Consider the following 140,874-nt stretch of genomic DNA (forward strand, 5'->3'; position numbering starts at 1 on the left):
CTTGGCACAGCCGCAGGGATGCTGCCGCCGGCTCCTGGCAGTGTCTGGCTGCAGATGCGGGGTTTTAAGTAAAATCCATGGAGCTTTGGCTCCGTCTCCGAAGGACACGGGGAGCGAAGGGATCGGAGCCGTGGGAGGGGGAGCAGGGGGGCTGGGGGACTCCCTGGCTGGGGTTTTAGTCTCCCCGATAATGATGTTTCACCCAAATGGGATTTTCGCTGCTGCTGCCGGAGAGTTTCTGCTTCGGGGGTCCCCGGCAGCCACGGGTTTTCGGTGCGGGGGGTTAGTGCCTGGCAGGAGGAGTGGGAAATGGGTTTAGATAAAGCCAAAGAGGGTCAGAGGGAGTGACGGGGAGTGGGAGTGGGGCAGGCCCCCAGCAGCTGTGGGGCACAGGGAGAGGGGTCCTGGCCTGGCTGGGGGGGGACACTCCCCACGCTGAGCCTCTTGCTGGGAAACCCGGGGTAAAAATAACCTCCCCGAAATAGCCGGGCGCCGTGGATGTCCCCAGCTGTCACCGTGGGTCGCGGCTGTGCCAAAAGGAGAGGCGGCCTCCCATCCCCCGGCTGGGGAAACTGAGGCAGGGGAGGGCGGATGGTGGGGGGGGGGGTCCCACGCACCCACCGCTGCTGCTCAGCCCTGGGGTTCGCCCTGCGTGTAGCTCAGCCCCCCCAGACCCCCGTTTTCTCCCCAGGCCTGGCCCCGGCGCCACGGTGAGGGGCTGGGGCTGCACCCGGCGCCTCTCCGGCGCCTCTCCGGCGCTCACCCCCGCGTGGCCCAAACCCCACGGGGGGGTCTCGGGGGGGCGGTTCTCGTCCTGCAGCAGCCCCCGCCCGTGGGGAGCAGTTCAGGGGCCGCGGGGGAGCAGAGCCCCGGGCGGGGGTTCGGACCCAGACCCCCCCTCCGCGGCGTCCCCACGGGGGGACACTCACCTGCCCTTGTTGCGGGGGGGTCCCAGCACCCCCCACCCTCCAGCCGCCTCCCAGGCCGGGGGGGGGGGGGCTCTCCCGCCCCCTGTCCCGCCTGCGGGGCCGCGTCCAGCGGCGGCCGCCGCCGTTCCCCTTTAAGAGAGGCGGGTACCGGGCGCGGGGGGTGGGGGGGCGGCGGCGGCGGCGGCGCGGGAGGCGGTCGGGTCGGGTCGGGTCGGGGCGATGCTCCGCGTCTTCATCCTCCACGCGGAAAATGTCCGCACGTCGGACGCGGACATCAGCGATGCCTATTGCTCCGCCAGCTTCGGAGGTGCGGGCCGGGGGGGGGGGCTGCACCGGGGGGGGGGGCTGGCGCCGGGCGGGGGGGCTGCCCCGGGGGGGCTGCCCCGGGCTCTGCCCCGGCGGCGGGGATGGTGCTGACAGCGAGGGGGGGGGTCCCGCATGCCCTGCCCCCCCCCCGGTGGGTCCTATCTCTGGCTGGTGTGCCCCCCCCCGCGACGATGTGGGTGCTCCCCGCAGCCCCCCCGCCCCGTGGGTCCCGTTGCCGCGGCCGCCCACGGCAACTCCCCCCCCCGGGAGGTGTCTGGGGAGGCCCCCGCCCGCCCCCCCCCCGGGCTCCCGCAGTGCCGGGGGGGCGATGCCGCCCGGGGGGGCATAGCTGAGCGGTGACAGCACCAGCGCCCGCCCGGGCTATTTCTGGCCCCCCGCTCCGCTCGGGGGGGGGCCCGGTGCGAGGGGACGCGGTGGGGGCCGGGCCGCCGCCTCCCTCCCCCGTGACCCCCGTGGGCGCCCACACCACGTCCCACGGGGCCGGTTGGGTGTTGGGGACCTGCCAGACACCCACTTACCCCCCCCCCCGCCCCCTGCACCCCCCCCAGCCGCCTCCATCCCCCGGGAGAGGTTTTCTTCTGCCCGGGGGTTTATTTTCCGCCCTCCCGGCGTGGCAGCGGGGCCCCTCCGGCTGCACCCCACAACCGGGGCCCCACCGCGTCTCCCCCACGCGAAGAGGGTGCCTGGGGCTGGGCAGGGTCCCCGCAGGTCCCCGGTCCCCTGGGTGGGCCTGCGGCCTCCCGGGGCCCGTCCGGTGCCAGCCCGGGTCCCAAATCCTCCCCCCAAGGGGTGACGGGAGGAACGAGGCGGTGGGTGACACGTCACAGGGCTCCGGCCATCCTTGGGATGAAAAAGCATCTTTTTGGGGCTTGCTGAGCGGGGCGAGGCGGGCAGGAGGAGAGGGACGGTGTGTCAGCACCCGCACGCGTCTCCCGCTCTCGGTTCTGGCTCTGCGGCCGGGGGGGACCTTCCTCGTGGCACCGAGGTCCCCGTCACCGTGTCCCCGCGCGTGGTCACGGCCGTGGGAAGCCGCTGGCTCGCTGGGCCTCGGGAGCAGCTTCGTCCTTCCCGCACGCCCTTGTCCTCGCCAGCTGTGACAAGGGGCCAGGGAACGGGGTGGGGGTCAGATGGGTGCGGGGGGCTCGGAGGGGGTCCTGGCTGCGCCTCGCCACGCAGGCGGGTTTGCGGTGAGAGCTCGGCCGGGGGTCCGGTGCTGCGGGGGTGCTCGGGGCCCCCGCCCGGCAGCGGGACCCCCATCGTGCTGACGTGTCCCCTGTAGTGTGGCATCCCCGGGGCTGGGAGCTCCCCGGCTTGCACCGTCCCTGGGGTGCATCACCCCTGGGGTCCTGGTGCGCCAGTGTCACCGGGGTCCTGTGCATGTGGCATCTCCCATGTCCCACTGCTCCGGCGTCCCCGCTGCTGTTTCATCCCCGGGCTCTGCTGCTCAGGCATCCCTGCGGCCCACAACACCCCTGGGTGCAGGTGCTCGGTCACCCCAAACTTGCAGCATCCCTGGGTCCCCGTGCGTTTGCACCCCCGCGGCTCGCAGCGCCGGTGATTTACCGTCCTTGGGGCCCTGTGCTCGGGCACCCCGAGGGCTCGCAGCACCCCAAGCTCGCAGCAATCCTGGTCCTGGTGATTTGGCATCCCCGGGAGCCAGTGATTTATTTACCACCCCCAGGATTTGCAGCATCTCCAGGTCCTGGTGGTTTATTTGCCATCTCAGGAGCTTCCAGCATCTCTGGATCCCAGTGCTGGGCCATCCTCAGGGCTCGCAGCATCCCCGGATCCCGGTGATTTATTTACCATCTCCAGGGCTTGCAACACCCCTTGTGTCCGGTGATTTACCATTCCCGGGGCTCAGAGCATCCCTGGATCCCGGTGATTCATTTACTGTCTCTGGGGCTCACAGCAGCCCCGGATCACAGTGCTCGGGCATTCTCTGGGTTCGCAGCATCCCTGGGGCCCGGTGATTTATTTACCATCCCCAGGGCTCGCAGCATCCCAGGATCCCAGTGCTCCGGCATCCCAGGAACTTGCAGCATCCCCGCATCCCGGTGCTTTATCTACCATCCCCAGGGCTCGCAGCATCCCCGCATCCCGGTGATATATTTACTATCCCCAGGGCTCGCAGCATCCCCGCATCCTGGTGCTTGGGCATCCCTGGACCCTGGTGATTTATTTACCATTTATTTACCATCGCAGCATCCCCAGATCCTGGTGCTCGGGCATCCCAGGAGCTCACAGCATCCCCGCATTCTGGTGATTTATTTACCATCCCAGGAGCTCACAGCGTCCTTGGATCCTGGTGATTTAATTTACCATCCCCAGGGCTCGCAGCATCTCCGGATCCCCGTGCTTGGGCATCCCGGGAGCTCACAGCATCCCTGGACCCTGGTGATTTATTTACCATCCCCAGGGCTCGCAGCATCCCCGCATCCCAGTGCTCGGGCATCCCAGGAGCTCACAGCATCCTTGGATCCTGGTGATTTAATTTACCATCCCCAGGGCTCGCAGCATCCCTGCATCCTGGTGCTCTGGCATCCTGGGAGCTCGCAGCATCCCCGGATCCCCGTGCTTGGGCATCCCGGGAGCTCACAGCATCCCTGGACCCTGGTGATTTATTTACCATCCCCAGGGCTCGCAGCATCCCCGCATCCTGGTGCTTGGGCATCCTGGGAGCTCGCAGCATCCCCGCATCCTGGTGCTCGGGCATCCCAGGAGCTCACAGCATCCCTGGATCCTGGTGCTTTATCTACCATCCCCAGGGCTCGCAGCATCCCCGCATCCTGGTGCTCGGGCATCCCAGGAGCTCACAGCATCCCTGGATCCTGGTGCTTTATCTACCATCCCCAGGGCTCGCAGCATCCCTGCATCCTGGTGCTCTGGCATCCTGGGAGCTCACAGCATCCCCGGATCCTGGTGATTTATTTACCATCCCCGGTGCTCGGGCATCCTCAGGGCTCGCAGCATCCCCGCATCCCGGTGCTTGGGCATCCCCGGAGCTCACAGCATCCCCGCATCCCGATGCTTTCTCCACCACTCCCGGGGCTCCAGCGCTCCCGTGGCTCCGGCATCCCGGCTCCTGCAACCTCGGAGGCGGCCACGTCGAGGCGCTCCGTGTCGCCGTCCGGTCACCTCCTCCACCCTCCGGGGAGGGCCCGGGACGGGGGAGGCGGCGATGGGGGGGCCGGATCCTGCCCGGTTTGGCCTCACCGTGCCCTGCTCCATCGCCCAGCCATGCTGCGTTGTTTGCTCCAACGAGCCAGCCACCTCCCTAACTTGGAGAAGGGGGACAAGCAAAGCGATCCGGTGGCCAGCCTGACTTTCCGAGGTGAGGGGACCCCCAAATCTGGGCTGGGGCGGGCAGGATTATTGCTTTTGCAGCGCCCCCCCCCCCCCCCATCCAGCAAAGCCCGGCTTCTGCGGGGCGCCCGGCCAGGACGTACGTCCTGGCCGGGCGCCCCGCAGAAGCCGGGCTTTGCTAAGCTCCATCCTTATCCTAAATCCTTGCAAAATTCCACCCCTGCACCCCACTACCGAGTGCGCCGCAGCCCCCTCCATCCCCACCCTCCGATGCAGCCCCGTGCCACGCTCAGGCGCGTGACACCGCCGTCTCCAAGGGGTCCCTGGGGCGGGCTGTGAATTTTATCGCTCTTCCTCCGTGATTTTGGGGTGCGCAGGGTCGTGGGGGACAGTGAGAAACGCTGTTGCTTTGGATTTTTCCCGGGGTGGGGCATACACACAATTTGGGGACGGTCATTTAGCGCTGCCGCCCGCTGTCACGGCATCTAAAAGTGATGGGGTGACGGGTGAGCCCCGGCAAAGCGCAGGACCCGGCTGTGCTGCAGGGTGCTGCACCCTTGGGTGCTCTCAGTCGCTCTTGTTCTTGGCCCTCATTAAGGTCTTTTAAGTACTAATATGAGATTGATAAGAATAACCCCTTATCTAGGGGGTTATCCCATTGCCGTGGGGACCGGAGGACGGAGGTCCCGGGAAGGGAGCGCTGCCTTTGCACCTCGAAAGCGCTCGCTGGAGGATGTCGCTTTATTTTTGGCAACCGTTTCCTGGTGGTGGAAAATGTCCATTTTTAGAAAAAAAAAACAAAAATAAGGAAAGGAAAGGGATGAGTGGCTTCGGACCCGGCCTTTCCTGTGCTGCGTGGGGCGGGTGGGGGGAACGTCGCTGCTGCTGGCCCCTGCCCAGCCAGCTCCGCGCCCCACCGGCTCCCGGACCCCTCGTGTTCATCCCATGGTGGGTGCTGGGTGTTTGCCCGGGATGGGCTCCATCCATCCGCCGCCAAAGCGGGAAGCAGCTCTCGTTGGCCAAATCACGATCCCGAGAGGGCGGGGGGGAATTCCAGGGCTCTGCGTCCCGTGAGGATGAGGTGTAAGCGGGAGACGTGCCTTAAATCGCGGATATTTGACGTCTCTCGGGCTCGGTGATGCTCTCCAGAGGTGCCGTGTCAGGGCGATGGCAGCCCTGCCTCCCTCCCGGCCCCAGCCCGGCTCCGGCGGCCGCTGGGAGATTTAGCACAGACTCTTTAAAATCTGAAATAGGAAAAGATTAATTTAGCGATGCTAAAACCGAAAAAAAAAGGAGAATATTTTGAATGAGCGGCTTAAGCTGCCCGCCGGCCCCGCGTGCCTTACCCGCAGCCTGGGGTACCTATATATATCTATAGGGCCCCGCAGGGCGCCTGGACGGTGTCCCCTGGGGTTTGAGTCACCGCTATTGTTCGGCTCTTCCTTTTCCTCTTCCCCCTGTCCCTCCGGTGACGCAGCCCCTTGGGGCCCAGCGGGCGTTCGGCCGGTTTTCAATGTGACATGAGGGTTGTGGTTTCGGGGTGCAGCTTGGGGGGGCTCCTTGGGCAGGGCTGGAGCCCCCCGGCACCGGGTCTCCTGGGGACGTTGGCTTTGGGCTGCTTTTAACTGCTGCCGCCCGACTCCGCTCCCTGGGACGGCTGCGGTCCCATTCCCGGGGACCAGGTGACAGCATCCCCATCCGCATCTTTTGGGGGTGTCTGTGGACCAACCCCCTCTTCAGTGTGCAAGCACCCGACCGCTCTCACAGGGGCTCTGGGTCCCATCTGGGACAGTACTGAGGTTTGGGTGGAGGGAGGAGGATGTCTGGGCCCCCCGTGGCACCTTCCAGCCCAAAAACCCACCCCGCAGCCTTCGGGAGCTCTGCCCTGCTCAGGGGGAAACTGAGGCACGACACATGGAGATGACTTGCCTGGGGTTTTCCAGTGAGGCTCGTGGCAGGGCTGGGGCTCGAAGCGGGGCCTGTCTGGGCACCCCACAGCGCAGCCCGTGTGCAAGGAGCGGGGCCTGATCCTGCTCCGGGGAGCTGCGGGTATCGCTGGGGGCTCTCGACCCCACCTGTGCATGGGGGGGACCTGAATTTTGGGGTCTTTCCCCGCACTTCAGCGGGGAAGCCAGTCTGATTCGCGTGTGTTGTTCCCTGCAGGCGTGAAGAAGAGGACTAAAGTCATCAAGAACAACGTGAACCCTGTATGGAATGAGGTGGGTGTCCCCCCATCCCTGTCCCCATCCCGGCCAGGGACACCCCGGGCACGGAGGGTGCTGTGGGACCTGGGTGCAAGCCCCAAGCACAAAGGGCTTGTGGGGGCCCGGTGATGCCCTGGCGTTGCCACCCCACGGAGGGTTTGGGGCCGGTCCCCATCATGGGCAGCTTTGTATCCGGAATTCCGGGCACCGGCAGCGGAGGAGCGGGACGGAGCCAGCTCCGTATGGGCCTTTGCTTCAGCCTCTTCCCCTTTCATCAAGATCTTATCAGGGCCAAGCACGCACATTAGAAGGAGCTGTTTAAAAATATTGCAGCTTGAGGGGAAAACAAGCGTGTTTTACTCATCAGCCTGGCCCTGGGGAGGATATTTTTTCCAGCACCTTCTTCCTTCTAACCCTGACCTGTGTTTTCATGGGTCTAAATTAAAAAAAAAAGGGGTTTGGTGAGCAAACTAACACCGTTTTGGTGCAGAAACGCTGCGTGCCAGCTCCCATGGTTTTCTCCTTCACTTTTAATCCATGATGAGGGCAAGATCTTTGCCCGGGGCATGTTTTTTTCTGGGGGTCTGCCAGGATGTTTTGCTCGGGGGACATGCGGTGCTGAGGTCTGTGCTGTCAGGGCTGTGACGGCGAAGTGGGTCTGGTGTTTTGGTTCTCCACCTCCAAGAGCCTCCGGCGGTGCCGGAGCCGATCGACCCCGGCGTGAGCATCGCGGCTCCGGCCGGGTGCTGATCCTGGCTCCCCTCTCCTCCCCTCCAGGGCTTCGAGTGGGACCTGAAGGGAGCTCCCCTGGACCCGGGCGCTGAGCTCACCGTCGTCGTGAAAGACCATGAGACCGTGGGGAGAAACAGGTGGGAGAAGCGTTGGGTGCCGGGCACGAGCCCCCTGCCCCGCTCCCATCACCGGTGCAGCCCGTGCACGCCCAAGGCTTTGCACAACCGGGCTGGGGTGGGCGGTGAGGGCGGTTCGGGCTTTTCCCGGGCTCCAGGCGATGCTCCCCAGCGCCGGCTGCCCTTTGCAGCAGAGGCGGCCGGTGGGAGGCGAGAGCCGCATTTCTGGGCTGCTTCGCTCAACGGCCGGGGAGAAAAACCAGTGTTTGAGGGCAGGGAGCACACAAGGGACCCTTGTGCCCGCCGCCTCCCCCGGGCTGCCGCACCAACACGGCCGCCTGCCCTGGGAGCAACGCCGGCGCCGCGAGGCCCCGGTGATGGGCACTTGGCCGGGGAGGTGTGAGATGGCGGCCAAGCTCCTTCCCCAAACAGGCTTTGCCGGCGGAGCTGGGAAGGGCGGCGTTTGTAAAACAAATGGCCCGGGGCGGCTTCCTTTCTCACGGCAGCTCCTGGTGCCCCTCGCTCCGGGGGCAGCGGAGGTTTCCCCATGGGGTCAGGGTCTCCCTCCTCGCAGCGGCTGCGTTAGGAAGGAGGGTGAGAGCAGATGGCGATGCTGCCTCCAGCCCCGGGACACCCAGCACGGCCACCCCCTGGCAACCTGCGTCTGCGTGCGGGGCTCCTTTGGCCGGGATCGCTGCTTGCACAGGGAAAAAAATATAGGAAGTAATTTATTTTTGGAACCCGCTGTCCTGCTCCGGCTGGGACGGGGAGGACAGCCCCGGCGTGAAGGGTCCCGTTTCCAGGGCTGGAGCCGATGCTGGATTCGCTCTTGGGCTGGAGGCCAAGGGAGGTGGAAATTGGGTCCGGTCCAGCTCGGTGGCGTCGTACGTCCCTATAAATAGCGAGGGGAGGACAGGAGAAGGGTCCCCGCTCCCGGCGCAGGGAGATTTCATCTGCCTGCATGGGGATCAGCCGCTCCACCATGGCCCGCAGGGACCGTGATGCTCTCGCGAGTGGTCCCCTCTCCTTCGCAAAGGTGACGGTGGATTTTTTGCTTTTCCTTCCCTTGGGAGAAAATACCAGCCTGCCTGTCCACACAGGTGCTGTAAAGAGCAAACGAGGCAATTAACAGTGACAGGCAATTAACGCCCTGTCTTGGCTGCTGTTGCTATGTGAAACCACAGGATGACAGAACGGTTTGGGTTGGAAGGGACATTCGAAGATCATCTAGTCCAACCCCCCTGCCATGGGCAGGGACACCTTCCACTAGACCAGGTTGCTCAGAGCCCCATCCAACCTGGCCTTGAACGCTTCCAGGGATGGGGCATCCACAGCTTCTCTGGGCACCCTGCTCCAGTGTCCCACCACCCTCATCGTAAAAGATACCTTCTTTATGTCCAACCTCAGCCTACCCTCTTTCAGTTTAAAACCATAGCCCCTTATCCTGACACTACAGGCCATGGTAAAAAGTCTCTCTCCGTCTTTCTTGTAAGCCCCCGTCATATATTGAAAGGCCCCAATAAGGTCTCCCCAGAGCCTTCTCTTCTTCAGGCTCAACAACCTCAACTCTCTCAGCCTCTCCTCATAGCAGAGGTGTTCCAGCCCTCTGATCATTTTTGTGGCCTCCCCTCCGGACCCGTTCCAACAGGTCCATGTCTTTCCCATGCTGGGGACCCCAGAACTGGACGCAGTGCTCCAGGGGGGTCTCACCAGAGCGGAGTAGAGTGGCAGAATCACCTCCCTTGACCTGCTGGTGATGCACCCAGGATACGGTTGGCTTTCTGGGCTGCGAGTGCACATTTCCAGCTCATGTCCAATTTTTCATCCACCAGTACCCCCGAGTCTTTCTTCGCAGGGCTGCTATCAATCCATCCATCCCCCAGTCTGTACTGGTACTGGTGATTGCCCTGACCCAGGTGCAGGACCTTGCGCTTGGCCTTGTTGAACCTCGTGAGGTTCACATGGGTCCACTTCTGGAGCTTGTCCAGGTCCCTCTGGATGGCATCCCATCCCTCGAGTGAATCACCTGCCCCACTCAGCTTGGTGTCATCTGAATACCCGCTGAGGGTGCACTCAGTCCCACTGTGAATGTCAATGATGAAGATGGTCCCAGTACGGACCCTTGAGGAACACTGCTTGTTACTGGTTTCCACTTGGACATTGAGCCATTGACTGTAACTCTTTGGATGTGACCATCCAGCCAATTCCTTATCCATCTAGCAATCCATCCATCAAACCCATTTCTCTCCAGTTTAGAGGTATGAAAGTTGTGGGGGACCATACCAAAGGCCTTACAGAAGTCTAGGTAGATGACATCCATAGGTCTTCCCTTGTCCACTGATGCAGTCACTCCATCGTAGAAGGCCACCGGATCAATCAGGCACGATTTGCCCTCGGTGAAGGCACATCGGCTGTCTCTAATCTCCTCCCTGCCTTCCATATGTTTCGGCATGTCTTCCAGGAGGATCTGCTCCATGATCTCATCGCGCTGTTAGGACAGCACAAAGCGGTTTGAGGGCTTTCCCAGCGCTGGGTGGGGAGGAGTTGGGCAGCAGAACCGGACCTACTCCCCGGCCAGCCCTGGTCCATGGAGGAACCGGTGCTGCCGGCTACGGCGGGAGGTGGTGGCACGGTGCAGGAAGGGTTAACCAGAAGCAGACCACCAGGGAGATGCTGAACTCAATAGGGGAAAATCAGTTTTAGAGTGGTTTAAAATCCTCCTGGATGACGGTGGCACACAGACACCAGCTGCCAGCTCTGATCTCACCCACCTCCAGAGAAACCCCCAACCCCTCGTGTCTCTGTTTTCTCTGTTGGCAAAGAAAAATCCATCAGCGCTTCGGTTTATGGCTCCTGCTTCCTCAGCGTGGACTTTTAGGTGCTTTTCCTTGATCAAAAAGTCCCCAGAGACGCTCGCCCCGGTTATCTCACCTGGGCTTGGGCTGAGACAATCGATGCCTGTTCTCCCTCGGGGATGCTGGCAGGCGTCCCCCCGCCCAGCCCCTGCCCTCGGGGTCGGTCGCTGGTGCCCGGGTTTGCACCAGCCGCGGCTCCCTGGCCCCTTCCCCTGCTGACCCCCCCATTGCTCTTCGCCCCCAGGTTTTTGGGAGAAGCCCGAGTGCCCCTGCGAGATGTCCTCTCCTCCCCCAGCCTGGCGGCCTCCTACAACCTCCCCTTGCTGGACACCAAGAAGCAGAGCACTGGGGTGAGTCCCTGCGCGGGGACCAGTGAAACCAGTTAAAGCAACGTCCCTGCCAGCTGCAGCTCCCAGTTTGAGACCAATTTAAGCAACGTTCCTACCAGTTGCAGCTCCCAGTTTGAGACCAGTCTGAGCAACATCCCTGCCAGTTGGAGGTCCTGGTTGGAGACCAGTTTGAGCAATGTCCCTACCAACTGCAGCTCCCAGTTTGAGACCAGTCTGAGCCCTGTCCCTGCCAGCTGCAGCTCCCAGTTGGAGACCAGTTAAAGCAACGCCCCTACCAGTTGCAGCTCCCAGTTTGAGACCAGTCTGAACACTGTCCCTGCCAGTTGCAGCTCCCAGTTTGAGACCAATCTGAGCAACATCCCTGCCAGTTGGAGGTCCCGGTTGGAGACCAGTTTGAGCAATGTCCCTACCAGTTGCAGCTCCCAGTTTGAGACCAATCTGAGCCCTGTCCCTGCCAGTTGGAGGTCCCAGTTGGAGACCAATTTAAGCAATGGCCCTACCAGTTGCAGCTCCCAGTTTGAGACCAGTCTGAGCAACATCCCTGCCAGCTGGAGGTCCCAGTTGGGCACCAGTTTGAGCACTGTCCCTGCCAGTTGCAGCTCCCTGTTTGAAACCAGTCTAAGCAACGTCCCTACCAGTTGCAGCTCCCAGTTGGAGACCAGTTGTCCCATCCTGGGCTCTTTGGCTTTGAGATTTACCTTTCAGGGAGCAAAACCAGCAGCTCAGGAAGGCGGGCAGCAGGAAGCCGCTCGGTCCGTGCTTGCATGGGACCTCCTGCGCCGTGCCGGGGGGACTCACCTCCCCACATCCCGGTGTCCCCCTCTCCTCCTTGCCTTGAAGCCTGGGGAAAGCTTTGCTGGGGAGACCCCGGTGCTTTGCTGGGGACACCCCGGCAGCAGATGGGTCAAACCTCTTTGCAGGGCAGATGGTGGCAGGGGCTGTAGCCCGTGCACCCATGGGACAGGGATGTACACGCCGGGCGGCCAGCGCGCTCTGCGGGGAGCACCAGCAGCACCCCTTGCAGCCCGTTAAATCTTGCACTTCCCTTTCCGCAGCTCCCTTCTCCTTGAGCTTTTCCCTGGCTCTGCCTCCGCTTCTCCCTCCCTTCCGCTCCCTCCCCGGCGGCTGCAGTGTCCGGCTCAGCCCAGCCTGGGGCTGCCATCTAGCGGGATGGGGACCGGGTGGTCACCCCGCTGGGACCCCACACATCCCTGGTGCCCCCATGGGCCCTGGGACACCTCTCCCTGCCATCCCCCTGCTCTGCTCCTTTTTCCCGGCATTTGCCCAGTTGCTGCCGCTTTTTCGGCTGCATCCCCTCGGCAGAACGTTGAGGGTGGCATCTGGCACTGAGGCTCAGGCCCCGGGAGAGCGTTTCTGGATGCCCATATAACAAATATTTCCTTTTTTTCCAGGCTTTCCTCATCCTGCAAGTGTCCTACATCCCCCCGCCGGGAGCTGTCCCCCTGTTCCCCCCTCCAGCCCCCCCAGAGCCGGCACCGGCTGCTGCTGAGCCTGACACGGTCACTGGTAACCAGAAACCTTTGCGTGTAGCACCGGGGGGTGTGTGTCCCCCCACAGCATCACGTTTTTCACAGCTAGACCCCTCACCCCGCAGTCCCACAACGCCCGGCCCCACCTTGCTCATGTCCTCCATCTCCTTTCTCGCCCGGCGCAGAGACGGCCGGAGAGGAGGAGACGGAGGATCAGGTGGCGACGGGGGACGAGACGGAGCCCTCCTCCTCCTCGGGGCCACCAGGGTCCGAGCCCCCCTCGCTGCCCCGCAAGCCCCCCGTGCACCACGTCCAGGGGGTGAAGCGGAGGAGGAGCTCGCCCAAAAAGCCTCTGTCCAACAAGCCGCAGGACTTCCAGGTGAGATGAGGCTGGTGGGGATGAGCTGCTCTCCTGAACCCACCTCCCCAAGGGCCCCCCAGCCTGTCCCTATGGGGGGGGTTTATCAACTGAAAGGTGTCCCCTGAGATGCGCATCCCAGGGTAGGACCAACCCCAGTGACCCACTGCCCTGTCCTCCCTCCCATCCCAGATCAGGGTGAGGGTCATCGAGGGCCGGCAGCTCCCTGGGGTCAACATCAGGCCCGTGGTGAAGGTGACGGCCGCCGGACAGACCAAGAGGACGAGGATACGCAAAGGCAACAGCCCCTTCTTTGATGAGGTGAGAGGGGGGTCGTTCCTGCTCCAAGTGTGCCTGGGGGCACCAGGAAAGGCTCGGGAGTGTTATGGGTTGGGGTCCTGAGTGACGGAAATCCCGGTGCAGCCCAGGGGCTGGGATGTGGTGATGGGGACTGCAATGGGAGAGAAGCTCAAAGAGCAGCAGGAAGCCGCAGCGAGCCCTTCGGCAGGTCCAGCATCCCCTACCTTCCATGCAGGGCTCGTCTTGGTCACCTTTCCGAGGTCACTCATGTGTCCCAGAGCTGCCGGTAGCATCCTGGTGGCATGTCCTGGGCAGGGCTGCGCACGGGCAGGGGTGGGCAACGCAGCCGGGTGTGCAGGATGGGTACGCTCGGAGAGCTGCGGGCGACTTGTCCCCAACCCTGTCCCCAAAGCGGATGCTTCAAGCCTGCCTTTTGGGATGTCCCCAAAGCCTGCTTCAACCTGCCTCTGTGCTTTATTTGGAGACCCCCAGGAGAGCTGATCTGGATGTGCTTTTGCAAACCAGCCCAGCAAAAGCAAACTGGAGGATGTTGCTCAGCGGGGTGCACCAAAGTCACCCATCACAGCCCCTTTGGGAGGCTGTTGCTATTAATGGGGTGGGGTCTCACCTAACAGGAGGGGAAGAGGCTCCAGCTTGCAGAGTCGGGGGCATGGGAGAGGCTGGGAGGTGTGAACGGGCCCTGGGGACAGGCTGGGGCAGACCTCCGCCTTGCACCCTCGCCCCTCTTTCCTACAGACCTTCTTCTTCAACGTCTTTGAGTCGCCGTCTGAGCTGTTTGACGCGCCCATCTTCATCACGGTGAGCTTCAGCAAACGTTGGTCCTGCCCCTCGGGAGGGCTGGGGTGATGCTCGGGGCCGTCGCCCTGTTCCCCTCCCCACAGTGCCCTGGGAAATGTCCCCCTATTTCTCAGGAGGGCACGCAGCGGGGTCCTTCACCCTGGGAGGATTTGGGCTGGGTTTACCATTTTTCATTGTTTTCATTCCACAGGTTGTGGACTCTCGGTCCTTTCGCACGGACTCGGTGATCGGGGAGTTTCGGGTAAGGCCACCCTCCCTCCTCTTCCCCCCTGTCTTCCACCACGCTGACCCATGGGGTGAACACTTGCATTTCTTTTTCATTTTGTTGCACAGATGGACGTCGAGACCGTTTACTCCGAGCCAAGTGAGTCCAGCGAGCGGTCGAGGTCCGGGCTAGGGTCACCTCCTGTGACTGGGGAGGCGTTGCTTTGGGAAACCCTTTTTTTGGGGCCAAACGTCGGGGAAATGCACACACACATCATAGCTCTCCCATATATGAACCCAGACATGTCCCTATATCTATCATCACCACCATTTCTCTTCCCTTTCCCAGGACGTACGTCCTTGAAGGCTTTCAAATCACTGTGCCACCAGCTCGCTGGCAGAAAACCCCACCAGCGCAGCCCAGCTCACTTTTTTTTTGTCTTGAGTCTGGCTCGTTATTTTATCTTTTATCTTTTATTTTATCTTGAAGAAGATAAACTAATGCTTATAAAAAATTTCCTACCCTAATCACTGCAGAGAAAAGCTGGCTAATTTTAGCTGTAAAGAGTTAAGACCTACAAGACAAATCCCTTAACAATGTGCTTTAACTTTGGGTCAGCCCTGAATTGGTCAGGCAGCTGGTCTAGATGATAGTTGTAGGTCCCTTCCAACTGAAATTATTCTATTCTATTCTATTCTATTCTATTCTATTCTATTCTATTCTATTCTATTCTATTCTATTCTATTCTACTCTACTCTACTCTACTCTACTCTATTCTAAAGAAAAGGAATGTAATATTTATTATAAAAACCCCACCCAACAGCACCCTTGAAGCCATCTCCCTGCGTGTCTGAGGAGCAGCACATGGGTCTCAATCTCTTTTCTCCCCTAGAACACGCTTTTCTCAGGAAATGGCTGTTGCTCTCTGACCCGGAGGACTTCTCCGTGGGGGCCAAGGGCTATCTGAAAGTCAGCCTGTTCGTGCTGGGGCCTGGAGATGAAGCTCCTGTGAGTATCGCCCCAGCCGCGATGGGGGGACCTTCCAACCGTGGTGCTCCACCGCCCTGGGCCATCAAACCCCACGCCTGTTCCTACGGAAGCTGCAGCTTTGATCTTCCTCTATTTTGGGGGCAAGGTGCTGGATTTTGGGGTTTTGCTGCGCATTTCAGGACTTTTGGGAAGCTTCGTCGTGTTTTTCTCTTGTCCTGTTGTCCTGCAGCTGGAGAAAAAGGAGGTCTCTGAAGACAAGGAAGACATCGAGGGCAACCTCCTGCGCCCCACTGGGGTCACCTTGAGAGGGGCTCACTTTTGCCTGAAAATCTTCAAAGCTGAAGACTTGCCCCAGAGTAAGTGTTTCCTTTGCTGGGCTGGGGCGCGCCGGATCCGGCCCTTGGCATTGCACCCGGTTGCAACGTGTCGGAGAGGAATAAGGGCGCGGATAACGAAACTTTATCCATAGCCTTGGTCCAAAGACCTTGCAGATATCGGTCAGTCGTAACGTACTGGGATATAAGTCTCTTACTGGTGCAAACTGGTTTTACCCTCCTGCTCCTCCCCACCTGGCTCAATGGAGATGCGCAGCCCTCCCGGTGGGACAGCCCACCCTGAGAGCTGGTGCCATCCAAACGCTGCGCGCTTCCATGAGCTTTCAGCATCTCCTTCTCCTCCCAGTGGATGATGCCGTCATGGACAACGTCAGGCAGATCTTTGGCTTCGAGAGCAACAAGAAGAACCTGGTCGATCCCTTTGTGGAAGTCAGCTTCGCGGGCAAGACGGTGAGTGGCCGGAGCGGGGCAGCCCCTTCGGGTCCCCGGGGTGGGATGGCAGCCGTGCATGGGGAAAATTTGGTTGTGGCATGGGGGAAATTTGGTCCTTTGCTTTGCTGGAGCATTTGCAAAAGTCCCATCAGTCCTTGTTACACCCCGTCCTCTCCCTCTGCGTTGCAATGTCCCAAAGCCGAGAGGAGCCCAACCAACGTCCCCAGCCCTGTCCCCATGTGCATGGCCTGCTTTGAGCTGAGTGGTGCTGGCAGACACGGCGTGCCGGGCTGTACCGGAACCGTTTCTTTACTGAGAGAGTGGTGAAGCACTGGAAGAGGCTGCCCGGGGAGGTGGTGGAGTCACCATCACTGGAGGTGTTCAGGGAACGTGTAGATGTGGCACTGCGGGATGTGGTTTAGTGGGCATGGTGGGGTTGGGTTGATGGTTGGACTTGATGATCTTACAGGTCTTTTCCAACCTTAATGATTCTGTGATCCTGTAATTTCTTCGCTGGGCTCTTCGTGGTGCTGTTGCATTAAAAATGGGGATGGAGAGGCTGAGCTCCCGGGGAAGTGGGATAGTGCAGCAGCAGAGGGTTGTGCTGTTCTTGGCGCTGCCTGAAGCGAGTGGCTGGCAGTCTCCATGCCACCAAATGTCCCCCCATGACCAGCGAGGGCATGGAGGTGGCTCCAGTGGCTTTGCAGAGCCCCGTCCCCACTCCCTTTGCTGCCGGGGCCCCTCCGCTGCCTTCACCAAGCAATATGCCCATGAGCCGCCACTTGCCTTCTGATCCGCAGCAGCACTAAAGGGCTGAAAGTCTCCCCTGCCCTTAAGTCTTCCCCAGGGGACAGTGCCCGGGGGGGGACAGGCTGGGGACATTATTCTGAGCAGCCACAGCAGGAAGGGGGTGAGTTTCTGGTGGTCCCTGGGCAGGGTGAGCTGCCCGAGCAGCCCATAGCATCCTCTGCCTCCTGCACGGAGGGGTTTACCCATGCGGTGCAGAGCCCCACCGGGCCACCCATCGAATGGAGTCTGTATTTTGGGGAACCTGGCACTGACTTTTCATCCCCGGTCTTGCACCTCCAGCTCTACTCGAGGATCCTGGAGAAGAACGCCAACCCGCAGTGGAACCAGCGCCTGACGCTGCCGGCGATGGTGAGCACAGGCACCCCTGTGGCTCCCCACCTGCCCACCCGACCCCACCGCCGCCACTCACCGCTCCTCTCCCTGCCTCTTTTCCCAGTTCCCTTCCATGTGCGAGAAGATGAGGATCCGGGTGACCGACTGGTGAGCGGGGAGGGGGCTCACCATGGGGGGGGCTGCCTGTGCCTGCCCGCGGGGAAAGCTGAGCTGGAGGAGTGGGACAGGCAGGGGGAGACCCCACGGGCAAACCCCCCCCGGTCCATGGTGTGATGGCATCATGGGTTGCGTTGCAGGGACCGTCTGACACACAATGATATCATCGGCACTGCCTACCTCTGCATGTCCAAGATCTCGGCCCCCGGCGGGGAGCTGGAGGGTAAGGGGGGGCAGCAGGATGGGGTTTGGGGTGCATGGCCATGGAGGAGCACTGCATGCTCGTGGCTGGAGGTTGGTGTTGGCTTGGAGGACGTCACAGCCGTGATGGTCTCTGCCAAGTCGCCGGTGCTGGGGGAGACGCGGGACGGGGTGCTGGGGGTTGCTCCGTCCTGTGTGGTCTGTTTTCCGGTTGGACCTGGCCCCTCCTGGTTTGTGGTTTTGAAGCTCGTCAGGTCCTCCCAGGGGTGTTGGGACTGGGAGGCTGCAGGGCCATGGTGTGCCGGAGGTTCTGCTTCCTCTTTTCGTTGCTGCGTGGAGGTGGCTGCGGTCCCCTGTGCGGTTGGTGGCAGGCAGTGGTGTCACAGTCTGGAAGGTGCCACATCCTACCTGTGCGTCCCCCGCTAGTGGCTACTCCTTAGGTGGCATTTAGGGGCTGTCATGGGGTGGGATGGGGGTTGAGGTCCAGCTTGTGCTGAAGGTGCTGCTTCAAGTCCCAGGGGCTTCCGAAGTGAAGGACCACCACGGAGGCGCTGGCAGGGATCGGCTGGGTGACACTGACTCTGTCACCTGTGCCGAGCGGGAGGGCAGGGAGCTGGGACACGCTTGTGGGGCTGCCGAGAGCCACGGCAGGGCCAGGAGCAGAGGCTGCCCTAACCAGCACGAGCATCTCCTGCTGCTAACGAGCTTCGATGGCATCTGCAACCCCATCGGGACTCCCCTCGCTCTGCTCCCTTTGCTTTGTGCATCTCTGAGATTCTCGGGTGCCCTGCAAACCCCCACCTCATCACGAGCATCCCCATGCCTTACGGGCATGGGACAGAGCCGGCAGCAGCCGCTGGGACACGAGCCCGGTGCAAAGCTTCAGCCGCGTGTCCCGCAGCCTGTGCCCCCCAACCCAGCGCTGCCTGGCCATGCATGCAGGCGTGGAGTTGGGGTGCAGCACTGTTCTCCAGCGGGGTGCTTGTGTGTGCAGCCCCCATCTTCCCCAGTTAAAGTGCAGCTCCTGGGCCGGTCTGGAGAGAGAGAGAGAGGCCAAGGAGGGAGGAGGAGGCTGCGAGGGGTCTGCTAAGACTGGCACAGCCCACCCCACCGCTGAGACCCTCTGGCTCCCAAGGAGGTGCTGGGGAACCGTGGGTCCCACCCGTCCCGTGGCTCCATCCAGCTTTTGCAGCACACGGAGCATCCTTTGGGGATGCTCAAATCCTCCTGTTTCACACCAAACCCACAGCCTCCGGGAGGGTAATAGGACTATAGAACAACCTCCCCCTTTCTCTCTCTGTCTCTTTAGTTGGCACCAAAAGCCCCTGAGATCATCCACCCCTGTTTCCATAACCCTCCATCCTCCCCTCGTGCTCTTCTGCCAGCCTTTCCTAACCTCTCTCCATTTCTTTGTGCCTCAGATGAGTTTCCTGCTCTCGCGAAGCCTCTGAAAGCCGCAGACCGTACGTCCCCTTAGCCTCTCGGTTTGCAATCGCCGCTTGGTAATTGTTTTGCCGGTTCAGCTGCCGTCAGAGCTGGAGCACTGGCTTGGAGCTGGGGGAGCATCGGCTGCGTCGTGCCTGGGCACTGTGGTGGGAAGAGGGGACGACTCCAGCACGGCTTCCCCCTGCCCTGTGGGAGCGGGGAAAGGGCTCCACTGCCCTTCCCCACAGCGGGTTTGGGGTGTCCACGTTGGGCAGCGATGTCTTCATGGTCTAGTGTGTGTTGTGTGCTGAGCCAGCTGCGCACAGGGAGCAGCCAGCTCTGGAGCTCAGAGCAGGACCCTGCAAACGATTTCTGCCCTTTCGCTGCTCCTTCTGCTCGAGGTTTCGTAAAAATGAGCCATTCTCTTCCGAGCACTCTCTTACTGCCTTAAGGGGAGCATGGGGCCAGCTCCTTGACTGGTGTAAATCCCCTACGCTGGTTCAGACCAGCAAAGCGATGCTCTCCTTCTCTGGGGACCCTTCCTGGGACCGGGAAGCTCTGTGCGCCCCACATAGCCCCACACCCACCTTGTCTTTCTCCTGCAAAAAGGTAAGTGGTCGTAGGGCTCAAAGGGGATGAAAAACTGCAGCGTTTTGCTGGCCTCCAGCTGCATGTGTGTGGTCCCCATGGTCCTGCAGTGAAGCCCGGGGGGACACATCCCCGAGGTGCCTTCGGGACTCTCTAACAGCTCTTTTTCCCCACGATCCCCAGCGGACGATGGGCTCGGGTTCCTGCCGACGTTCGGTCCCTGCTATATCAACCTCTACGGCAGCCCCCGGGAGTTCACGGGCTTTCCCGACCCTTACGAGACGCTCAATTTAGGAAAGGTGACGTCGGCTTCATTCCAGCACAACCTAAGCTAAACTACCACCCCTCCTTGCCAAAAGAAAGCTGCTATTAACCCAAACTGGCTTTGTTATTAGGAGCCTGCACTGCGTTTTCTACCCCTGGCTATTCCCGCTGCCTAAACACCTCCTGATATTGCTCTGCTGCACAAACGCTCTCCACCTTGGAAGTGCTTGCAGAAATACTTTGCCTGATCTCGCTCCTCTGCCACGAAGCCCATTGAAAGCAAAGGCAGAGCTCATCCGTGGGGAGGGGGCACCGGGGTCCTGACGCCTGTCCCTGGTCTACCCCAAGGGCGAGGGAGTCGCGTATCGCGGCAGGATGCTGGTGGAGCTGGAGACCAAACTGGTGGAGCACGTGGAGCAGAAGGTGGAGGACATTTCCGCGGATGACATCCTGCGGGTGGAGGTAACGGGGTCTCCGTGGGGTATCCGACCCCGTGGGCTCTGGGGTCGGCCCTCCAGCGACACGGCATGTGGGGCACTAGGGAAGGGGCGCGGGTGTTGGTCCTGGGTGCGTGGTGTCCCGTGAGCGGTGGAGTGGTTGGTGAGCTCCTGGAGGGTGTCTCCTGCCGTGTTTCCATCCCAAGGTGTCCAGCTTGCTCCGTCTGAGCTGCCGCATGGTAGCGAGCTGATCATGGTGAACATGGAAGGGTGGGAGATTTGCCTCAACTCAGGCGCTATTGCAGATGTGCTCCTTTTGCTCGTTTCTTCAGGTTTAAACTGCATTTTTCACGGACAGTTCTAGCCTTCTCCTTTGTCAGGTTTTTCCTAAATATCTCACCCAAAAATTCCCTTGCTGCAATGTATGTTTTTCTTCCCCACAATAAACTTTTCCGTCTCGGAGGCCTTGCTGAGCTGGTGTGTGCCGGGATAGTGGAGGGTCTGTGTGTAGGAGAGCGGTGGTGGTATCTCCTCTATTGACATGGTCCTATGCCTGTTGCAGAAGTACCTGCGCCGTCGGAAGTACTCCCTCTTTGCTGCCTTCTACTCGGCCACCATGCTCCAAGATGTGGACGACGCCATCCAGTTTGAGGTCAGCATTGGCAACTACGGCAACAAATTTGACAACACCTGCCTGCCCTTGGCCTCCACCACCCAGTACAGCCGGGCCGTCTTTGATGGTGAGCAACATGGGGGTGACTGAGCACTGTGCCGGGCTGCCCAGGGAGGGTGTGGAGTCTCCATCCTTGGAGATACTCAAAACCCAACTGGAGGTCATCCTGGAAGACCTGCTCAAGGTGACCCTGCTTGAGCAGGGGTTGGACCAGATGATCTCCAGAGGTTCTTGCCCACCTCAACCGTGTGGTGAAGGGGAAATATGTGACTGCGGAGGAGCCAGGACTGCTTCTCTCAGCTCTGTACTGGCTTGAAGTGGTTTTTGGGCAGCGCCTCAGCATTAACAGTGCCCATTTCTCTTCAAGGAAGAGCCAGTGCTTTGGGATGGCCTTTCCCTGGCTCCTGTGGGGCTCTCGCTCTGGCGTGAGATATCTTCACCCCATGGGGGTTGTTCTGCTGGTTTCTGGCCTCCCTGCTTTGCAGGAACTGCTGCAGCCGTGGAGGTTGCCACACATCCCTTTGAACCTTGGTGTGCGCATTGCTCTGTTGCACATGGGTTTGGGGAACATAATTCTCCAAAAGAGCCCCAGAGGTGGGCGTCTGCCCGAGGCCAAATGCTGCACTGCCCCCCTTCATCTCTACCCCGGTCCTGAGGAGTGGGGTCCCCCGTCACCCCAATATGATGAGCTCACCAGTGTGCTGTGCCCTCCAGGTTGTCAGTATTACTACCTGCCCTGGGGCAACGTGAAGCCCGTGGTGGTGTTGTCATCCTACTGGGAAGATATCAGCTATCGGACTGATGCCCAAAACCTTCTCCACCACGCAGCAGACAGGCTGGTGAGTGCTGTGGTGGCAAGGAGCATTGTCCACCTCCCTTCTGCGCTCTGCCTGGGGGGACAGGGAGGGGACAGAGGCCATCTCCAGACTGGGTCAGGTTTGGGGTTTGATGACTCTTGTGCTGTGGAGGGGAAATCTGTCGGCGTCCTGGGTGCCCTGCTCAGCCCGTGGAGTGATGGAGGGAAAGGGACCACCCTCATCCCCACTGGGGTGACAGTGGGGTGCGAACGCAGTGCTTTGCCGTGCCACCCACCTGCCTACTGATGCAGGCGCAGGAGGCAAGCACCTTCCGTCAGCTCCTGAGCTATTTATGGGATTTCTTGCTTAATTTTACTGTTGTTTCCCCTGGAGCTCCAACGAAAGCAAAGCCGGAGGTGCAGAGCCCTGGTGGGACCCAGGCTGGAGCTTCTGATCACGGGGAGCAGCCCCAGGCACTCGCTGGGAGGGTCCTGGACGTGGGGTGGAGCGGGGTGCTGGGGGGGTCCCTGCTGTGCAGCTCCTCTTCCCCACCTATCGTGCAGGAAGCAAACCTGGAGAAGGTCCAACTTGCTCTCAAGGCCAACCGCTCGCCGAGTGAGCTGGATGCCCTGGGTGCCCAGCTGATGGATGACATCATCGCCGACTGCAGGTATTTTCTGCCAGTTTTGAATGTGAGCCTTTTCACGCTGTTTATTGCGAGAGCACTTATTTATCTTGGAAGGGATGACTTTTTTTTTCCCCCCCGCTGAAAAAAGCCGGTCATTTGCTAATGTTTGCTTCAAAGGTTGCTGAGCCAAGGCACGGAGTTGAAAAGGTGACATTTAAGGCAAGTCATAAATTTCCAGCCTTCATGCAAGGGCTGCAGCGTGGCTCACCTGAATGAGCGGCATTGTGTCGGGGCAGGAGCTGGAGCCAGGCCAGCCCAGCCAGAGGGACGGTGGGGCTTGTGGAGTGAGGAGCCGCCAATGTGGCTTCCCAGTTGAGTCTTGTGTGCGCCGTGTAGGAGGCACCCGCGCAGAGCACCCAAAGGGGTTGTTCAGCCGTGCATGGGTGTTGTGTGTCCAACAGCTGGACTGGGGGACGGGGATGTTGCAGGGCTGTATGGCACAGCCATCCCACCGTCCCCGTGGGCAGCACCACCAGTATCTGCCGCTGCTTTGCCTTTCTAAGCACTTGAACATTTGTTCAAGGGAGTCTTGCAGGGTGCCACGGGCTTTCCCTCCCTGCAGCCGTTTTTTTGGGGCTGGATTGTGCTTTGAGGGGATGAGGAGCCGCTCCGGGGAGCATCGCTCCCATATGACCATGGTGTTTTATCCCAAGGACAGCTCACCCCTCAGGAAGGTGGTTCAGGACCGCCCTCACCAGGGTCTTTGGACCATGGTTCCCCTTCAGGTACGCCCATGAAGATGATCTCCAAGTCCAGTCCCATGCCCATGCCCGGCCACACAACTTCCCTGCAGTAGCTCCGTGCCATCAGTTTGGGGAAGGGCAATAGTAGGAATGTTGCTGTGTTTTTAGCCCTGGCAAGCCCTTGCCAAGGGGAATTAAGAGCTGCTCTGCCTCTTGGAACTTCCTTGCCTTGGGAAGCAGGTGGAGAGCAGCCGAGCTGTGGGCACAGCCCTGCACTGGGCTGGGACATCCCATTGGTGGCAACCGGTGGCTGTGGCAGGTGGACCTTTGTGACCACCAAGCTTGTGGAGCCGCTCTTGGTGCTTTAGCTCAGCAGAGAGGGAGAATTTAGCCTTTTTGGCTGTCCCTGAGGCCACCAAACCTGCTGGGAGCAGTTGTCCCCCACCCCTTCCACAATAGCCACCAGCCTGCAGGATCTTGCACGCTGTCCACCTGAGCTTGTGCCAGTCACCTAAGATTGGGGAGATGGTGCTGAGCTTGCTGCCAAGCCCTAGGTCCCCCTTTCTGTCCCCCCTGCTCTTCGAAAGGCCTAAGGAGAGGTCGTGGGGGTGCTGGGGTGCAGCGGGCATGGGGGTGCAGCCTCTCTGGACCCTCCTGTGACACCCGTGTGGGACCAGACACCTTCTTCATTTGGGCAAGGAGACCTCGAACGAGCTGACCCTGCTCTGCAGACCTCCTGGAGGACCCACTTAAGAAAACACACACACATACTTACAACCTCCCTATTTATTTGCTTTTGAGCCTCGTAAAGGAGATGTGTTTCCCCGCCCCATGCATGCTGGCTCTGCTGGAAAGGTCAGAGGCATCCGATGGGCTGTCGATACCCTCCCCGCTCCTGGGCACGTGGGATGGGACCTGAGGGATGAGCCACAGCTTTGGTTTTTCCAGAGATGCTGTGCCCTCCAAAACAAATTCAATTAACTGGGAGGGGAGGGGAAAAATGTGGCTGTGGGGTGTGCCAAGCCTGTGGTTCCCGCTGGCTCCCGCGGGATGTGGCTGCTCCATCTCTGCGAGGGCTTGGCACGGGGACCGGAGCTGGCTGGCGAGGGTGGTACCCGCGGTGGGGGCAGCTGGAAGAGCCGTGATGGCTTTTGAGGGGGTTTCGCACCCCTCCTTGCGCTCTGCCCCGGGGGGGGATGAGCTGAGCTGTGCAGCCGGACCTGTCCGTGGCTCCCCCCATGATGCTGCCAAAGCTTGGTCTCTGCGCTCAGCCAGGAGAGAGCTTCTTTCCATTGGGATTTCGGAGAGATGGGACACCCCCCTGCCGCTCTCCGGTGCTTCCCCAATCTCCTCCGGGTCTGGACCCGCCCCCCCACCTCTTGTTCCCAGTAGGAAAACAGTAATGTGCTGCCGGCATCGCCTTGCACGCATCTTTTCCAGACGTTTGCGTGAAGAGATGGAAGTTGTTAACTGTCAGGAAAAGAAAGGAATTGGAAGTAGCATACAAATGGACGAAGTTAGGGAAAGATGAGTTGTAGCAAAACCAAGACCCCAAAATGTTGAATTGCAGCCAGATCCAGGTGGCTCCTGCAGCTCCTTCGTGCTGCTGAGCAGCAGCGCTGACCTGAAGGGTGGGTTTTGTCCTTCTGCTCCTGGCCCTGGTCCTGTGGCGTGAGGATTGCTCCATGCTGGATCTTGGAAGAGAGCTGCCTGTGAAATGACCCCTCCGCTGTTCCCTGCCGGAGCTGGGGGCATGGCGAAATAGGCAGGGGGTGGCTGGAGAGCCCCTGCTGCAGAAGAGGGTCCATGTTTTAGATCATCCTTTTGGTCTTCCTCATGCTTTGTCCAATTCTGTCACATCTTTCCCTAGCTGGAAGAACAACGGTCACACGAGGATGCACCACACATTTATGTGCTGGCTCAGTGATGTTCTCCGTTCAGCCCTTTTGCTCTTTCCTCATAATTCGCGCCTGGCGCAGGACCCATCACTGCGGACCAACTCAACGCTCCCATCTTTTGCCACCTGCCATATAACCAGCTCTTTGCCCAGGAGATGACCATCCTCTTGGTCCAGGGTGGCAGAGCCCTTGGGGAAGGGCCGTGCCGTGGGCTGCCAGGGAGCCCGGGCAGGCTGTACCAGCACCCCAGCAAGTCCTTCAGGGGATGGTGTCACCCCTGCACGACCCAGCATCCCTCCGCAGGTGACCCCCTCGGGTCTGGGTTGTCCACCTCCCTGCTCTTCTCTTCGTGGTTGTGGTTTCTGCTAGTTTGTCGGATGCAAGAGTCAGGCTTGCTGATCTCGGGTTCCCCCAGATCCTCCAGGTCTCTTTGAGGTTGCCATCACTTTGGTCCTTCCAGTCCTCTAATCATATTAATATTAAGCAATACCAAGCACAAAGCTACAGATCCCACCCAACCATCCCGCCCTTTCCTACCCAAACCGCAGTTTGCTGCTCCACTGATTTCCTCCCAGTCCTCTCCTCCCGGCCGCCGAGGCAGGACGGATCCCGACGAGGGGCTCTGCCCTGACGTCCTCCTGGCCCCCAGCTTTTTTTGCTATGAAAAATGCTGCTTCGAGCTCGGGCTCACCAGCACACGTTCCTCGTGTCGTTTATCCACCTGAACAGGGACAGTTCTTTGGGTTTTAGGCTTTTAATGGGGGCTCTTCCATCTTTTTGCCTTTTTTTTTTTTTAAACTACTTCATGGTATTGTTTACATTGCATTTGGTGGAGTTTGCGGTCTTTTCCATTTTCCCATTTGAGCACAATTTAACTTCATTCAAGCGCTGTAGTTGTTACAGGTCTCCGACATGTGGCACATAGCTCCAGGAACAAGGTGTCTTCAAACCATTCCCATGCTGCCTACAGGATTTAACCCTTTCTGCTGCTCCTTTCCACAGCTCTTTAACACGTTTCCTCCTTTTTTGCATAGTTTTATAGTTTATCTTTCTGAAATTAAATTCTACTGCGGTGGGTATATTTAGTTTTTTTTCTTTTTTTCTTTTTTTCTCCTGTTCCTGCAAGGATGTTGAAGTACATCCTAGTTTCTGCCACAAAGTGGTATTTTCTTGGTGGGCGAGCAGTGTCCTTCCCCTGCACCAGTGACAATGCAAGCCGCAGAAAACGAGTGGGACGTCAGCTCATTAGCAGCTCCCTCGTAATAAATATACAAACAAAGCGTGGACACGCAAAACTGAGTTCACGGAGCACGACTGGTCTAACCATGGAGGGCTTGGGGCTGCAACCCCAACACGGTCTTTTAATTTAGCTCCTCGCACAGGATGCTACTGAACGATTGGGTTAATTAGCAACACCCGCAGCGCTCCGGCTCCCTTTGGGAATAACAGCAAACCCAATTCTCTTTAAGAGAAATGAAGGCAGTAAATTTCGCTGCCCCCGTTTCAACCGTGCCTCCCTCCCTAAACCTCCTGTAACTTTGGCTTTATGCAGAAAGTTGAAAGTTAGTTTGCAAATTCAACAAGACCAGGTTATTAACCTGGGACAACGTGCACCGACACCATCCCGGGCAAGTACCACGGTGTCCATGGCATGTCTCGATGGGCATAACTGGGCAAGAGATGTTGTCCTTCTTATTTATCATGCAATGAAAACTGGGCTTATGGAGCCCAGTCCCAGCCCGAGGGGGGAACGCTGCGTCTGGTTGGGGGACTGCAGGTTGGGAGCAAGAAGAGCATTTATAACAGCAGCACCGTAAATCACTGCATTTTACAGGAAAACCCTCTAAATGGCTCAGCGCAGCGAAGATCCTCCCGGACTCCTGAAACATTTATCCAGCAGCTTGAATCAATTTATATTAAAATATGTGTGTGTGTGTGTGTGTGTGCACGGCTCAGCCACGGCCCCGTCCTGGCTGCTGTGGGTGATGCGTGGGGGCTGCAAGTGCGGTTTGAACCTCCTTTGCTTTTGGCATTGCTGTGTTCCCCAAATGTATCTTCGATGTCTTGTTAATTCTTTGGAAACTTGCTGAAAAGGAGGGGGAAAAAAAAAAAAAGACAGCAAAACCCCCATGAGAGGGTGAGTGAGCTGCTAACGCCGTGTCTCTGCCCATCCCCGCAGCGTGACCCTGCCCGACGTCCTGGGGAAGCCGGCCAGCACCCACCTGGACCAGAACATGTACCGCTTTCGCAGCACCAACCTGGAGCAGATAGTGAAGGCAGCCCTGAAGCTCAAGCACGAGGACTCGAGCCTGTCGGCGGCCCTGGAGCAGGCAGAGGACTGGCTCTCCAGGCTGAGGGCCATGGCAGAGGAGGTAACGCTGCAGGAGCTGCTTTTCGCCTTGGAGGGGTCTCGTTCTTCCCCAGCTTGCCGTCAACGTGCTGTTTTGGTGCGACGGCTGTGAGCAATTGCCCGACGGCGCAGTGGGATGCAGAGAGGATGCTGCTCTTGCAGACAAGACTCCTGGCCCCCCATGCAGGGGTTGCACCCGCATCCCCCCGACAGCGATGGGGAAGGCACCAGGTTTGGCAGCCGGCTGTTGCGGTTTAGCCTTACACACGGCCAGTAAACCCTCAACCAAAGCTGCTGCAGCGACCTGGGCTGGCTGTGGGGGGCAGAGCTTGGGGAAACATGGGGTTGCTCTGCCCTGGCCAGACCCAGATGGGATCCGGAGCTGCTGGTATGGGGTTTGGGTCAAGTGGTCTCACCCCATGGGCTTGGGTTGGTGGTGGGGCTTAGAGCATGGCCGATCTCCAGCCTCCCGCATCCCTCCACAGCTGATGTGTTAGTTCAGAGCCACCCTCGGTTGGACACTACGGCTTTTGTGTTTTCCAGCCCCAAAACAGCCTGCCCGATATAGTGATCTGGATGCTGCAGGGAGACAAGCGCGTAGCGTACGCCCGCGTGCCAGCCCACGAGGTCCTCTTCTCCAGGGGCATCTCCAGCTGCTGCGGCAAGAACTGCGGGAAGCTGCAGACCATCTTCCTGAAGGTACCTTGTCTTTTGATGTATGTGCATGCATGATATTAATTTTTGAAATGTTTTTCCCCTAAAAAAAAAAAAATATATATATATATAAAAAAACTGTGCAGGAAAACCTGAAATCCCAATGCAACCGGCTGTGTTAACCCATGAGTGCCCAGGGCTCTGGGGACCCCCAGCCCCAGTTTCAACCCTGTTGAAGCTGGTTTCTGCACGGTGAGAGCCTGGTTGTGCTTCTGGTGGAGTTCAGCTCCTCTTGCATGGATCTGCAGCAGATCCCCGTGAATATCTTCACATTTTCTACAAGTTCCAAGGCAGTGAAGATGAGTGCACTTTGGCCCAGATGGTGCTTATTTAAAAAATATATTTTATTTTTTAATTTTTTAGTGTTATTTTATGTTTTTCAAAATTCCTGACCCTCTGCCACCCCAGGAAATTTAAGCTGTGGCCTCCTCTGCCAGGCACTTACTGAACTTCTCACATCTCAAATGGTATTTCTTTGGCCTTTCGCTGCGTGCCAGCTTGGGAGCAGACAATCAGCGCTGAACAAGCTCTAAAAAAATAAAGTGAAATAAAATAAACTGAATAAACCCCAAAACCCCAAGCCCAGCTGGCAGTAAAAGACGAACCAAAATATATTGGTTTTTTTCTGCACTTTAGCTCTGGATGGAAAACTAGCATCACTTGAAGGGGAAAAAAAGTGACTGAGAGAGAGAAAAAAGGGCAGTGAGACATCTCCCTGTTTATTCTTTCTATTTTTGCTGAAGTATGTTGGCTGGGCTTGGCGTCCTAGCCCTGAAGGCTGTCTCAGCGAGACGCAGAAGCCCTGACCACTGGGGCTTTGAAGCCCCTCAGGGTCATCCCCAAAGTGCTCTGCACACTGTTGATGCTGTCCCAATTCCCAGGGATGCTCCCTGTCCCACCTACCCCCCTGTCTCCCTGGCCGGGGCTGCGGGGGCTTCGTAGTCACCACCCCCAGCCTCACATCCCGAGCATCCCCCATTAATATCCTCCTCGGGGATATTAACGAGGCTCTGCCTTTGGCAGTACCCCCAGGAGGAGGCGATGGGTCCGAGGATCCCAGCCCAGATCCGGGTCCAGCTCTGGTTCGGGCTGTCGGTCGATGAGAAGGAATTTAACCAGTACGCCGAGGGGAAGCTCTCCGTCTTTGCCGAAACCGTGAGCATCTCGCAGGGACCACCCTAAAGGGTTTTTTTTTTTTCTCTCTGGCGTGGGCACCAGCTCCACCATGGAGGGGAGGGGGTGGGCTGGACCGTGGGTGAGGGCAGTGCCAGGTGGGGGTCCCGTCAGCCCCTACCAACCCTGAGAAGAGCCGTTTCCACCAGCATCCAGCCTGAAAGGCTGGGAAGAAGGTTGGTAACGAGCCGTAAAGCCGCATCGTGGCTTCACCCCTTCTTCCGCCTGCTGGGGTTGAAATCTGGGGGTGCCCATGGGGCAGCGGCTGGTGGGGGGGTGAGGCTCTTCCCAGGAGGTCTGTCCTCAGGATGGGGCTCTCCAGGAAGGAAGGGATTATTCATGGGATTTCAAAAGGCTTATTCATGGGGTTTTTGTGCCTCCAATGCAAAAACCTCTCTGCTTTTGCTCCCCCAGTATGAGAACCAGACCAAGCTGGCGCTGGTGGGGAACTGGGGCACGACCGGCCTGACCTACCCCAAATACTCAGATGTCACCGGCAAGATCAAGCTGCCCAAGGACAGCTTCCGCCCCTCCACGGGCTGGACCTGGGCTGGGGACTGGTTCATCTGCCCGGAGAAGACGTGAGTGATGGATTTCTGCAAAGAGCGGAGCCTGGGTGGGCTGTCATGGGCACCCCAAAAACCTGAGCAGATGCTAAGCTGGTGGCAAAGTCACCCAGAAATGGATCACCCAGGTGGCTGGTGGCAACGTCAGCCAGGATGGAGATCTGGGGTGCCAGGGGGGTTCCTCGTCTGCCCGCCCCATCCTCGGTAGGCAACGGTGTTAACGCAGAATGCATCGTCTCTGTGCTGGGTGACGCCCTGGGGTGGTGGGTGCTGCGTAGGTGCTCACGGACGTGATGGCCCCAGCACCCAGCTCACCAGGGTGCCTGTGCAAGCCCCACGCTGAGGAGCTTTGGCGGTGGGATCCCAGCGGGGCACTGAGGGGATGGGAGGGGATGGTGGATGCTCAGCACAGCTCTGCCCTCTTCTTGCGTTGGATTTACAGCCTGGGTTCCAGGCTTCACGTGAGCCGGGTTGCCGAGGTCTCGTGGGAGCTTTGCTTGGTGCATCTGGGGTGGAAGAGGCTCAGGAGGCAAAGAGTGTGCTGGGGTGGCGTGGCCGGTCGCGAGAGGAGGGAAGGCATGAGGCCGTGCTGCTGCCTGTGCGGGGCTGGGAGGGCAGGAGGGGGGAGCCCCTGACACCCTGCATCTCCCCGGGGTGCAGGTTGCTGCACGACGTGGACGCTGGGCACCTGAGCTTCGTGGAGGAGGTGTTTGAGAACCAGGTCCGGCTGCCTGGAGGACAGTGGATCCACATGACTGATGCCTACACCGACGTGGTAAGGACGAAGCGGGTGGCCCGGGGCTGAGCCGCCACCCAGGGCTGCAGTGGCAGGAAGCCCCGGGCGGCTCAGGGGAGGTTTAGGCATCTGCGGGGCACCCGTTGGTTGAAAACACCCCTGCGTCCCACAGAATGGGGAGAAGGTCCTGCATAAGGATGAGATTGAGTGTCCTGCGGGCTGGAAATGGGAAGACGTGGAGTGGGACACCGACCTCAACAGAGCTGTGGATGAGAAAGGTATCAGAAAGCAGTTTGGGGCATCCATGCCATTTTCATCCTCTTTACTCTGCCCATCGTGGTGTTTCCTTCCACGGTCCCATCCAGCACTAGGGATGAAAACATCCCCTTCATGGCTGTGTGAGCTGCCCCGCCGGCTTCAGGGGAAGGGGATCAGGCCCCGGGGGTACCCTCTCCCCCTTGCTCTGGCTGAGGCTGGGGCTGTGGGGTGGGCAGCCGCAAAGGCAGCGCTTTTCTTGCTGCTGGGGATAGTCCAGGCTGTTCTTCTGGAAGATCTTACCTGGCTTCTGGTGAAAGAAACAGAAAGCATCAGGCCAGAGAGCATCCGAGATGGTCACAAGGGTTGGGGTTGCCTGAGGAAGGAAGGACAGAGAGGAGAGTCCCCAAGCTGTGACTTTGAGCCAAGGGCTGGTGGGACACCATGAATCCATCACCTGGGCGTCCCCGGAGGGACACCTCCCTTGGGTAGCAGCATGAGTAGGTCGTAGGGCTACGAAGATGATCAGGGGACTGGAACATCTTTCTTGTGAGGAAAGGCTGAGGGACTTGGGTCTTTTTGGTCTGGAGAAGAGAAGACTGAGGGGATCTTATCAATGCTTATAAATACTCCAGGGGTGGGTGCCAGGAAGGTGGGGGCCAGTCTTTTTTCAGTGATGCCCAGTGACAGGACGAGAGGTCACGGGCACAAACTTGGTCGTAGGAAGTTCCATCTAAGCATGAGGAGGAACTTCTTTCCTTTGAGGGTGGCAGAGCACTGGAACAAGCTGCCCACAGAGGCTGTGGAGTCTCCTTCTCTGGAGATACTCAGAACTCACCTGGATGCATTCCTGTGCACCCTGCTCTGGGTGACCCTGCTCTGGTGGGGGGTTGGACTGGATGACCTCCAGAGGTCCCTTCCAACCCCTGTCATTCTGTGATTCTGTTATCTGCGTGGACCAGCAAACTGGGAAAGTGCGTTGTATCTGGACAAACCTTTGCTATTAAAGCTGTTCCAGTCTGGATATACATGAAGAGAGATCCCTGGTGGGAGGTAAGGTGGGGGGGCTCTTCTCCCACCTTCACCCAGGTGTCCCCTTCTCTCCAAGGCTGGGAGTATGGCATTACCATCCCGCCGGACCGCAAGCCCAAGGCCTGGGTGCCAGCCGAGAAGATGTACCACACCAACCGGCGACGGCGCTGGGTGCGGCTCCGTCGGAGGGACCTCTCGCAGATGGAGGCCATGAGGAAGGTAGGATGGAGGCCGGGGAGAAGAGGGTGAGAGCGGGTTGGGGCCATGTCCCTGTCTCTCCATGCGGAGGTGGGGGTGCTCGGCCTTCTGTAGAGAGCTGCTGTGCTTTGGAGCCTGGTGGCCCTGGTCTCCGTGCTGGAGCAGCAGCAGCCTCTGTGGTTTCCACCATGGGGGTCAACATCTCCCAGAGGTGGAGACCACTCCAGGGGCGCTTGGTTGGGCCGCGGGGTGGGATGGGGACTTCCACCAGTGCCACGAAGCAGCTTGGGGGGACTGGGGCTGGCAGAGGTCCCCGGTCTGTCCCCTGTCCCAGTCCTGCTTCCCTCTAGGTGGTGCAGTTGGACTGCAAATGCCACCGCAGTGCTGCCGCTCACTCTTCCCTCCCCCCAGCATGTTCCCCAAGACACTTCCCTCCCTTTCCAGCACTTTTTCTAGATAATTGTGGATGGAAAGCGTGGGGAACCCCTGCCACCCCATTTGCCAAAGGGATGAAAGTGTCACAGGGAGGTGACACCACTCTGGGGAGAAAAAGCCTTCATAGGCTTGTGACCCATGCTCTGGAGAGGATGTCCCATGGTGGCAGAGCCGTGGTGGCCCCAGGAGGGATCAGAGGTGGTGGCAAAGCGGAGGGCAGGCTAGGAAGATGGAGTTGCTGGTGCTACCCAGGTCTGGGCAGGATGCATCCCCCTCCTTGCTCAGCACGGGCAGCCCCCAGCCCACCGAGACCCTTCTCCAAGTGGGGTTCACCCCAGGGACTGGAGGAAGGGCTGAACCCCCGGCAAAGCCAGAGAAATTACGGGGAGGACACGAGGTGGGACAACTGTAGCAGGCAACAGCTCAAAGAGGCTGGACCCAGGTTTGGGTAGGCACTACCCTGGCCCTGGAGAGCCCCAAAGCTTCTTTGCCCCTTGGCTGTGCCAAGGTCCCGCCATCGTCACCTGCAGAGGGGCTGTGGGGTGGTGGGACCGAGCCCCCCCCGAGCCCTGGCCTGTCCCTGCCCGGCAGCACAAGCAGGAGGATCTCGACGGGGAGGGCTGGGAGTACGCCTCGCTCTTCGGCTGGCGCTTCCACCTGAAGTATCGCCGGACCGACACCTTCCGCCGCCGACGCTGGAGGCGCAGGATGGAGCCCCTGGAGCGCACTGGGGCCGCCGCTGTCTTCGCCTTGGAGGGGGCCCTGGTAAGTACCCACCTTTCCCCCCAGAATTGCTGCCTGGGAGGGGGAGCCCGGTCGGGTCTGCTCTCAGCCTCCGTCCCACCCCAGGGAGCGGACCTGGAGCAAAGCTTGTTATCTGCTGCTCGTTATCTGCCGCCTGCACCCGCCACTGTTTGTTTAGCTAATATTCTGGCTTTCTTAATACGCTGGATTTCATAATCCTTTGGCTTTTCCAATAACTAAATGAGAACCAACCACAGCAGCACAAAGCTCCTATTATAGGGCTTTTTATTTTTATTTTTTTTCCCCATTTGGCTTTTTCCCCCCCTCTTTCTCTGCTCTGTCCTCCCCTCCGTCCAACGTTTGAACCCAGCAGCCCCTTTGGGACACAAGCCGCTCCATGGCGTTTGCACACACCAGCCCTGAGCTCACGCTGGCCCCCCCCGGGGGGGTCCCGGCTGCTGCCCACCCCCAGGGCTGCCAGTGGGACCCTGGCTTTGCCCCCTTCACCCTGGGGCCCGTTGATAGGATTTTCCGCCAGACGTTTCATGCCTCCGCATCTCAGCAGAGGCAACTGAGGAGGATTTAGCTGGAAAACCCTATAACATGGGCTGTGTGTCCGTGCACGCGTGGGGCTGTGCAGGAACCTCCCTGTGCCCTTCCCGGGCTCCGGGGGCGAGGGGAGGTGGTGGTGGGGGGTCTGACGGGGCTGCCTTGGGTCTCTGCTCGGTTGTGCGGATTTCCAAGGGGCTCAGCCGTGCCCTCGTTTCGCCTTCGTTAGCCCACAAATGAAATGGGTTTGCGAGTTTGGCTGCCGACGGACCCGTCTGCTGGGGGTACCGGGGGATGTGGGGGAGACCCGGGGGGGGGGAAATCCTCTCCTTACGCATGTGGGGCAGAGGCTGAAGCAAAGGGGAAGAGGAGGAAAAAGCCCCATTAAAACGGCGATGTGGCAACGTGCCCAGGAGCTGCTGCTTGCTTCGCTCCCAGTGATGCTGGCACGGTGCAGGGGGTCCCCGGCTGATTTAAGTGTCCCCCGGTGTCGCTGGCATGCTGCTGAACTCCCACCTGCCCCAGACTGCTGGGGGCTGCCCCTTCCAGCCCCAAAGCCTGTTAGACTCGAGGTTACCTACTTTGCATATTTATTTCCCAAGCATTTCTTAGCCGCGTCGGTTAGCGTCGGAGCGCCCAGTTCTTAGCAGCCTCCCAAATCTCTCGTTTATCTTGATGCCAGGGTGATGCCGTCTGACAAGGAGTAGTATTTCCTTCAGCCGCCGAGATTTTGGGGGTTGCTGTCCCCGCAGGGTGACAGCTCGGGAGGGAGCAGCCCGGGGGGGTGGCAGGTGAATCCCTCCCCAGCCCTGGCTCTGGCTCCTGGCAGCCCAGCGGGTGCAGGACCAGCCCGCCTGCCCTTCGGGCTCTGCTCGCCGAATTCCCCTCCGCAGTAGGTCACTCTGGCTCGCCTCCGTGCCCTCATATTTTGGGGCTACTGGCCGCATTTTCTGTGGTTGCTTGGTTTTCTCCGGAGTGCTTTATAAATGAATGATCTTGCCATTCTTTCTGGTTTTGCAGCTTCGTGCCTTTCCAGCTCTCCTCTCTCGCTTGAATGACTTATGTATTTTTCCAGGATGCTCCATCCCAAAATAATACCTGAATTTACATAGTGTCTCCCACTCAGCAACCCCAGACCCTCCGGACCTGCACAGGGTCGACCCCTCCGTCGGCTGGAGCCGCAAGCGGGAGGAGGGACTCGGCGTGATGCCGCAGAGCTGGGATCAGGGTGGGGGGGTGAAGTGGTGCCGAGGATGGGAAAATAGGAGTGGGTGCTGAGGGCTGGGAAGGGTGGGCACTGATTTTTTGCTATATCTATTTCCAATGCTTTTCTTAACGCAGGCAGAGGGAGGTAGCTTTTGAAGACCGAGGTGTCAGGGATGCAGAGTCCGAGAAGGGCACCCGGCTGGGGCAGCAGCCGGAGTTTGAGCTGCTGCTGCCAGCTCTGAAGCAGAATAAAGATGCTGGCAGGAGGGGGAGCCTGGAGCATCCCCCAGCTCAGATTTTACCCAGGCCTGGGGCCAGGGCTGCCACTGGCACGTCACCGGCTGCTGGAGCCTCCCGAAGCCCCTCCTGTCTGCTCTGTTCCATTCCTGTTATCTGCCGCCTTCTCCGCGAAAGGCATTTGTGCGATTTCGTGGTTGTGGCATGGGTTGCCCGGAGCCCGTCCAGCAAAGGAGCCGCACAGCGGTGCAGGGAAACCGAAGCGGAGGGAGGATTAAAGTGCAAACTCAGACAGAACAAGCCAACACCCCAAGTGCTAATTCCCCGAGCTATTCGAAAGGGTTGGTTTCCAACAGGAAGATAATACCAAATATGACCAGAAGGAATGTGTCTTGGATGCAGGAATGTGCGGACGGTGCTCGGGGTTTCTGGGCCTCCCTCTTCCCAGGGATGCTCAGTGTGCGTCGCTCCGGCCTTACCAAACCGAGCAATCGTTGCCGTTAAGACATGCTGAACCCCAACACCTCGGGATCAGGGTGACCCTGGGCTGGGAGCAGCAGGAAAGCAGAGCCCCAGCAGGTTGCCCAGCTGCTGGGCAGGGTTTTGTAGGAGCTGGTGACTCCTTGGCGGAGGCTTCCCCGAAAAATCCCACTCCGGCGGCGGAGCTGAGCAGCTGCGGCCCCGGGGCTGTGCGTGGGGCTCAGCACCTTTGCAGGGTGAGCTCAGCGTCTGTTCAGCACCACCTGCGTGGTGCAAGTGTCCGCTCCCAGCCAAGCTGGCTCCCTGCAGCGGGAAGAGCGGGGGGCTGCTGTGTGCCCAGGTCACCCCAGCTTCTGCCCCTCACCTGGCCCCGCTGCATCACAGCCGCCCCCCCAGACCCACATACTTGCATGCACATGCGTGCATGATTTCTTTTGCATGCTTGCTCTCCCCAAGCACGTGCTCACCCCTACTTTTGCTCGAAGACTTCTATTTCGCTGCTCTCATATGCTCCATCCTTCCCCCAACTCCAAACAACGGGGAGGAAGGGACATTCCCCGATCCCCCATCCCATGGGGAGCAGCATCGGGGCTGGGCAACGCAGGGCCACATGCTGCTGCGAGGGCTCGTGGTGCTGCCACGTGGCAGTGGGTTTCGGCTGCCTTGGATGCAATTAGTCTGATGGATTTAGGGTGCCCGTTGGGGTGGGTTGAGCTGCCTCAGACGTTGCTTCCCACTGATTCACCTGCTCTCTCCTGCTGCCTCCAGCCCTGGGCTCTCTAATGCAGAAGGATGGTGGCTCTTTCCTTCCTGGTGTGCCATTTTCTCAGCAATCCTTGGAGCCTTCCTGCAGGTACCCACGTCTTGGGACAGTCCCCAGGTGGCTCAGGGCAGGATTCAGGGATGTAGACCCGTGGTGACGCCACGAGTGTCCTGGGTAGAGCATCTCATCCTCCTGGCCACCCCTTTGCTCATGCCGTGACCACCCTGCCCTCTCCATCGCCTGACTTGGCATCCCCCTCTACCCGCGGGGACACCCACAAAGCGCCTGGTGCTTATTGCTTCTCGCGATGGGTCCCAGCTGACTAATGGGGAGTTTGAGACCAAGAAGTTGGTGATGCAGAAGGCTTTTAGCACTCCCATCCATACCTGAAACGTGTAGTGAGCGTAACACCACTGCTTGCAGCACTATCCTCTCATTTCCTCTCTTTTTGCCTGTATTTCCCCTGTCCACCCTCCCATATAAGCTGGGCAGCCTTCCTTTCCCTCGGGCTTGCTGCCTTGGCCATCACCTCCGTCATATCAGCTTGTTCCTGGGTTTCCCTCTCTGTGAGTGTGAGAGTTGTGTGTCCCAGCTGTTTTGGGACCTGCCATCCTGCCATTCGGCAGCTCGCTCATCACTGACAGTCATTAAAAGAGAAGGGACATGGTGTGGCTTCCGGACACCTCTCTGCCCTCAGTCCGATTCCTGGGAAGCCCAGAGCCGAGCTCCGCGACTTGAGGCCGTCTCCGGTTTCTGAAGGAAAGCCCAGTGGAAAGCCCTGGAGCTGCGAGCAGCCGTCCCACCCTGCAAGCCCCATTTCCTCCTATCCTCCTCCAAAAATCAGCCGAGGGAAACCTTTGGCCGATGGAGAACTTTGTGTTTTCCATGCCAGGCTGGAAAATCGCGCCTGTTTCTGCTGGTGCTTATGCCCCAGCTTTGGCTCTGCACCAGGCGTGTTCGAACCACCGCTCCCCAGGCAGGAGAAGAGTGGGGACACGAGTTAAACCGGAGTTTGGCCAGCGCGGGGGTCTGTAGCTTTGTAGCCCAAACCGCTTGCGCTAAGCACGTGGGTCCTGGTGGGAGAGTCCAGCCGCAGAGAAGTCCTGCTCGGGGCAGGGCGGTGGGATGCTGCCGGGATGAGGATGCCTCTGGCCCCCGGTGCTCCTACACCCGAGGCGCGTGGCTGCTACATTGCACCGTGGACGGGCTCCCACTGCAGGTCCCAGCACCTGGGACCCCCGCGGGGATGGGAGGAAGGGAGGAGATTGTGGGGGTACTCCATCCTGCGTGCAGACCCCAAAGGGCAAGTCATAGTCCTGAGCAAAAGCCGATTTGTCCTCTCCAAGGCACACTTTCCGGGGTGTTTTGGGGTGTGAGGAGCCCCCCTTCCATGAGATGGACAGGCTGAAGGGTCCCCAAGCCCTTGCTGAGGGCTTCAGAGGGCAACCCCTGCCTGTCTCGTCTCCTCCACTTGCCCTTCCCCAGGCTGGCAGTGGGCGCAGGTTGGGGTGGGGGGACTGGGGGGGGACCGGCGGTCCGCCGGGCAGAAAGGTCATAAAAATAACTGAGGAGCTATTCAGCTCCTGCGGGGAGGGGGGCGAGGAAGGGAAGGCAGTGCTGGAGGTTGCCTCGCAAACCCTCGGTGCGACCTCACCGCCGTAAATACAGCGCAAACCCCAGGGCTTCCTCTGCAGACAATGTCACGGTAATTGCGATTCCTGCCTGGAAAGGCAAGGAGGGATCTGCAGACCACCTAAGCTCCTGATGCGTTTTTGGGACCAGGCGGCTCCGGGCTCTGGAAACTCCATCCCGGACCCACTTTTTTTTTTTTTTTTTTCTTTTTTCTTTCCCCTTTTTCTTTAAACACCCCTGCTGTCTCTCCCTAGCATTCGATAATTGAAAAATAGTTAAAGATCAGATTCACACTGGCCAGGAAGTTACCTTTACGCTCCTTTTCCTGCAACTAAATATTTCAAGCTGAATGCGGCAGTTAAGAGGTGATAAAAGGCCAGCTCTCGCAGGCGGACACAAGAAGAGGGAAGAGCGATGGCCAAGGTGGGCTGCAGCCCCCGCCCCGGGCAGCGAATTTGGCTGCATTTGACACCGTCTGTATCACTGTTCACTAAGTTTATACTCCATTAATTTTGCTCGCGAGGGGACTCAGTGAAATTGTTTTAGCTACTAACTACTGCTCCAAGAATGATGAACTTTATGGAGAGGCTTTTCCGTGCTGGTGAGATGCTGGGAGGCGGGATGTGAATTGGTGACCCTCGGGCTGCTTTTGTTGTCGTGTCCTGTTCCTTCCCAGCATGGCATGGACCAGAAGCTGGGTTCTCTCTGCCCTCCTGGGGTAGAAGAGCCTAAGGGTCCCTCCATGGGGAAGCCAAAAGTCATCTTGGACACCTATGTGGATAATACCCTGGAGGACCCCATCCCAGGGGGAGCCGCGGCCGCAGAGGGGGTCCCGGCATGACTGACCTTGCCTTGCTTTCTCTTGCAGGGGGGAGTGACAGATGACAAGAGTGACGATGGCAAATCCATCTCCACCCTCAGTTTCGGTGTCAACAGACCCACCATTTCGTGCATATTTGACTGTAAGGCCCCGAGGGTCGGAGGGGAGGGTGAAATTCCCCTGCAGTGAGACCCAGTGCGGGGTGTCTGCTGTGGGGACCCCATAACCGAGCATTTCACATCCTCTTCCTCTCACCCACCTCGAGTGCAGCTGGATGGGAATAGGGGGGTGGGTAGGATGGGGCACGGCTTGTCCCCTGGGAACATTGACGTGCGCAGGGCTCGGTGCTCTCTTGGGAAGCCATGGGAAGGATTAAGCCAAGCTGCCCTCAGACACGAGCCTGGGGCTGGTTAAAAACCCAGCTATTCCCCCGGTGCCCTGCACTCATCCCTGGACTCATCTCTTAGCTGTTCCTCATTCCTCTGTGCAGGTGGGAATAGATACCACCTCCGCTGCTACATGTACCAAGCGCGGGATCTGATCGCCATGGATAAGGACAGCTTTTCAGGTAAGCCCAAATGCTCACGTCCACTTGTTTGTGCTTGTAATTAGTGCTGTAATTAGTGGTGAAACACTGGAAGAGGCTGCCCAGGGAGGTGGTGGAGTCACCATCCCTGGAGGTGTTCAAGGAACGTGTGGACGTGGCATTGTGGGACATGGTTTAGTGGGCATGGTGGGGTTGGGTTGGTGGTTGGACTTGATGATCTTACAGGTCTTTTCCAACCGTAGTGATTCTGTGATTCTGCGATTCTGTGATTCTGTAATGAACGCTGGGGAGCAGTGGGGTCTGTAAAGCAAATTTTGGGCTATTTATTGATGTGAAATGAGGGGTGTTTGGCAGCCAAACAGCAAAAGACAGCGGCCCGAGGCTTTCCCAAGGCAACCAGCCTGGTAGCTTGATTTCCCATCAGCAAAAAAATCAGAGTTTCAAGAACTCTTATGTGAGAAACCAACCAGAAACCACAAGTTACCCAGGTCAGCTGTGAGTCAGAGCTGTTTGCTTTGCTAATAGCTCCTTCTCCCCGACCGACCGAGGTGAGGCTGGAAGCCGGTGGCAAGGCTGAGTAGCAGACGGCTCAGGGGCACGGCAAATAAAAACAGAGCGGAGGGCAGGGATGTTTACCATGGCACATCGCCTCGAGCCGTCCCCCCGCGCAGCATGGGAGCTGGGGGATTGCACAGGGAGGACAGAGGGCTCTGGGCTGGTGTCAAGATGATGGAGCACGGGGCAGAAACCCCCATGAGATGTGCTCAGAAAAATTCAAAAGGGTGCAAGGGTGTAATTAGGACCTCAGAGCAGACGGGCAGCTGCTTCTCCTGCATCCTCATGAAGTTTCTGGTCAGATTTATGTGTCCTCAGCATCCAGCTTGCTCCCAGCGGGTTGAATCCTGGCCAGCCTCTTGCCCACCCTTGCAGGGCAGGGGGGCAGCAGCCTCCTGGGTTTGGGGTTTGTGGAGGGGATTTGTCCTATGGTTTGGGGAAGGGATCAAGGCTGAAGAAGGGAGACTCCGTTTATTAGGAATGAAAGAATTGATTGAAAATACGGTTGGAAAGGAAAATACCTAACAGCGACAAATCTGTAAAACAGTTCGTATTGGTTTTCACGACCGAACATTAAATTGAGCTGCCGATCCTCCGCTCTCCATCCTGGAAACATTGCAAGGGGGCTGGGAGGCAACGGCTGGGGGGTTTCCTTGATGGAGCTGACGCCTGACCCGGGTGTCCTTCAGACCGGACTGTAAAAAATGCCCCTTCATGGAAAAAAGTGTGGTCCCAGCTGGAGAAAAGGGTGTCCTGGGCTTTGAGCGAGGAGCTTCCCATGTCCTGCTGCTCCACAGGTCCCCAGCACAGCTTCAGGTACTTCTGAAACTGCCAGCCTTGGGCTGATGTGGTTGGGATGTCCCCTGCTGAGCTCACGTTTTCTGGGTTAGGATATCAAGTCAGAATAAGTGATGTCACTTTATCTGTTGGGCAGCTTTGCTGTCTTCTGGTGCTGAAGGGTGCTTGGGTGTAGGTGGTGTGGTTTTAGGAGCGTTCTGTTTGCAGCGTGGCTGTGGGGGTGGGAGGGAATGCCAGGAATGGTCCTGGGCGTTTGACCCACACAGGGACCAGCCCGCCGGCAGCCGGAGGGTCCCACATCCTCTTCCCCATGGGCTGGGCCATCCCAGCCAGGTGGCCCCACGGCTCTTTGGTGCTTGTGACCAAAGCTGCCTTTGCCCACACCCGTCAATGCTTTGGAGTGTCTTTTTGAGGTGGGAAAGTAGGACGGTGGGGATGTTGCCGTCTACCTCTGAGTCAGAGCCAGAGCTGGGGCAATGCAAAAAATCCCCCATCGGTTCATTGCTATGTGGTGGGGGCCATGTCTGAGATGTGAGCAGGTCCCGGGGCAGGTCTCCCTGGAGCACCCACACCCCCCCCCCACATTGATGCCCACAGGCAGGAGGCATCCAGCATCCCTCCAAGGCTGTCACTGACTGTCTGCCACAGGGAATTGCAGAGGGGTTGGGCAGGAGATTGCCCACCAGTGTTGGCATGGGGGTGATGGATCTCGGATGGGATACAGGGAAAGCCCCCAAAAGTGGTGCAGCGTGGGGACCGCAGCAGGGAGCAGCCTATGGGGACAGCCAGGCATCACCGTGCCAGGCGTCGCCATGCCAGGCAGCAGGACCAGAGTCCTGGGGGGCTCCTGCTTCCCCCAGTATTTTGAATCAGAGGTGCTTAGGGGGTGGACGGAAATGCCCTGGAGAGGCGCAGAGCACCCAAACAATCACCCAGTGTCTGCGCCCACCGAGGTCCCGTCTCCCCTCCGCCTCCACAAAGGGTTTGTTGTTCGAAGTGGTGGGGACCGAGGTGATCTCATGGCCCCGATCGGCGGAGCGGGGAGGGGAGTCCCTTCCTTCGGAAAAACCTGGCCAAGGACAACATGAGTAACAACATGCCACAATGTGGAATTGTGATCTCCGCTGCCTTAACAAAGCATAAAGGAGTTCATTAAGGGGGCTTTACACAGTTATAAAAATAAACCTTCTGTGCACACGAGGGTCTAAACAAAAGGGCTTTATAGAGGCCTCCTTTAAAAAGAAGAAGGGGGGGGGGGAAAGAGCAAAAAAGCAAATCTAAATCCATGGTTTTTTTGTTTATTGTAACGCATTCTGCTTTCCTCTTACTGGAAAAAAACGCGTAAGTGGAAAAGGTTCTTCCCAGCGTGAATAGTGCTCTCTCCAGCCGGCCACCTCGCAAACAGCCCCGGCTCATTAAACACGTCTGCTGCGGTCCGGACGCCAAGAAAGAAAATACACCTCCCCTCCTTGACCCCCCCCCCCACCCATCCCTGGAAGAGGGGAGGGAGGATGGGGGACGCTGCCCTGCTCAGCGAGCCCTGTGTTCAGGTGTCTGGGGGATGCTCTTCCATCTCCAGGGTAGGCAGGACAGGTTTTGCTCCCAGCGTAAGCTCACAGTCTCCTGACAGTGCTGGTGTTGGGGTGTGCACGCTGTTTTGCAGGATGGGGGGAACTTTCCTGGGACTGTGGGGCTTTGCGCAGCGCCAAGCACCAAGGGTTGCGTTTGTAGGGGCTGCCACGCTCCTGGATGCCAGTAGGTCTCTTGGGACTGGCTTTGGGGTGACCTGGGTGGTACCCCACTGCATGCCGGTGGACCCCCATACACTGTCTGGTGCATCTGTGTCTTGTGCTGGCACGTCATGCTGGGTGCCAGGCAGAGGAGGTGGCCTGTGTCCTTCTGAAAAGACCTGTGATGCCTCCTGCCATTGTGGAGGTTGGGCTTTGCAGGCAACCAAAGCTCAGGGGTCCACCTGGGACCGGTCAGGTGGGATCACAGAATCACAGAATCACTAAGGTTGGAAAAGACCTGTAAGACCATCAAGTCCAACCATCAACTAACACCACCATGCCCACTAAACCATGTCCCACAGTGCCACGTCCACACGTTCCTTGAACGCAGCAGTCATGGAGGTCTCATCCCTGACAAGGACGAGTAGGTGCTGTCAGATTATAAAAGGTGTTCAGTCTCCACAGGGTCTTACAATGCGATCCCATGGCATGTTTCGAGCATCTCACCCAGCCCTTGATCCGGTTCTGCCACCGCCCATCCTGTCCCCGTGCCCAGTGCCACCACCAGCGTGGGCTGGATGTCCACAGCAGGTTTGGGCCATGTGCTCTTTGAAGCTGTCTGGAAGGGAAGGTGTTAGAGAGGGCTCAGGTTTCATGTTTCCGTTGTTAATTGATCTCAGGCTTCCTGCGTTAATTGCTTTGGTTTTTAAAGGAGGCTACTCCTCGCTATTTGCTTTGCAGTGAGAAACCTCTGGCTTTGTCCCAAGTTAGGGGTGAGACATCTTGGTCCCAGCTCAGTGCCTAAGTGCGGGGGTCTGATGAGACCCTGGAGTACCTGAGATGTCTGCGTGGGGCAGGCAGATGTGATGCAGCAGCCCTAAGGGAAACCCAGAGGCATCTGGTGTGGCAGCTGGAGGCCAGGTGGGTTAACCCGGAGTGCTGGGAACCCAAACCCCTCCCCAAGACAGGCAGGTTACCAAAGCTCATGCAAAGGGGCTGGGAGGATGACTCTGGCCAGTTGCTGGCTGCATCCTCAGCTCCTGTCCCTTCTGGAGATGTTAAAGACCCCAGGAACGAGGCACTATCGTCCCAAGCGCCTTCTTCATGGTCTGGTCTTCACAGCAAGGGGTGACCTGAAGTCACTGCTCACCCACATGTGCAGTGCTGGTACCTCCTGCATCGCCCTGGGCAAGACTGTTTGCATCGTGGAAACAGTTTGTGCTCTCTGCTGTGCTGGAAGACGGCCGTGTTATCACCATTGAAACACTCATCCTTGTAAACTCATCTTTTGGGAGAAACCCCCACACCTTAGGGCAATAGGTGATCCATTTCTGCTACCTCACTGCTGGTGGTGGACAGGGTGAGGAGTCGTGAGGATAACCTGGACCGGGACAGATCAAGTCAGACAGCCAGGAAATTTCTAACGCTACAGCAGTGGAGTGCTGGGAGATGTGGCCAGGGAAGGTCATGGTGTCTCCACCAGCTGGAGTTATCAAAAACCAGAGGGTGAGGTTGCTCCGGTTAACATGGTCTCATTGGATGTCCAAAAGGTTTTTGGCAAAAAAATCCTTCATCAAAGGTTTTTAAGGAAAGGAAGGCTGCTGTGGGATAAGGAGGAAGGTCTTTGCATAGATAGACAGCTAAGTTGCGTGGACCACTGTGGTTGTCTTGTCCTGAAAAGAGCTGGGATGAGCAGGGGTCTGGATTGGCACTTTATGAGGAATAACTCCACAGGCTGAGACTCTTCAGCTTGAAAAAGAGATGTTTTAGGGTTGGCATGATAGAAACCTGCAGAACCCCAAGTGTCAGTGCAGGTGGGCAGGAACTAATGCAAGAACTGGGGGGCCTCAGACGGAGATAAAGGGAGCTGGGTACTGCAAAAATCCACGAGGGGATGGTTCTTCATGCGGTTTCGAGTCCTCACCAGAGGATATGGTGGGTTCAAGGAAGGCAAGAGACGTCCATGGAAGACAACCCCCTGCAGGGTTGCTAAACATGCAGACATCACATCTAGCTTGGGAAGTACCTGGGCTGTGAATAACTGGTGTAAAGGGATAAGTGTCGCAGAACTTAGCCTCATTCTCTTCTCAGCATTGCCTGGGACATGATGGGAATCTCATCGCTGTTTCTAAAAGACCCGCAGCTCCTTCCGCCTGTTCACAGTCTTCCCTGCCCAGCCTGTTGACCCTTGAATGACTACGAATTGGTTTCTCCTTCCTAGACCAGTAGCTCTAATTCATCCTTTGCCTCTTGTCTAACATCCCTTGCAGATCCTTATGCCATTGTCTCCTTCCTCCATCAAAGCCAGAAGACGGTGGTGATCAAGAACACCTTGAACCCCACCTGGGACCAGACACTCATCTTCTATGAGATAGAGATCTTTGGGGACCCCCAGAACGTGTCTGACTCCCCTCCCAACATCGTGGTGGAAATATATGACCACGACACCTACGTAAGTGTTGGCATGAGCTGGACCTTTATGATGTGAGTGTGCTGGGGTAGATGGGACAAACGCATGGCACCGTTCCTGCCTTCTGGACTGCGATGCTGTAACGTCTCTGGGTGGCTCAGACGTTGAGCTGGACACTCAGAAGACAAAAATTCAGCCAACAGCTCTGCTAGTGATGTCCTTGGTGGCCCTGCTCTAGTTACCAAAGCTGCATCTATGTCGTGTTTTGCAGAGTGGTCAAATTAACTGTATTTCCTTGGGGAAAATGCTTGGGACAGGATTTAAAGCAGTCATGCAAGTAGGGGACGATATACTGTTGTCTGCTCAGCTGCCCAATGTCATCCAAAGTGCCTTGTAGTGATGGCATCTGTGGGGCTGGTGAGATAACCTTGAGCCCTTCCTCGAAAAACCGGGCTGTGGCCTGTCACAAGAGCAGAAGGGATTTCAGACTGCACGTAAGAGCAGTGCATAAGTGAAAAGCATGTAGAATATGTCTCAGGAATGTCTCAGGAACCTCTCAGGAACCCTTCTGCCCTCCCTCCTCCAAAAGAAGCCATCAGGAAGCAGCAAAGGCAACTAAAGAGCCCATTGCAGACCAGTGAATGGGCTTTTTAAGAGCTGCTGATACTTAATGCTATACTCAGAGCTCCTGCTCTGGAAACCGTGTGATACCATAGGAATTTCACCTCCTGTTTAAGCCAAAATGCGTAAGAAGGAGTGAATTTCTAGCCCTAGTAGTTACAGGGAGGAGTTTGAAAACTTGAGTCTATATGGGCATCAAAACCATTTTTTCTTCTGAACTGGTCCCATAGTGGTTCAGACATTGAGCGTCATTTTTGGGTGACAGGGTTTCAGGTGAGGTGTGGGTGTGTGGTGATGGACTCCACCGGGAAGTGGGGTGGGAAGAAAGCTCCCCGCGCCTGTGATTGCCTTTCAGGGTGCGGATGAATTCATGGGGCGCTGCATTTGCAAGCCCAGCCTGGCGCGCTCGCCGCGGCTCTCCTGGCACCCGGTCATCAAGGCGAACAGAAACGTCGGGGAGCTGCTGGCTGCCTTCGAGCTGATTCAGAGGGAGAAGGTGAGCTCCCCATCCGGACCTGATCCTGTCTCTAATTGCAGTGCTGGCTTTTCCCCTTGGAGCCTCTCAGCACCTGGCAGGATCCAACCTTTGCTGGGCGCTGAGTTATGCCCACCTGGGCTCAGCAGCTCTGCGGCTGCCTGTCCTCCGTTTCACCAGGACGGCTGCTCCGAGCAGACCCGGCTGCGATGCTCAGCGCTCACCGCAGCCGTGCCATGGGAGGCTTTTAGCAAGGCTAACGGGAAGAGGCTCGGTGCCGGACCGAAGCCCGGACTGCCGGGAGGCACCGCTCGTGCCCTGCCAGCCTGGCCGGCTCTGGTGCTGAGCTCAGAGCCTCGGCACCTTCGCACCGCGGCAAGAGCCTGGTGCATTTGGCCCCAGATTGCTGCCCTTTGCTCGGAGTTAATTTCCGGAGGGGGTTTATGAGCGCCGAAGCGGGCGGTTACTCCTGCAGCAAGCTGCCGCACTCAGCGCTGGCCATTCATGTAACGAGCCACGGGGGAAGGAGGCTGCGCTTCGGAGCCAGCCCGCGTGGGAGAGACTCCTCATCATTCTCCAGTGTGCTCTCGTGTGCTTTCCCACCCTCCCTGTCCCTTTGCACGCACCACCCCCTCGCCTCTCTCGCCTCTGGCTTTTCCACTGGCCGCGGCGCCTGGCTGCAGCCCAGATGTGCCTCTATGCCAGGGAAAGTGGATGGGCTGGAAGGCTAAATCTCCCTGTCCCGTTCCTCCCTCCCAGCCCCGAGGTGCTAATTGGGAAGGAGGCTCCCGCAGCTCCTTCCTCCCTCTCTCCGAGGTTCCAGCTCTGCTCCCAGAGGGATGCTGCTGCAGCTGCCGGGGTGGATGCGCTGGGTACCAGCCTTGCCACACCAGGGAGGGGCTGCTGGGTGGGGGTCAGGGGATGTCTCTGCTGCCAGGACAGGGCACCGAATCACCTGCACCCAGCCTCCTCTTCCTCCTCACCCCCTCAGAAGTTACTGACCTGGGTGGGGAAGACCTTGGAAAGGGGGGGGTTCTCTAAGGACCTTGTTTGATCCTAGCAGAAAGCATCTGGGTGGATTTGAGGCTCCGCTTGTGCCTCCTTGCCAGAGGGAGAGCCCTGCCCTCGTGCCCAGGCTTTTTGGAGCCCAGCGCTGGGCATGGAGGAGGGCAGCGTGTGGCTATGGGAGGACTGATGTTTCTCTGCCAGATAAAGCTGAGTTTGCACCAGGAGTGCAAATGGAAAGTATGTGTTTTTTCTCCACAGCCGGCTGTCCATCACATCCCTGGCTTCGAGGTAATGCCTTTCTCCTGCTTGCAGCTCCTGGGCCCCGCGCCCCTCTCACTGTCCCCTCCCCTGCCCCTGCTGGGTCCCAGCACCGTCAGCTGCAGTGGACTCTGTTTGCAGCCCTGCTTCTGCAGACAATTTGTCCATCCTGTCTTAGGGACTTATTTTGGGATGAAGGAATCCCCATGTAGAGATGCCAGTTTCCTACAGCTGGTAAACAGAGCTGGAGGGAGTGGGGCGGCTCACTTCTGACCCGTAAGATAGGGCAAAGGTATCCCATTCCAGGTGTAATTCCTCAAGTGTCAAACACACCATTACTTTCCTGCCCTGCGATAATTTCAGCATTCCCATCGTGAAGGGCTGGTGAGGCTGCACCTCGAATGCTGTGTTCAGTTTTGGGCCCCTCACTACAAGAAGGACATTGAGGTGCTGGAGCGTGTCCAGAGAAGGGCGACGAAGCTGGTGAGGGGTCTGGAGCACAAGTCTGATGAGGAGCGGCTGAGGGAGCTGGGGTTGTTCAGTCTGGAGAAGAGGAGGCTGAGGGGAGACCTCATCGCTCTCTACAACTACCTGAAAGGGGGTTGTGGGGAGGGGGGTGCTGGTCTCTTCTCCCAAGTGACAAGTGACGGGACAAGAGGAAATGGCCTCAAGTTGCACCAGGGGAGGTTTAGGCTGGATATTAGGAAAAATTTCTTTACTGAGAGAGTAGTGAAACATTGGAATAGACTGCCCAGGGAGGTGGTGGAGTCACCATCACTGGAGGTGTTCAAGGAACATATGGACGTGGCAATGCGGGACATGGTTTAGTGGGCATGGTGGGGTTGGGTTGATGGTTGGACTTGATGATCTTACAGGTCTTTTCCAACCTTAGTGATTCTGTGATTCTGTGCTTCCCAACAGCTCAGCGTGTTTCCTACCCTGCAGCCCGTCTGAGCAAAGGCATTAACTGATGATGAATTTTAAATGGTTTTAAATCACCTGCACTGATTTCGTCTCAAGCTTGGGGGTGGTGGTGTGCAGGAAGTTGGAAAGGATCCTTTTTCTATTCAGTTATCAGCTACAATTATAAGCCCTAGGATGGGCTTATGGATGAGAATTGCTCTAACTCTGTACTCTCCTTCTCTTCTCCAGAGTGAGCTGTCCTCCAGTCTGGATGAGGTGAGTCTGTAAGATTTAGTTGTCTCTTCATCCTGGAGATTGTTAAAATTGTGCCTCCATGGGGCAGCCGCTTCTTTTCAGATGAGTCAAGTCAATAGCATCAGGATTTTAGTAACGTGAGTGATCACCAGCAGGACAGGGTGGATGGGCTCCATGCTTAACCCAGGAAGTATTCCTGATGGCAGGGCATGTCGGGTAATATTTAACCTTTGTGGGATGTGTGTGCATGAGGTCTACTGGTGTTCAACCCTTCCAAACAAAGCATGTAAAAGCCAAAATGCTGGGCTGACCTTTGGCTGGACCTCAACTGAAATCCCAGTTGAAAAGTTTGCACCTTTTCAGGGGGAATTTGCTGTGAACTGGGGCATGTGCTGGACTGTTCCAATTGAATGAAATAGTCTCCTGGGGATCCCAAGCTGCTGCTTGGGCAACCTGTCAAAGTTGCTACCCAGACCTTGTGCATCCTACAGAGCAGATCACCGGCTGAACCAAGCGCTGCCAGGATAGGCTGGTGTCTCGTAAAACCCGAGGCAGGGAGCTGAACAAGGGGCACGTCTATTTGAGTGTTGTGGTGGCCCTAGGAGCCAGTTAACCCCAAAGTCTGGGAGATGAGCTAGGAGGGACCTGGAGCATGCAAAGAGCCTGGCCACATTTCCACGAAAGGTTGGATGGGATAAACGTGTTTTTGCAAGATGGGTTTCTTCCACCCAGGCAGCCTTCCCTGACAGGGTGGGGTTCATCTTCATGCTCCATGTAGGCTGAGATGGATGAGCTCGTGTAAACATAATCTCTCTGCTCTTTCTCCTCCATTTCTTGCCACTGCCATTTCTGGACGGGGCACTCCACAGCTCTGCACCCCTGCCTTGTTCTACGAGGGGCTCCTCCAATGGGTACCTTTCGTCCTCAGACACTTGACTCTCCTCTGTTCCTCTGCCTTTGCCCAGAAACCAAGCAAAGTCCTGACAGAGACTCTCAGAGAGACCAGCTCCTTCAGACGTGGCCTGGCCTGACCCACCTGCCCCGCAGGAACCCCATCCAGACCAACCCACTGAAGCTGCATCCAAAAGAGTGATGCCAGCCTGAGGTCTCCAGTGCCCTTAGCAGTAAATAACGAGCCTTATGGAGAATCTGGCTCATACATACATCATTCAGGCTCATGATGTATCTGAACGACCAGGCTGGCACCAGACCTCCTTCTACTGCATTTCTGTTTGGTGCAAATGGGAGTAGCCTTTTGGGGCTAGATCCCCTCCAGGCACTGGGATTTAAGCCCCCCTTGAAACAACATGGCCCAGCTGCACGCTCAAACTGGGAGACGTTTCCAGCCACTGTTTTAACTGGTCTGATCTGTGTTGACTTTCACTCATCTCTCTTCCAACCCTGTATCAAAAACAAGGTTGGACGAGATGATTTCCAGAGCTCCCTTCTACCCCGATTCCCTCTGACTTGTCTCGTTCAAACCATCCCAGCTGCCAGCAGACTCCACAGGTCTTTTCATGGATGTCTTCCCCATCCAGCTTGCTGTGTCTGGGTTGAGAGCTGTGTCTGGGAATTGCTTGTTCCCCACTACCACCCTGAACCCTCCCTGCGCCTGCCTCGTCCCCAGGACTCACTGCTCATTTCTGTCCCATCTGCTGAAACATACAATGCTGAGAACCAGGAGAACCACTGCAAAACAACCAGAAGAGCATCAGGGACTGAGAAGGACATAGAAACAGCTAGCGCTAGCTGAAGAGGTTGTAGTGTTAGGACCCAAGCGTGCACTGTTGGATTTCAAAGCTGCTGTTGAACCTGGGGAGGACGGGGGGCAGGCAGGAGCTCTTTCCCCAAGGTTTTCCCCTTTTCCCATACAGATTTGCCAGAAATGATCTTGAGTCTAATGACGATAAGGGAATGCAACACATGGCATTTGCATCACTGAAGATCTTTTTGGGAACAGATGGTGCAGCCGTCTCACAGGGGCTGTGGGGTTTGAGCCTACCTTGGGGTCTTGTAGATAGGCTAGGTGGCTTCTCCAGCTCTGCATCTCTGTTGTGCAACTTAAAGGCTACTTAAACACATTTAAAGCTAGAAATTAAAATATGGCACTAAATAAGGACAGACTGAAGCTTTTCTTGGTTCAGTCCATGCTTAGGCAGCTTGATGTGCTCTGAGTGCTATGGATCACAAACAAAAGCTGAGGATAGCTCTTTGCGAGCCATTTGGTCTATCCCTCTACCCCAAGGCAGTCAGGATCAGCTCACGTTCGTGGTGCAATGTCTCATTTAGGAATCTGAAATTAAGGCTCTGGGTATGTAGGTGGGTTACCAGAAGTGCCGAGCACCCGAGAGATGCTGGGGATGCTCTGCACATCTCCCTTCTCCTTAGGCACTCACCTCCCAGATAACCTTCCCCTTCCCTGCTAGCACTAACCATTTCTGTGAGCATGTGGACCACAGGAGGTGGGACTGCCTGCCCCAGATTTACCGTCTGCCCTGTGTGGGAACCCAGACATCTCTCCCGAAATGGAGTTACCAAAAGTCTTCAGCTAACAAGCAGCTTGATTCAGCAGCCACCAGCAATTGCCAATGCAAATTAAAGCTTAGCGTCTAGTATATCTAACATGCCACTGTGAAAAATCCCTTTGTAGAGCATTTATATACATGCATATATAAACCTGAACCAATCCTATAATTGAAATACATATACACACTTAATTTAATGCAATAATACTCCAGCCTGAAAAGAATGCCAGTCTCCTAAATTGGTTCCAACTGCCTTTGGTCGAGGGTTGCATTTTTAGAGGTTTTGCTTTCATTCCTGCCTTTTTGGTGACTCTGAACTCGAAGATGCAGGTCAAGAAGAGCTCGAATGCTGGGAGGGCTCAGAGCCCGTCCTCTGCGAGCGGCTGGGGAAGTCTGACTCCCTGCTTTCCTCCTCCATGAAGGCAGATTTTGAATCCCTCACCTGCCATCTACGTTTGGTCTCACCCTGAAGGAAATCTTCTGTATACATGGTGCATAGATAGCTTTACCTGAGCCCTGTCCGGTGGCCAGCAGCTTGTCAGCTGCTGGATATGGATTATAGCCAAGCTGTTGTTTGAACAACAGCCCCTTCCTGCATCTGGAGGCGATGCTGACCCTCCATCCCATGGTGCTGCCCCCACTAAACTGCTGCTCTTTGGCAACTGGTCACAGCATCTCACTCTGACCAACTCAAGGAGATACATGTCACTAATTAAGCCCCTGCTGCTGCTTCGTGCGTTCTCATCCCTCTGCGTAACTGTCTCACCACGGTCCTGGTGTGGGATAGAGGTGCTTTCATCCCCTCCTCCCCTAAAGGAGGTTACACCTTGATGGAGGGCAGATCCCTCTTAGTTCCCTTGGAAAGGCTCTGGGATCGCTCGTAGCAGTAGATGTTTGAGCTTTTCCAGGGTCAGATTAAAGGAAGAGAAACAGTTTGCAAGCACATTCATCCCCCCAGCCCTCATCTCCCTCGTCTATGTGTCCTGAACTTCTGGGGGGAGATGAGTTTTGCAGAGAGAAGGAGACTCTGGGGGGGATGCAGTGTGGGGAGGGGGAGGCAATGGGGTTGGGGTCCCATCGTGGCATGACCTGATGTGCCCTTGGCATCTCTGCTCCCACAGTCCGCAGACTCTGACCTGCCGTACCCGCCGCCCCAGCGGGAGTCCAACATTTACATGGTCCCCCAAGGAATCAAACCGGTCCTGCAGCGCACGGCCATCGAGGTGAGTGATGGGGAGTGCATGAGGCAGCTCGCCCCCTCGCAGGATAACACCCCGAATGTGTGTCCCTAATGGGGGGATGGGACTTTAGGGATGGGATCCAAGCCAGACTCTGTGGACACAGAGTCCCACCAGTGCTGGGAGCTGGTTCTGCTCATGGGTTATCTGTCAAAAAACGTTATCTTGCTGGGAAAACGAGTCTCACCAAGCAGTCGAGTCCTAGGGCAGAGCAGAGCTCTGCACCACACTTGCTTTTTTAGAAGGACAGTCTGCCTCACACCAGGATGATATTTGCCCAAAACAGAGATGCTCCATTAACAGATAAGCAGTTGTGGACCTGGTGTATTGGTGCATACAGAGAAACGCTTGCTGTACGACCTGGCTTCTCCCACCACCAGCTGTCCCACATGGTTGATCTACCTCTCCTTCATGGGCCAATCTTCAGGTTTACCTCCATTGCTGAGCAGCTCAGTGAGAGACCTGGAGGCAGACCTTTGGCTCAGTCTTTGCTGTCCGTTCCCCTCACCCTTCAGATCCTGGCTTGGGGGCTGAGGAACCTCAAGAGCTACCAGCTGGCCAGTGTCACCTCGCCCAGCCTGCTGGTGGAGTGCGGAGGCCAGCTCGTGCAGTCCTGCGTCATCAAGAACGTCAAGAAGAACCCCAACTTTGACGTCTGCGTGCTCTTCATGGAAGTGGTAAGGACCTGGTCCCCACCCTGCAGTGATGGGGTCATAGAAAAACTGGTTGGGAAGGACCTCCAGAGGTCCCATAAAAAAATGCACCCTATGATAAAGCTAATTCTGTCCTGCTCGGCCTCGGTTCCCTTTGGGGAGGTGCAGAGGACCTGTCCTCCCTGCCCTGCATAGTTAACGTGTTCCCTCCCCTTTGCCCATAGCGTTTACCCAAGGAGAGCCTGTACAGCCCCCCCATCGTCGTCAAAATCATCGACAACAGGCCGTTTGGCCGAAGGCCCGTGGTGGGGCAGTGCACCATCCGCTCGCTGGAGGACTTCTACTGTGACCCCTACCGAGAGGAGACGGATGGTCCCCAGGAGCATTCAGGTACGCGCTGCCACGAGGACCATCCTGGCTGCACACCCGTGCCCTTCTCCAGGAGGAGCTGTGGGTCGCTGTATGCATTGCTTTTAGCTCAGCCCAGCTGTAGGTCCGATACAAAAAGCCCAGGAGGTGCCAAGGAGGAGTTTAGCTCTGGGGTTGGTTGGTGAGATGGGCTGTCCCTTGGCCAAGCTGCTCAAGCCGCATGAAGATGAGCTTTGGCTGGTGTGAAGGCTCTGGGCAAGGCTGAGATCACTCCTGGAGCTTGATCCCAAGGTGGCTTGGCTTTGGGGTTTCTAACAGCTGGATGTCCTGGTCATGCTCGTGCTTGCTGTGATTGCAGATGATGTGAGTCTCACGCCCAGGGATGATGTCCTAATTGACATCGATGACAAAGAGCCTCTTATTCCTGTCCAGGTAGGGAAAAAATCGCTACAGTGGCAATACACCAGTGTCTGTCTTTGTGTGATATGGGGAAACTTGTGCAGGTGCAGGGCTGGGGTGGAGAGCGATGCAGATCTCTGATTTGAGGTCATGTCTGGATGTAACCTTCCTTTTGCAGCTTCCACCTCTGTTTTCACCCCCTCCACCATGCCGTAATGAACCACAAACTCATCCTTCTTCCCTATGGGGAGGTTTAGGCTGGATATTAGGAAAAAATTCTTTATGGAGAGAGTGGTGAAGCATTGGAAGAGGCTGCCCAGGGAGGTGGTGGAGTCACCATCACTGGAGGTGTTCAATGAACGTGTGGATATGGCATTGCGGGACATGGTTTAGTGGGCATGGTGGGGTTGGTTGATGGTTGGACTTGATGATCTTACAGGTCTTTTCCAACCTTAATGATTCTGTGATTCTGTGCTTCTGTGATAATGAACAACCACAAACTCATCCTTTTTCCCTACATTTAACTTGAGGCATCAGATTTGCTTTTCTGGGGGAGAGACAGCAAACTCTCTCCATGCCAGGCTCTTCCCTCCATCATCTCTTCCTCAAATGTATGGTTTGGTTTGAGGCTGAAAAAGGTTTGCAGTCATCCCCTTAGGGCTCTGCTGTGCAGGATGCTCTCTTGGAAATGACAGTCACTGCCCCAAAGAGCTGCCGGCCGTGAGGGGACTTACCCCAGCACTGGAGAGGGTGAACTGATGCTGGCAGTTGGGACAGTTTGCCCAAGGCCACCCTGGAAACAAAGGTTCCCTGAGGCTCAGTCGTCCTTACCACAACCACATGGCCAGGTCTTCTTCCCCCAGTTTTGCTCTTTGTTTGCAGGATGCTTTGCTGCTTCCAAACCCGCTCGCTGCCTTCAGCAGCTCCAGTTATCTGCAGAGGGTCATGGTGGGGACTGTGATTGCAGAATATCCCATGGTGGTGGGAACTGGACATGCTTTAGCAGGGTCAGTGGAGGAGGAGTGTGTTGGTGCTGTTACAGAAAGAAAGCTTCTACATGCCATGAGTTTGATGGGTCTCAGCTGCCCCTTGTAGAAGGTCCAGGCTGGGCAATCCACCGGCGTTGCTGTTCCTCCTTCCTGAAGCAGAGCTGGAAGGTGTCTGGCCACACTGGTGACACTGGCCCTGCTGGTGCTTCTCATTTCTATAGCCCGTGGGTTTCTTTCCCAGCAGATGCGTCCTCTCTGAGGACCTCTCAGTGCTGACGTGTCCGTGTGTGATGCTTAAATCCTTAGGTGACCCTGATTGCTCAGGAGCAGCTGAAAATATTGTCAGAGGCATTTGGTGGAGCTTTTAATGGTTTTCTGTTTCCTTTGGTGTATTTAAGGTGCGCTGGCATTTCCTTCCTCCCTGTTTTAAAGGCTGTGGGTGCTGCGTGGTACCTTGGGCTAGAAAAACCTGAGCTTTCTGTAAGAGATCTGCCTCTCAGGTATGCCCCTTGCCTTGTCTTTCACTGCCCATAAAAGCAAGATGTATTATTTGGGTGTCAATGCTTCTGCTCTTTATTCATCTCCTTAGTGGCACCTCAGTGTTTCTATTCATGAGGACTTTACGATCCACTGATCTGTGCTATCGGATATCTGCGATCATGTCCCAGGGTGGGCTCAGACTGAGGTCCCAGCATCAGGCTGTCCCTGGAGATTCAGGGCTGGAGATGGAGCTGCACCTCCCTCCTTTCTGCACCCCTCGTGCTAGGTTGTCTGCTTTAGGTTGGTGCTGTGCACGTCCTCCCTGCAGCTGAGTAGGCATTGCTTAAGCAGGAGTACGCGTTGCATGCTGCAGCCTCTGCCCAGTTCAAGGCTTTCAGGCTTCGGGCTAAGGAAAAATCCAGATTTTGGCCAGTGCTCGGCAAAAGCTGTGGGTGTGGGACTCCAGCCTGTTGCGGTCTCGACTGCAGCTGGCCCTGCTCATGCCTACCTATCCCAAGCACTGATGAGATCCAGGTTGGTGCTCTCAGGCAAGGTCACCCCGTTTTTTGGGTTCCCCACCAGCCAAGAGGTGGGACGTTCGTATGCTCAGCTCCCTGGGACGCTGGCATCTTGTCCTGAGATGCTTCAGTATTGATTAGGAACTGGACACTGGAGTTGGAAAACATTGGCCCAAGTGAAAAAGTGTCATTGGAGGGAAAAAGCAACTCCAGACAGAAAATACTACTGACAACCTAGTTGGTTTTCCATTCACTTGCTGCTTGTGGATTTGTCTTAATAATTTACAATTGTGCTTCATCTTGTATCAGTAAAGTAACTGGAGCATGTCTGTAAAAGACACACCAAAATGAGTCTTGGAACAGGAACCTTCACTTCTGCAAACAAAAACCCCCTTTTTCTAGCCTAGCGCAGAAACCACTTGGGAGAAAAATGGGGGGGGCAGGCAATAACGTACGCAGGAGGGTTGGGGTGCAGGTTGTGCCTTTACCTCTGATTAGCTGCTTGATGCTGGGCGAGCGATGTCCCTTTGCTGCACCAAGGAAGCCAGTGGCACCCAGTGCCTCCCCCACGGCTGCAAGACCCTCTGCAGGGACAGCTGTGGGGGGGGCGGATCCCCAGGAAAGGGCCAAAGCACCCAAGGATGGGTTTGCGGATCCCCAGGAAAGGGCCAAAGCACCCAAGGATGGGTTTGCTGCTCCCACGGGGCGGGCACAGACCTAATTCAAGGGCTGGGAGGGCGCGTGAAGGACGGGAAGGTGCTGCCCGGTGGCAGAGGCCAGGTGGAGTTTGCTTTAGCCGCAGGTTAAGACCCCCAAGAGCGGGTTTTTCTGGCCCCCTCCTGACCCACAGCCACAGATGGGGCGGTGACGTGTGGACTGGTTTTGCACCTGCAGCTCCAGCAAGCTGTAAAGGCATCGTTTCTTATTTTTTAACAGAAAAATCTACCCAACTTCCAGTTTGGTTTGACTAAATTTTTTTTTTTGGGGGAGCGTATTCTGAAATCTACAGTTTAAACTCTCCCCCTTCCTTTTTTTTTTGGTCGATTTTCAGTAAAAATGCTGCTGTGTAGCAAAACAGTAACCTGCAGCACTTCTGACGTGCAACACTGCTCTTCGGGAGTATCAGAACGACTGTATCCATGCCGCTCCTCTGCTGCCTTTTTCTGACGGCAAAACTATTTGTTTTTACTAAACAATTGGATTTTACTAAACATTTCCTTTCCTCTGACCTTCATCTGCCAGCACCGTTTCCCACCCCTGATTTTTCTGTGCCTTTCCCGGGGTCGCTCCAGACCCGCGGTCGCTCCTGCTCCTTCTCCTGTGACTTTGGTGGAGGTAACAAGAGGAAAATGCAATTCCCTCTGGGAACGCAGGGTTTTGACCCAAATTTGCTTTCTCGCAGGCAGCCAGCACGGCTGGGGCTTGGGCCGGCTGCCGCAACGCAGGACGAGGCGGATGCTTTCAGCCCAGTCACTAATTACCCTTTTACTCTGCTTAATGGAAATTCCCCTGCTTTGTTTTGCTAGCGGTTTATTAACCCGGTGGCTGCTTTTTTGAGGGAGGTGAGGGGAGGAGAGTTTCCTCCCATAAATATCCTTTAACGAGAGCCGCGGGCGAAGGCTGTGCTGGGTGCAGGGAGAGGGGGCTGCGGCCACCGTGGCACCCCGCTTTGGGGCTGGCGTGGAGCCGGGGTCCTCTACGAACCGCTGCTGAAGGTCCCCGGCCGAGGTTGCTCTGGGCGTGCATGCTCTACGGGGCTGGTGGGACTCCCAGTTTGCACCATTTCCTCTGCCTTGGCTGTACGGGCAGGATGGAGGGAGCGCCCTGGGGTGCCCCCGCCCTGCGGTGCAGGTTGGGGGGACTCCCTGACTGCAGGAGATGCCTCTGCCCGGCTCTGCTGTGCCCGATGTTGCTTGAAATGCTCTGATCAGAATGCTGTGGCTTTTTAATGAAAAGGCATCCTTCTGGCAGATTTTTCATTTCTTTGGGCACTTTCTAGCGGCGAAAAACCGAGAATGGTTTTTGTGTTAATTTTGCAGCACTTCATTCGCTTTCAGTGCTTCCCCCCGAGACCCATTCACCGTTTCCCTGTTTTCCCCAGGTTTTGTTGCACCTGGAGGTGAGGGCAAGGCAAGAAAGAGAAACCCAGGGCTCACGCTCTTCTTACATTTGTGCTCCAAAAATGACAGAATTTCAAATTTCTTTTGGCTTCCACCTTTTTTATTGCAGTTAGTTTGGAAAAGAAAATGAAAAATTGTCCTTCAAAGCTTTTTTTTCCCATCTTTTGACCAGGGTTAACCGTGAACATGCTTGTTGTTAGCATGGGGTGGGCGAGCTGGAGATCGTAGGTGTTGTGTAGGCATGTGTGCACCTGCATTTAAGGAACCGAATGTGCAAACCTCCATCACCGCTGAGGTGGTGCTTTGGCCCCGTCCGTGGCTGGGGGACCTCTTGGAGATGCTGACCCAGAGGCGAAGGCAGCTGGACAGGGTATTTTGGGGTAGGTTGGGGGGCAGAGCAGGATCGTGTCGCGCGGGGACCTCTTGCACGTGCAGCTCAGCACCGCGCTGCGTGTTGGTCATGTCCGCAGAGCGGTCAAAGGTGGCAGAAGGTGACGGGAGAGGTGGGAGGAGAGGGGCAGCCTGCGTCTCCTCCGAGCCTGTCCCGAAACCTGCTCTTCATTAGACTAATTTGGAGCGAGGCCGGAGGCTCTGTTATTGTGTGTACGCAGCGCCCTGGCACGGCGGGGCTGTTTAAATTGCAAACAAGAATTAATCCCATCCTCAGATGTGGTGGTGCATCGCGGGGAAACCGTTGCTTCGTGAGCCGCACCCGCTCACCGCAGGCGCCACAGGATCTGGCCCTGCTCCCCCCATCTCCTCCCACCCCGGCACAAGCAGCTCCAGGCAGGATGGGGGTGAGGGAGGGCTGCACCGAGCGCGAAGGGGACCCGTTTCAGACGCCTGCACTCACTCAGGGCCAGGCTGGTGGGTGCCCTGCGGGCAGGTTGTGATGGGAGGAAGGGAGGTAGCAGTCCCTGACCCTCTTCCAGCTCCCATCCTTTCCAAAGCTTTGTCCCGGATGTTCCTGTCCATACACACTTTCTGCTCTTTACCGGTTTTTAAAGTCAGTGCAATATCTGAGTGCTCCTGCAGAAGCTGTAGGCACTTCTGGTGGCATGCCAGATCCAGGTCTGCCTATCTTTCTTTTGAATTACACCCTGCCACTCATCCTTCTTTGGAAATTTGTGTGCTTTCTATCCAAATTCATGGAAAAACGCTCTTTTACTGGCTCTGAAGTTGTTCCCTGAGACTTTGGGGTGCTCCTAGTCCAGATGGAGACCTACACATCATGGAGGAGTACAAGGATCAGTGCTTCATCCTCGGTACAACTGGCTCTCCACCGACTACTTGCTTTGAGAATTAGGACCAACGTTGTGTCTGCAGCGGATTGGGATCCGTCGCAGGGACCTGGTGTGCTCCCAGCAGCAGGGACACAACTCTGCTAGAGCTAGAGCTCGGTGACCCAGAGGTGGCCTTTGGTGGCGTGGTGGCCAGGCTCTCCTCTGGCAGGAGGAAATGAGGTTTCCTACTGACCTGGAGGCATTTTTGGAAGGTGGCAACCAGAAAAAGGGGCCCTGTCAGGGAATAGAGGGTTGTCGGCAGCCGGATCCTCAGCGTTTCTCTGCCACTGTTTGCTTCTCGGTGGAGGTGAGGCTATGTCACCACCCTGGAGGTGCTGCAGAGCAAGGAGAGCAGTTACTGGGTTTGGGGCTGCAGGTGGGGGAAGATGCATCTTCCTGCAGCGTCGGTCCCCTCTCTTTGTGCTGCCGGAGCCATGGGCACGGAGCATCCCAGCCTGAGTCCCAGCAGGGAGGAAGCCATGGTCCTGGTTGGTGTTGGGGTGGAGAAGGTGGTGACAGCTGATCTCTGCGCGATCCCCAAGGCTTGCCCCATGGCCTGGCTGTTCAAAAGCCCTTCCTGAGCGTTGCCTGCAGGTGATCCCGGGTATCTTTTCCTGCTTGGTACTTGCTCCCCCAGGCAGCTTTTGGCTGGGATGTGCAGAAGTAAATCTGTCGGTAAGACAACCCAGCCCACCTCCCCATTCCCGCGTGCAGACCTCATCGTTAGGGGACTCGGGCTTGGTCCAACAATTAGCAAAGAAGGAAAGCATTTACGGGCAGGGGGTGCAGAGGACAGAGGTGAGCAACCTTCTGGCCTCTGAGGATGCCTGTGAGGAAGAGGAGGGCTGTGGCAATGAACGAGGGAGAGGTGGGTAAAGGGGGGCACCTCTGGCCTCACCAGAATGAGGTCCCTCAGCCTTAGGTTGCAAAGTGAAGTGAGGTGAGCTCTTGCTCATGTTTGACTTTCCTTTAACCAAAATAAATGACACCACATATTGCATTATGTCATTTTTATTTTTTTTAAAACATCCAGCAAAGGTCAGAAAAATATTTCCCTAGCGATGTCCCCAGACCTGAAAGCAGGGCCTTCTTCCCCAAAAATAGTTGCGGGCAACAGAAGTAATGAGCCGGGTTTCCTGCGGTGCTCCCGAGGCTGGTACGGGTGGAATGGCGCAGCTCTTCCCTCGGGGGAAACGCTGAGGTTGACGGGGCTCTGCAGGGCTGCGGCTCTCCCAGACCTTGCAGGGACTTCATCATGATGTGAGGGAACCTGCCCAAATCGGCCTTTTGGGGACAAAAGCTGTGGATGGGGACAGACACACATTTTTATACAGGTGTACACAGCATTTGCTGCTCGGGGGCTGCTCCCCAGCAGTGGTGGAGGGGCACGGGGGCTGCAGAGGTCCCGGAGGAAGGAGCGCGACAGAGGTTTGCAGCTGGAGAGACCCAAGCTCTGCAATAAATAGTTTGTTCCCTGGGGCAGTTTAAAGCCTTTTGAAAGCATCTACAAACTCGGATCAAACTCAGGGAACAGTTTAAATGGGAGGTGAAAGGACGAGAAGGGGGAGAGGGACGTGGCAAAGCCCAAACACTCTCCTGCAGTGGTTTCAAAGTGGAAGACTTTGACATTTCTTTACTGAAACAAACATTTCACAAACAAAACACCCTGCAATGAATTGAACTATTCAGTTTGACCCCAGATTAATTCTTCTCTGTTTGTTTGTTTGTCTTTCACTTTTGCCCTTTGTTTGGGGAGTGGAGGAGGAGGGAGCTTGTTCCTGGAAAGCTGAACCAAAATTCCCACCATCTCCCTCCCTAACCTCTAAATTTTGGCCCTGGATGCTGTTCCTCCCATGCCCACCCTCTCCTGGTGTTGGACATGAATTGGGGTGACTGTTGCTTAGGTGGTCTGACACCCCGCAGCCATTGGGGTCCCTCCAACCCGCTCTCCTCCCCTCTGGGGCCAGGTTTGGAGGGCGATGGAGGAGTCCCAGTCTGCAGAGGCCATCCTATGCCTTCTCCCTGGGAAAGGGGATGGATCCTGGGCCAGGAGCCCATGCCTGGGGCCACAGTCTCCGTACCGCTTGCTCTTCCAGTGGTGACCTTGGAAGCAGAAGCCAGGATTGTTCCCGCCCGTGCATGTGTGCATGGGTGTGTTTCATTGTGTGGCTCCAAAGCCTTTCTCCAGCCTTGCCAAGCCTGGCTTTGGTCCCTCCTCTGATGGATGACTGGAACAAAGGATCACTTTGTTGTCCTCATCTGAAACAGAGAAAACAAACAGACTCAAAACCCCTCTGCTCTGAGGTTGCTGTGTGTGTTGTCCATCTTGTCCAAGTAGGGTGAGAAGTTCAGCCCGAGGTCTCTTTAAAACAAGTCCGTGTGCACATGAACTGCAAACATCATGGTTACCAAATGCGAAGAAAAGAAGCTCCTAAAACTCACAGAAAAGCAATTTTTCTGTAGCAAGGTCTCCTGGGCTAAACCTTTCTAGTTTGCTTCTCTGGGAGATGCGCAGGGAGTAGGGTTTTGCAAGGGCTGAGCACATGTAAGTGGCTGCTGGATCAGCCCTTATTCCTGCCTGCTCTGCACCTGCAACCTTCCCTTATTTTCCGTGCTCTTTCCTGGATCCTTATCCCCATGGGCAGCAGAGCAGGAAGGACAACCATGAGGTCCCTCTGCAGCCCCAAGGTTTGAGCAGATATTTGTTTCTTCTGGTAAAAGAGTCAGGGAGAAGCTGTCTCCCACTAGTCTCCGTGAGTTCCATGGGTGTCCTAGTGGGAATTGAGCCTGGGGGAACCTTTCCCTCATGAACCAGTTGTAAATCCAGTGTTTTCAGCTTGACCCAAGGTCTGATGCAGGTCTGGTTTGACATGGTCAAAAGCAGTGTGTTCGGGGACCAGCCTGAGCTGGGGAGCAGGGGGATCGCTGTTGGGCTTGGACTGATGCTCAAAACCAGCTATTTTCTGGTGAGAACATCTCATTTCTCCCTCCTTCTCCATCTCGAAGGAAACACACCTTGCAAGACAGAAGCAGAGCTACTGCTTGCTGCCCAGGGCAGGTGATGGCAGCTCTTGGTTTGCCAAGGACAAGCTGCGCTTGTGCTCAGCCTTTTGTTTGTACCAGACCTTGGTCCTGAGCTCTCCTAATCCCTCTCTGTTCAAAACACCCTGGGTCAGATCCCTCCCTGGCTCCTGCGATGAACTTGGCTCACTGCGTTTGCAAGCCCTCGGTGTCCGCAGGAGGAGATGCTATCCTGCGCTGAGAAATATTAACAGCTTTTCTGTAACGTGGGTTTTTGCTGCTGTTTCCCTTTAATACCCCATTTATTCTCTGTAACCACTCAAACCCAGTCCCATTTGATGAACATCAACGAAACCCCAAACCCTGCTCTCATGTCAAGGATGCCTTGTTCGGGGAGACCTCAACCTTATAACCCAGGGGAGGGGGAAGGCGGCGCTGTTCGGGTTCATTCATTTTATTTCTCCTAAATTGTGCTTTTGCTGATATATGTTAAACATTGTTTCTCTAACCCCATTGATAACCAATCATTTTAATTTGTAGCTTGCGGAGGGTATGACCAGCTCAGCTTTAATTAACATACCAGCTTCTTGGGCCCAGACTCATGTATGTATTGCTTAATTTCTAACTTACTTGCTTGATTAATGGGTTTTATGAATGATATATGTGCATGTATATATTTTTAAAAATCTGCAAAAATGGAGGCCTTTCTTTTTGTGAAAGATCCCCTTGGATCTGTGCTAGAAAAATGGAAATTTCATCTTGCTGCAAGCGTGTGTGCATTTCAGCAAATGTTTTCCTTCATGCCATAGAAAACGAGGTTGGTTTTGGGAGGAGGGGTGAGGAAGCTTCCTCCCTCTCTTCCTTGAGGAGCTGGCAGAGTTACGTATGTGCTTGAGGTCAGATGTCTTCCCAACAGCCTCTGGCTTCTCATTGCACACCAGCAAAGCCTGGTAGCTCCATGGAGGTGGTGTGTCCTGGGTGGCTGCAGTGGCATGGTTGAGGACTTGATGGGACTTCTGTCCTCCTCCATGTCCTAGCTCAGGGACCGCGACAAGTCCTAGGCATCACGTTGGTATAAGTTGAACTAAGAAGGTGTTGGCCTTCCACGAGGAGGAGGGTTTCACCCCAAGGAAGGTTTTGTCTAGTCAGCAGGGCTTGCACAGTCTGCTTCTTGCAGGTATACAGCCCGGTGCCCTCAAAGCATGGGGATGAGGGAGATGCCAGGCAGCACCTGAGCAGTGACAGATCCCTCCTTGCAAAGTGTCTCCTGCTCCCTTCATGCATTTTTCATAAGAAAATCAGATGTTTGGGTTGTTCCTGGGTTTTGTAAGAAGGACAGTGAAGCTGCTTTGCTTTCTCAGGACTGACACTCCAGAGGAGCAATTCTTCATGCCCCAAGTTCATCCCTAGCAGGTTTGTGACCTTGGGGCTCTTCACCCCTCTTAGATCCCTCTTGATACCGGCCCATGAGTTACAGGACACGGGCTGTTCCTGCCAAGAGCCATGCACGTTCCTCCCATGTGTTTTGGGCCAGAATTAGTTGCGTTTCCACTTCCTTGCTGTAATAAACAGTGACTCCTTCCACCGGCCGAACCCGGAGCGGTGCCCGCGTGCTTCAGCCCTGGGGTGTAAAACACCAATGAGTCAGCCCAGATCTTTGGAAGAAGGTCAGCTCAGGGGTGTTATTTATACTGTGTCTTTGGGAGGAATAGTCTCCCTTTGAGGTCTGACCATGCGGGACAGAAGGAAAGATAAACTGGGCTTTCACTTGCTCAAAATAGAGTAACAATTGAGCAAGCAGAGCACATGAGTAAGAGGTGGGTTGCAGCTTCATGGAAGCTGTAACTCTTGCATGCAAAAGCCCCTTATGGGCATCTTTGTAGGTCTTGGCATAGGGTTGGAGGCGTGTTAGCATCCAGCCTGTCCCTCCGTAATATATAGATATGTGCTTTGTTGGCCCTACGCGCTTCTCTCCAGTACCCCATTTATCCTCTGTACCCACATAATATTGTCCACTGATGGGTCTTCTTTTGTCGCACAGAGAAGGCAGATGGGTGGCTGTGCTGGGATGTGGAGCATGGAAACAAAAGCTCCATAAATAGCCTCCCCCTTCCCTCTCTTCATCAGCATTTTTAATTTACGTGAATATGTTTTTGTTTTAGTTCGAATAAAATTTAGAAAAAATAGAAAAAAGCTGCAAGCCATTAATTTAAAATAAAAGCAACAGAATATCAGGCAGTAATAAACCCATTCTCCTGGCCTTCACCAGGACCCTACAAGAACGTGATTAAATGCAATAAACCTCATGCTGGAGAGAGCTACTGATGCCTCCTGGGGGAAACCATCCTGTTTTGGAAAGCAGGTCACCGAGACGGCCCGTGCACGTCTTCCTTCCCGTCTCCTTCTCCTTTATAGCTGGGGAGCTTCGCACGAAAGCAGGAGCTGTGGAATGAGGCATAGGAGCTGCAGCTGGTTAAATATTAGGAAAAAAGCTTTTACAGCCAAAAAAATCCAGCCCAGTGTGGCGTGTGTGAGGGAGCTCCTGAACTTCGCCGGGTTCTGCCTCCAGTCGTGGCGTTAATGACCTGGAGGAGGGGGAGCGTGGTGGCAGATTGTGGGCTTGCCCCTCGTGGGGAGCTGAGCTTGCAGATCAGTCTGCCCATCTCCTCAGTGGAGGCCACAAGAGTTCTTTTATCTCCCTTCATCTCGAGCATGTGGGTGATCTGCCTCCCCAGCAGCGTGTGCTGAGAAAACCTTGAAAAATGCCAGACCCACAAACAGCTCTGGAAAATGGGGCAGGCGTTGCCAGGGGGACCCACAGAGCCACCACGGAGGGTGACGGACATCACCTCTGCTCCCTGTGGCAGCAATTCCCTACACCCACCCGGGGGGTAAAGGCTGCGGAGAAGTGATAGTGTGGTGGGGACATCAGGTCAGGGCTGCCAGAGCTGAAGCTTCAAGCTCTGCCTGGAGCCTGCACGGATCCAAGCACTGAATCTGCAATTGTTTATAACCTAGTTCATAAACCCTTTCTAATCTGGCCTCTCTTCGCACTCCTCTGGTGCTGCTGTTGCCAAAGTCCTCCTAGACAAAGTCAAGAGTTGGCCCTTCGTCCCTCTCTTGTCCCTCCTGAGAGCCTTTGCATAAGCAAAATGAGACGATTTTGCAACACCGATGTCTTGCAGACCCACCTCTCTGCTCCAGATCTGTCCCCTTCCCTCAGCATTGAAATCCTGGCTCATCCCTCTGGAGTTCAAGTGATTCAATCATGTTCAAAGGGTGAAAGAGAGACTCACGACTTCTTAAAATGTCAAAATAAGCCCTTTCATGAGCCATTTCCCCCTCTTTGCCTGGGAGGAGCACGCTGTAATCATCCACAAAATCCCCTCTGTAATTATCCATAAGATCCCCTCTTTGTTGTCCTGTGAATCCCCTTTTCCAACAGTCAAACCATCCCAAGAAATTGCGCCAGAGCAACTCCTGTCTCAGGTCCTACACCGCGGCACCCTGTCCCCACCCGGGCTTGGCCAGTGTCCCCTCGAAGCTCTCCGAGGACAGAGGTGCCATCTCCCTCCATGTCTCTGCCACGATGCCCACCAGAGCCAGGCAGAGAGCATTCAGGATGAGATCCTGGTGACCTTAGGGGTAACCTGATTTCCCTTAATTTGGGAAAGCGAAGGGGACTGCAGGACAGAGGAGAGCCCTTAGACATCGTCAGCAGAAGGTGCAATACAGCTCTTGCTAAGATCAAAGCCTGAATTTAGTCAGCTGAACCAAGACTAAAGCTCAAGTAGATTTGGTATAGATGCCACCCCCAGAGCTGGTCACACCGGGATCCCTTTACAGGCAAGGGACTGTAAAACTCTCTATGCATTTGGTCTGTTTTTGATATCTGCCTTAAGAGCAATATTTAAATGGAAATTGTTTGGGCAGTTTCCCATCCTTCTCCTTTTCTACAGAGCATAGCACAACGGGAGCCGAATCCTGAGCGGGGTCCCTGTGTGCCAGGGCAGTATTAATGATAAATAAGAGTGTTATTGATTCATTGTTAAGAGCAAGAGGAAAATACAGAAATGCTTCTGAAGAATCACTTTAAAATGTCAACAGATGCAGCTGGGAATTACCAGAAAGCTGCTTGTGCAAGCAAAGAATAAGGATGGTATATTTGGGGAGGATACGCCGCATTTTGAAAAGCACCTGTTTGCCCCCAAGGGGGTTTGAGGGCCCTAATCCCCTTTGGCAGGGTGTCCTTGCCCGTGTCTTCTCCACCCTGCTCAGGCTCAGGATCGGAGGGGCACTTTCTCTGAGAAGTACAAATGAGCTCTCAAGCCCTGTTGGGTGAAAACATGGGGTTAGTGTGAAAGCCCTGACCAGGGTGGCATGTGGTGGGAGTGGAGGGACCCAGATTTGCAGGAGAGCCATGGAGCACCCCTTGCAGAAGACCCCCTGCATGGTTAATGCCCACGTAGCTCCTGCATTCCCAGCTGTGAAATGGTCTGGCAAGATCTCCTCTCCACCAGCCTTAGCTTGCTGGAGCAGTAGCAGGAGTCAGGCAGTTCATGAGCATCTCCCAGAGGAGAGGAGCTCATGAGGAGCCCTCAGGCACCTCTGAGCTATGAAACTGCGACGAGGAGCCTCCGTTCTCCCTCGAGAAGCACTATAAGGTGCTTTCTCCGCAGTTGTTCGTACCATTATTTTGGCTTGCAATGCTTTGGTTGTAAGAAATACAAATAACCCATCAAATGACAAGTTAGCAAAGCTAACCCAAGCCAAAAAAAGAAATAATCAAAATCTGTAAACTATTTGGAATAATTGGTTATTTGCTGTGTTTGCTAGTTCCAAATCAGAGCACATATTTTACAGCTTATCCTGTTACTGTTAGTTGGAAAAGCTCTTGGTGTGGGATATCTCCTGCTGAAAACGGCCGCCAACCCACTCTGCAGCCCGGCATTGCCCCCCGGCATGTTCCTGCCCTCGTTTTTTTCTCCCAGTGTTTGGTGCACATTCGGGCGATGGCCCACGGCACTGCCACGGGCGATGGGTGAAAGCCCCACATGGCAAGCTGGCTTTCCACTGGCCAGGACTGCAGGGAAAGCATCCCCAAATATAAACCACGGGATTGAGGAGAAATGCTGGCAACAAGTTGCGTGGGAGGCTGCCTTTGGGTGGGCATGGCTAAATGTGGGCTGATTGAACAGGGTGGGGAAAAACCCGCTGAAAACAAACGGTTTTGTCCACTTCTGAGCAAAATTAACAGTATGGTGAAAAAAAAGAAGGTGAAACAGGCAGAAATGGATAATTTCTCTTTATGAACATCTGACAGTTCACGCCTTGAGGGTTGATGGAAGGATAAGCCCAGGATAAGCAGCCTCCCTGTGTGGATGCACGTGGTTTTTTTTCCTCCTCCCTCCAGCGCTGCTTTCTGCACGGTGCTGCTCAGAGTCGCGGCAGGTCCCTGGGCTAGGTTGAAGGAACCGGGTGAAAGGACCAGGTTAACCCAAGGGTAACCCAAAGACAGGTCCCTCTTGGCAAAGAGGTTGGAGTTCATGGATGTGCATTGTTGTTAGCATGCAAAAGGCTTCCTCCAGCTCCCAAGGTCTGGCAGGCATGAGGTCCCAAGCCCAGTTTGCGACACCTCCACCCCAGTGTCTTGGGAAGGGCGTGGCATCCTAGCTGGAAAATCTGATTTTTTCCTGCCTCCCAGGGACTTCTGCAACTGCTCCTGGTCTGCATTTGTAGGTGGTGGAGCCTCTCGGGCAGCAGAGCCTGACATGCCTCCCCAGCGCGGGGATAGCTGGCACCTTGCTTGGGTGCTGGGTGGCTGGTGGGCTTCCTTGCAGTTGTTTCATTGTAGAACCATCCCGAGGATGCCTCCCGCAGCAGCGAGCCGCTGGGTTTCCTGCCTGGGCATGCCGACCTCTGGAGCAATGCTAGAGAGAGCAGCAGAGGGATTTAGGATGTGGTTGGAAAACCCCAAGGAGCGCAGCTGCGGCGTTTAAAGACATTTTTGTGTTCCCCAGCTGTTTGCCATGGCCTCTCCGTTGGAGTTTTCTGCGCCCGTGGGAGGACAGGGCTGGGATGGGTTAGTTTAGTCGGGTAATGAGCTGAGCTGACCAGGCTGCCTTCGCACTGGAGCAGATGAGGATGCTAATACCACCGTCTCCAAGGCTGAGGTGCAGAGTGTCATCTCCTGCAAAAGTGTGGTAACAAAACAGCTGGGGAGCTGCATCTATAAATGTCCAAGCTGTTTCTAGAAGGATCTTCTCATCCCAGCTGCAGAGCTTTCCCATAGCAGGAAATCTGCCTCCCAGATATGAGGTGCGAGTACATTTGAGACTGAGGCAGTGGCTTAGCTTCTTTAGAGACAATATTTATTATTGCTATAATTATCTATATTCCCACAGGGAAGAGTGTGCAATCCCTAGGAGAGCAAGCATAAGTATTAAGACTTCAGTTGTCTCATGCCTGCTCTGCTCCTGGCTTTGCTGTCTGGACGTTAACCTGTCTGTGCTTCAGTTTCCCCCACCTGTAAGGTGGTGACATGGATTAAGTTTCACCAGAAGCCAATACGTCCATGGCAACTTCTCAGGTTTCCACAACTCCTTTTGCTCGAGGCCGAAATGAACATTTCAACATATTTTGTGAAAACTCGGTTGTGCTGGACAAGCCCAGAGTTGTGCTATCCCCATCTGGGAACGCATCCGATGGGACCGGCTTGGAGTCGCAGGAAACCCTGGGCGGTGGGGAAAAAAAACTCGCTGGCTCAGCCTCCCTGACAAAAATGAGGTTAAAACCGGTGCATTCCCCCCCCGGATAAAACAAAATGAGATTGAAAGCATCCCCAGAGCTGCCGGGATGACACATTTTGGGGTCCAGAGGAGGGAAGAATTTCAATACCCTCAACAGCAATGTGGGTAAAAGTCCTACGGAGAGATCCGGCACAGCTTAAACCTCCTTCCCTATTATCTGAAGGGGGTAAGTAAGTGGCGGCTGCTGGCTCTGCTGAACCGAAGGCCTGATCCAGAATGCCCTTAAGGCTGCGTCTGAAGAGCCTCATTGACTTCAGAGGGATTTGCACACTCGATTGAAGTTAAGCATGTGTCTGAGTGCTTTTGCTGTGTCCAAGCCATAATCCCAGAAATGTTTCAAGTGGGAAGTTACAGCCTGCTGGTGAAATTCTGGTTTTAAAGACTTTTTTTTTTTAAAATCTGAATTTCTTTATTTTTGGCAACAGCCATGCTTTTGACCTTAAGACATTCCTCTCTTCTGGGATGCCCCCCTAGAAGGGGCTCTCCTGCTGCGCCTTTCCTGGATGCTCACAGAGCTGCTGGAAAACTGATGAAATGGTCCCATTCAGGCTCCTGCCTGGTGAAATGGTGCTGGATCCTCTTCTGCTGCTCCCGTATTAAACGTTGACCTTTCCATTTTAGCAGAAAATGCCAAAGCTGGGCACCCTGGACCTTGAAAGCTCTTGACTTTATCTCAGTGCTGAATGGGGAAACGTTTGCAATCCTGATTCCAGCCTCGGGGCATTTGGGATGCGGGTGCCAGCCTGCGCTAGGGTGGTCCCTGCTCTATGGCAGCTGCGGTTGTGGGGGAAGAGGGCAGGAGCAGGGATGGGGAGGCAGTAAACCTTCTGACGACCATGACAGTGGCTCACCGCATCTGAGTAAGCTTCTCCCCAAGCCAAAATTTTAGCCCTTAGTCACTTGATGTGAAATTTATCCACAAGCGATGCTCACCCGTGGGCACGCGCCCCATTGCGGGGTCCACAGGAAAGTTGGAGAGCGCATGCAGGATGCTTGAGGTCCCTCAGCCACCTGCACAGGATCCCGCCAGGGCTCAGGGCACAGACCCCGGCTGTGAGGACCAGCCGGGACCATGTCCAAGATAAAACACTGGGGGTGATTTTGGCTATCACCTGGTTGTTAAATAGAATCCCTCAATTCAGTCACTTGTGTGGTGGAGCCATTGCTTTCCCTGGCTTTCCCATTTTCAGGCAAATGGATTAATGTCCTTCGCTATTAACATTCCAGCTGCTCCCCTTGCCTCCTTTTTTTTTTTTCCTTCTCCCTTTTTTTTGTAACATCAGTAGAAATCAGCAAAAATATCTAACCAAATTCTTTGTCCTGGGGCTGCAGAAGATACCATGGGTAAGTCGTCAGATTAGTTTAAGTGCTTTCTTTGTAACTCAGTACCTGTGGAATGTCGTAATAAAGCCATGATGGTCAGAGTGTAGCTTTTTAAACAATAAAACAGGGGAAGTGATGAAAGGCAAAATTTTTTTTTCAAAAAAAGGGAGGCAGCAGAGGCCTCAGAGTTAATTTATGTAATATTTCTATTAAAAACAATGTCTATTCAAGACAGCAATTTAAAGCCTGCACCGTTGGCTTAAAATATAAATCCAATAAACCTCTATTATGATTCCTCCATTAGGTCAGCGTGATGGAATTTTGTGGACTTCTAAAATAAGACATCATTATTTTTCAGGAATGTTTCATGAATCACAGTCAAAGCCCCTTCATCTTTGCTTGTATAAATTTCAAAAAAGGGTGCTCTTATAAAATATATACATTTGCTGAAGCCGGCAGCCGGCTTTCTTCCTGGAGCTGAAATGCAGTTTGCACAGCAGATGAGGCAAATGCTCCTTAATGGGGTTGTGGCTGTGGGCTGTGAGGTTGGGAGGCTGAGGCTGTATGAGATTTGCCGTTTCTTTGTATAATATCAACGAGAAGAGAGTTACGTTCTTCCTGAGAGAGCTGCAGCTCCTGAGGACCATTTTTTTAGTGGAAGTATATATGTTTTATGCCTTTATTTGCTTGTCTACGTGCTTTGTTTGGATGGGGAGGTTGGGTGGTGCCGGGACACAAACCAGAAAGGCAGTCCCCATCCCAGAAACCTCAAAACCTTCCAGGCAAAGCCTAAACTGGGGGCTGAGTTTAAGAGCAGCCCTCATCCTCCCTGAATTTCAGGCTGTCAGGACCATGTTAGCACCAGAGTTAATTTGTCTCATCCCCTGTGTGGTCCGGCACTGAGATCCTGGGAAGACCACCACCCGAACTGGCCAAAATCTGCCCCTGGCCTGAAAAAGCTGCAAATTTCTTCTTGCGAGCTCTACCTCATCCTCCCATGGAGAATCGTCCTCCCTGCTGACAGGTCCAGGTCCATGGTGTTGCTGTGGCTGCAACAGCTGGGTTTGGGCTGGAAGCATCCCAAAAACACCTTGAAAACAGGGAGTGAGGAGCTGCAGGTGGGGTTCACGATAGCTTCATTGCCTCTGCAGGACAGAGACCCACCGAACCATGGCTGTGCCATGGGGTTGGTGCACAGAGCAGAAGTTCACCTCTAGCAATTATGGGAGATGCTGCTGTCATTGATCGCTGGGGTTTGCTCGTGGAGATGTATAACCTTGGTATCCCTTGCTGCCAGGAGGAAGAATTCATTGACTGGTGGAGCAAATTCTATGCTTCCACGGGAGAGAGGGAAAAATGTGGCTGCTATTTAGAGAAGGGCTTTGACACCTTGAAGGTAAGTGGCCTTGGCTGGTTCTGGCTCATTGGACCTTCACGCTCCATGGTGTTTTTCCATGCATTTTGATTTTTTTGAGGGTTTAAGCTTTTTTTCCTTCTGGGGAAAAAAAAATAGATAATTTTCCCTAGAGAGCAGGTGCCTTTGTTTTAAAAAATAACTATTTTTGAAAACTCAATTTTCTTTGCAAAACACTTTCTGGTAACTTGCCACTTGGCAACCTTCAAGAAATTGTCACTTTTCTAAGTGGCAGAGGAGATGGGGAACTGCCGCCCTGAAAAGTATTTGGGAACAACAAGGAAAGCCAGAGGTTGCTAAGGGAAGGGGGAGATTTACGTACCCTGTTACAAGAAGTGCTAAAATTAACACAGGAGCCCGAATAGGACTAAAGTGGGGAAGACCTTGCCTGGTCTTAAGGAAAACGTTCCCAGCAGAAAGGTCTCTTTGGCTGATGAAAAACCCTCTGTGAGACCTTGGCTTAGCCTGCGTCTTCCACGATGTGCTGTTATTTATTGTAGGGTTGCCAAAGGTCTGTTCTTCATCACTGTCCTGAGGGGGCAACAAGGGTGACAGGTCCCAGGACTGTCCCTGTGGGTGGTACTTCCCTGGGACGGAGGAGCTTGGGTCAAGACTTGTCCCAGATCGGTGGGGACATGCTGCTGGTCCCCCTCTGCCTGGGAGCAGTCCCTGCCCTTGCCCCCCCGTCTCTCCCTCCCCAGGTCTACGAGACAGAGCTGGAGAACGTGGAGGACTTCGAGCGTCTCTCCGACTTCTGCCACACCTTCAAGCTGTATCGTGGCCGGTCACAGGACTCGAATGATGACCCGTCGGTCGTGGGGGAGTTCAAGGTATGATGGCCTCTCTTTCTACCTCTACCCGTACCCAGGAACACACGCTGCTGGGTGGAAGGTCTTGCTGCTGAGTGGGGTGATGCCAACTGACTATTTTTGGGTAGGACTTCAGCGAGAAATGAGCCATAAAAGTAGACCACTGGGCCCAGTCTGAACCTGCCTGTGCAGGTCTGGCTGCTCTATTCCCAGCAGCGAGTGCCTTGCGTGCTTCAAACCCAGTCTAGGCTGTGCCATCGTCCTCCAGCAAAACCCATCTGGAGCCGACGTTGGGTGTAAGTCATGGAGCATCTTCTTCCTCTGGGGAGGTGGTGGGAGCATGTGTCTCTCCACGCTGGTGCTCAGAGCAATCCCTTTGGAGGTGTCTGTCCAGTGCAGAGGAGTGATGCATCCTTTGCTCTTTTTAACCCACTCACAGCAACCTTTAGCCTGTTTGCAAGAGAAGGAGGATTATATTTTTCTAGCTGTTTTTTAAAATTTTATTTTATTCATGGTATTACCCAGCACTCTCCTCTGCTAGACAATACCCAGAGACTGATTCCTGCCACTTTGCTGGGAGGAACTCAGCTCTGGTGAATGAAAGACTTGTAAATTTTTGCCTTTTCTCCCACCTCCTCCCGCCCCTCACTCAATAACCAGCTGCCTCGTTCAGGAACCCTTAAAACTGTCCCTGCAGCGAAAGTCTCAGCCTAAACCTTTGGGGGGGGCTAGTTCACACCTCTTTAATAGCTTGAAGGCTCAAACAATGGTGAAGTAGAAGAGGTAAAGGACAAACAGGCTGGAGTGGCTCTGTGCAGACTTACAACAGAGTTTGCATTGATGTTCAGGCAAGGGATGAATGATATGGGCAGTTCGCCTCCTGGCTCCCTTGACCATGAAGAGCCTGGCAGGACGTGGTCTGGTCTAGTAGACAAAAGAGGGTCAGGATCTGGGCTCTCTCCCCAGCGTTGTAGTAGTTGTAGATGCCCCATCCCTGGACACATTCAAGGCCAGGTTGGACGGGGCTCTGAGCAACCTGATCTGGTTGAAGATGTCCCTGCTCATGTTAGGGGGGTTGGACTAGATGATCTTTAAAGGTCCCTTCCATTCCATGGTCCCAAAGGTCCCAAACCGTTCTATGATTCTGTGATTCTATGCAACCATCCAGACTGTTGTTGCAAGCCTGCTCACATGAGCCCCATCTGCACGTGTGGGTGTGCAAGTGCAGCTGACCATGTCTGTCCTTCACAGGGTTCGTTCAGAATTTATCCTCTCCCAGATGACCCGCGAGTCCCAGTGCCACCTCGGCAGTTCCACCAGCTGCCGGCCAGAGGACCCCAGGAGTGTCTTGTCAGAGTCTACATCATCCGAGCCTTCGACCTTCAACCCAAGGATGCCAATGGAAAGGTATCCTGCTGTGGAAAGCTCTGGTGGACCTCAATGTTGGCTCACGGGGTGGGATCATTCAACAGGTCAGCCCTAATTGATCAAAACTTGCATATATGGCTTAAAATTTAGACACAACGGTGACAGCAAAACAGAGACAATCTACCCCTTCTTTCTGCCTCCATTGCAATATCTGACAATCCCAGGAGCCAACTCTTCCTGCATCCTGAGGGATTTTTCAGTAGGGCTAGTTAAAATAGCTAAATGATTTTTTTTTTTTTGTTTGTTTGTTTTTTTTACCTTGGTGCCAAAGGAAACAAGATCATGTCCTTCACATGACTGCTTTTTGCAAAGCTTTGCCAGTCTGGAAGAAAAATTCAGTGCAAAATGAAAATTGTGTTGGTTCAAAAAGAAAATGTTCATTTTGTTTCGCTTTGCAAAAAAACTCAGAGAAAAATCCTTCTTAACTCTCTCTGTTCCACTGGAAAATAGGGCAAAAGTTTAAAAAAGTATGGGAAATATTTTGACATGAACAAAAACCTCCTGCTTTTTAATCTGCCCAGTTTTTGAAAATGGACTTAAAATGAAAGTTTTCAATTTCTTAGAAATGTCCCATAAGAGACTCCTGCAGATCAAAAAGAAGGAGTAGAAAGAATGCTTTTTTTACACTGAAAACCGAAACCAATCCAAGTTTGACCCACAGTCTTTCCCCCTATGCTGCGGTGTCTCCTAAAGCCTGTCATCACAGTCAAGGGGAGGCAAAAGGAGAGTCCTGGATGCCCAGTCCATCCTCACACTGCAGATCTTCCCTGAGCAATGCTTTTCCATCCTTCGCTTCTTAAAAAACGTTACAAGTCAAGGAAAAGTGATGAGGAACTCGGCCTGGGTGTTTTTACCAGGGAGCATAACTAGCCAATATCTTTCCCATTTGTGGTTTTTATTTTTTTTTATTTTTATGTGAGCTGAGTAAGATGGTGGGTCCCTCTAGGCACTGGACTCAAGGTGAGTGACGTCTTTTAGGTGAAGTTGGGTTTTTTCTTTTTGTTTTCTTCCCCTGGCAAAAATGCTGACTCGAGTTATTTAACCACTTTTCAAATTTATGCTGGTTTCCCGGAATAGTTTTAGTTATGAGAGAGAAGCTTAAAAACTTGCTAAAAATATGAAAATATCTGATACGATTTTTAGATGCACAATGAGGCTTTATGTTAAAGTATGCTTCCATTTTATTTTTTTTTTTTAATTTTTTGCAGCATCTTGGAAAGAAATGGTTTTGAACCACGGTTTTTGAAACAAAATGTTTTTCCTTTGACATTTTAGTCCCCTACATTTGTAAATCTATTTTTGAATAGACCTCAAACTTAAAAAATGATGACCTTGATGGAACCCTGAAATAGGTGACTCACATGAGAATGGGAACATTCTGAGGACTTCAGAGCAAGCCTAGTCCATTGAAGAAGCCAGAAGTAGTTTTTTTTTCATGCTCTTTTATTGCTTTTCCATCCCATGTGACTCGGAAGGGCTTGGACTCTTGTCCCACACTGCTAACTGGTCCTTTGGTCATCCTCAAAAAGGAATTGCAGTGCAGGTAGCTCTTGCTGATGGTCACAGATTTGCAGTAAGGAGTTTATGGTCAGACTGTCCTACCCTTGAAAATAAGCGTTTGTCAAGGATGGTGGAAGATCCTGCTTGCTGGGACAAGGGGAGGTGGAGTTATTCCTTCACCATCAGTATTGCTGTGCAATGACTCTTTCTTGCATATATTTCATGCCCATCTTCAGTGCGATCCCTATGTGAAGATTTCAGTGGGAAAGAAATCCATAAATGACCAAGAAAATTACCTCCCCTGTACGCTGGAGCCTGTCTTTGGAAAGTAAGTTTTGATTCAGTTTGGAGTCCATGCAGTTTTTTATGTCATATTGAGGGAATAGGGCCGGGCCAGCCAGAGCTTCCCGTTCCAATCTACATTCAAGACCAGGTTGGACAGGGCTCTGAGCAACCTGATGTAGTAGATGACCCTGCTCATGGCAGGGGGGTTGGACTAGATGGCCTTTAAAGGTCCCTTCCAACCCAAACCATTCTGTGATTCCCACGGCGTGCTCTCGCCTCATGTCCAACCTTGCTGAAGTGGGACTGGCCTTGGCTTGACCACCGGCCTATCCACCATGGCTCGTGTTCGTCTTCTCCCTGGGACTTTTGAGCTGTGGAGTGTGGACTGGGTCTGCTCTGTCGTCACTGGAGACATCAGGAGGGTTGTTTAGATCTGAGATTCCCTTGTGGAGGCATCTGCCTCATCCCGGTGGTGGTAGAGGGAGTCTGGGGAAACCCTGCTCCTCATTTAGGCACTTTGGTTAAAAGTCTGAAGAAGAGACACGATGAATGGAGGCCTGTTTGACTTGGCTGTGGCATGGGACACCTCAAAATCAGATGCCCTGAAAATTATCTATAAACATGATACGGGCTGGTTGAGTTGTTTGCCTTGCAGTAGGGCCACAAACTTCTGATAAATGGCGAAAGATAACATTGTTTTCGAGCCAGAAAGCACCATAGGGACCAGGCAAAGCAGAGGGAGGTAGAGGAAAACCTGGCGCTCAGCCTCCACGTGCCGATAGGACTTTGGTCTCCCAGAAAAGCTGGGATTAGATGTAGGGGGTTATGCTTCAGGACAAACAGGGGTCAAGGCCTACTCTATGGGACGTCCAGCTGGTTTTCTTAGGTGGCTCTCGCCAGTGCAGGATGTCAATGCTGTGACACCTTCCCAACAAAGCAAGATGGAGAGGGAGATACACCATCTGGGTCTGGAGCACAAGTCTGATGAGGAGCGGCTGAGGGAACTGGGGTTGTTCAGTCTGGAGAAGAGGAGGCTGAGGGGAGACCTTATCGCTCTCTACAACTACCTGAAAGGGGGTTGCAGAGAGGTGGGTGTTGGTCTCTTCTCCCAAGTGACTAGCAACAGGACAAGAGGAAATGGCCTCAAGTTGCGCCAGGGGAGGTTTAGGCTGGATATTAGGAAAAAATTCTTTACTGAGAGAGTGGTGAGACACTGGAACAGGCTGCCCAAGGGAGGTGGTGGAGTCACCATCCCTGGAGGTGTTCAAGGAACGTGTGGACGTGGCACTGCAGGACATGGTTTAGTGGGCATGGTGGTGCTGGGTTGATGGTTGGACTTGATGATCTTACAGGTCTTTTCCAACCTTAGTGGTTCGGTGATTCTGTGATCTACAAGGATGGAGGCAAAGGGAGAGGGATGGCGAGGGTGATACTGGTGAGACCGCGGAGGACAGTGTGCATTAGGCAAGCCATTTTCTCCTCTTCTGCCAAGTGGAGATGGCAGCTCTGCCTTTCCTGTGGTGAATGCAAAGTGGTTGCTCCCAAACTAGCATGAGGGAGCCCTGGTCTCTTGTGGGCCAGGAGCTACTGCCCTGTCGCAGAGCCCGCAGCCAGACCCTGGTGAGCTCTGCTTGGCAGAGCAAGTCCTTCGCCAAGCCTGGCTCCCGGCCAGAAGCCGTCTAGACAGCGTGCTGCACCTCCCACCTGGTCTTTAAAGCATGATGTAAAACCGAGGTCCTGGCTGCTGGCGGCTATTAAACCTCTTGTTTCACGAGCTTTTCCCGGGGCGGCTGGCCGCCATCCAGCTTTAGCTAATTACTTTCTGCTGACCCCAGTTCCTCCTGCACTCTTAATTGGTGGCATAATCACTCACTTCCCCTCCTTAAAAGCTGCTGCGGGGTGGGTGCTGGCGGTGGGAATAGGCATCTTGTTTCTCCCCAGCATTGCCTGCCTTTCAGCAGCAGGTGGAGGGGTTCCTGGTCGTGCTGGGTCAGACCTGGACTGTCCTGCTCACCCTGTCCTACCACCTTCCACACCGCTGACGTCTACAAGCACTGGCCCGGTCTGGATTGGGGTGTTGTCTTTTGGCGGGGTCTTGGTGCTTTGTCTCTTGCCGTCCTTTATTTGAAGAGGGAGAGGAAGGTTTGCTCTTGCTTTATGTTATGTCAGTCTGTGCACTGCGGTGTAATGATGGCAGAGGAGACAGCTCAGAACTGGGAGGAGAGGACAAGGAGGCTTTGAGGGGTCAGTCACACGCTGACCACAGGCTTGGCTCAGGCAAGCTTCACTCCTGTTTTGGACATTAGCTCTTTGGGCTCAAAGAGCAGATGGTTTTCCAAAGCTGTCATTTCTCCCCCTTTCAAATTCCATGGCAATGAGGATTCCTGACTCTCGCCTGCTGCTCTTTTCCCTGGATATTGCAGTGACCACCGCCATGTCCAATTAGTAGATGGAGAAACTAAGCAGGGGCAACGTTTGCTTGGGAGTAATTCAACCAGGCAAAAAGAAACCCAAAGCATACCTGCTTAGTGCATATCCACAAGCTAAGGCAGTACAACACAGGACCAATAGTACTGGACCAAGGCGGCAAAGATGCGCAGTGGGTGACTGTCCTTCCCGGCACTGGTGGGTTGGGATGGTGTGTGGGTCCGTTTCCCGTGGGGCACTCAGCAGCGTGAACCTCCAGCTCATGGGTATTTCTTGGCTCCCGTTGCATAGGATGTTTGAGCTGAGCTGCACTCTGCCCCTGGAGAAGGACTTGAAGATCACTCTCTACGACTACGACCTCCTGTCGAAGGATGAGAAGATTGGGGAGACCGTCATAGACCTGGAGAACCGGTTCCTATCGAAATATGGGGCGCGCTGTGGCCTCCCCCAAACCTACTGCATGTAGGTACCTCTGCGGGCTCAGGCAGTGGGTCTCTGTAGCTGCCAGGGCTGCGTGGTGCCGAGCTGGCCTTGGGGACCGGGGTGATGCCTCAGCCCGTGGGTCTGCTGTCCCAGGACCGTCCCAAGAGGACCTGACCCGTGCTGTGCCTCACTGCAGAGATTTGTCTAGAGAAACAGATTCACACCAGAGAAGCCCCACATTTGAGGAACTTCCCTGAGCCCTGGCTCTCCTCCAGAAGCGTGAAATGCTTCAAATAACAGAAATCTCCTTGGGGAGATCCTGTTACATCCCTGATGCCTCTTGGGCACACCGTGGTGAGGACACCCCGCATGCATGGGGCCAGCTGAAGGGTGATGTGTTGGGTCTGGGGGGGCTATCAGGGCACCCCAGCCCTGCAAGCCGGGGCTGAGTGGGGTGTGGGACGTGCAGCCCCATTCATCAGTGGGCCAAGGTGAGCACAGACTCGGAGCTGGCTGCGCCTTCCTCAGACCAATCCTCTTTGGTGTAATGCTGCTGCTGCCCCTTCTTGAGGCTGGAAGATGTTTTACCACGTGTCGAGCTGCTGTTTTCCCTCCTATTTGTTTTCAGCTCTGGACCCAACCAGTGGCGAGACCAACTCCGTCCTTCCCAGCTGCTTCACCTCTTCTCCCTGCAGCACAACTACAAGGCTCCCACCTACAAGTCTGACCGGGTCATCTTCAGGGAGAAAGAGTACATCCTCTCTGAACTGGGTAAGGTAATGGGGCTGCTTCAAGTTTGCAAATAGCTTTCCATTATCCCGAGCAAGGGATGGAGTTGGAGGTCATGAACATATCACGGTGGGGGGTTATCACGGAGGCCAGGACTGGGTGATGGGCACGTCCCCATCTTCCTCACCTTGCTGTCCAGGTTGGCTCTGCACCTTTCCCAAGCTTGGCTCTGCCTCAAAGGCTGCAGGTTGCAGCTGGATCTGCACCAAACCCGGGGCTGAACCCAGACCTGCAATCTAGGCACGTTAACCTTGGCCTTGAGTGATTGCCCTTTGCTGCTTGCAGCAAACCAAATACACGCAGGCTGGGAGCAGCAAAGTCCATGGCAGCCAGAGAGGCTCCAGCCGGATCCTCCAGCTGCTGCTTGGCTGGAGAAGCAGTTGTGCCGTTTGCAACTCTGCGTTTTGGGGCTGGAGTCACTAGAGGGAGACAATATCATACACACAGTGCCCGGCGTATCGCACCAGGGCTCACACTTCGCGGGGCGAGGTGTGCTCCAGCTGGAAGTGCAAAATCAGCCTCTGCCAGCAAGGAGAAAATCTCACCCAGTGTGGCGGAGGCATTTTCTTGTTTGCACAAAAACCCACCAACACTGGCACCTGCAACATCCTGGGCATCAACTTGTGCTTGTCTAACTGGCATCCTTGGGGGCAGAAGACTCTGCTTTAAAGCATGGAAGAGGTGTTTTGGCCCAGGGAGGAGGTGAAACCCCCCTGTAAATGGCCCAGGAGCTGCGCTTTGACTTTATTAAGGCCACTACAGTATTGCAGAGCCATCAAGGAGGACTTGGCTTGCAGGGGCACGAGAGAAGGCACAACCCAGGACTGATCCCTCTCTCTGCTCTTGGGAATCAAGGCACAAATTCATGGTTCTCCCCTTAGGAGGACGAGTGGGGAAGCAACGGCTCCTTTGCAGCCTCTTGTTATGCGAAAGGTTTCCAGCAAGGGCTGGAAAGGTGTTAAAGCGAGCGGGGTCTTCCCCCCTCTCCCAGCCCCTGCCTTTCACCTTCCTCTGCTTTAATGGCAGTCAGTTCAAAAAACAGAACAAAGTCTGATGCTTGACCTCAAGGAGATCTGGAAACCAGCTGTGTTCGCAGAGCAATGTCAGATCTGAACCTGGCGGTATAAAGTGAAGCTATTAAACACGAGAGCATGGGTTTTACAAGCACTGCACCCGGACCATTATTCCATAACCCCCACATTTGTTGTTTTCTGAGAGGGGCTTTTTCTTTTTCCTGTGCATACACACACACACATGCACACGCACGCCAGGTTTCCACTGCTTGGGAAATAGCCCATATGTCTGAAGTTAACCACTTCAAGATATTGCCAAGAAAGGAGCTGGGATATATCACCTGAAAGTTGCAGAGCTGTAATAATATTTATGGAGCGCATTTCATTTCAAAGGTCCTCGAAGGTGCATGGCCTTGAAATGCTGTGGCTGAAAGGCAACCGTCTCGGGGGCAATGTCCTCCACCAGCCCCGGCATGGCATGTGGGATGGGGAGGCAGGAGCAGGCTCAGCCAAGGCCAGGTTGGCCATCCTCCGCACCTGGATGGATGTAACAGGGATCCCGAATGCTGGGGCAGGGCAGGCAAAAATGACCATTATTGATAGGTCTTGTCTGACCTATTTGTGGAGGGATTAGGGTCCGGTGTGGAGCGGGTGAGGAGGTGGAGATGGTTTCAGGTCTGCTCGAGGACGGCTCAGCGTTCCCTGTGGCTGTCGTGTGCTGACCCGTTTTGATGAAAGACCACAAATACCCCAGTGGGAGCAGTGAGGACCTGAGCAGGGACTAGGACCAGGCATTGAGCTGGGCTGGTGGTGTCTGCATGGCCCTCCTGGTCCTCTCCTTCCCGTTTTTCGCTCCGAACCCAGCGGAGAAGAAGTGGGACCGCATAGGGAGCTCATTCCCGTTGCACTCCTCTCTGCCCAGCTGAATCACAGGATCACAGAATCACTAAGGTTGGAAAAGACCTGTAAGACCATCAAGTCCAACCATCAACCCAACACCACCATGCCCATTAAACCATGTCCCACAATGCCTCATCCACACGTTCCTTGAACACCTCCAGGGATGGTGACTCCACCACCTCCCTGGGCAGCCTCTTCCAGTGTTTCACCACTCTCTCAGTAAAGAATTTTTTCCTAATATCCAGCCTAAACCTCCCCTGGCGCAACTTGAGGCCATAAGATCCATTGAAGATCGTGGATGGTTTTAAATGATGGGATTTAAACAATATCCCTCACTTGCTGTGATTTGGGGGGGGACTCGCACGAGACTCCCCGCAGGTGCCTGTCCCATTGCCCAGTGGTTTGCCTACGTGTCCCACTGGGAACCGATTCCCTGTGCCCTGGGGGGTTTGTGGTGATGATGGCTTTGCAAACGGAGGCTGCGCTCCTCCTGCTCGCTCCTGGTTGCAGCGAGGCTGGTGGGCTCGTGCTTGCTCCCTTGGGGAGCTCCCACAGGGTGACCAGAATCCAGCCCTGCACAGCTGCGGCCATGGCATGGCATAACGCTGCTCTTTGTCTGCTCTGTGGCAGAGGATGGCAAACCCCTCAACCCCCACCTGGGGCCGGTGGAGGAGCGTCTCGCCCTGTACGCGCTGCGGAAGCAAGGGCTGGTGCCGGAGCACGTGGAGACGAGACCTCTTTACAGCCCTCTCCAGCCAGAAATCGAGCAGGTGGGTGGTGTGACGTGTCCGGGACAAAACCAAGAGCATCATCCCCTTTCGGGCCAGTGCTAACCAGGTGGCTGGCTCGCTGCGGAGCCGTGCTGGGGATACCTGCCCTGGGAGATGGGCTGTTCCCAGGGAGGGGAGTCAGCTTGTGGGACAGAACAGAGCACTGGCTATCAAACACAGGCTGGAGCTCAGCTCTGTGGCTGACTTGCTCAAGGGGCTTGGGGAGATTGATTCCAGCCTCCTGTGTTCATTTTCATCAGCATTTGCTCACAATTTTCTTTCCTTCTTTTTTTTTTTTTTTTTGGTGGGAAAGCCATTTCTGATGTGAAAGTTTTAATGCAGTGCTCTTCTATAACGGTAATGGCACCACAGGCTCCGTTGGCAATGCAGCAGCATGATCTCTGCAGCATGAACCTGCCCTTGGGGTAAAGTGTTAGCACTGTTGCAGACTGGATGTTTTTAAGCCAAATGAAAACAAAACAGGCTTCCATCCAAACCCAGTCAAAACCCAGGTATCTGTACTTAGCCTAACCCCTTTTCTTTGATTAACACGTACTTTATGCATTTGGATCAAAAATTGCTGCTTCCTGAAGAACAAAATGATTCATTATCATCTGCCATACATGTTCCAGTCACATTGCAAAGGCAGTTTCAAGCTGCAGAGCCGGTGTAAACGTGCACAGCCACTGATCTGTACTGTTGCAGCCGTTTCACTCCTGTGGTTCATTTTTAACCAGAGCACCTCTCCCGTGGTGGGAGGGGAGAGCTGTCGGCAGAAGTAAATGCACTGGCAACTACTCAAACACCTTTTCTTGTTGATTCACCCAGTTAAAATGATGATTAGAGGCAGGAGATGGCTGCTATCAGCTGATAAGTGGGTCTGTGCTGTTCTTGCAGGTACAGGTGTCATGGTCTTGTTGGACCAGCCATGGAGACTAGCAAGGGTGCTTCCTTCATGTCATGGGGTTGCATATGGGCAGAGCAGTCAGGGTCTGCCCTGTACTGGTGCTTCGAACCAAGAGCATCCATAGGGGTGATGCTGGGTCCAGGGGATGAACCTGTATGACTCAGTACATATTGCGTTCAGGACGGTTCCCAAAAGCATGGCTCTGACCCGCTGCAAAGCCACAGATCAGGCGGGCTCTGTTGGGCTGTTTGTAGTGAGCTAAAAGCCAGGTTGGGCTTTTAAAGTTTTCTGTCGATATGGAAGATTTTCTTGCCAAAATGCAAGCAAACCACAAACCCCTCTGTGATGGGCTGATTGTCAAAGGATGGCTTTTTTTTTTTTTCTTTTCAGCCCTTGAGACTACACAATAAAATATTTTATTGGCACCCATTGGTGTTTTACAGTAAAAAAGACCACCTAAAAGCACCCCCTCTGAGATTTCAGCTGCATTTCTGCTGCTTTCTCCCTGGAAGGATTTCGTGAAAGTGGAATTAGATTCCTCTCTCCTCATCCTATCCTCCACTCCCATGGTCAGAAACCCATAAACCAGTTGTCCAGCTGGTGACAGCTGGTGACACCATGGAAAACAAGTGAGCTGCTTGCTTCTCCAACGCCTCCATGGACCTAGTCTTCAGTCTGTCCCTATGTGAAGATAGTCAGCCATGGAGAATAAAGCCAGAGAGCACCTTCAGCTTATCCAGACCAACCACTTATATATCGCAAGGCATTAACATATACCCAGCTATCACTAAAGTAATTTTAATATAATACTTAATGACACTTTTCCATTAACAAAACCTTAGTTTTCAACCAAGGAACACTGGGGCACTTGATATTTTCTCTCTCCACTACTAGGTCTTACTGAGGAGGTGAAGGTAACCCAGTTAGGAGGCTCACCAGGCTTCATGTGTCTTTCTTTCCATACAGGGAAAGCTACAGATGTGGGTGGACCTGTTTCCGAAATCTCTGGGTCAACCTGGCCCCCCTTTCAACATCACGCCGCGCAAAGCCAAGAGGTGATTTGTTTTTCATGTCTTACTCGGTGCAGTGCTGGTTCCAGCACCTTCTGTTTGTGAGGGGAGAGGAGAGGGCTTGGAGATGTCAGATGGGGAGGGATTCACCTGCCTAGCTGAGAAACATCTATGTGGGCTCATCTTCAGAGAAACATGACTCACGCCTTAGCAATTTCAGCTGAACAGCTGAGTAGCACAACCAGGTTGTCTAGGTGGGCTCTGGACCAAGATTTCCACCCTCTCATGTTGCTTTTGTTCCCGGGGCTGTCCAGGTTCTTCTTGCGCTGCATCATCTGGAACACCAAGGACGTCATCCTCGATGACCTCAGCATCACCGGGGAGAAGATGAGTGACATCTACGTCAAAGGGTAAGCCACCCCGCTTCTGCATCCTCCAGGTACTGTAGCCCGAAGGCGCAAGAGCAGCAGTGAAGGAGTTAACGTGGCCCTTACATCAACGTTGCTGTGGTAGCCGTGGACCCCCACTGGGATGAAGGGGCCATTCACACCTCTCCAGCTATGGATCCAGCTTCTTGGCAGACACGTCTCTGCTGGGCTCATAACCGCTTCACGGTGTCAAGTTTTTCTCTGCATCTCTTGGGTGCTTACATGACAATATTTACATTTAGAGAGATAAGATGTGAGGAAGCAGCCTAGCCATTGGAGAGAGGGCATGTAGTCTGCATTTCCACTGCCGGCTCCTTCCCAGCTCCTCTCCTGGGACAGCCGTGGGCTCGTTCCATATACATAGGTTGGCTTGTTTGCATAGCTGCTTTTTTTGGAATTCCCTTTTTTCCTTGAAACACACAAAAATGTGGCAACCAGCAGTAACTCCTCTGGCACATTCCCTTCTCTGCCTGACTCCATTTATGTTTTATCTTGTGTAAAATGGTGCAATCCCAGCCAAGGGACTTACTTATTTTGTGCGTTCTTTGGATTTATGTACAGGAAGAGGTAGGATTTTGAAACAGACTGTAAATCCCTTTTTTACAATCCCAATTTTCCTCCTGTAAATCCAGAATGCGCGCTGCTTACCTGGTATTCACATCAAGTGCATTGTTATCAGCTCCAGCTAAGCTGCTCTGTGCACTTCGGGGCTCTGAAATAGTAGTGCTTGCAGGGTGTTACCGGGAAAGCGAGAGCATCCAGCGCTTGCCGATATCCCTTGCATGGCTTTTAGCATCCCCAATGACCAAGCAAATCTCGCAGTGCTGTAAATGAGTTAGTTAAAAAACTCGCTCAACAACTTCCTCGTCTTCAACCCCCAAATGGCTGCATCATTAGCATCTCTGGATAAGGCCTGAGTAATCCTATTGGGAGAGGAGGCAATGGTCCTTCTTCTGCTTAAGCATCTGCCCTACAGACAGGGGATCCTGTGGGCAAAGTGACCTTCACCACCATGGCGTGGTGCCGCTTTGGTGGGGACCGTTCCTTCCATCCACTGCTGCCTCCTGAGCAGGGGCTGGAGCCTACTTTAGGGTGAACTCAATGGATAAGGAGCTTTTACCTGTGGCTTTCCTTCAGAAGACCTCACAGTGCTTCTCTGAGGAGGCTATTGCCAATTTATTCTCAATTTTACCCGTTAGGCAAGGCCAGGGCTGGAATCTCAGTCTCTTGGACATTATCTTCTACTTAATATGTAAATTATTGTCGAGTCAGTTAGGCAGGTAAATGAAATAGCAGCTTTTCTATTATGCCTGAGGCAGTTGCTGGTTATTTTATTTAATTTAATCAGTTATTTCTTGATAGTCTTACGATGGCATGAAGAGGTCTCAACCAAGGTTAGGTTGGGCAAGGCTGAGTGCAGAGAGACCTTCCCTTCCTAAAGATGTGTGCTGTAGGCAGACAAAAAAGTGGAAGTGTAGGGAAATCAGATTCATTAGGAACTGAAGATGTTTTTTTGAGTTAACAGCCCTCTCTGTCACTGTCATAGATGGAGGATATTTTTGTATTGTTTTCATAGTGAAATTTCCCATAAAAGGTCCTACTTCACTAAGAGGATGGACCAACACTCAACCAGGTCACATGGGAGGTGGGAGGTTTTCACTCATCACCTTGCCAGTTTTCCAAGACATTTCAAGGTAAAACCAGTGCTGCTTTGAGCCAATTGGACTAGAAGTTTCCAGAGTCGCCTTCTGACCAACCACCACTACTAAGATTTATGTGCTTTTATGTGGCATCTTTAAAACTCATCTGCATCCCCTTGTGGGTTCCTAAATAAAAGGATGGCCTGGGTCCTCCAAAATTTTACACTCGTGCTGAGCAAAGAGGGAGGTGTGCGAGTTTTGAGAACAAAGTAGCCTCTTAGATTTAAGAACCTAACTTTGCCTCTGGATATTGCAGAGACCTTCAGTCGCGTGGATTTAAAAAATACTGGATGAATTAATGGGCTAAAAATCCATCCATTCCTGTTAAGTACAAAAACATTATCTATAGCTCAGGAAATCTCTGACCTGCAAATTATTGGAGTCTGGAGAGGTGTGTTGGGAAGGTATCAGGATGTGTTTGCTCCAGTCAGTACTCTTACCCGGACATCTGCTGTTGGCCCCAGTCAGAGGCAGGATACTGGGTGTGATGGGCCTTCCGTTGGTCACCACGGCCATTCCTACGTTATGTTTTTAATTCTGGGGCAGCGTGACTGGAATGCTTTTGATTTCTCGCAACTCCTTCCTGCAGTAGGGAGGGTGCAGCAAATTCTGCAAGAAAAAACCAAACGTGCCAAAGAGGCATCCAGATCAAACCATTTATTTGTCCTTTTGTTCGCCTGCAAGGAGAGGGCGCTCACACTGCATCCTCCGAGGGTCCCTGCCAGGCTTTGAAGGATGTGGATAAACACACAGGCTTGCCATTTGCATCCTATCAGATCGAATCAAATAATCCAGCCACAATTTAAGTATTCATGTAACCTCATCACACAATTCCCACTGCCACCAAGCCCTCCCTGTCCGTGTAGCACATGTGCGTGTGATGTGTACCGTAGGATGAACTTGAGTAGACCTCGCTTCCCTGTCTCCCACAACACATTTGGGCTGGGTCTTGTGCTCCTCTCAAGCACTGGAGAAGAGGGAATCATTTGTATAGCTGGGCAAAAACCCCCTTATTTTCAATTTAAGTGGAAAACAATCAAACGAGATAATTGTTTTCATTAGAGATTCTCTCTGAATCTTCTGGCTTTCCTCCAGAAGGGCTCTAAATACACAAATGGATGTGTTTTATTGTTTTGTTTTGTTTCGTTGATTGCTGAAGACTGAAAAATCTTGGACGGGGAAAGAGGGCAGAATGAAAACCCGACAGTTGCAAAACTCACAGCTGGAAAAAAGTAGTTGTTATGGAAAGTTTTCAGTTTGCCCCTGGACTGGTTGTGGAGTCACCACAGCAAGCTCTTTTAGACCAGGAGGGGAACTGTACTGCGAGGACCTGTCTCTGAGGGGAGCAGCTGGGGACCACCCTGGCCACATCAGGATCTGGCCACTCTGGGATTTTCCTGGGGAAGAACTTCTTGTCCATTTAGGACTTTCAAATAATAATCTTTGAGAAATCCACACAGAATAGAGGGAAAAAAATGGCCCTTTGGTCCTTTAGCATGGTTTCCTCATCAACAGGACTGGCTTTAGGCGCTAACTACAAGGTCAGTTTGTTGGGGTGGCTGCAAAGGGCAGAGGAGCTCTCACAAGGCAGGCTAGAAGCTGATGTGTGCTTATGGATGGGTAAGGGACAACTTCGAGCCAGAGCTTAAGCTGATGCTGAATCTTTAAAACATCCATAAAACTCAGGTGAGGGAGGAGAAGAGACTGCAGAGCTTCCTAGGCTTCTACCACCAGCACTGGTTCATCTCCCAACACTGCAGGGACTGTTGCATTCCCTCTCAGGTCTACTGGCTCCAGGTTACCCCTACAGATAGCAGCCCAAGGCATCCACAGGGGTGAGAGACCTTTTATTACCTGCTCATGGCCTCTGTGACGTTGAGTGAACTCCAAAATCCTTGGTCTGTTTCTAGTTTTTCATGCAACGCATTTGTATTTTGCAGCTGGCTGGTTGGCCACGAGGAGAACAAGCAAAAGACAGATGTGCACTACAGGTCTATGGGAGGAGAGGGCAACTTCAACTGGAGATTCATCTTCCCCTTTGATTATCTCCCTGCTGAGCAAATGTGTTACATCGCAAAAAAGGTGAGTGTCCCTGGGCAGACATTTCTACCTTCTCATAGTAACTTGGGTGAAATGCACTGCATGATCTAAGACCTGCACAACTGCAGCACAAATGGAGCTATGCAAGGCTCAGCCTTGTCTTTGTGTTATTTGAAACACAAAGTTGTGGACAGGTGGGGAAATTGGTTTAAAAAACCCGCATTTTGAATACAACATCTGTAGGGTCAGAGTTAGAGGTGGCTTTGTGCAGAGAGTCTGGAGAGACTGACCCCCCAGGAAAGACTCCTCTGGACTGGAGGCAGCTGAATATTGGTGCGGCGGTGTCAAAGTACTCTCCAGGTTGCACGGGACTTCCAAGATGCCTACTCAATGGCAGCGTTACTCCAAGGAAGGAGATGACCTTCCCGTAGGGATGATTAGTTATGCGCCTCTGGGCTTCAACATAGCATAATGGGCATCGTGTTGTACAGTAGCTTCCCAGAAGGGCTAAAGAGGGGTGAAAGGAAGGTGCTGCCATCAAGTGCATGAAGGGGTGAGCAGGAGGGACATGTAGGGGAACATGGGTGGGGATGTACCATTGATGCAGAGATGGGAAGAGAAGCTTTGGTTTGGGATTCAGGGGGAAGATGCCTTTGGTCTAATAAGAGAGCTGTGTACTCGGTTGGGGAGTTAGACGTGGATGTGATTTTGGCCCCCTCCTTCCTACATCTGTAGTTGGCTATTGCTTTTGGTGCTCCTTAGACAAGTTAGCGCAATGTGATGATCAGATGTGGGCTGGGAGTTGTACAGAGGGAAGGAAATGGGGATGGAATTGGGGTGCATATGTGGAAAAACGCTGGTGAAAATTGGACTGGCTCTCAAGGAACGCTTTAGGGGAGGGAGATCTATTCACTTAAATTTCCTGCTCATCACCTGGAGATTAAGAGGAGTATTGTTGGGTCTGTGTGTCTGTGTGGACAGCAGGGACAACCCCTGCTTTCGAGACTCGGTCCTGTTTTGTGACATCTCCCTGCAAGCTCAGACCCCTTCAGCCACCCCACCCCGAGTCTTCGTCCCTGCTCCCTGCCTTGCCGCTGTGAACTCAGCCTCGGTGTTCGTTTGAATACAAAGACACCCCGTTGCAGTGGGACCATCGACATCCACAAAGCTCACCTGGGCCCCCCCCTGTTTTGTGGGGCCAGCAAGGTCCCAGCACAGCCTGGGTTGGAACTGGCACTTTGGTGGGGAAGATGCTGAGCGAATTCCCCATCCCTCGAGCCAGACGATCCCCGCGAGGAGGCCTAGCTTCAAAATGAATCGCTGGGTAGTTAAACTGATTGACAGAATCATAGCTGTACCCATTTCACGCTTCATGTTAAACAAATCAAAAGTACAGTGTGTACTACATTCAATTATCCCCCTTTGAAAAAGCAAAGACCCCCCTATAAACCGTTTAAGAAAATACATCCCACTGTGCTGATATTGATTCTCCTCCGACCACATGTCTGCCAACACTGTATCAGAAAATAAACAGCTTGTAAAACCTCTCTGTAAAGGAAAAAATAATGAATGAAAAGCCATGCTTTGTATTTGTGGGACACATTCCGCTCTGGCAATTTTTGATCTCGCCATGTGCTGTTTGAACTCCAGGTTCATTACTGCTGCTGTAAAAGCCCATGCACCGAACTTTAAACGCAGGCGATGGAAAGTGGAATTTAAATCAAAATGGTCAGATGGCAAATTCTGAGCTGCTAAAAGCCACCTGCGCCCAGCCTTGCTGGTGTTGGCCCTCGGAGAGAGCACTGCTGGGAGGAAAGCAGCTTTCAGTTTGCCCTCCTTTGTTTGCTCCGCTCACCCCCTTGCAGACTGGAGCTCCCTTTAGCATTGCAGGATGGACTGCAGGAACGGGTCACCCCAACCCAGGTTGCAAATATTCTCCCAAAAGAGCGAGGATGCCCCTGGGCAGCAGGGTCTCCGCGACATTTGGTTCTGGTGTGCACGTCTTGGAGGAGCCGGGAGACTATAAACCCGGGGAAAACCCAGGTGCCACATGGTGGAACCAGACCCTGAAGCATTGGGATGGCCAGTGGTAGCCGGGATTATTTAATCCTTGCCACAGCACTGGAAGTTTTGGGAACTTCATTTCCAAAGCTTCAAAGTGCTGGGATTGCTTGGGGTTTCAAGGCTTTGATCTTCCTACGGGGCATCTCAAGGGAAGGCAGGAGCCTGTAAATCCTGTGAGCATCAATTCAACTTATAGATGGGAATTGTGGGCTCTTATTCCTGCTTTTCTAAACATGTTAACCATTTCAGAATGTTTTTCCATCCATATCTTCTCTTGATGCAGTAACGTTATAAAGATTTTGCTTCTCCTTCTGGGAAAGGAGTTTACCCCATTCTGAATTACAAAAAAATTCCCACGAAAGTGGAAGTCCATCTTTGGGACAGCTCTTCTGAAAATGTGTAAATGCATATTTCTTTAACGTCCTATCTCAACACTTATTCAGAATTTCCTTCTTCTGTTCTCACTTCTTTTTGTGCCATCTTTTTCTAGCAGGCATGGACAAGTCAAGCCAAGTCGTTTGCATGGCCACAGCACGCTTGCAGCTTGCCGAGTCCTGCAAGAAGACAGTTTCTTAGATTGCAAATCATGAAAGGTGAAAGGGTCAATACACAACTCATGTTGGAGTGCTGTTATTTCGCAGGGGGAGCTGGGGTAGAAAGATAGATTCAACATCCCTGACATGTTTGCATGAAGTTGCATATTGACTTATGTAGGGGAGGAACAGGCAGGTCCAGGTCCCAGATGAGTACAAAGCTCTGCTGCCAACCAGCAGAGAGAAGAGCAGAAGTCTGCAGGGTTTAAACTTCAGATCCCCAGGCCTAAGCCTGGCAGGTCTTGACTCTTGCAGACAATGTTATCAGATGGTCATGGTACAACCAGAGTCTATCCAGAGCAATGCCGAGATAGGCTGGATGTGGATCACGTTTCACTGGGCACCCAGTCAGAGAGGCGCCCAACTCCCACGTCTTGCAGGCGCTGTGGAGGTGGAAAATGCATGAAATTGATTTTGAGATGTTCAGCTTCAAGTGCCAGTTACAGCGGTAGCTGAATATAGCTGCCAAATCTGAATTCTAGATGTCCTCGAGGGCAGAAAAAGCTTGACACTGAATGTCTGAGCAAATGTCATCTACATAAATAAACATTCAGGGTAGAATCTCAAGAGCATCTCGATATACAAGTTAAAAACTATTGGTGCTTGAGTGAACCTGGAAATAAACCACTAGGCTGGAGCTTCCAAGATCTGGCTGGGTTGTTCATATACCATCTGAAAAGTGTTGCGTAAAAGAAATTCCAGGAGATGAACATAATGAATATGGGAGCATTGTTGGCAAATTCAAATCCATGTCATGCCACGTCATTGGCAGAAACCAGACCAAGGAACGTAGCTGTTGTCTTCATACTTGTTCTGCTACTAGACTTCGGTGTTAGGTGTCAACAAGAAAATGAAGTATTGATGCCAGAACACAAAATATTCTGTTTTGCAAAGACAAAGAGAGCCCCTGGAAGAGGCCCCATCCCACTACTGTAGAAGAAACTGCAAGCAACTGTCTGGTTTATTCAGTGGGAAGGTTGGGGCGGTTGTGGTGAGGCTCTTTTTCAAGGAGCTCTTACATTCATTTCTTTTCTTCCACTTTGTGCTCTCAACTAAAGGGGCCCATCCAAGTTTTAAGCAGATTAATTGCAACCGACCTGGGCACAAAAACGCACTGACTTTGAGTTGGAGGTCTTTGGACATCTGGCATCTGGCAGCGGTGGGTACATGCTGCTCGCATGACTAGAAGTAGGTGGTCCTATGGGATAATCCCAGGAATAACCTCGTGGCTGTGAGGTGACAGTGATGCTTGCATGTATGGCTTTGAATAATTGAGACCCTAATTCTGTAAGGTGCAGCTGAAGCGTCCCAGTTTGCTGTCTCTGGCATTGAATATAACAGCAAACCTGATGTTTGGAAGGGTTTTTTCTCTAACTGATCAGCTGGTGGCATCCCAGAAATCATAGCAGAGATAGGTCTTCAGGAGCGATATGAGAAAGAGGGAGGTTTGGGGTCTTAAACCCGCCTAGAGAGAAAAGTGCAAAGGCATTTGAGGGAAAAGCAGGGAAGAAGGGGCTGTAACTCACAGCTTGTTCTGTTCTATTGCTGAATGGAGCCGAGAACAAATTCCTCCCTCCCTGGCGCTGAGGCTTTCCCAGCTCCATCTGGGTTCATCCATTCTGGTTACTTTGTCTGCAAATTCACTATAGTGCCCTGACATCTTCCTGGTGCTGACAGCTCTGACCTGCAACGGGCCAGACCCTCACCTGGGGTAGATCAGCCAGTGCATTCCTCTGCGCCCAGCAGATTCGCACCAGCTGGGAACGAGGAGCGGGTGCCAGCGGTGGGGCGCGCGGGGACGTCCCTGTTGCAATTGATTTTGCATGGGAGAGGCTCAAGCTGTGCAGTGACGGCTCGTAGCGTGATGCTCTAAATCAGCTGAGAGCCCGTGGGCAGCCTGGGCTCGGTGTATTTGTCAGACAGGGCAAGAGTTTACTCTGGAGGTAAGTGTGTGGCCCCTCCGTTTTTGAAATTTTGTAAAAAAAATAGCTGGGCATGTGAGGTTTCTGCAGCTGGGTCCCTGTGTCATCCCCTTGTTCTGTTATGGCCGTCGCTGAATCTCCAGGTTGTATGGAGAAATCTCTGTGCTCCGGTTGGTTTTAGTTTGAAATTTTGAGTATTGAGCACTGATTTTTGTTAAAAAGAGTTAATTTTTTATTAGATTGAAATTTTCATTCCTTTTTGGTGTTGGAAAGGTAAAAAAAAAGGCTATCGCTTTTGGACTTTTTCCTCTCCCGTTTCCTGTCCTTTATCATGTCCTTCCCTGTTTTTCTTGGTGACATCAGAAAGCAAAGCAAAACACAAAATGTTCCTTTTCCTTCTTCATTTAGCCAAAATACAGCATTTTGAATGGACTCCAAGTACTTTTTTTTTTCAGAGGAAGGCAGAATTAGACAAGGCAGTCATATATTATGTATTTTAACAGGACTGCAACAAGCAGATGCAATGACATAACAGTCTTCTGTAATAGAACGGGGGCAGCAGTCATGACCTGGGATGCACCGGCAGCCTCTGTGATATTCAGAGAGGAGTTACTGTTGTGAATTTTGCTTTCCAATGGATGTATGGAGAGGGATGAGAAAAGCATGGCTGTGTCGAGAGCTGAAGGTCCAACAGTGCTGCTCACAAACTGGCCAGGACTGGGAAACCAAGGCTTGGAGCTCCCTAAAGGGCAGCGGGATGGCCGCATGTCCCTGGAAAAGCCTGGTAAACTCTGCCAGAAGGAAAGCAGGGGAGGCTGAGAAAATAGCATTGCAGCGAGTGATTCCAGGGACCAAAATGAGAGTATGTGCCCCAAGGTAAATATTATGACTATTTCACATTTACGGTGCGGTGACGCCTGGAGCCTTCCTCCAGGTGTTGGCGAGGCTGTGCCCGAATGTGCATCTGCTGATGCCGTACGCCTGGGATTTTGCTCAGCTGCCATCCTGATCAGGGGAAGATGCAGAAAACCAAGTGCCATGAGACCTGTGACGCAATTGTCGGAGTTGCAGGGAGATCAAAGAAGTGAGTTAGTCCCGTAAAAGTGCAATAAGGAGCGCTCTCAGCTGTCTGCTTCTTACAAATAAATGAAATGTCCCAATGGGATGAGGTTCAGAGAAGCGGTTTCTCAACACCGTGAAGGATGGCCCTGCAGGACAGCCTGTCCTGGCTCCTGCAGGAGAAGAGGGTCTTCTTGGCCGACCTCCGAGGGGGTCTCCTCTGTGGCCAGGGCTCCCCAGTTGCTGCGGGATGAGGGACCTGATGCTCTCCCACATGCACATGCTGGGACGGGACAGTCTTGCGTGGGTGCGAACACACTGGGGCCTCCCTGCCTCCCCAAAAAAGCGGGGTTGCTCTTACTTTGTATTCCATAGCACATAAGCAACCCAGAAGAAATGCAGCCCTGTCAACACTTTCCTAGTGATATGAGCTTATTTTTTTTCCTGCCTCCCCTGCTGCATTATTCACGACCGTAAAATATTCACCAGCCTCCCCACTCCCCCCCCCCCCACTGCAAAACAAACCCCCAAACAATAATTCAAGCCCCCTTCCTTCCCGTGTCTTGCAAAAGGCTAGGAAATAAATTTCTTGCCTTGGGTTGTTTTTATAGTGAACTTTCGTAGCTAGATTTAATCATGGAGGCAAATTTCACACTGCCTTGAAATGGACCCATAAACTTAGCTCAGCATCAAATTCCTCCTTCCCCAGCCTGCCCTTACAGCCCTGCTCTGCCGTGTCCCCAGCTTCACGGGGCTCCGAGGAGGAAAGCTTCGCCACCAGCCAAACCACATTTACACTGTTTTTCCACAAGAAAGGCCAAAGCTGTACAGATCGTGCTAGCGTTGTACGAGCTCCGCGTTGCCACCCGGAAAGGGTCGAATCCTGCTTGAGTCATCCTTCATCAGGCAGGGAGTCCCTGCCAAGCCAGGGCATTGCTCTCAGGGGTAGAAGTGGTGCTGGGGAGGCTGGGGGATGCAGCGAGCATCAACTTGGCCGGGGTATGGGCTTTGTTCTCTTTGAGTGCAGGCAAGTCCGAGGGCATTGCAATGGGAAGGAGGGATGGTGGAAACCCAAAGTCCAGCAATTGCATGGTCAGTCCCGGGGGACACTTATCCAGTTGTGTTTTGTTGCGTGGGAGATGACTGTAAGGCACCGCAGCACCCGCTGGCTCTGACCTGGGCTCAAGGTGCTCTCCTCCTGCCCCGGGAGAGCTCAGCCAGCACCACAGATGGGGAAGGAGCCCACCAAGAGGAGGGGGACTGCTGCAGCAGCTCAGAGACTGGGGCAGTAATTTGGCTCTCAAAACAGCCTGCTCCTTTTCCTGGTTCCTGCTGTTTCCCCATCAGGGGGAACCCACTCACAGGGTTGGGTCTTCCAGCACGCAGAACCTTTGCCAGAGAGCAGAGCTGCCGTCACCACGCCTCCCTTTCAGAGGGGCTGCTCAAGTGCTAGGTTTTGCTCACGTTTGACTCCAGCTGTGTGGGGTGGTGCAAAAAGAAGGTCCAACATGTCCTTGGAGAGGTGCTTCAACCCAGGCAGCAGCGTAGTGATGCTCTTGGAGCATGGACACGTCTGACGAACGCAGATGTGGCAAAATCAGACTCTGAGCCAGGGACATTAGTTAGCACTGGAGAGGGAGAGGCTCCTGTAGGACACATTTCATCCTCTCCCAAGCTGAACATAGATGGGGCTGCCTGAATTCCCCCAGCCAAGGCCAATCGGAAGGAGCCCATGGTGTCTCGCTGTGGTGCACACCACGGGAAATGGGTCTGCCTTCATTTTGCAGACCCCAGATGAACCTTTCCAACCCATGGTGAGGTCATCTGGCCACCTTCTTCTTTAGGCATGGGTACGTGGTTCCTGGGGGCTTTCTCCTCTGGATGACTGACAACCCTTCTGCAGCACAGGACCCTACCAATATATGGGAAAGGGAAGAACCACCATAAGCTCTTTCCCTTTTTTGCAGTTTTAATTTAAAATGACTTATTAGCTGGAAAAACACGCCCCCCCCCCCCCCCCCCCCCTTGGATAAACATACAATTTAATACATTGCAATAAGCAGAGGGGGAGAGATGGAAGTTTCCATTAACTTTATTTTATTTTTCTAGATTATAAAATATTTAAAATGCATAAATAAAATGCTCCATTGCAAAAATGCTGGCGTGTTTTTCCAAAGCAAGGCGGGGAATGGAGCTAAATTGAAATATAACCGTCCAGGGTGATCTCTTAAAGTGAAACCAGTTTCAATGGGATTTAAGTGCCCACAGTCTCCCTGCTTGAATATTTATGTTCTTATGGAGTGTGACACATTCCTTTTTTCCCCCCTTTTTTTAATATTGCACGATATAATGAATCAGAGTCTTGTAGCCACTGCAGTGAATTTATGGTGCTACGTATGTGTCGTGAATAATGCTGAAGTTTCCTGGTTTTAATTAAATCTGTTCCGTTTATGATACTGCCATGTTGCAAGAGTGCAGCAGGAGGCATTGCCCACAGGGCACACCTCTGAGCCTCTATCAGTAGACACACTGGTCGTGACTCTGCCTCCTCATTGCAAGCATTGGTTGGAGCCAGAAATAACAAGACCTCGGCTTTTTGTGCGTCTCCGTCTCTCTCCTTCTGTCCTAACACTTCTTAGTCCTAACTTTCAGGCATCTTGTGGCATCCCAAAAGTGGTATTAGATCCCTGTTGGGAAATATTACTGGTTGCAACCACATAAATAACAAATTTTGTGGCATGGGCCCATATCCACCATACATTATAACGATGTGACCGCAAGCTCATTGTCACAGTAATGGGATTCAAACCCTCCTTGTTAGAGAAGTTAAATTTAAATGTTCCCCTCCACTGGCTTTTTGGGGAGTGTTGGTCTGACTGTCCAGAAGGCAGACCATCTGCCTTGCTGTTGACCTATCCACTGTAGTAACCGGGTGACTGCCATTGCAATCCTCTCACGGGTGAGTGTTTTGTAACTCATCTCCTCTCCAGAAAGCAGAAATTGCTGCCTCATCCTATTGCTGAGCTCCCAGATAGATGCTGTCTCCCAGGCAGTGGCTATTCCTTATTACTGCGTCTGGGTTGCAGAACTGATGGATGACAGCTCTTGCACTGCCCAAGGGCTTGGTAAATGATGATAATCACAGGGGATGCTCACGGTGTGATTTTCATTCCAGCTGCTTTGCAAATAGGTTTCTGGGACTGTTGAAAACCTTTCCACAGGTTGTCACAGTGGCTCTAGTGGCAGGGAATAGGCAAAATATTGCTCATCTAATAGAAATGAGAAGGGCATATAGACCATGACAGATCTCACATTGTAAGGACTGAAATCAAATGTCACAGCACTGCCACTCAATGGGTTGTGCAGGGAGCCAGGCTCTGGTCGTCATGGCTTGCTGGTGGTCTGAATCTCTCCCTTCTTGAACTTGGATATAGTAATAGATACGGCAAGCACATTATGTAGCTTGGCAGCAGCCTAGTGTAATATTGACAGCAGATTTACTGGGATACCTTGTCCAACTCTAGCATTCAGCTGTCCTGAGAATGAAAACCTGGGAGATGTGCAGAAAAGATGAACAAAGTCATTTGAGAACTGAGGAACCCACCACAGAGTGAGCTGCTATGAAAGCATTGGTCTCTTTCTTTACATATTCATGTTTAGTAAGTAGACTCGGGAGCCACAGGCTACCTACAGGTGGTAGAGGTGTTTGCAGGTTGCAAGTTGGCCAACTGCACACAAACTACTTCCAACAGAGGGGACAGCAGGTCAGAGCAGTGGTGGACCCAGACTTGTACAGGGCTCTGACTGCTGGCAGAGCTGGGGTGACAGATGGGCAGAAGGGGAAGGAATGCATTTGAAGTGCCTACAGTAAGTGCTAATTTAAGTGTTATTCCTACATTTTTCCATTAATTAAGAGGAAGGTGAAGTTTGGCAGCACTCAACACTCGTTCTCTTCACCTTGGAGAGTCACCCTTATCTAAATCATGTGAATATGATGCTTTCACTCCAAAAGATCCTATTTGCAGCTTCATGGTGCCTGTTTGCTAAAATATCGTCACCAAATTAAGGCACAAATTGATACCAACCCAACTTCCAGAAGCATCTTAGGTTTTCCACTGAGCATCCTTTTCCAAGAACGGGCCAGAGCCCGTGCTCGCCTCCTGTCACTCTGGCCCTGCAGAACTGGAGCAGGACACACCAAGAGCATTATGTTACAGGACTTCCACTGCTGTGAGATGAGCGTAGCCAGGCTCTGCCCACTTCTACTAATGAGCCTTTTATTTTTCCTTGGTTTCCTTTCCGGTGTGATTTTTAGGAGCACTTCTGGAGCTTGGACAAGACGGAAAATAAGATTCCACCGCAGCTTATCTTCCAGATCTGGGACAATGACAAGTTCTCTTTTGATGACTATTTGGGTAAGTCAGGAGCATTTTTTGGCTCCATTCCTGCTGATGCAGACAGAAAGGAAAAAGTTAGTGAATCCTTTCAGGATACGAAGAAAGTCTAACAGGACCGGTTTAAGCCACTGAACGGGATTCAGTGTCAGCATAAGCTCAGGACTGATGATAAGTGGTTTGCATTAGGCAGATTTCCAGTCTCAGCCTGCAGCAGCCTGTTCCTGGGCTGACATAATGTTGAGAGCATCATCAAACCCAACAGGCCACCACCTTCCGGGAAGGCCCCAATTCTCCCTGACTCAGCTGAGCCAGTGCTGAAACGTGCTCCTCACGGCTAACCATGTATTTGAGCTGAGACCACCCGGCATGATCACTGACGTGACTTGCCTTACCTGGGATGTTTAAACATGAACCCAGCTCTATCCAACACTTGCCTTTTTTAGTGCTAGCCTCATTAATTTTCCTCAGAAATCTAGGTTTAGGTCAAGAAAAAAATAAAACAAAAACCTCTCATAGGAAAGTTAGCAGAGCCATGCAGAAGATTATCTGTGCCGGAGCTGGAGGCTGCGGCATTATGCTTTTTTTTTGGTTGGATCTTGTTCTACCTTTCTTTTTGCCACTGAAATAATTTCAAACATCAAAAGCTTCACTAAGGAAGTATGTGATCTCCTGTCTTTGATTAATTACATAGGCTGAGTGCCTCTCCAAGGTGCGTTTTCCAGTTCTGGCTCTGCGCATCACAAGCTCTTGACTGCCAACATTATTTTTTTGCAAATTCCAACAAATAAAAGTTGTCTTTGGCTTTTGTAAAGCACTTCTCATCAATGGACCTCAGAAGTGTTTCACAACAAGTCTGATCTGTGCTGTTATTGTCACTGGCTGCAAGAATCTCTGGCACAGAAAAGCTACAAATACAAGCACAAAACTGAATGAGAGTTATCCCCAGCGGTGTAAAAAGCTGCTGTCCCTCAGCTGAGCCACAGGACCAGACCCTGTGCATGTTCTCGGCTGTTCTCAACCATAAGGTGAATTAGTGTAGCAATGTAAACTAAATACAAGCACTTTCAACTAATGCTTGGAGAACTGAGCTCAGATTTCCTAAACATGAAATAAATGTGCTAATTACTGGATCACTCTGTCTGAGGAGGAAGCTATCATTTTTGTGGGATGTCCTTCATATTTGGTCTGCTGCAATTACTCACCTGGGTGGGGCAACAGAATAGCCTATTTGGAGATCTACAAGCCTCCTGCCCAATGCTCTTATATTGACTGGGCTGCGGGTGTGTACAATTTGAGTTTCACCTAAATCTCTTAGTCTTCATGAAAAATCTCAGCCTGCCTGGTTGACTTCAGTTGAAATCACCCAATGTACAGCTATGTAAGTCTGTGGATATTTTGCAGCCTCTTATAGAAGGACTTAATGGCTCAGGTCTTCCCAAGCACAATGGTGATGCCAAGAGCTCAATTCCTAGGAAGAGCCGCTGGCTAAAACTAGTGCTATGCTTGGAAATGGGGCTACACTTAAGCCTGCTCTCTCCCTTGCTGTGTGGGTGTCTGCCCAAGCTCCCTGGGGCCAGGAGGGTGCCACAGTGAAAATTTCTTAAGGGAAACAGTCCGTGTTTTAAGGACGTGCTACACCAAGATGTCTTCCCAGTAACGTTCCTCCTTGCAGGCTCCATTCAGATGGATCTCAACAGGATGCCCAAACCTGCCAAGACCGCTGAGAAGTGCTCCTTAGAGCTAGTAGAAGAGACCTTGTCTTCCAGTCGCTTTGTGTCACTCTTTGAGCAGAAAACTGTCAAGGGATGGTGGCCTTGTGTTTCTGAGCAGGATCAAAAGAAGATCCTGGCGGTAAGGTGGCCTCTTCACGTGTTCTCTTGGGGGACTCACTCAAAGCATTGAGGAGGGACGTGGCTGGGCCAAGCGCATGCAGGATGCCATGGTCAGGGCAAGAAATGCAGTCTTGGGCTGCCAGTTTTACAAACTGGAGCAGCTTTTGTCAGCTGGATGTTTTCCAGGATTTGTCCAGCACCATGCAAATGCCTCAGAAGAAATAATTTGTTCTGTGGGATTTTTGCTGTGGTTTTTGGAACGTGCCACCTAATTTGACTCTGTATCATCTCTATTTTTAATGCTACTGTGTTGTGACAAGCACCAGGGAAAGGCTTCAGCTGTCAGACTGATATATTTAACTCCAAGTGTCTGGGCTCCTGTTCAAGACTTTGGCAACTGTTCAATACAAGTAGAGGAGTCCAGGCAGTGAACTAAGTCATTCAACAAAAGACCCCTGAGTCAGTTGCCTAAACTTGGGTGTCAGTGACATTTGAGATGTCCTGGCATATCTGCTGAGAACATTGCAGTGGGCAGGTGAGGGATCTGTATGAAATCCACTCTTACTGGGTTCCTCGTGGTCCTTGTTGGTAGTGGCTGTGTTACGTTCAAAGTAGATTTTCTTTCCCCAACCAGTATTTTGCATCATACGTTCATTTCTCACCTCTCCTTTTGTTTTGTTTTGTTTTGTTTATAAGTTTGTTTTTGTTTAATCCACACAGGGCAAACTGGAAATGACTTTAGAAATCGTGGCAGAACAAGAGCATGAAGAACGGCCAGCTGGCATGGGTCGGGATGAGCCAAATATGAACCCCAAGCTGGAGGACCCCAAGTAAGAGCATCTTGAGTGGAAAAGTAACCACTGGGGCACAGAGTTCTCAAGGAGTGAGTTGAAAATCTGGGTTCCCAGTTTGAGGTCTGCCATCTGCACTGGGCTTGCTCCTGTTTAGGCTCCGTCTCTGACGGGTTGAGGCTCAGAATGTACGAGCTGAGACTATCCAGGGTGGCTGGGAGGCTGGTCTGGACCACCAAGGAGGGCATTTGACATGGTCCACCCAGAGGGATGTGGGTTTGCAGGGTGAGCAGCCAGCTTGTTACGGCAGGGTGTGCTCATGGGGTTGGGGATCCAGGAGGGTGAAACTACTGTGAAACTCAGGAGTGACCTCAACTTTGTTTGGGTCCAGGCGCCCGGAGACCTCCTTCCTGTGGTTCACCTCCCCGTACAAGACCCTGAAGTACATCCTGTGGCGGCGGTACAAGTGGGTGGTTATCCTGGCCATCGTGCTCTTCGTTTTGCTGCTCTTCTTGGGGATCTTCATCTACGCCTTCCCGGTACGATGGGTGCAGGAAAGGACAGGGGGGCTGACCAAAGTCTCAGGTGTTCCCCCAGGTCTCTGTGGCTGACCAACCTCTGTGCTGACAGAGATCGTCCCAGTGCACGTGGCTGCAAAGTCCCGTGCCGGTCCCTGAGGAAAAACCTGGTGGACCATGATGTGTCAAAAAGAGAGTCTGTATTTCTGGTCTCTGCTGCAGACTCACCGCAAGGCGCTCACTGCTTTGCGCCCGTGTTCCAATTCCTGTCTAGAGACGCTGAGGTTGGTTGATTGTGTTCAAAGAGGTTCGAGCAGCTGCTGTCGGAGGTGTTGCGGGGCTGGTGGGAAAACCCCAGACAAACACGCAGCCTCATTAGCAGTCCAGCCATTTTACAGGGCTGAGCAGAGGCAAAAACGGCATCGGTCTGTCATCGTTTAAAGATGCAGGGGAGTTTACAGGCGTTCGGGCAGCCCCGTCTCTCATTAGCAAGGTTTGGAGCACTTTATACCAATGCAATGTCTGAAATGAGGGGGAGAGTTTTCACCTCATTAATCAAGAAAGTGGCTTTTTCTTGCCTTGCTGTCAGTTCCACTGGCAAAACAAAATAAATAAATAATGGAGCCCTGGCCTTCCAGTTTGGCTTGGGATGGGTTTTTGTATCCTCCTCTGTTTCTACAGCACTGGAATAATTCATGCTGGCTCTTGGATGCCGTTTCCCCTCCTCCCAGACTGATAAGAAAAATGACCCGCCTCTCTCTTTCCAGCACTTAACAAATTCTGCTCATTGTATATGATTTTTTTTTTTTTTTTTTAAGAAAAGAACTCATTGGAGTAATTTATAACTTCATGTGAGAGAACGTGGCTGCCTTTTGCAGATGGCTTTGTGTGCTTGCAATGTGCAACCGAAAAGCGAGGTGTGGAATTTCTCCTCGCCATCGTAATCACTTTCAGATGATTTGAAGTCGTGCATGCTGCTCGGTTGTTCCCGTTGAGAAAAAAGGGGATGGGATTAGATCACGGCTCTCCCCGTCTCTCTATCCTCATCTCCATGGGAAGGGCTGGGATACTTCTGCTGGAGAAACGATTCCAGAGGTGCTAAGTAGTATGAAGGAGGGAATAATTGTGCAAGTGCAGATTTGTGCTGCATTGCCTCCTCCCTGCCCTGTACTCGGAGACATTCCTGGAGACTCCCCTTTATGTCAAGCAGCAGAAACCAAGCCTTTTTGACCGAGAAGAACTCAGTGTTTCCCTGAAGATGCAAGTGGCCTTGCATTCATTCCAGTGGTATCATATAAAAACAACGTTGAGAGGAGAAAAAATTCACAAACTATAAATATTGATTTACTCTCATTATTACTTGGGATTTTTCCCTGTTTCCTTGCTAAATGTTATATTTAATTTCATTTTGGTCGGGTCAATTTTTAGTCATATTTCAAAAAAGTAAGGCCATGTTTCATGGAATTTTTCTGTTTTTATGCATTTGGCCAGCTTCCCCTAGATTTTTGAGGTCACTGGTTCTGTATCTACTTGGAGATTTAGTTCCTTTCCTGTTTCATCAGGCACTAAATTCGGCAATCACGCTGGTGATGGTTTGCTATGAAGGATGCCCTTGGCATCCTGACCTTTGGCAGGGCTCAGCATTACATCCCTGATCAAATGCATGGAAAAACAATCCCTCCTCACTTCTGTTCTGATCTGTGTGCCAGGAGCACCATCAGGTCCTGTTTAAAATAAGGACCTTGCTGCGTTTAGCACTGAATACATAATCTTGCCACTACACGTGCAGTTTTGAGGTCCCACGCTGCAGGTAGAGGGTTTTGTGTGTGTCCTGCCCCTCTCATCCTGGGCAAAGGCGGGGTGATGGCAGGGAAACCTCAAGGGAGTCCCATTAGGGCACGTGGACCATTGGTCTGAGCAGGCAGAGGGTAGGGAACAGGGATACAGGGATGCTAAGGGGTGCATACAGAGGCAAAGTCACTATTTTCCTGCTTCTGTTACCCTTTTTGCTATGGGCTTGCATGAAGAGCTCTTCCACAGCTTTCTGCTTGTTGGGACCTCCACTGGGAGCTCCAGGGTCCTTCCAGTCATTGCTTTTTGGCAGCTGGTCCTTGGCTCAGCAGGAACCTTGGGACCTGCCTGCAGCCTGAATGTCCCTGCCTGCAGTCTGAATGTCCCTGCCTGCACACTGAATGTCCCTGCCTGCAGTCTGGATGTCCCTGCCTGCAGATTGATTGCCCTGCCTGCATACAGCCTCTCCGCCTGGGAGCGTTGTGTGCCATGCACCAGATGCTGCCAGAGAAGTCTGAGCCCTGGCTCCAAACCTTGTCCTGTTTGGACTCTGCCCGTGGACACCGAAGGAAGATATCTTTTACCTGAGAAATATCTGTCCACAATATGCCCTGCCAAACTACTGGTCCTGTGAGCTAAGCAAACCCTGCATGGGTCACCCTCCATCCCAGACAGACAGGAATCTCCCCTGAAAACGAGCCCAGGGCATTTTCATTGGCTCTTGGTATAAAAATGGGATTTTTAAAAATTTATTTATTCCTGTTCTCCATACAGTGCTGAAAGCTTCCAACCACAGTCCCAGTTTTGTGGTCAGAGTAGCTGGAGAGTAAGAGCAAATGTCCCATTTGAAAGCTGTGTTCTTCCACCCGAAACGGCGAAGGGCTTTCTGTGGTTCCCAATAGTAGTGCCCAGAAACATTGGTTCCCAAAAGCTCAGGCTTTTCAGTGAATGAAGAAGCTGATCTCTTGGTTTTGTTCAGAATAGCCATCAAGAGATGCTTTACGCCCCAGGGAAGTGTTTTCTAAAGGCTATGTTGCAGAATATTCTGCAAAATAGCCTTCAGAGCTACTTCATGGAATCAGAAACCTTTGAAGATGTGGTGCCTTTGTGCTTCCCAATCCTCAGGACACAGAGTACATGTGACGGATTGCGGGCTGGAATAAAGATCTTCCCATTCCTCCTCTCAGGTCCTCTTCAAAGTCTCCTTCCCAGGAGAGCTTTGTGCAACCAGCAGTTGTTTTCCAGCCAGGGAACGTGCCGTGGCTGCCCCGGTGGGCTCTGGGGTCCCTGGAAGGAGCAGAGGGAGACCTGCAGAAGTGGGGAAGGGTCTGGAATTGCTTCGGGATGAAGAGGAGGTTCATCAGGATCTGTAGGGAGCTGGGAGTACGGCAGTACGGGAAATTTAGGCACAAGTCCATAAGAAATCAGTCATCATTAGCACAACTGTTTACAGAGCAACTCGTTTTAGTGGGTGAGAGGCCATTTCCAACTGAAAAGCCTTTTGGTTTTGGGTGGAAAACTGCATGGTATTGCAAATGTCCATAAAAAAAGTTGTCTAGTTTTACAAAAATGGAAAAAAATGTTGAAAATATGATATTCTGAGGATCTTAATTTTTTTTTACTTGGGCTCTTCCACCCAGTCTTAGTGTCAGGTTACTCGCTGGTTTGCCTTAGCTTTCTTTGCAGAGTGGTTGTCATTACGGTCTGTACAAGCTAGGACTCTGGGAACAGCATTCCCTGGATATTTCCTATATGATTTCCTTCGACGGTCCTTAGATTTAACTTGACATCAGAAGACTCCTTAAACAACAGGCGAAAGTATAATGAGATCCAGTAGCTGGATGTTGAAGTTGGAGGAACTATTCCAGTGGAAATAGGATGCTAATTTTTGAGACGAAGGGTAATTAACCACTGGAACAATTTGCCAAAGGTTGTGGTAAATTCATCGTTGCTCAAGACGTCCATGTATGGAGATTGAATGTCTTTCTACAAGATATGCTCTAGTTCCACCCCGTACTCCTGTCCAGCAGTGCTCGTTTATGGCACGCTGTGGGGCTTTACGGAAAGGTCCAGTGACTTTGATGGACTTTTCATCCGACAGTGCCATAGCTGAGAAGAGCTCCACCTTCTCCTATGGGAACGGTTGAGTGAAAGTCTTGGGCTAGACACAAGGTCAGAAGTAAAGGTTATAACAGTCCAGCCCGGGCTTCTGCATCCGTAACGCGTAGGGAATACTGCGGTGAAGTTATCTCCCCGAAGCAGTGATTATTGTAAAGATTTTAGTGGCTACCAGCATAGAAAAATGTAACGCTACTTCCAGCTGGAGTCAAGCGCTGCTTTGCTGCACCATGAAAATGTTTACTACCTTTTAAAGCTCTGTTTGTGTTCTGCAAGCCCAGCGTTGCTTCCATTGCCATTAATTCTAATTACAGCTTGCTTTCTGCGCTGATTGATAATCCTGCTTGGCTTTCAACACTTCGTTAATACAAATTCATAGCTGGACAGAAAACTTGCTACCCTCCAGAACGCAACCAGTCAAATCATAAAAAATAGGAGCATTTTGGAGGATAGACTCTGAAAGACAAATGGATGGATAATTAATTCGAAGGTTATATGTCGCTGGAGGCTTTTCTAATGACTTCTGGTAAACTGCCCTAACTTTGCTTGCTTGATTTATGGCATTATTAGAAATCCTCAGTTGGCAAACTGCCTTATAATCTGCTACACGTTGTAATTTATCAAGATGCCTTTGGTCAGACTTTACTTCTGTTGTGTGGGGGTTTTTTTTCTTTCCCTTTTTCCCCGTTCCTCCAAAGATCTTGCTGGTAACTAGCATTATGCTTTGTTTCCAAAGTTGTTTTTTTAAAGTGACAGAGTGATAGAACATCCTGTACCAATTAAATTCAATATGCTTGGGAGGGACTTCCAAACGGGCTAGCATGTGGTCGCAGGGGTTTGAATCAGAGCTACTTTAAATATAGCTCTTTCCAAACGACCTAAGCATGCATCTTCGTCTGTACTTTCATTGTGGTCTTGATAAGCAGCGTTTACACAGCTTCTTCTTTTTCACAGCGCTGTCATCTTCTTTCAAGGAAGGAATTGCACGTATAATAGGCTAAAATGCTGTGACACCTCATTTTCCATGGCAGCCCCGTACGTCACCGTGCAATAACAGGGACAGGAGAGATCCCAGAAAACAGGCACAGGAAGGTCTTGCCCGGGGTGTCTGCTCTTAGGAACAAAACCCACACCAAATGCTGATGCTGAAACAGATGGCTGAGGCGTTAAGGGATGCAGACAAGGCAGAGAACAAAAATTCAGCAACAGGTTTGCCTTTCGTGATCGCCTTTGGCAGATTCTTTGGAGATAGTCCATGGACCTGCCGGCTAGGTTTGTGCTAAGAAAATAAATCGGGATGGGGCAGGGCTCGAGAACTGTCCCCTCACTCTTCAGACCGACTGATTGCTGGCATGATCCTGGGTGCAGATTTCGGCCCGTGGAGAGCCGCGCTCTCCAGAAAAGGTCATGGCACAGCTTGGCAGATGCTGCCGGACCGGAGCCAGAGCCCCTTTCCAAAGGGTCCGACCCAACAGGCAGAGCGGATGAGGTCACCAGTTTTGGGGGAATCGTGGGGAGAAGGAGCTGTAAGGATGCGAGGTCAGGGCTTGGGCAGTGGATACAGCCGCAGGGTTTGTGGGGGAGCAGCAGGAAGGGAGAGCGGAGGGGAAGGGGCACCGGGATCCGGAGGAGAGGGAGAGGCTGGAGCAACTCAGCAGAGCTGGACGTGTCTCCTCACCTGCAAGAGGGCACGTGGGCACTGGGATGGCGTTGGTGGGGAGGTGCCAAAATTCTTACAAGGGTAATAAATACAAGAATGAAGAGGGGGAAATTTATCTTAAAAACTGGTGGGAGGAGCAAACAAAGTCCAGGAGTGACTGCCGGTGCTTGCTGCTTGGTGCTCGTGACCAGTAACCTCTACTGAAGAAGGCAAGACCTGTTTTCTCATCTTTCTTGGGCTTTCTACCACCCTCGCTAGCGGGGATGCACTTTTTGCTCGCTTGTCTCTGCAGGCTGGGGCTGGGAGCTTGGCCATCACTCCTGCCCTGAATGCAGCCCTGTCTGCAGTTCTGCGCCGTGCCCGAAAAAACGCTGTAACCTCCACACGCGGCCCCGCTGTACCTGCTTCAAATCAGCTTTTCTTTCCCTCATTTTTCCGTCCCTCTAGAACTACGCTGCTATGAAGCTGGTGAAACCTTTCAACTGAAGCTGCGCTGGAAAACGCCTGAAAGTTCCGGTGCCTGCCTGGGGATTTTGGAAAGAAGTTGTGGCTCTGCATTGGTTCACATCAGCAGATGGAGATGGAGAAGGAACAGCCTCTCTCAGGCCCTAGGCTGCTGCCAAAAAAACAACGTACCCTGATGCAGCATGCAGAATCCCACCTACAGCACTCACCTTGGAAGCAGAACGTAAACAATACCTACTCTGAAATATTTCTTATTTTACTTCCTTGTCTGTCTTCTTTTTTGTTTTTGTTTTTGTTTTTTTTTTTTGGTTGTTGTTGTTGTTGGGTTTTTTTAAGCTGCTCTGATTTGCAAAGCTTGAATACCAGTGCAACACTGAAGAGGGTGGGGGAGAAAAGGACCTTTTCATATATAGTCTGTGAGTGTACAAAGGTGTTGGAGACCTTAGCGGAGGAGTCACGGGCTGCTGGCGTAGGCAGCACGTACAAGCCAAAATCTCTCAGGTTCTGAGCACACTTTTCTTTGCACTCTGAACAAGCCTCAGTTTTCCTTTGCCGTGCAATGTCTGTTACCTGGTTTATATATGTATAAAGTCTACTGAAGACGAAATGTGCTGCACAGCCTGAAACGCTGGGCTGATACGTTGCCTTTCCAAAGCGAGCAAAAGCCACGAGATACAGGACCCAGGGAAAAGGCTGAGATGCAAAACCTGGGCAGGAGTTGGTGGCAATTGCTAAATCAAAACTCCCATTGAATGTTGCGCTGATGAAGGACTGCAGGGTCTGGCTTATGTTTTTTGGAGCTTGTTTTCCCTCTGAGCTGCTCTTTCACCTCTACAGTCCCACACGCCTCCCTTCCAAACCAGTGCTGTAGCGGCAGAAAGCGGAGTTGGGCTGAGCCCTACCCTGAGAGCAATGCCAGGAGCGAAGCAGTGCACGTGGACTTTGCTTTTCTCCTCTCCTGCTATATGTAACCCCTGCAGCCACAGTTCGGTGTATGTATTAGTCTTTTTTCTCCTGTACTCCCAAACTTGCTTAAGCAAAGCAGTACAAACCAGACTGCAATGTGAACCGCGAAACTCGCCGCTGCTGGGGCGGGTAAGCTGCACCTTCGGAAGCAGGCTTGTTTGCCGTCTGCTTTGCAAACAAATTATGATGAGACATACCCTGCAGGTCTTGCTCAGCCTCCCACAGAGCGAAGGGCGGCTGCGTCAGGACTGGGATGGCAGTGCTGGGACATATCTGCTGTTTTCTATTCCCTCCTCCTGTCTGTCTGTCTCTCTGCTGCTGCAATCAGATAGATTAGTGTTTTGTAGGGCTGGCTCATGTCATGAGAGGATGCTAATCAAAACAGCATTAGCCTCAAATTTTCATCCTGCATCCACTCATCCCGCAAGGAACCATCTCCCAGAACAGGGGCATCGAGCGTGAAAGCAAATGTCCCTTTGCGAGACAGCTGACCTGCTGCTCCGGCACCACATGGCTTTTGCTATGGTCCCTCTGATGATAAACAGATCTTTCCCCGCCGCCCTTCAGCAGGGTGAGACATGTCTTCCTCGGTTTCATTCGTCCCCTGGAGCTGTTGCTACTCAGCAGGACATGTGAGAGCAAGTAGCAGTGAAAAGTGATCCTGGGGGATCAGAGTTTCTCAGGACAAACTGTGCTAATGTCAGCTCCTGCCCTGCTCCAGCAAGGCACTTAAGCCTGTGCTTAGCGGAAGGCAGGGGAAAAAAAGCACACGCCTAATTGCTTTGCTGGATTGGGATGTAATGCCTTGAGCATTAAATCCCTTGTTATTCAGTACTGTAACAGCACCCAGATTGCACAGGGCAGCTCACTGCCATGTGTGAAGATGGTGTCTTCGACGTGGAGAGCACGCAGCTATAAAAACCTGTCCTTGCTGCTGAGGTTTGGCTGAGCCAGCATCCCATTCCCAAAAGCTTGAGTGGTGAAGTCGGCTCTGGGCTTGCACACCCCAGGGTGGGTGTTTCATTTTATCCGCACAGTTAAATGCTTCATTTTTGCATCTGTTCAGTTTTTCCCTAGAAGCCGCCCAACTGCATTTGCATCCACACCCCCATTTATTAGCCACTATCAAACTACCAGGTCTTGGTCAAATTTTCCGTAATGCTTTCTCCCTGAGGATCTGATGAGCTGAGGACAAACGTTGCTTGTGTTTGCACCTTAGTGAGTTTTGGGTTTTATATTTTATGAAAATGTTGGTGTGGTTGGTCCTTGCACCTCTTCCACCATGACCCAGCTCTGCCGGGGGGGTGTCTGCCTATCTTGCTGAGTGCTGGCATGCCTTGCTCTCCCATCCGCAGTGGGAAATCAGTCCCATTATTTCACTTCCTTGCTTTGGTTTGCAGAGACTGTGAAATTTCCCATCTGGGAATTACTGCTCTGTGACCCCTACCTATCTCAGAAACAAAACCTTGGTGCCAAGAGCCCCAAAGAGATGAGTGACCCATGCTTGAACACAAAACACTGCTTGTATCTGGATGCTCGTCACCCATCCTATCACAACAACCACTGTCTATCCCAGCAGAGACAAGCAACCCTACCAAAACACATTTGTGTATTACCTCTCCAGAGCCTCTCCCAGTGAGAAACCGTATTTTATTCCCCAGCACTTACCAGCAGCTCTTCCCTGACAACCAGAATGGGTCATCAGTGGTGGGAGAGCGGGATCCAGGGCATCCTATTGCATAAGGATAAGGAAAGGGTTACATCCCTGCACGCAATCCTCTGTGCTCCCAGCCCAGGCTGCGGGGCCAATTTTCACACCAAGATGACTCCGTGGGACTCTGGTGGGTAAAAGCAGGTCTGAGCATCTGAAAACACCAACTCGGTCCCATTTCCATTGCTGCTTGAACAGCCACATCCGCCTGTTTGCCCGACTGTGGGCCCTCCGTAGCTCAGTTCTGTCTCTCCACCAAAGCCAGCCAGGAGGTAGGACCTGTGTAAAGAATTCCCTGTGGCTCCCTGTTATTCAGGGGTTTGAAACGGCTGGAAGATGTATATATCACCTGTCTATGCCTTATATACAATAATGCAAAATGCACTGTGGTTACAAATTAAATGCTCTGAAACCTTATGCTTCCTGGTGTCTTTTATTGTGTTGATGGAATTATTGCACCTTCCCTCTTTGGTGTGGGAATGCAAAAATACAGCTGGAAGGAATGGGATGGGAAATGGTGGTTGCTGTGCTCCTCTTTTCTCACCTCTCTGCTGATGTTGCAAGGGAGCAGAAGCAGGAGGAGAGAGTGTGGAGAAGGGGGGACAGATGTGGGACCGGGGTTGCAATGTTCGCAGGTAATGCAGCCGCTCGTACCTCTGCCAGTTGCATTTCACACCCGAGACACTGTGTTGCAGAATAGCCACATGGTATGTGCATGCTCCCCGCTGCTATTGTGAGTGGTCCCCTGATCCGTGACCCCACGCAGGATTTATGTGGGGGTCTCACACCTTGTGCCACGAGCTGGGAGACAGTGTGTGCCGGCTCACAAGGCTAATCTGTGATCTGGACCATCCCGTAAGCCAGGATGAGGGAGGCACATGCACATGAGTGGGGTGGGTGAAGGAGCCATGGGAAGCTCCTGCTGCCTGTGGCTTTGGGGAGCCAACCTCCAGCATTTTCCTGGTGAGTGACTCGTGAAGAGGTTGATGCCCACTTCATTTACAAACCTGGACACCCAGAATATGCCCGCTGAAAGGCAGGGGGGGCTGGAGAGGAGGCGGATGGCTCGGGAAGGGGAGAGGGCAGAAGGGTCCCACAAATTTCCCGCTCCTGCTGCAGCGGGGAAGGCAGAAGGAGTTCTGGCTGCTCCATGCATGTACTCGTATCTCTGAGCAGATGCACAGTAGGATGCGCCTGAGCTGCTGGAATATGAATATCCAGATCCTTCTCAGGATCTAGCCCCAGCGGCTCTCGGCCCAAGTGGAGACCCTTCCCCTGCTTGTCTCTGCTCCTCTTCCCATTTTTGGACTTCACTCAAAAAGCAACAAGTCCCTTTGGGTTTGGGTCTGGGTCTGTTTCCTCCCTAGAGGGAAGGACTCGTCCAGCCAACACAGCCATCATCCAGAGCGACCCGAGGATTAATTCTCCGACACCTTTCTGGAGCTGTTCAGCACCAACAGGCTGTGTCAAGGAGAGGCTCCAGGTATGCAGAGAGGTTTGCTGGTGAGATTGGGGCTGTTTGTGCCTGAATCCCCAAATGCTTTTCCATTGCTCTGGAAGGGTGCAGATGGCCGCTGCCTGCTTTGGCACAGGAGACCCCCTCCACTGCATCACGTTTTGGGATGGTGCCTGGGATGTAGGGAGGCAGGGGATGGTGAGACCCGCATGTCCTAGACTTCATCTGAGGAAGACGCAGGGGTTGGAGGAGGCACTCTGAGCTGGCATCATCCATACCCAGTCTGCCCAGCCCCACCGCAGACTCCCACACCCCACATCAGTGGGAAGTTCCAGAGAGGGGGACCAACTGTGTCACCGTGCCGAAGGCACGAGAGAGATGGTCTTCACTGGGGACGAGCGGGCGGAAGGAGACGAGAAGACAGGTCTTGCCTGCATGCCTTCGCCTGCCCGTGCATGGGTGCGTGCAAAAGTTAATTGCAAAATGTTCCGCTGCTTGAACACTTTTGTGATGCTTGTTTTTCTATTATTTCCTCGGCCTCCAACTTGATGTTGTGTATAATTTAAGGCTGGAGTTATGAAGTGTGTGAGCTCCTTCGGGGACACCCTGACAACACCCCGTTGTGTTTCACATTGCCTGGGCTCAGCCCCGTGAGCCGGAGGGCAGCGAGACGAGGAGCTGGAAAGCTGCCACCCCGCAGAGGGGCTGGGCTCCCTTAACATCCAGCACGCTCGCTGGCACATTCAGAAAAACCTTGCAAAAGAGCTGAACTGATTTTTCTCTTCAATAATAACAATTTTGTATTAATTGCCTGGTCTTACTTGCTCAGAAGAGAGAGGTTTCCACCCAGAAGAGTGGCTTGCAACGAAGCGGTTTGAGGGGAGGGAGGTGGTTGCAGGGCGAGGGGGACGAGGGGTGGGAACCAGGTCAAGCCGCTGCCATAAAAAAGCTTTGTCAAGCCGCTTGCAGTCGTGTTTGTTGGTTTAACCCCTGCGGACGGGGCCTGCGATCAGTTTTGCTCATTACTTGCTGACAGGACGGGAACGTGCCTGGTGCACGGAAGCCAGGGGATTTGACCTAACGGGATGATCTGTAGAGAAGACCATTGTGGCCTTCTGGCCCCGAAGTCCATTAATCTTCAGATGGGAAGGTGGAGATAGCCCTGGCCTCGAGTGACACAACTCACTTCAGTCTTAACTTGAGGTCTAACCCTTAAAACACTCCCAGACACAGAATGGTGTTTGCTGGTCCCGGAATGTCCTCCCTGGTAGAGGTGAGCATAGAGAGGGTTATGATGAGTATAAAGGATGCTCCCTTGGCTCTGGAGCTTCTGGACTGATAGCCTGAGCTTTCTATCAGTCTCCTCCGTGGATAGCACTGTGCCGTCACTGCCGGGACAGCCGCCAGCCTTGTCCGTGTTGCTGCAGTCTGTCTTCATCCCAGACAAGCCAAGCACCATGCACTTGGGGGATGATTTGTGGTGATCTGTACATCGCGCCTTCTGGGCTCTGCTCTGCACTGAGTGAGGATGGAGACACCTGAGCAATGGGGCGTGAAACGACTGTGTCTTCATCTCCGCCATGCATCAGCTTCCAGAAGGAAAATGAGCATTTCTTTTTGCCCCATCTGCTTTTCCCATTCACATCCCGGCCTCCTCGAATAACCAATGCTTTAAACACGCTTTGCAGCGGAGCAGGCTCAGTGCCTTGAAACTTTCTTTTACTTGTGAGTGCAACTTGGTCTCTGCTTTGGCCTTTGGGCTGACTCCAGGGAGATCCCAGGCTGCTCGGCTCCCTGGCACTTGGCTGCTCTATCCCTGCCCGGGAGCAGCGTCAGGGCTCCTTGTCCATCAGGAGGAACACCGCATAGTTGTTCCGACGACCAGGCATGTCGAACAGGGTCCCCTGGCACTGCATGGTGGGTGTCCCAGCTTCTCCTCCCGCAGCTCCTGGGACACCGACAGCCTGCACGTCCAAGCTGCTCTCCAGCGCTGCTGGTGAAGTCCATGGTTTGCTCAGCACTGCGAAGCTGTGAGTTTGGCACGGGGGTGAGAGCAGGCGTCTCGTATGCTGTGGATGGCTTAACTCTGCCATGGGCTAAAGTTTAGGGTGAGAGGCTGTTTCTACCGAAGCCTTTGGGTCCTGTACAAGTCCCTGATAGGGTGAGGAGGCAGAAGTGCACCTTAACCAGGTTTTCTGCTGGAAAGCTCCAGATCAGAACTACTTGAGGTGATAGCTACTGGGCACTTCAGATTCATTTTTACAGTTATTGATGCTATGTAACAATACAGTTATACTGAAGATGCTGGTGTTACCAGGGTGTTATTCAGGTGTCAGGCATCTATGATGCTAGGAGCTGTACACACTGCAGAAAAATGGTCACTGACTCCATAAGATTAAAATAATCTATTCCTCGCAGGCAATACTCTGAATGGGGATTTGGAGTAGGACAGTGGCACACGGCTGTTTTTCTCCATGTGGGCATTAGGTTTTACAGGTTTATATATCTTCCCTCTGGCACCTTACAAACAGATACAACCACGCTGCCAGCTCTACCTTGGCACTGTCTCTGGAGGACCTCCAACAACCAGCTGTGTCTGTGCCCTCAAGATCTGGCACCTAATTTTTCTGTTCATCCATCCTGGCCGCAGCAATCTGCCGTCCCAGGCACAGTCAGGGTCTCAAAGCTCTGATGCTGCCAGGATTCAAAGCTCTACTGTGGAGGAGCTCACGTTGACAGACACTGCAGACAAAGCTGCAGCAGGTTTGCTTTGCAAATAGAGCCAGTTGTAATCCCTCTCAATGCTGAATTACTTGCTCAAGATTTAAGGATGAATTCAAGGTACTACTGAGGTCAGTAACTGTGATCAGCACTAGGAAAACCCACCAAGGCTCTGTGCTCTCCTCCATGCTCTGTCCCTTCATTGCCCCCTTGATTCCCAGGTCTGTGGGGAGCTGTTCCCCATGCAGTGTGCTTTTCCAACCAGCCCAGTTTACTGTGAGCATGCAGGCGCTTGCCCCTCTTTCCATGGGCATCTGCTCAGCCTGACATCTGACGCACCCCTACCTGTGTGCTAGATGTCTCGCTTTAGTTTCAGGCCGTATGCACGATCATCCAGACTGTGAGGTGATAAAATAATCCCAGTAAAGGGTGGCCGTGGCTGCCTCTGCTGCTCTGCTGAGCCAGGATTGAATGACTGTCGCACTGCCCAAACCTTGTCTTTTACCCGAGGCAGTGGGCACAGACAGACCGTCTGCTCCCTTGGCCTCCAGGGAAGGGGGGTCAGCATCAGGAGTGGGGACCATACTCCCTCCTTGCAGCATTTGCAGCATTCAGCTGGTGCAGGACCAAGACATCAAAGTGTCTTGTCCTGCTTCACAGTCCTAGAGGAGTAATTTTGTGTTCAATCTTTGGGAGCTGATGGGATCCAGCTGAGATGTTTATTTGTGGTCAAGTGAATTCCATCAACAAGTCTGGATAACATGGACTGAAAATTTCTTTTCCCCTCAAACTATGACTCCAGGACAGTATGACCGAGACACAACAACAAGGAAAGAAAGCAAACGTGACTGTGAACCAGGTTAGCATGTTTGCACCCTCGTGTGAACTTGTAGCCACGGGACAAGGCAGAATCTCAGAACAGGACCCTGAGTGGGGCTGAGCATTTCTGTGCAGAGCAAGGACTTTCCCCATTAGGTTGCAAATATAATGCTAAATGATTGCAAAACAAGTTGTTGTTGTTCAGCCTGGAGAAGAGGAGGCTGAGGGGAGACCTCATCGCTCTCTCCAACTACCTGAAAGGGGGTTGTGGTGAGGTGGGTGTTGGTCTCTTCTCCCAAGTCACAAGTGATAGGACAAGAGGAAATGGCCTCGAGTTGCACCAGGGGAGGTTCAGGCTGGATATTAGGAAAAATTTCTTTACTGAGAGAGTGGAGAAGCACTGGAACGGGCTGCCCAGGGAGGTGGTGGAGTCACCATCCCTGGAGGTGTTTAAGGAACGTGTGGACGTGGCACTGCGGGACATGGTTTAGTGGGCATGGTGGGATTGGGGTGATGGTTGGACTTGACGATCTTACAGGTCTTTTCCAACCTTAATGATTTGGTGATTCTGTGAAGTTATACAAAAGGATCAGTGCTGCAGGGTTTAACACCCCCTTGTCACTTCTTTACCTTCCTTCTGGATCAGAGGCAGGAGATGAGAGCAAATGGTTCCTCAGGCCTGGAGGTGCTGCCTACATGCCATGTCATACAAGAATTGTGCAAAGAAAACATGGACGTCAGTGAATGAAGGTCCCACACTTTGAACTGAATCAACACCACAACAAGAAGTGCCTTGTTCTCTCTTTCCACCATGCCCACAAGGTTTTAAGGCACAGAAGCCACTTCTGTCTCACCACGGTGAAGTCACGGCATCTCCTATCCTTGTCTTCAGCAATGTCTGCCCACTGAATCTCAAGGACCATGTGCTTTCTGTCCACGCTTTGGGCTACAACTGTAGTACAAAGGGTCCACGCTGTGCCTGGGGTAGGATGAACCAGGCTTGTCCTCATCTCAGCTGCATCCACCCAGCACATGGGGAAGAGACTGAAATTCTCCATGTTTCGGCTGCCCACAGCGAGAGTGCTGTGGTTTTCAGGCTCAGGCAACATTTTAGCAAGGGCCTGAAGACCGAGAGCATGGACAGAGCATGAGTCTGGTCTGAGGGATGAGCTGGGATGTCTACTGGTCTGCGGCAGTACAGACACCTTCAAATCACAGGTCCAGTTGGTTGATGACAACAGAAGTGTTCCTCTAAGTTGTGTGTGGCCAGGCTACACCTTCCCTGTGCTTCCCCCTTCTCTTTGGTCTTTTCCCCCTCTCTCCTCCATCCTCTCCTCCTTTTTCACTTGTGGTTTGCCATCAATTTGTGTCCAGACCTCATCAAAGTCTGCCATCCCAGGAGGAGTGGAGAATTACAGCCTCACAAATTAGGAAAGCCCCAGCTCTCGCAAAGCTCGCCTCCTTCTCCCTCTTCATCCTTCTTCTCGGAACATGTGTGAAAGAAATTCATCTGTTCTCCTACCTCCCAACGATGGGACCTTTTGGTGGTTTTCTCTGGAAACAGCATAATCCCATGTTTATGAAAAGCATGAAGCCAGGGCACTTAAACTGGATCGAGTGCCTGGGGCCTGCTTGGCAGCCGGTGGAGGAGGCAGCAGCTTCTTTATCCCCTTTTTTTGTCCTTTGGAGCAGGCTCAAGGTTGTACTTCTGTCTGAAGCAAATAAAGACAAATAGGATTTGGTGGATATGGAAAAGGGGAAAAAAAACCTGAACAAGCAAGAGATTTATGGTTGCTGTTTGCCAATGAAAACACAGTGGGAAGAGTCATCTGCTTGCAATGTAGATGGTTGTAGGCTGGAAAACAAAGCCTGAATTGATTGTCTTCCTCTATAGTCAACAGAGAACAATTGGCACCTGTCGGGATGAGTCACTGCAGCTGAAGACGGCGTCTCAAAGTGGTGGGCTGGATCTGTCCGGGGACTTGGACTTGCCCAGTGACTCTAGAGGGAGAGGAAGGTCATCGGTGTGGCTTTGCAGTCTACCTCTTCAGTGCTGGAAGTCCGGCAAGATGCCACCCAGCCCAGTTCTGGTGGAGTTCCCCTCACTGTAGCATGCTGCTGCCCATCCCTGGGGACTGTGAGCAATCTCAGATTTTGAGTCAGGGCCCTCAAAATCATTACTTTTTTAGAAATTATGCAATCTGAAGAAAAGAAAATAGAAAGAATAATATAAAGGCAGCTTTTTTTTTTTTCTTTCCTAGCAGTCTGAGTAATGAGGGATTTGAAATTCCAATATTTTCTTTGCAAGTAAAAAACCTAAAAATACACATATTTTCATACGAGAACTGCCATTCTGACATTTCCTTCAACTCCAGCACCAGCTCTTTTAAGAAATACCAGAAAACACAAATCCTGTGGGCAATGGAGACAGCTGGTATCATCTTCCTCGTGGCTTGAACATGGGAAACCACACAGTAATGCTGGAGACCTTTACTAATCCTCAAATGGTTCATAAAGAATGAAACCCTGAAACGATAATCCCCTCCTTTCCACCTCCACCTCCCATCTCAACCAGGCAATGGGGGGAATTAGCACAAAATGGGGACCTGGCCCAGATATAGTCCATTCTGGGCAACTTCAGCCTTCCTGCAAAACTAGAGGGGAGGGAATCAGCCAAGGACCCGGAGCAAATGCAGGGAAGAGGTACGAGGTATCTGGGACAATGGAGACTCCTTGTAGGAAGAGATTAGAAGACGTGGGCTTGTTTAGCCCAGCAAGAAGCAGACTCAAAGGACTGTCTGACAACAACAAAACACCCTGGAGTAAATCCCAATCAAGGAGAAGAGCTAAAAGAAAATGTTGGCATAAGAGATAAAATGGAGATAAGATGCCTGTGGATAAATTCAGGCTTTTATTGCAGCTAAAGCATCAGTTGAGGTCGTATTGGGTCTTGACCTTCCCTCAGGGTTGGACCCTCCTCCATGATGCTTCATCTCCCCATGCCTCAGGCTTTCCACCACAAAGCGTTTGCTGCTTGAGGCTCAGCTGTGATCTGTAAAGCCCTCAGCTCCTGCTGGGTTCACCTGGTGTAACAGGATCTGCTTTTTACCTGCTCAACAGCTCCAGCTCTCAAGTTTTCTTTTCCATGTCCCTGGGATGCTCATTACTGTCTCCAGAGGAAAGATATTCTGCTAAACATGGACACTCTCACCATAAATCTGGTTCCAAGCATGCAACAAGATTGGATAAAAGCAAACTTAACTATGTGCTCACCTCCTTCTAGCAAAGCAGAACCTATCAGACACTTCAAGTCTGAAAACCACCACACAGATGGTTCAGGTGGCTGTGAGTGGTTGCAGCAGGGCGAGCCCCACCGTCTTTATTTCACCCAAAATGACAGGCCATGGAAGACGGGTTGTGAAGTGTTCATTTCATCTGCCACAAGTGAAGTTCATGAACTGAAGCCTGAATTCAGACGGTTCAGAGCTCCACTGGTGAGGGCAATTGTCCGGTCTCTTCTTGCCTTCATCATGGCATTGGGAAAATTCCCCTTTGCTAAGCTCTGGTCTCTTCTGAGCTCCTGCTCTGTGGACCCAAGTGAAGCCACAGGCACCACATTGGGCCATGTGGATGTTACAAGCCCTTTGGTCCAAGCCCTATCCAACCAAGGAGGAGCAGAGGCTAGAGAGGGTCTGTGGCAGGAAATCCATTTTCTGCTGGCGGGTGTATGAGACGTGCCAGGCTGCCTAATTCAGTGAGGTCTGCTTGCTATTAAAGTGCAGGAGACCAGCTGAAGCACTGGAGACCATTAAATGCTACTTTTCAGTAAAAGGCTTTGGAAACTGGCTGTTTATTTTTATATACGGTGAGCGGTGCGATGAACAGTGCAGGAGAAATAAAAGCAAAGAAAAAAACCTGCTAGTGGGTTGCAGGATGGAAAAACATCAGACTACCAAACACGTCTTCCCTTCTCCTACATCCCAATCGTTGAAAGACCCTTAGCAGATATATCAGCTTCTTCATCACCTCGAGATAATGGAGTATCCAGACTCAGTGGTTGAAATGTCAGTAATTTGTGCAGGGTGCAATGTGGTTTTTAGCTTACCTGGAAAAGATTGCCTGGAGCATGGCTGACAGTAGGCATATGGATCCTTCATCCAAGCCTGCCACCTATGAGGCCTCAAAACAGGGCTGAAAGGGATGAAATAAGCCAAAATAGTTTGAAGCCCATCAGTTCCTAAAGGCAAGTATACGACGTGGTGCCAGGGATGGGCTGGATGCTGGGACTCCAGGTTGCAGCAGGTCCCTTCCTCCTGCTTTTCCAACACTGGCAGACGGATCGTCTTTAAACCAAGCGGCATTTTTAATCCCAGAAGCCAGCTCTGCTGAGAGGAACTTGCTGTCACAAAATGGGGAGCACATTCAGGCAGACTGAGCGAGCAGAAGCAAACACTGGAACAGGTGAAAAAGCACATGCTTTCCCTGAAATTGTGTGAAAAAAAGTGTTGAAAAATGCTCATTTCACTCAGAAATTCTCCCAGGAATTTGGGAGGCTCCTGGTAGCAAAAACAAACTGTTCTGGTTTAAAACAGAATAAGAAAAGGTCACATTTGGTGGGTTTACATCACCCTTATTTTCTCTCCTTGTCTTCTGCGGTATAAACAACGGAACTCAAAATGAAAACATGCAACCAAATAAGAACTGTCTGCAGCTATTCTTATTTTAGCCAGAGCATTGAGGACTCTCCCCATCAAACACAATACTGATTATTTATTATTATTATTATTATTATTATTATTACTACTACCACCACCACCACCACCACCACCACCACCACCACCACCACCACCACTACCACCACTACTACCACTACTGCAACTAATAATCTTCTTTCCTATGTTTTTCCATCTGATAAATGAGGATAAAGCAGTCAGACCAAATGTCTGTCTTGTCCAGGTAGTTGCTACTTTTTGTATGGCACTTGATAGGCATTTCCAATAACAGCTGAGACTTTTTTTTTCTTGGTGAAACAAAGAATATGAACTTTAAACCTCACTTCAGATTGACCAAATTGAAAACTCAACGTTTTTCTCAGTGAAGTGAAAAAAGGAATGACAAAACCCTTTCAAACCCCTCTGCCCTGCATTTCAGATTGATGGGATAAAAAAAATTAAAAAAACCCCCACTTAGTAAAAACATAGCTAAATTTTAAACTTGATTAAACTTAACTTATTTAAACAATTATAAAGTTTAAAAGGGATAGACTGAAAATGCTAAACTTAAAAGCAAAGCTTTTAAAAAAACCTTTAAAAATTGCTTGCAGGCAAATTCTGAAACAAAAGGAAATGTTTGAGGGTTTCAGTTTTTGGTAAAATATTTTGACTTTCTCTCTTCCCCTCCCATTCGTCAAAGCTGTGACTGACTGCATTTGTTAGGATAATGTCTGAGGATCCAGCAATGATGGAATGGTGCTACAACACTTTGATGGCAAGGGGAAGCCCACTCAGGTAAGATATATAGTGATTTTTTTCCTGCGTGGATGTGTAAGTGTGGAGGAAGAGCTCATCCATCGCAGGCAGATGGACCTGGGGGAAGGAGATGCCTGGAGCAGGAGTGGGAAAAGCCTGGAAAGACCCTGAGGATGGGTTGCAAAGAGGCAGAAAGTAGACAGTGGCCATCTCGGCACCCTTCCTCTGCAGGGAGGGTAGGCTGGGGGGGCGTCCCAGACGCTGGAGCAGGAGGGTGAAACAGTCTTGAAAATTATCCAGACCCTGCCATTGCCTGTTTTAGCCTGGGGTGAGGTTTAATTCTGAGTCATGTCAACCCTATGGCAAGGGAGAGTTGGCCTTGAAGGTGCCTTGGGTATAAGGCAGAGGATGGTGTCAGAGCTGAGGTCCTGTGAAGGTCTCCGTCTGAAAAATGGTCATTAAAAGCGCTGAGGTTTAGGTGGCTTTTGGAGCTTCCCAAAATCTGGATGAATTGGATTTTTACTGCCATTTGACCAGTTTGTGTCCCTCTGGCCGCACCCATGCTGGCTTCTTGTCCCATCCCGTGCAAACACAGCACAGAGAGGCTCAGCAAGGTGGAAAAAAATGGATATTGTGGCTATAGGACTGAGATCGTGGTGAGGGATAGGTCACCACTGGGCTGCTTGAGTGAGCAGGAAAGTATCCGAAAGCCAGAACCAGGGTGAGAAATGGCAGTGGTGGGACACAAGAGGTTTTCCGATGGCTGCTTTCAACCTACCATCTGCTTTTCAAATCCAGGACAGGGTGTCCTTCTGTCCTTGTCCCGTGAGCCTGGTGGAGCAGGAGGGCACGGGCTTACTGTGGACTTCTTGCTTCCCACCTTCCTACCAAAACCACCTGGTGAACTCAGTGCTGAGGGAAAAGCCTGGTCTGTATTGGCAGCAAGAGAGTGAGAACAAGGCGAAGGATGGGATGAGGTTGGACAAGGAAAGGGGAGGTTTATTGCTGACAGAGTTAAACAGTCGAGACCTTCCCTCCACTTCCTCACCAGACCATTCCAGCACAGTAAATCATCCAGACCTTGATGGGAAGAGAGTTGCCAACTTGGACAAAAGACTAATTGCCACGATAGGAGTCCAGTTGCTCCGGCTGGGGATTTGGGGTAATGGAAGTTGGGTCTGGGTTTACATAAATGTTATGCCAAGTTAACGCTTGAATGAAGATCTGTGCTGTGCGCCTTTATAAGGTCCGTGATCCTGCTGATGGCCTGCCAACACCGCCGGCACTTGGACCTCCAAAAGGAGGGCTGGGGGGGCCCCGAACCCTGGCGTGTTTTACAGTAACAATAAAACTCCCTAATGAAGAAGAGAAAATGTATACTCACTGCTTTGATCAATGTGAAAGCCATGTACACACATCTCGATGGCTCCTACAAGGGGACCAGTGGGTAGGGAAACTGCTGCGGGGCTGGCAGAGGAAAAGATTTTGTTCCTTGGTAGCAAACAGCTACTGTTAAGAGGAACAAATTATTTGCTGGAGGAAGATAAAAAGAGGCAGATACCACCCAAGACAGATCCTGCTGTGGCAGACTGGCTGCAGCCCTGGCAAGACCATGTGGTGCTTCCCACTGGGCCAAGAGGGAGTGGGAGGTGGCCCGTGCCTCTCCCGATGTCTGAGCTTTGCTTGAGAGGGGAAGATCTGAGATCTGAGATGCAGAAACAACAGGAGACAGAAGAATAAGGAGGGAGAGGAGAGCCTGTCTGGGATGCTCACCTGGGGCAGGAGCAGAGCCTGGCACAGTGCTCCACCATCCCTGGTCTGAAATGGTTCAAGAGGTGGGATGTCTGGTTCTCGTTAGCTGTGCCACAGTCTAATAAGAACAGATCCATTTCTGTGTGGTTTCATTTCCAACAAAAATAATTTTTCTTTTCTTTTCTTTTTTTTTTCCCTTCCCTTCCCTTCCCTTCCCTTCCCTTCCCTTCCCTTCCCTTCCCTTCCCTTCCCTTCCCTTCCCTTCCCTTCCCTTCCCTTCCCTTCCCTTCCCTTCCCTTCCCTTCCCTTCCCTTCCCTTCCCTTCCCTTCCCTTCCCTTCCCTTCCCTTCCCCATCTCCTTCCCTTTCCCTTTCCTCTTCTCTTTTTAAAGGAACTGATTTCCAGACAGACCCTCTCACAACATCTGTATCCCATGAGAACAGCTCTGGGTCAGTCTGAGGGAAGCAGGATGGGTGACCAGACTCAAGGAGAACATGATGGGCAGAGGGCCAGGCCCTGCAGAGCAAAGTGGAAACCACCCACCCTCTTAGCAGAGATGTTTCAAGCCCCAGCTCCTGGAGCCATGTGACTGCAAAAGAACCACAGCTTTGGTGATTTGCTGAAGAGGTTTTTGCTGTTTCTCCAACTTTCCTGAGACTGCAGCACCACCAGTTGTCACTGGTGGCTTCTTCCCTTTGCCTCGCTGCTTCTCTGCATTCAGGGAATGGAGCAAACGTGTTGTCATGCCAGGCAGGGTAACTCCAAGATCCTCACCAGCCTTCACAGGCCACTTGCTTTGTTTTGCACATTTATCATGGTCCCCTCTTCAGCAGGGAGGTGGTCTGGAGCCAGTTGTCCCCACTGCTGACTGCCCCGTGCCCGTGGTGTTTTACCATCTGGGTTGGTGGTGTGTCCATCAAGTCTGTGCAAAACATTTCATACCCTGAGTGATCACGACTGCTTGGCTGTTGTGGTATGATGCCAGAGCTCTCTGTTACCTTGTGTTCTGCCAAAATCCAGGTCAGCAACCTCTAAGCTGCTCATCACCAGCAGCTGACAGGGTCTGACAGGGAGACAGCTCACCCTGTCTGTACCCCAGCTCTGAAATACTTCCCAAAGCAAATTTGACTTGACCCCAAATATACAGCATGTTACCACTTATGGCAGGTACATAATCCATCACTACAGTTGATAAAACATCCTTGCTGGCTTGACCATGCTGGAAAAGTACTTCATCGGCATGATCCAGCCATCCCCATGCTCCTGTGCATGGTAACCCATGGAGGTACCACGCGTGAGATGGGGTAATGACTCCCCAAAGCGCTGGGCTGTAGTGCTAAGCCCAAGCAAGTGCTGTGCTCTTGGTTCACTAATTTGGTCTTTCTGGCGGCACCTGAATCGAAGAGACGTGTAAGAACAAGGAGGCAGATGAGAGGGTGGGAGATGCACGAGGAGGTTTCAACAAAGCCCCAGAACTGGAGGGGAAAACGGGAGGTGAAAGGGTGGGAAAAGGTCTGGGACACAGTGAGGAAGTGTGGGACACATTTTCCACACTGGAAAGACACTGGGAGGATGTGGATATCCTCAGTGGAGGGGTCAAAGAGTAGATGGCATTTTGCAGAAGAGCCTCCTTCTCTTTGAGCTCATTTATGACTCCTTTGATGCGGGTCTTGGAGCAGCTCAGGCTCATGAATGATGAATCCCCCCAGCCGTCCTGGAGGGAAGGTCTCAGCCAGTGCCAGGAAAAGCACTGGGATTTGTTTGGGTTTTTCTTCTTTTTTTTTTTTTTTTGTAGCAAATTAAAATTTGGTAAAATACAGACTTTCTCTGAATAGAGTTTGGTGTCACCAGACTGCTCTTTTGGGAAAAAAAAGCTTAAAAATAAAACAAGAAAAGAAAAAGAAACCCACTTGAAAATGTGGATTTACTTTGTTTAGACCTTTTTGGGAGCAAAACATTTTGATGTCCTGATGTGAAGCAAGTCCCTGTTTTGAAATTTCCTCCAAGTTATTTTAAGAACACTAAAAAAAAAAACTGTCTTGAGATTGAAAGAAAACATTTCATTTCTGGTAGAATTAATTTTAAAGAGTGGGTTTTTTAGAATTGCTGGTGAACTGGAAAATTCATTATTTGTTCGACTTGCCTTGTTGCCCCCATGGGAAAACACAGCCCAGGGACATGAAACAATTTATCCAGCAACTGTCAGAGCTGGGACTTGAACTCATGTTGTCAAAGTTCTAGTTAAATATACTAGCTGGGAACACACATTTTTGATCCACGTATGAAGCTCGGAGGTGAGGCATTGCCCTGCCATCCGCACCAGCCTGCCTTGCCACGTCTTGCTCTCCAGCTGTTTGGGGCGAATTGAACCCCTGAGGTCAAGCTGTGTCATCTGAAATGCGGTGGGTTTCAATTCTGTTCCTCCCCTTAATACAATAATAATAAAAAAGGGATCCTGAGAATTTTTAAAACCTGTTAATCATTTCCATCCCATTCACTAACTCAGAATAATAATAATCATCATCATATCGATGGTCCAGGGGCATTTGCCTTAGCCTGTGTGACAGCGGCGATGTTCCAAAATTCAGCGAAGCCATACAGTACATTGGGGAACGTTTTCTTGAGCTCCTCCAGCAGCTTTGATGGGAGCCCTGTAGCGAGGTGACCCCCCCAGCACCCCACATCCCCCCATCACATTTTGCAAACGAAGCAGAGGAAAAGCCAGATTTTCCCCAAGTAGAGCAGCCTGGCGGCAGGTTAAGTGAAACGGCAAATTAATTATGCAGTGAAGACGAAGAGGTCAATGCTGCCTTGTTAACCTTGTCAAGCTGATGAGAGCAGGAGCGCTACTGCGGACTCCCGGGGTCTGGTGGGGTTGGGGTGGGAGCAGAGTCCCGCCGCCGTCGGCATTTGCCGCAATGCCGATTTGCGCTTTGCCTGCAGAGGTGAAGTCTGGGATGCTGATGGGAAAAACCTCCCCTCTGAGCCGCCCGTGTCTCTGCAACCTCAGGACATATAAAGCTACTCTTACGCGATGAAAACAAGCATGGGAGCAACGTGGACTTAACCTTGGCACTACTCAGATATATTTACCTGAAGAAAAAATGAAAATAATGATGCTCTTGGGAGAAAGAAGCCTCCACTGTCCTCCACTGGGCCACTTTATTGCTGTGTTAATGAATTACAATAGCTTCATGACTCATTTCGGCATCCACAGTTGAGTTTGCCAGGAGCCTTTGCCACCGCTGCCTTTCTGACTCCCTCCAGCCAGGGTAACACGCGCACGCATGCTCACACACATACAATATTAATTGCTAGTGAGGCTCCGCTTTCTCTCTCAAACGTGGGAGCTAATGTCCTCACTGAGGTCCTGGGGGATGCTCCAGGGGAAATTCAATTCTGCACCCGCCGCGGGTAAATTATGAATGGTAGCAATCGGCCCAGCAGCCCCTATTTTAGCTGGTGTGATATTAAAGTCAGCATATTTCACACATAATTTTGGAATGTGCTGCAGACTCCTGGTTTTAATTGGAAATGCTGTGTGAATATTGTGGAGATGTGAAAAGGTGTGTATTTTGGCCCTTGAAAAGGTGTGGAGGAGAACCTGAGATCTCATGGGGAATGCACAAGCTGGACTTTTCTGCTCAAGCTACCAGTAACGGCGTAGGTACGAGCAACCTGTGAACAGCCTTCGCTGGGTTCCCGTGCTAAGGAGCGGACCGGGTCCGTTCGACACCTCTTAAAATCCTGTTTCTGGGCTGTTGCACCCTCTGCTTACGATCATCAGCTCACGTTTTCAATGACGAGTGCAAGAAATGTGAAAAGTGGCACAGTCTGCGGGCAATGAAGTTTTAAAGTGTGTGAAAGTCCTCAACGGTGTTTCCCTATAGAGTCAAATGTTCTTAGTCCAGCCACCAGGCAGGGAAACAGGTGTTACCTATATATATACACACACACACACGCACACACATACATATACATAATATATGCATATGCATTATACACATTATATATTACCTATCACATATTATGATCTCTATATATAATATTTTCATTTGTAGCTTGCCAGTAAGCACTGAATCTGAATGAGTTTTAATTTAAGTGGAAGGAGGGAGCGCTGTGAGCACTGTGTCTGCACATGGGTGGGTGTATAAAAGATATGAGAGAATAACCAGGCAGGTCCCTCCAGGCATTGGGGAAGTTACCCAAATATCTGTGAAATAAATGCAGCACAAATCCCCACCACCTTCACCAGCTCTGCCCAGCTCCATCCTGCTTCTGCAACTCACCCAACACATCCCCAAACCAATCCCTTGGGTCGGCATGTGATGCTTGGTCCTCCAGCGGACCAAATCCAGTATTTCCCTGCTCCATGTATCCCACCAAGTGATGAGGGAAAAGACGGGAGCTGGGGGACTTCTCTGCTTTCCATGCACCACAGCATCCTAAACAAAGCCATGTACCATGAGCGGCCAGCAGGTTTTCAATAATGGTTTATGAGAAATATATGGATTAGCATCAAATGAGCTCTTCTAGCCAGGTGGGAAGGCAGAGCTCATAACCTTTTATTGCTGCAGCCCCAGCCTATTGTTCTCTCTTACTGCTGGCCTCTGCTTTGCAGCAGCAAACTATCAGGAACACGTTAAACCCAGGCCAGCCCCTCTGGAGCACCTTCCCCTCTCTACCCAACCATGCTGCTGTGCAATGACCTTTTCTTCTAGGATGGAAGAAAAACCTCTCCAGAGGTGCAATACACCCAGAGAGCTGATCCTGCCTCTAAAATGATGCTCAGGTACAAGCATGAACTAGAGAGCTGCTCCTGCTACTAAAATGATGCTCAGGGCTGGCTGATGATATGGATCTGATGAGCTTCATGTGATGATGTGATGGTGACTGGGCTCTTCAAAACCACATTGGGTTGCATCTCCTCTCTGCTGGCTGGAGAAGGAGCCCAGGGAACTAGTTCACATGGGGCCATCTGCCCTGTAGATGTCTAAAACTGTGTGAAATGACCTATGTTTCGGTGTTAAGGCATCTCTGTCTGAGAAACCTGAGTAGTTGCAATGAGAGATGTTATAAATCAGACATTTTGACATAAACCCCCACACCCTACCCAAGTCCCGACGCACAAACTAAGATGCTCTTCTGTATCTGGGCCATAATCTGCCGGGCCATAATCTGCCTGGCCACATGTGTGCTTTTGGGTGCCTCTCTCCCAGCTGTTATACTAAGGAAACACCGGCACCGCTTGAGCTGTCGGGGGTTTACACGGGTAAGCACAGCTCAGCCTCTGTTCCCACTGGTTTCCCACAGCAACTTCTCCCATTCACACCCTTCCCTGCTCCAAGGAGAGCAGGTTTCCCCTCCCTCCCTTCAGTGAGGCCCTTGGAAGAGCAGCATGGCTCTTTTTTACAGCGCCGCAGCCTCTGCATCTATTTTTAAGCCTCCTGAGGACAAGCCTGTATAAGGAATAGAAGCCCAGCTGTAAGGGGAAACCAGAAGAGAAGGTGCCAAGCAGACTTTGGTCTCAAATTTATGCATAAAAATCTCTCAGAAATTGGTTCCAGATAAGGGGTGACCTACTCGGTTTGACAGCTGTGCCTAGAACAGCTGCCACCACACCAGCCCCGAGTGCATCCAGATGTGCCACTCCCCCGCCACGCTGTGGCCAGAGCTGTGAAACTTTCCACCCTCACTGTGCTCCCCAGCGCCAGAAGAAGACTGGAACTAGATGTGCTGACATGACGGATGGCTTGTTTCTTTGTCCCAGTCTCCGGAGAGGTGATATTTTTGGGTGTTGGGAACGTCTTGACAGCTCAGTTCTCAGCGTCACGGTGCTAACGTCAGCTATCTGATTGCTCCAGAGTGAGACGGGCCAGACTTTCAGAAGACTTTCCCCATCTTCACTGCTAATTGTGCTGAATGACCGCTGTCAAGCCACCTTGCTCCTTATTGCCTTGGTGCCTCTCCATCTGTCTCCTCCGGGTGGACCTGAAAGCTCTTTGAGGTCTGGACTCTTGCACCTAACACCTGGGAGAGCTTTGACTTGGGTTAGAGCATCTAGCAGGTACTGTAGAATAACATGAATGAACTCATCTGGTGGGCAACTACCACACAGCAGTGGAAATAAGCCTGTGTTTAGGAGATTACAAATATTTTTGTGGTTAAAAATAATATAAACACACCGTAAAAGACAGCCCATCAAATAGTCATTTCTAGAATCACAGAATCATTAAGGTTGGAAAAGACCTGTAAGATAAAGTCCAGCCATCAACCCAACACCACCATGCCCATTAAACCATGTCCCGCAGTGCCACGTCCACACGTTCCTTGAACACCTCCAGTGATGGTGACTCCACCACCTCCCTGGGCAGCCTCTGCCAGTGCTTCACCACTCTCTCTGTAAAGAAATTTTTCCCAATATCCAGCCTGAACCTCCCCTGGAGCAACTTGAGGCCATTTCCTCTTGTCCCATCACTCATCACTTGGGAGAAGAGACCAACACCCACCTCACCACAACCCCCTTTCAGGTAGTTGTAGAGAGTGATAAGGTCCCCCCTCAGCCTCCTCTTCTCCAGACTGAATGACCCCAGCTCCCTCAGCTGCTCCTCATAGGACCTGTGCTCCAGACCCCTCAGCAGCTTCATTGCCCTTCTCTGGACACGCTCCAGCACCTCAATGTCCTTTTTATAGTGAGGGGTTTTGTAGTGTAGAGATTTCTGCCATCCAAGAAATGCTGCCAATTTCTGCTCCCATGCCTTATTAAGCTGACTCCTCTTTCTAGAGGTCTACTTCATTGAGAATTGTATGAATTAAATGTATTGGCCTCAGGGCCAGCCAACGCTAAGTCTGAATAGAGCAAGACCCTGTACAAGTTTGGAGATGGAGCTACTCTGCCCCAAATCGCAGAATGGATGGGCAAAGCATCTTAGTGGAGGAACAGCAGTTATAAGGGTGGCAGATATCAAAGTGAGGGCTGTAGCTTGCAGGAAAGTAATTTAGCCATCAAAAATCTTTGGCTTACAAATAGCATGTCTCCTGATGCATGCTCTCCAAACCATTTCTGCCCACAGCCTCATTGTTCATGCAGCAAATGAGATGTTCACCCCCAGGTCCAGGCTGGTTCTGCTCATCTGCCTGAGCGTAACTCCAAAGATCCAGCTCCCAGTCTAGTCTACTTGTGGTTCTAGCATTGTCACGGGGAACAGTGGGACAGCCCTTCCACCTGGTGACCCTGTGCAATAGCTCCACGTGATCCTGCCCATCTTTCGGAGCCTCTGTTGTTGCTTGTGTGAGGATGTTGCTGCCCAAACCCCAACTTACAGTCTTGGAGATGGATCTGGCTGGGCAGGACAGGCTTGTATGCAGGTCAGGTGCAGACAGTTTCCAGACCAAGGGTGTGACATATGACTGAGGCTTTCCAGGCTCAGATATTCCCTGTTTTCTAAGTTCTGTGGCATGAATCCTATGGGTCTTAGTCATTCAGTATTTTGATTTATGGGTTACACAGTAAGGAAAGATAGTCACCCTGAAACAAGGGGGACACAAGTCCATTTTCTAGTGAAGGGGTTGTAACGTAATTAGGTGGAATACATTGAAAATTCAGAAATTTCACTGCAGACAAGACTTCCTAGTAGCTGTTCTTCAAATGTTCCTGCCAACAAATTCATCTATGGAAAGGGAATGCAAAATCATCCTCAGTAAGTGGATTTTATATAAATATTGGAGTGCAAATTAAAATGTGCAAAAAGTCTCTGACCTACATTACCCCAAGGGCTGATAGTTCCATAGCTGCTGGAGACAGCACAGGAGAAATGTCCCTTCAAATCATTATCCTCCACGATGAGATTATTACCAGTTCTTCAGTTCTCCTTGTAAATCTTTTTGCCCTGGAAATGAGAACAAAAATCCAGCTGGCATTTAAAGTCTGTGGCTTGGTAGATACTGCCAGAGGAATGGGAAAAATGGCACATAGAGAGAAATCCTCCTCTGCTGAGAAAAGAGTAGCAGATAGATTTCACCAGAATGGAACGGCCAGGAACCGTGGGAGGAGATGTCCCAGTCAAGACTCCTGGGTGTACTGATAAACTTACTGGGAGTTCCAGTAAAGCACAGCTCTAGTGTTGAACAGACCATAACAACAAAAAATAGCTCTATCTGGTGTTGTAGCAGGAGACTCTATGCCAACTGGAAGTAGCTGGGTTTCATCCAGGTGCTTGTTTCAGTTCTTCAGGCTTTGGGACAATCCCTCTCAGAGCTTCTGAACCTCCCAGCTGATAGTATCTTCTGAGACAGATCATCTGCCAAGAACCCTCTGAAAGTATTTTTAGGCACCACAAGACTGATAAGAGTTAGCTGGTCATGTCTCCCCATACACTGTAGTCCTTGGGTTGTGCAACACCCGCCCACACCAGATGAATTAAGACCCTTTGAAGGACACACGCAGCACCACAGACTGGGTGCTAGAAAGCCAGAGGCTGATACACCTGGAACGGGGTTTTGTGATCTGGTGCTTGAAATACCAGGGACCAGACCTTTTGAGACCAGTGCCCTTCCATTGCTGCTCCTCTAGGACATCCACAGGGTTTGTCTAGGCTGTTTTCACCAGATCTAATGTGCACCTAATGGCCTAAATCCCACAGCAGTCTTCAGATGTGTCAACAAGCTTTCAAGCTTTGTGGGTTGCCTTTAAATTCAGTGCAAGGAATGCTTTGATCAAATCCCAATGGATAATACAGGGATTTCTTCTGGAAAGGACCCACGACCATCCTCTTTGCTGCATGTCAGCCCTGTGACTTCTCCACGAACCGTGCAGGCCCAGATCTGGCTCCTGAGGGTGCTCCTGGAGGGAATTCATGTCAACCTGGCCTTGAGTCCGTGCAGGGGCATCATTTATGCCTGCCCTGGTCTTACAATCTGTGTGGGATGTCTGCTTTTGGTAACAATGAAAGAGGAAACACTCAGCCAAGAGACATTCAGTTTGACCAACACATTCACACTTACCTTTGTGGTGCTTCAGTTCCCAGTGTCCACAAAAGAGGCTCAGGTAGTAGGGATTTTTTGAAAGCTTGACCCTAGTTCATGGAGTGCCTCAGTTTTCACCTCTTCTAAAAGCATCAGGAGACCTTCTGTTCACATTGGCACATCAATTGCATTTCCATCATGCCTGGTGCTATACTAACCCACGGACCTCCTAGGTCTCCTGCACTGGGCAGTTTTACTCCTGCCTTGCACTGCCCCACCATTCATCATGGTCCTCAGCCCCTCTCATCCTCCTTCTTTCACATCGGACACCCCAAATGAGCTGAAGGCTTGGCTTTACAGGGGTTCAGCTACACCGTACTAAAGCCACACTGGCCTTTCTGGTTCAGAATTAAACCACTGCTCAATTTGGCTGGGACCCAGCAAAATCCCTTGGCAGCCACCTGAAGTCTCTGCAAGAGCATCCACGTGGCACCAAACTGACCCATGTGGAAACGAGCCCGGATAAACCATCCCGGTGGTTGCCTGTAATAGGGGAAGTGCTTAAGGCTACGGAGTGCCCACAGGACTTCTCAGCGCAGCTGCACCCTTGGTCCAGTTTGCTCTTGCAAAGGATAGCTGCTGATTTTGAGTTAAAATGATGAATTCTAATAATGCCTGCAGAGACAACTGTAACCCCAGGGAAAACACCCTCTCCCCCCCAAGCTTTTTCATCTTCCTCTGTTTATTCCTTCCTGACGAATGTTCATTAGCAGCATTGTTAGCAGCTGTTGGCAAAGGGCATTGTTTGTCAATTTGCAGCAGGGGCTTAAGACGAGAATGAAAAGCAATGCCTGGTTTTAATTTAAAGCAAGGCCACGAGGCATCTGTGACTCTGGGTACAGTAGGCGGTTGCTGGTGTAGAGGACTTAAGTTTCAAAACAGCCTCGTGGTGCAGCAAGTTTTGGAGGCCTGCTAGCAATTTTATCCCCCCCATCCTCCAAGAAAAAGAAAAGAATGTACTCTCAATGTAATTGAGATTTCATATGAAAGGCCAGATTCAGCCCAGGCAACCTGTGGCAACTGGTATCTTTAATTGTGCACGGTAACGTAGTTTTAAATTTTTTTCCCCTCTCTCCTTTTCCTTTTTCCCTGAAAAGTCATAGCTTGTGAAAAATCACAGTTGGATACCATGGGAATCTGGCCCATTTTTGAGCCTGGGTGCCATTCCCTGCTGCTTCATAAATACCTGTTGCAAAGTAAATTACGGGGTAAACTCACTCAAGAGGCACTTTGAGATAATTCCCACCTTTAGGCTGTTTCCCATGCCCTGAGCATGACCTTCGGGAAGAAGACAGAGGAAATAAGAAAAAAAAAAAAAAAGGAGAAGAATAGAGAGAAAAGACCAGCTTTTCTCCTAATAAAATGAGTGAAATAGTAAATCATCAGTGAACTGTCATAATGGTTGATTTTCTTCTCATTAAAGTTTCCTGGAGGAGACTAGAGCACCTGTATTTTGCAGCTGGAAGAGAGCTGCTGCAGTCTCTGGGATGCTGTGGCATCACTGGTTTCCTCATGGCAGCTAGAAGAGAGAAGCAAGAATAGTACTGGTAACACTGGTACAGTCTTTGCTTTGCCTGGTGTTCATTTCCTCGTGCAATGAGGACTCCCATTTGGTCAGACAGGCATTGGCACCACTCTGCCCCAAAAGGCGGGGGCAGCCCCCCTGTGCCAGGCTCTGTACAGCCACTCTAAATCACGGTCTTTGCTCTGAAAATTTGAATGAAGAGCCCCAGGGTAAGCTGAGCCCTGGAGCGGTGAACAGGCTTGCTCAGGACTGCATTCATCACCGATGGAGCTTAGGATGGATTTGAGGTCTGCACATTCCTGTATTAATACTTCACCCTGCACTGGCTCTGCCTTAAAAAAAACCCAACCCAACAAATTAAATGGAAGTGCTGGAAATCAAAGTATTTTCTACCTCTTTCCTTCGTGAAGGCAGAGTCAGCGTTTCAGATCTCCCTGCGTGATTTATGAGTCCAGATCCCACTTTAGGACCTGACTTTGGCAGCTGAGAAGTAAAGCCCCAAGAGTGGTCAACACCATGCCCAGTCCTTATTCCGGCACCTCTAAGGTGCTCGTCCATGTAAATTATGCTTGAAAATAGAGATTGCATCCCAAAATCACTTGCGGCAATAGACACAGAGAAGCACGTAGCAGAGAGCCATAGGTTGTGAGCGTGATGAATCTCTCCTTAAAGATCTTTGATACAGTCTTGCAATGCTTAAGAAAAACTACAAATCTGTAAGATGTGTTTAACAAGGAAGCTATTTTTAGCCCTGCAATAGCACAGCCATGGTTGAGTATCGTCTGTTCGTGCTGGATTTTGACTTTAAAAAACCAGAACCTCTTTCTATCTGTGCTTCTATCTGGAATTTGATTTTTTGGCTAAAAAGGCGGGCTTCTTGACAGTGTTTTAATGCTTACTTGACCCAAGTCCAACTTCACTTCATCTTGGCTTCCTCAGTAAGAGTTTTCCCCTCTCTGCTCTGTTTTATATGGTTTCCATGCCCTGACACGACCCCCATTAATTTCAGTGTAAAAAACGTTTGTCTGAAGACAAGAGCTCCTCTGGCTTTTTTCACCTTTTTTTCCTCCAAACCTCTGTTTCTGGGCTAATAATTTTTTACGAGTTAAGTGATTTCTAGTGACTAATTTGCAAGCTCCATTCATTATTTCCATGTTGGGATTTTATTGGCAGGGAAGGTAAACAAATAACATTTGTTGCCATATAGCCCACAGCCCCCCCTGTTTTACTCTTTACCTCCAAGCCTGGCTTCTGTTTGTCTCATGTCCTGTGGCCATGTGGAATGGACGTCGACGCCGGAACATTTCCGATGCTTGCTTTGCTGGTGCTGCACGCAGACGAGGTCTGTGCCTGTGGAAGGGAAGGAAAAAAGGTTATTTTGGATGCACGTGTCCCCATTGGGGGGTTCACCTGCTTGCTGTGCATCGTGCCCTCGCTGGTGTCAGAGCGATGAACCTGGGATGTGCCGTGTCACCAGGACCACCTCACCTCCGACCCATCCTAGGTGATAACCAAGCTGGGCTAAAGGCACAAATCCCCTTCTTCTGTCTCCCACTCTTCCTCCTCTTTTCCTGTGGAATATCTTTCTTCCAGGCGCTACGGCTTCTTTCCTTTTGCACAAGAGTTTAGCCTGGAAGGGTGTTTTCCATCATCCAAAATCAGAGAGGCTCTGGGTTGTCCTTGAGGGGAGCTAGGTTCAGCTCTTGGCTCTGCCATCCCTGCTCTTTTCCTGACCTACGGTGCAAGGAACATACATACTGTTTATGTTCGTTGTACCTAAACACAAAGGCTAAATAAACCATAGTCTAATGCCACTTAATCCAGTGGAAATATAGCCGTTATTGTCACATAAAGAGCATGTGCAACTCCCATCATGCTGCCATCAGAAAGCTTTCAGGCAGGGAGTTTTCAGTACTATGGCCTGGGTTAAGAAAAGAGAGAAAAAAAGAAGGAAAAATCCATCATTTGCTGCTGTTATAGCATCTTGAATACGTTTTTTGGAGTGACTGATATGTCCAAGAATCTCCTGTCTAACCACAGCCCTTTTCACATTTCATCTGTGTATGATTTCTGCCCTTTCTGGAGGGTTTGGCATTGACACCACGGCATTGCCTTTGGGCTCTGACTGCTGTAATGCGAACGCTCTTGAGCGACAAAGTTAATAGTCTGCGCACAATGCCGACTGCCACCGCGGGAAATGTGTCATCGCAAGCAGAAATGCATCCCAGGCACCCCGGCCCGATGTGCTTGGCATATGTACGCTGAGCCCCTTGTCGCAGAGGTATGAGACAGGAGGATCCCAAGGATGCTGAGCCAGGTTCAGATAGTCCCCACCGCTTTGGCAGGAGGAAGGAGCTGGAAAGATGACTTAACTCTCCAGGGGATCCCAACCGGATGGGTCCAGCGGTCCTTGAAATAACCCTGTCCCCGATTCCACGTGACCAAGCGATCCCAGATTTCAGGGCTGCTTTTGGGAAGCGAGGAATACGAACAGCAAGCTCGACTTGGAGCAAGGGACGACTCCACCTCCCTGTAAGCCGTGGGCATTTCCAGCCAGGCTTGTGGGGTGGGGATTCACCCGCCGGTGATCTCGTGTTCAAAGGTTCTGGATGCTGGACCCCAGCAGGTAACTGGGGCAAGCAGGTTTCACTCCCCACCCTGCGAGCCTGGCTGGGTTCCCTTGAAAGCCAATGGACAAGAAACGCCCACCTTTTAGACTGCCAAAATTATTCCAAAATGTTGCCGCTCATGCTCATTTTACCTCATTTTTTTCAGGTGAGAAAATGTCGATAACGTTTTTCCCCTTCTCCTCTGCCTCTTTGTTTGGTGTTTTAGTTCTGGCGTACCAGCCAGGGAGTTTGGCTGAGGAGTTTATCCAACTTTATCGCCTTGGAGGTTCAAGACAGCCAGAACAGCAGCCCTGGCCTGAATGGGAGCTTTGAATAGAGAGATAAAGGGCAAAATTTGACATTACAGAGCAGCCAAACCTCTAATTTCTTATTCTTCTCTTATTTTTATTCTTTCTTCAAATACTTGATTGTTTAATGTTGAGTGTTGAAAGCATTCTCTGAGCTGTTCTCCCCCTCCTTTATCCCCACCTTCTTTGTAGCTCTCAGCTTCTTCTCCTGCATCTCCTCCTACCCCGTGTTCCCCCCCTGCCCTCCCAGCGGTTTCCTACCTCTCCTTCCCACTCCACCCAGGTGCCACACTCATGGGTGGCTTTATTTGCTCACCCAGTGAGGGTAAAGAGCAAAAAGAGGAGTTCACAGTCCTCCCAGGTTAGAGCTTTGCAGGCAGGACCTGGGTTTAAAATGAGCTTGCACACTCCTCGTAACAGGGGAGCCTGGTCTGGTGTGGAGGGTCCTGCCGGCAAATCCAGCAAAAGAAGGAAAAATCAGCCTGCCACCGCAGAGGGAGCAGCCGTGGCACACCGGTTGTGTGAAAGAATTTGTGCAAATGCCCAGTTTTGAAGCAGTCCGAGAATGTTCATGTTCTTCTAAGCAGTGGTGGAGTTGATTTATAGTGCGCAGAGATAGGCGAATAATGAATCTTTCTTTTCAGCAAATGACCTGAAAAATCGGGGGCTGGAATAGATTAGGAAATTTGATTTTCTGGTGTGGAAAACAAAGAATCTTTTTCAGGCTTTTTGAGCTTGAAAAACAAAACAAAACAAACCAAACCAAAACAAAAAAAGAAAGCGTGTGTGTGTGTGTGTAATGTAGCACAAAATTTGGTTTTGACTTGAAACAAAAAGTTCCCTTTTCTTTTCAGATTGTGGAACTAACTCTGCTTGAAAACCTTTATTTAGCTTGCAAAACCAAAATGTAGCTTCTAGTTGTCCACCCTGAAATGATTCTCAAAAGAGCGTGAGCCATTGCAAAAGGGGTTGCATGGCGTAGGAAGCCTCAAGAGCAGAGGACTGACCCCCGCCAGGCTCCGAGCCACCCCGATGCAATACGTGGTTCCTCTTGCCTGGAAGCTGCAGGAACAAAACCACAGATCTACTTTAAACCTTTGGCCCTCTGAAGCTGCTGATCTCTCCCGCTGACCATAGATGGAGGCCAGACAGCTAATTTGGGCTATTTTTGATAGTTAAAAATAGGTGAAAAGTTACCAGTCATCTTGACTAAATTAAAGTGGTTGGGTTTTTTGATTTCCTGGCCATGCAAGGTGCATTTCTCAAGCCTTGAGTCATTGCCCTTTCTGGATTCTCCAATAAATCCCCATTCCTGGGCAAGGAAGCGTTACAGCTCTGCGATGACACATGGGGAATGAGGCACACGGGGAGGACTGATTTGCCAAGCTCAATGGCATTTCCTATTGTCATGAAAATAAGGACAAAAGTGCAACTGTATTAGGTTAGACCAACCAGTGTCAGGGTAATATTAGGGTGATATCAGGGTAAGCACAGAGGAATATATCTGCAGAACAGTCTCCTTGACTCCAGTGATTTGCAAATCAGGGGATTCCTACGAGAGAGAGTACCTCTTTGTACTTAACAGACCTCCACGGATTTTTCTTCCATGAACTCGTCCTGTCAGAAGCCATGTAAAACCTCGTGGTTTTCACAGCTCCACCGCACATCTTGACTCTGCCATGTATGAAGGGCCACTTCCTTGGTTTGCTTTGGATTTCATCCTACTTCCAACAGTCATCTTGCTCATTTTCTGTATGTTAACGGAAATGGCAACTAGACCATGATCTAAATGGAAACTCTTGCTTAATAAATCCCTCACCTGCTGACGGCCAGGTGCTTGGAGGACATAACCAGAAGAAGACCCATGCAATGTGTGCCACCTTCTTAGATTCTCTCTGCTTCCATCTGTTATGGCCTCTGCAGGAAAAAGGATGCTGGGCTAGATGAATATTTGGTCCAAACCGTTATAGCTCTAATCTTATCTTGCTAGCAGAGCAAGTAAGGGAAGTCTTTCAGAAGGTAACATCTCTTCTTTCCTCCTCCTGTACCCTGACCAGCAATTCCTGGACAGTTCTGTCCAGGAGCGTGGGACCCTTCAAGCCTGTGTAAATATTAACCTGAAGCAGTATTAAGAGATTAAATTGATGAAGTGTTTCCCTAAGAAGCCCAGCTCCCATGGAAACTTCCAGTCTCGTTATCTCTGCCGTGGACGTCCATGAAGTTTGACAAACCGTAATTGCTCGGTGAGGTCAGGTTCCAGACACAATTCGCTTTTTCTCCCCCTCCTTCTCCACCATCCCTGAGGGCACATAGTACTTACTGTAACTCTACCCTGGCTTCTGCTGTTGCGAACAGATGGAGTTGTGTCTGACGTCCTCGGGAACGCTGGGAGTCGCGTCAGTCCAGACCCACCTTTGACATTGCTCTTCAAGCTCAGTGTGCAAGAAGGCTACGCCATGAGACATCACCTCACCAGCCTGTAACTTGCTCACCTGGGTAACCCCATACACTTTGTCCTGAGGCAGACAACATCCTAGAAATAGCCCCTAGGAGGCTAGTATTAAATTTGGAATTTATCAGTAAATGCTATTTTTAGAGCCCAGTAGCTGAGCTTGATTTTAATATTTTTTAATACCCCTGGCATGCAGCCATGCTTAAATCAGTCTTGATTTTAGGCTAAATAAAATCACTGCACATATGCATCTGGCTGCTACAAATCTGTGTTAAGATTTTACCTTTTCATTATAAAAAATAAAAGCAAAGCCACAAAATTGCTCTTATTAGTGCTTTATGGTTTATATAATATAAAAGTCTTTGCTCATATTTATTCTGGATGGTAAAGGCAGTAACTATGAACCATGATGGAGAGCTGTTTGCACCTGTATCCTGGGTTGTCATAGAAGACTCAGTACTTTGCTTCCTCTTCTCTTGTCACAGGCAGGAGAAACCGAGGCAAGGGCAGTGCCTAGGATGAGGAGGGAACACCAGAGGCACTGATGTTTCTACTACTGCTGTCATTTTATTGCTACAGCCCTGAAATCCCATTACACCTGAAATGGGCTGCAATCCCGTTATACCTGGAAGAGGTGATGGCACGTCTCTGCTACCAGGAGATGCGGACTTAGGAAGTGGTCGCCCCTCTCTAAACTGAAGGACTGTGCAAACCAGTGGTGGGTCTGGCAATGCTCCCCATGGAGAACACCGGAGAGAGTGTGAGGAGCTTTCCTAGAGGTGGATCTCCAAAAGTTCCCCTAGTTTGTTCCCTGAAATCCCTCTGCAACCTTTATGTTTCCTATGAAAGCACGTGGGTCACTGGGCCACTGCTATTGACGCTGGCTAATGCGCTCTCCTCGTTTCACCGTGGTTTTTGCTCTCCTTGCTGAAACCGCTTGTCTCAAATATAGATTCAGCTGTCCCCAGGGCAGAGCTTTTATACGGCACCAAGCACAATGGGGCCTCATCCATGACTGCGTGCCACCTCCTTCAGCCTGTCCTCAGGCTGGCAGTTGGAGCACCTGGGGGAGGAGTTTTGTTCATCTAGTTCCATCCAGTGTTTGCTAAGCAATCCTACCCCCCTCACCGCTGGCACTGGTGGAATTTGGGCTGAGTGAATTTCCACTTGAAATAGCAATTTCTTGTTTCTTGCTGTACATCTGTGCAACACGCTGTTGAGCTGAGCCTACAGCCCCATTGCCATCCCTTCCTTTGTGGAGGATGTCACCATGAACATCCCTGGTAAGATTTGTCATGTTAAGCATTGGACAGCACAGGTAAGAAGTTCATTGCTCTCAAATGCGCTTCCTTGGGTTAAACCCCAGCTGAATGCATGGAGGGACTCACCGTTCCTCAAATCCCAGCTCTACCAGCTGGTCAGGAAGGTCATCCAGCCTTAATCTGAGTTGGGGCTTCCCTCTTTACAAGAAAAGTTCTAGGTAGGACTAACGAATATTGCAAAGCAGGCTGAGCCTCCTCCAGGACCCTCAAGTCATTTCTTCCACTGCTCGCTGGGCTCACCCTGCCTGTGGTATGAAAATAGAAACTTTCACAATGAACTCAACTTTATCCCACTTGTCTGCGAGCCAGGATTTAGGCTATGCTATAAATTATGATCCCAAGTCAGCTTGTGCCAGCCCTTAATTTGCGGTAACTTTATCCCATAAATGCCCCCATTGTTCAGTGAGGTGACACTTTTGCTTTCATTTCTATATTTATAACTTGGTTAATATCCCCTTTTACATACGTTTTCTTGGATAACAGAAGTCAGCATGCTTCCCTCTTCCTCTCCTTCCCCAACCCACCTCAGCTCTCATCCCCCTGCATTGGAAAAAAAACTAAAGAGGGAAAGAGAAATCAGCTGCAAAAGACGACGCAGCTCCAGCCTAGTTGAGACCTGGGTTTTCCTACATGGTGATGCATATGAACATCCACTGCATGTAGAATCATCACAGAATCATAGCATGGTTTGGCTTGGAAGGGACCTTTAAAGATCATCTATATAAATACCATCTGCATTGGGAATATGCCAACCCACGCAGATAGCTGTTGTTATCTAATGCAGGAGAAATTATGTCCTGGCAGCACGCAGAGTCTCAGCTCTGCCACTAATTTACCCTCCACATCTTTGGGTGAAACTCAGTTCTCCATCTGAAAGACTCAGAGAAAGCAGGACGTCCCTCAGTGAGATCTTGTCCTCACAGCACAGCTGTAGGTTTGGGGTTGGGTTGGTTGGTTGTGGCCAAGGTGATCCACCATAGCCTTAAATCAAAGGCTCTCCAGCCTTTGCAACCGTGTGAAGCTCTGCTTGCGGTATGTCACCTTGTTCCTGCTCAGCCTCAGCAAGACTTACGTTGCCTTTTAGCAACAGGCAATAGGGGACCTGCATCATCCAAGCTGCCTTAGCTGCAGCACTTGGTTAGAGTCCCAAGAATCCATGGAGACCCAAGTATGGCATGAATCTGGTGCTGAGGGGACGTATTAGGACCGTGGTCGCTGGCTTGAGCAAGCCCTAAGTGGAGAGTGCCCAAGGAACAACCCCTCCTCCTGAGGTTGGTGAAACCTCACCCCTCAGTGCCTAGGGAAACACGGGTCTAGTGATGTTCCTACCCCTCAGCTGAGTATGTCTTCTACCCCACAGTTGAATTCTCACATCCTTAAGACATTAATTAAGCCCTTAATCAAGGAAAACGAGTTGATTTCACCAGTCCCATTTCCCATTTCCTCTGATCCTCCTTCAAGCTGCTGGTGTTTCGTGTGCCACAACCTGCCGTCCCACGGAGTGATGTACATGTGCTGAGTCTTGTCTCACCCAGGGGTTCAGGGAGGCTCCAGCTGTGATCCCAGTTTCATCTGGGAAGGAGCAAGGAGAGGCTGAGCTGCCATCCCCTATGCTGGGCCAGGTTGAATGGGTTCGCTCCCTGTGGGGTGGTGGGTGTTTGGCTTCTTTGCCGTGGTGCCTGCATCTGGTTTAAGTGAGCTTGCATGCCGTCACCAGAGGTTCATGTGGACTTCATATGTCTGGCGACGTCTCCTGCCGTTGGCCAGTGACTCACGGCTGTGGGGGATTTCTCCTGTCCACAGGACCCTT

General features: G+C 52.4%; 1 protein-coding gene across 8 annotated transcripts; it reads left to right on the top strand.

Annotated features, from left to right (window-relative positions):
- The first annotated feature begins 1,148 nt into the window (after positions 1–1,148).
- DYSF (dysferlin) lies at positions 1,149–110,025 on the top strand. 8 transcript variants are annotated; one of them, XM_059817481.1, is made up of 55 exons: positions 1,149–1,236; positions 6,726–6,781; positions 7,544–7,635; positions 10,714–10,819; positions 12,232–12,433; positions 12,495–12,688; positions 12,860–12,988; positions 13,724–13,786; positions 13,977–14,027; positions 14,120–14,150; positions 14,884–14,999; positions 15,211–15,337; positions 15,663–15,766; positions 16,838–16,906; positions 16,995–17,038; positions 17,188–17,270; positions 19,445–19,560; positions 19,874–19,987; positions 20,525–20,702; positions 21,350–21,474; positions 21,996–22,102; positions 26,881–27,073; positions 27,595–27,750; positions 28,789–28,920; positions 29,353–29,519; positions 30,165–30,279; positions 30,413–30,518; positions 31,604–31,746; positions 32,752–32,925; positions 38,640–38,733; positions 39,082–39,159; positions 44,492–44,673; positions 45,608–45,748; positions 46,994–47,028; positions 48,148–48,172; positions 51,798–51,899; positions 52,430–52,591; positions 52,792–52,957; positions 53,295–53,368; positions 62,287–62,349; positions 71,176–71,274; positions 71,994–72,122; positions 73,353–73,508; positions 75,266–75,357; positions 78,033–78,203; positions 78,793–78,935; positions 81,497–81,636; positions 83,510–83,598; positions 83,868–83,963; positions 87,622–87,763; positions 97,675–97,774; positions 99,429–99,607; positions 100,309–100,418; positions 100,771–100,918; positions 106,914–110,025. In XM_059817481.1, exons 1-55 carry the CDS (start codon positions 1,149–1,151, stop codon positions 106,950–106,952), a joined length of 6,336 nt encoding a protein of 2,111 aa, XP_059673464.1. In that variant the 3' UTR covers positions 106,953–110,025. The 8 variants fall into 8 exon arrangements, with proteins under 8 accessions (XP_059673464.1, XP_059673468.1, XP_059673466.1 ...); XM_059817485.1 differs by having other exon boundaries at positions 12,232–12,346; XM_059817482.1 differs by lacking the exon at positions 1,149–1,236 and adding an exon at positions 4,497–4,590.
- The last annotated feature ends 30,849 nt before the right edge of the window (positions 110,026–140,874 follow it).

The sequence above is a fragment of the Gavia stellata genome, chromosome 5 (assembly GCF_030936135.1).
Source record: "Gavia stellata isolate bGavSte3 chromosome 5, bGavSte3.hap2, whole genome shotgun sequence".
NCBI lineage: Eukaryota > Metazoa > Chordata > Aves > Gaviiformes > Gaviidae > Gavia > Gavia stellata.

What these genes read in the sequence shown, in the direction of transcription:
- DYSF (XM_059817482.1), top strand. Translation starts at nt 4,497, where the DNA reads ATGCTGCGTTGTTTGCTCCAACGAGCCAGCCACCTCCCTAACTTGGAG. An exon ending in TGCAGACCATCTTCCTGAAG is followed by an intron (nt 27,751 to 28,788) that starts GTACCTTGTCTT and finishes TGCCTTTGGCAG; the next exon opens with TACCCCCAGGAGGAGGCGAT. An exon ending in CCAAGGATGCCAATGGAAAG is followed by an intron (nt 73,509 to 75,265) that starts GTATCCTGCTGT and finishes GCCCATCTTCAG; the next exon opens with TGCGATCCCTATGTGAAGAT.